The sequence below is a fragment of the Scyliorhinus torazame genome, chromosome 25, assembly GCF_047496885.1.
Source record: "Scyliorhinus torazame isolate Kashiwa2021f chromosome 25, sScyTor2.1, whole genome shotgun sequence".
Taxonomy (NCBI): domain Eukaryota; kingdom Metazoa; phylum Chordata; class Chondrichthyes; order Carcharhiniformes; family Scyliorhinidae; genus Scyliorhinus; species Scyliorhinus torazame.
This window is the reverse complement of record NC_092731.1, coordinates 25,253,234-25,382,526: the sequence shown is the minus strand read 5'-3', so window position 1 is coordinate 25,382,526 and position 129,293 is coordinate 25,253,234. Positions and strand designations below refer to the sequence as shown.

At 53.0% G+C, this 129,293-nt stretch overlaps 5 protein-coding genes across 11 annotated transcripts; 3 read left to right on the top strand and 2 right to left on the bottom strand.

The window, feature by feature from the left end:
- Positions 1–20,314: 20,314 nt before the first annotated feature.
- On the top strand, positions 20,315–41,167 carry yif1b (Yip1 interacting factor homolog B (S. cerevisiae)). Of its 2 annotated transcripts, none has more exons than XM_072490211.1 (8): positions 20,315–20,450; positions 28,434–28,660; positions 35,372–35,476; positions 36,501–36,579; positions 37,805–37,862; positions 38,951–39,106; positions 39,657–39,750; positions 40,421–41,167. In XM_072490211.1, the coding sequence occupies exons 1-8, from the start codon at positions 20,426–20,428 to the stop codon at positions 40,574–40,576; spliced, it is 900 nt and encodes a 299-aa protein (XP_072346312.1). In that variant the 5' UTR covers positions 20,315–20,425; the 3' UTR covers positions 40,577–41,167. The 2 variants fall into 2 exon arrangements, with proteins under 2 accessions (XP_072346312.1, XP_072346311.1); XM_072490210.1 differs by having other exon boundaries at positions 20,318–20,459.
- A 2,815-nt stretch (positions 41,168–43,982) lies between these two features.
- actmap (actin maturation protease) lies at positions 43,983–69,125 on the bottom strand. Of its 3 annotated transcripts, none has more exons than XM_072490207.1 (7): positions 69,030–69,125; positions 61,569–61,921; positions 60,096–60,164; positions 58,809–58,933; positions 52,354–52,483; positions 49,592–49,662; positions 43,983–44,709 (listed from the first exon to the last, which is right to left on the bottom strand). In XM_072490207.1, exons 2-7 carry the CDS (start codon positions 61,790–61,792, stop codon positions 44,369–44,371), a joined length of 960 nt encoding a protein of 319 aa, XP_072346308.1. In that variant the 5' UTR covers positions 61,793–61,921; positions 69,030–69,125; the 3' UTR covers positions 43,983–44,368. The 3 variants fall into 3 exon arrangements, with proteins under 3 accessions (XP_072346308.1, XP_072346307.1, XP_072346309.1); XM_072490206.1 differs by having other exon boundaries at positions 69,010–69,089; XM_072490208.1 differs by lacking the exon at positions 60,096–60,164 and having other exon boundaries at positions 69,010–69,089.
- On the top strand, positions 68,777–79,492 carry snrpa (small nuclear ribonucleoprotein polypeptide A). 2 transcript variants are annotated; one of them, XM_072490212.1, is made up of 7 exons: positions 68,777–68,911; positions 70,619–70,710; positions 71,668–71,840; positions 75,218–75,385; positions 76,308–76,481; positions 77,639–77,727; positions 78,750–79,492. In XM_072490212.1, exons 2-7 carry the CDS (start codon positions 70,638–70,640, stop codon positions 78,907–78,909), a joined length of 837 nt encoding a protein of 278 aa, XP_072346313.1. In that variant the 5' UTR covers positions 68,777–68,911; positions 70,619–70,637; the 3' UTR covers positions 78,910–79,492. The 2 variants fall into 2 exon arrangements, with proteins under 2 accessions (XP_072346313.1, XP_072346314.1); XM_072490213.1 differs by lacking the exon at positions 68,777–68,911 and adding an exon at positions 68,920–69,096.
- A 151-nt stretch (positions 79,493–79,643) lies between these two features.
- LOC140402438 (melanoma-derived growth regulatory protein-like) lies at positions 79,644–87,972 on the top strand. The gene is made up of 4 exons (XM_072490219.1): positions 79,644–83,121; positions 85,361–85,494; positions 87,438–87,548; positions 87,797–87,972. Exons 1-4 carry the CDS (start codon positions 82,986–82,988, stop codon positions 87,815–87,817), a joined length of 402 nt encoding a protein of 133 aa, XP_072346320.1. The 5' UTR covers positions 79,644–82,985; the 3' UTR covers positions 87,818–87,972.
- Positions 87,973–93,332: 5,360 nt separating this feature from the next.
- On the bottom strand, positions 93,333–104,806 carry LOC140402431 (CLOCK-interacting pacemaker-like). Of its 3 annotated transcripts, none has more exons than XM_072490204.1 (4): positions 104,705–104,806; positions 101,254–101,464; positions 97,236–97,402; positions 93,333–96,114 (listed from the first exon to the last, which is right to left on the bottom strand). In XM_072490204.1, the coding sequence occupies exons 2-4, from the start codon at positions 101,456–101,458 to the stop codon at positions 95,158–95,160; spliced, it is 1,329 nt and encodes a 442-aa protein (XP_072346305.1). In that variant the 5' UTR covers positions 101,459–101,464; positions 104,705–104,806; the 3' UTR covers positions 93,333–95,157. The 3 variants fall into 3 exon arrangements, with proteins under 3 accessions (XP_072346305.1, XP_072346304.1, XP_072346306.1); XM_072490203.1 differs by lacking the exon at positions 104,705–104,806 and adding an exon at positions 104,233–104,698; XM_072490205.1 differs by lacking the exon at positions 104,705–104,806 and adding an exon at positions 104,072–104,197.
- Positions 104,807–129,293: the final 24,487 nt, after the last annotated feature.

The window sequence follows — 129,293 nt, the reverse complement described above, 5'->3', positions numbered from 1 at the left end:
GACCCTTAATTAGAAAAAAAAATAATTGGGTACTCTAAATTTATATTAAAAAGATAGACATGCCCTAAGTTAGGAAAGAGCAGCGGAGAGGTTAAGGGAGGGAATTCCAAAGCTCGATGACTTGGCAGCAGAAGGTTTGAATAGTGGAGCCATTGAGATCGGGGTTGCTCAAGAGGCCAGAATTCAAGGCGTGCAGAGATTGGCACGGTGGCACAGCGGTTAGCACTGCTGCTTCACAGCTAAGGGTCCCAGGTTCAATTCCAGCCTCGGATGACTGTCTGGAATTTGCACTGTCTCCCTGTGTCTGCGGGGTTTCTTCCGGAGGCTCCGGTTTCTCTCCACTGTCCAAAGATGTGCAGGTTAGGTGTATTCGCCCTGCTAAATTGCCCCTAAATTGTCCAAAAGGTTAGGTGGTGTTGCTGGATTACGGGGATAGGATGGCGGTGTGGGCTTAGGTAGGGTGCTCTTTCCAAGGGCTGGTGCAGACTCGATGGGCTGAATGGCCTCCTTCTGCACTGTAAATTCTATGGGTTGTGGAGGCTGGCGGAGTTAACATGGGGAGGAAGCAAAGCCATGGAGGGATTTGAAAACAAGGATGTGAATTTTAAAACAACCATTGCTTAACTGGGAATCACCAGGGAGCACAAGGGTGATGCAGGAATGAGATCTGGTGTGAGTTCAGACATGAGCAGCAGGGTTTTGGATGACACCAGGTTTCCAGAGAGTAGGACCTGAGTGGCTGTCTAGGAGTGAGTTGGAATGGTGGTCCAGATGCAACACAGGAATGGATGAGGGTTTCGACTGCAGGTGAAGCTGAGATGGGGGTGAACATACAGTGCAGAAGGAGGCCATTCGGCTCATCGAGTCTGTACCGACCCATTTAAGCCCTCACTTCCACCTGTAGCCATCTCAGATGGCCACCTGCAAAGGACCATGGGAATTATGGCCAACCCAGGACTCGGACAGACTCAGAGCTTGTGTGTGTATTTGCAACCCATATTGCTAGACGCAATCGAAACCCCCGCTCGTTTGCATTCTAATGGCCCATTTCCCCAGAACAAAAGAACTGTACTCGGGTAACCGATACAGACTAATCGGCGCCACTCCCTTTGCTCAGGGAGCCCAAACAGACGAGGTCAATGGCCGCTAAGGACACGCCCAGCCATCAAGGCACCCGCCCCTTTATTGGCCAAAATCGAAGGCAGTGATCGAAGCCTGTCGAATTATTGGTTCCAAGTTAAGGACCGCCCCAAAGAGCGCAAAATCCCAAAGGGATAAGAAGAGACACAGCCATGTGCTCGGTCTCTCTTGGACCCGGCCTATGCCAACCCAAGTGCAGCATAACGACCAGACAGACAAGTTCAAGACCAACGATCGCTACCAGACGGATGAGCCCAGCAGAAACAGAGCCACTTCTTCCACCCAGCCACGCAAGACCCGAACAAAGGCCTTGTCCATCTGCATATAGCCGGTTGCCCTGAAGTTAAGTATTGGTTATTGTAGTTGTTAGGTGTAGTTTAACTTGTAGTGTTTTGTGTTGCATGTCGAAGTAATCCTTGTATGTAAATAAACCATCTTTGAACTTGAACTGACTAACTGGTTGTGTGGTCCTTTGATCGATATCCGGTGAAGCCTTGTGGTGGTATAATTTGATACCTGGCGACTCCAAAGAGCATTATTATTAATTGGCATCATTATTGGTAACTCTGGTGCCGATTGGCAACATTATTGGCGACATCTGACGGGACTCGAATTGGGGAAGTGATTTTGTCACTCCGAGAGAACCCACAGACTTTGAAATCCAATTGCGTGAAAGAGAAAGAACCACAAGTGCAAGCCCATATTGACCAAATCACCGAATTTCGGAAGTGTGTACTAACCTGCATGCGTACTAACAGGGATATAAGGTAAACTCGTTAGATTGTGTCAAAACTATCGAGGGACTTGTGAACCGGAAAATAGCTTAGGCCATACCCGCAGTTCAAATCGCCACCTTATCCCCCTGTCCCAAATTAACGATAGGAAACAGAGATTAACGGAAGGAAAAGAGATATTAGAAGCAATGGCCACAAAAGCGATGGAACATTTAATGAACCCACAGGAACCCGAGGTCGCAGCGACCAACAGCAGAGCAGTGCCCCATATGGGAAGAAGAGTTGAAGTATTTAAAGGGGAAAGGATGGCCCCTTTGGTCCGATTTCTGTTCAAATGAAGAGTCAGGTCCAGGAAACATAGGACAAACCTGGTGGGACAACCTAACCGAGGTGCATAAGGAAAATGCAGCAAAAGTGCGAAAGCCGATGGCAATAGTGTCCTGTTTGGCACAGTTGCGAGGCACAGAGGAGGCCGTGAGGATGCTCCGCAGGCAGCTAGTTGAGAAAGAAGAGAAGAATGAGGGAAACAATAGTGAAAGTGAAAAGATTATTGAGCAATTCCGGGATCAGTTGGCAGCTAAAGATAAAGAGACGGCTGATGGCTATTTAGTTCACCTTAGCAGCTTTCAGACCCAGTACGATAAAGCCTACCAAGATACCCAACGGTACGAGAAGAGACAGAACAGCAGATAGCACAGTTACCGAGTCAATGCGCGGATTTAAAGGCAGTTTTATGAGTGCTCCATAGCTCCACTACAGAACAAAGACAGAGCACAGTAGTCGACGTGAATTGTAGACAACAAATAGAGAAGTTGCAGTCACTGCTTTCAGTGCAAAATGGATTTAGGTATACTTTTGGGCAAAATTTAGATGAGGAAGTTTCCCCCAATTGGCAAGAACTAAATTAAACTGCCCAGAGATAAGTGAGGACACAGAAAATCACAATAGAGCCCCCCCAGGCCCCGAAAAGGAAAGCACCCGCACCACCGACTGCACAGGCAGCACACCCCCATGAATCCGGTCACCACACAGCGCAAGTCATCGGATCGGGAGGAGCCCGATTGCGTTTACACCACCCCATTATCCATCACCCAATTGAGAGATGCCTGCTCTAAAATTGATCCATTTGAACCCACCGCAGACCCGCATAATGTCTTTGAGAGAGTGCGCCAGCAAAAGGTTATGTATGGTCTAGACGAAAGGGAGGAAGTTAAACTTATAGTAATGAGCCTTGACCAGTCCGTCACCTTGCTTTGCCAGAACTTCAGAATGTAGGAGGAGGAACCCTACAGGAGATGAAAACGGCCATTTTAGATGCGATTGGGTACAAGGGAGACGCCATAGAAGGTTTAAACCGCTGTAGGCAAAAGAAGGGAGAGCATCCGACCGCATTTGCAGGTCACCTTTGGATCCATTCCAAAGCAGGATTTGGGGATTTGAACCGTGCACACCTGGATAATGACGACACAACTAAATGGTCTCGCACTTTAGTCTCTCACGCCACAGAAGCGGGTCAAAAGGCTTGTGTGAATTACAACCCCGCAGACCACACACACAATGAAGTGTGGGTATTAAAGAGACTCTCCAGAGCTTGAGAACAATCCCTACACAGGAAGGCAGATCAGGAACAGATAGAAGCAAATATGCACCCAGTCAGGACTAGCCAGGACCCAGCATGGATAAATGAGGGTAGACATGAAGGACAGCACCCCAGAGCACAGGCACAAGCTTGCTATAATTGTGGACACATGGGACATTACGCCCGCGAATGCCGACAAAACCCTCCGAACCAGCAACGCCACCAACAACCAGGCCCCACACCTAAGTTAGGCCCATACATAGTGTTAGCGCCTGTTCAGATAATTCAGCAGTCAACACCACAAATTGACGGTATTTGGACTCCCCAACTTGGGTCTGCGACGCACTCTGGGACAAAAATAGGCAGACCAGTAGTCCCAGGCACAGTCCGGGGACATCCAGTAGAATTTCTTTGGGACACAGGAGGGTCCTGCACCACTTTAAACTCCTCCACAATGTTCCAGTGTGACAAATGGCCCACCACAGACACCATCACCCTTAGTGGATTTACCGGACACGTACAGCAGGGATACATCACAGCCCCCGTAGATATTCAGATAGGAACCATAAGCACCAGACACCCCGTTGTTTTCGTCGACTTGCCCCAAACAGCCGAGCACATTCTAGGAATCGATTTTTATGAGCTCCCACAACCTTTCCTTTGATTCTGTGAATAGATGTGTGTGGAAAATGGCCAAAACAGCGAGAGCCCCCGCTAGGCTCACAGTACGGGACTATGAACAAAGGATTTGCTCAGTAGGAGACTATTGGTTTGATCCACAAACAATTAGTACAGACGAGACAATTAGAGAGGTCCTCAGAAAACATAAAGATCCCAGGAATAGTCATAATTTCAGTTCCCGATCCTAAGCCACAGAAGCAATACGGTTTCCCACAGCAAGCTGAGGGTGAGATTTCAAAAGTCATCAATAGCTTATTAGATCAAGGAGTAATTTGGCTGGCAGCCTCAACAAATAATGCCCCAATTTGGCCCGTGACAAAACCCGATGGTTCTCGGTGACTGACAATCGACTACTGAGAACTCGTCAAGGTCACCCCTTTTGCAGCCCCCACCGTTGAATTAAAGCGCGCCCTAGGCACAGCCCCTGCTTTGCAAGTTCCAGACCCACACTCTCCCTATGTGATAGAAGTAGCAACCACCGACCGAACCCTACCAGCAGTACTCCTACAGGAAAGACATGACCGTTTAGGACCCGTAGCCTATGCCTCACAAATTTTGGATCCTGTAGAGCAAGGATTTACAGCCTGGGAACGGCACTTGCTTGCAGTCTTTTGGGCAGTACAGTATTTTGCATACATCACAGGCTTAACCCAGTAACGATTTTAACCGAGCACACCCCAACGCAGCTATTGTTAGATGGTAGGTTAAAGGACGGTTCAGTTAGCCAGATCAGAGCAGCTCGCTGGACATTGTTGTTACAAGGAAGGGACATTACAGTCAAACGTACAAAGACCCACACATTTCTAGCAGATAACCGTCAGTATGCAGGGACCCCACATGAGTGCCAGATCATAGCAGCCCAACACCACACAGGACCCTTTGTTCCGAAGTCACTGCACACACGAGCAGGCAGTAAAACGCAGAATCCACACACCATAGACAACGCTTTAAAGATTTATGTAGACGGTTCCTCCATGATAGAAAATGGAAAGAGAATAACTGGTTGTGGAATTTATGTAGAAGATACACAGGGACGCGCATTGGAAGAAATATCTTTAAAATTTCCCGGCCACCGAGGATCACAAGCAGCAGAACTAGAAGCTATAGTGTATGTAGTGCAGCACCCCGATTCCTTTCCAACCCCCGCAGACATACATTCGGACAGTTTATATGTGTGCAATAGCTTTACAGAATTCCTGCCCCTGTGATAATCTCGAGGATTCGTATCCGCTGATGGTAAACCCCTACCCTCAGCCCCATTGTTGAAACACATTCTTAGGACAGCTAAAGACCGCACGTATGGTATTATTAAAGTGAGAAGCCATCATCGTTACTCCCCACCCGGTAATGTAAAGGCAGACGCCTTAGCTAAGTCAGGATCACGCCACGGTCACTTTTGGCAACCCCCCGAATGTGAACCAATACACGCAGTCCAGGTTTCTCAGACCAATATCGAGGATCTATCCCAGGCCCAAAGGCAGACGACACTCTCAAACAAGTTTTAGACGGTAACTTTCCAGCCCCCTACGACATGCAAGGACTCACTGACGGTACAGGACGGTATAGTTTTAAAAAATGGAATTTATGTGGTCCCCACCCAGGACAGAAACCAGATAATGTACCAGTTTCATGACGGACACAGAGATCAGGGGATAGACAATACCATTGCCCATTTAAGACCTTTGTGCAGGTGGCCCGATTTAAAATCCGATGTAACACATTATGTTGAGAATTGTTTAATCTGTGCACAGAACAATCCTGAAAGGTACTCCAAGAAGGGACAATTGAGACACACCCGACTTGTTAATGGCCCTTGGACAAATTTGCAACTCGACTACATTGGCCCCTCCCCCTTGCAGAAATGGTTTCAAATACGTATTAGTGGTAATCGGCCCCGTTACAAAATGGGTAGAAGCATTTCCCTCACGGATAAACACTGCAAAGGCTACAGCTAAGATTTTGACCCAACAGATATTTACACGCTGGGGACTCCCCCGCAGCATTGAGTCAGACCAAGGTTCCCATTTCACCGGCAGAGACATGCAAAATGTCCTAACGATTTTTGGAATCAAACAAAAATTTCAAATCGCATATCACCCCCAATCCAGCGGCATTGTTGAGAGAATGAATCGCACTTTAAAGCGACCATTAGAAAGATGGTGCAACAGAATAATACCACATGGGACACAGTTCTCCCATTTGCCCTAATGTTTATTCGGAACACCGTTTCCAGTTCCACAGGTTTCACCCCCCACACTCTCATGACCGGACGGCCCATAAGCAGCACGGTGGTTAGCACAATTGCTTCACAGCTCCAGGGTCCCAGGTTCGATTCCCGGCTTGGGCCACTGTCTGTGCGGAGTTTGCACGTTCTCCCAGTGTGTGCGTGGGTTTCCTCCGGGTGCTCCGGTTTTCTCCCACAGTCCAAAGATGTGCAGGTTAGGTGGATTGGCCGTGATAAATTGCCCTTAGTGTCCAAAATTGCCCTTAGTGTTGGGTGGGGTTACTGGGTTATGGGGATAGGGTGGAGGTGTGGGCTTGGGTAGGGTGCTCTTTCAAAGAGCCGGTGCAGACATGATGGGCCGAATGGCCTCCTTCTGCATTGTAAATTCTATGAAGGGAATTGAATATTTATTAAGTCTCGATTTGGCAAACCCCACAGTCACCGCCCTCATCCATGAGAAACCAGTCCAACAAGTCACAGCCAATATTAAAGCAGCACAGCTTGCTGCAGCTGTCCGACTAGGCGCTAGAAGGAAGCAGAGTAAAGCCTGCTTTGACAAAACCGTCCACCCCGTAGAGTATACAGTCGGTCAGCAAGTAATGGTTTCCCTTTACAATCCCAGTTCTTTCCTCTCCCCCAAATTTGCAGGACCCAACTCCATTTCGGACAAAGTAAGCCCCTCTGTGTACAAGATAACATACCCCAATGGTAAAACTGGTTGGTTCCACATCAACCAGCTCAAAGTCTATGGAACCCAATGTAGCCACTCCCACCACATCTCCCTAGCAATAGCAGATGATTCCACCCCGCCCATCGACAACCTAGTCCAACCCTCCCCCAGCCCTGACAGCACGTCCATGCCCACAGACCCGACCCCATCTCCGCCCACAGGTACGACCTTCCACCTTGAGCTTGACTCCGACGACAGCGACAGCCTTCCCGAATTGACCACGATCACTGACCACTGGTACAACCTCCCCGGCTCCAGTCACTCCAGCCCCCGCTACCACGACCAAGACATGTTTGGCCCCCTATACCCCCTTCCACAGCCAGAGCCACCGCCCGACAACAGTAACTTAGCCTTCACTGCCACCGCCCCTACACCTCATGACAAACGAACCCCATTTCGGCACCGCGACAACTCTTGTAGACTGGTCAGACATGACGATTTGGATTCCACAACGGCCCATGAGGCTACGGCGTAAAAACGGCAGACACGAGTCTGGCAACCGGGAGATGGTGATGATTCAGATTCTGACTCTGGTTATGGTAATCCTTTTACATCGCTTTTTGATCCAGAACCCTGAGGTGTCCAGATGATGAGAAAAAGACGCCGTATAAGAATTACGGTGTCCTACTTTCTGAGGGAGCCTGCCCGCCTTTTTATTTTCCTTCTTTCTTTCTTCGTCACATGGTTTTAATTAATGTCGGCCTGACACCCAATTTCTTGATACAGTCATAGTTACTCTTCCGACGCCATTTACTGACCAATGGCCGTTAAAGGAACAATTCTTGGATCTCACATGTGTTACAAATTCTTTCTGCTCGTTGAGGTCACCCAGGTAGGGAATAACGGCACTAATCCCCACCCTGCCTGAGGACCCCAAATGCATCCGGTCAGTTAAGCTCGGATAGTGGAGCAACGGCACTGATCACCGCCCTACCCGGGGATTCCATCCATTCTTGCCCTGCAGCGGCCCCACGCACTTCATGTTCCCGTCACTTTGAGTACTCTGGAATGGTTCTTTATACTTTTCACTGTCTTTGGCAGGTCTTAATTTTCCCTATTCTGCTCTTTTATTGTGGTTTAAAGAATGCCCTTTGCCACAGTCTGTATACTCATCCATTTACCTTCCGCGACCCTCTGGCCGTTCCCCACCTGCTATTTACACATTTGACACACTTGGTTGCCACATATGCTGCTATACGCGAACTACCTCTGGAACGACGAACCTCTATAAAACTAGCCGCCCTAAAATTCGGCTAGTAGGATGAGCCTCAGCTATCACAGGTTGCAGTAAAGGAGAGACTGGACGGAGAAATTGTCCACCCACTCCCCGCATCGACCACCAGCTGCGAGAATCTCTGCACTTACAAAGACATTTTTTTTTGGCAATGTCTTGTCTCTCAAAATGTTATTTTTTTTTTAAATGAGAGTCACACATGGTGATGATTCTAATGGGTAATTGAAGTTAAGGAGAAAGACAAATAAACGAGATATTAACCAAAGATAATAACAGATATTATGCTTGCACCCCCAGGAATATACAGAAGACAAGATGAAGAGAGGACTGATGACCTACATTGTGATCATCGCTGGACTCCTCCATCTGCGCATGTTACAAGCCTCTGTACCATACACCACACCAGCCCCGAACATCACCACACAACATGACACCCCTAGCCCGGACTCCACACCACACATAGAGATAGACACTGAAACCCCCACTTGGTGCAAAAACATTGCCAAATGGTATCCCCTTTCATACACAGTAGAGGCCCTTCTGGTAATTGCAATAATCTGCAGTGTCATCCAGACACTTAGACTCCACAAATGGCGAAAAAGAGCCTCCCGCTCCCCGATATATACACTCCGAGCCCCCTTCTTTGGAATTCCCCCAACTCAACAAACACTGTAATCGTTGATAAAAATAAAGACCGTATACCTCTATAACTTTGATAGATTAAGTAGGAATGTGATGCTGCTGTTTTGAAATCTTGTATTGTACATAAGTTCTTTTTGATATTTGCCAGCAGCATGAGAGTAGCTTAGATAATGTTAGTTAGATATACAATTGTGCGGAACAGTGAAATGTTTTATAGTGACCCGTTAGAAATTATGAATGCATGATGTGTTAATATAAATGATAGGTAAATGCTCCAAAAACAAAGGACAGAGTAGTGTAGAACCTGTCCTTGACCAAGGGTAACCGGCACACAAGGGATGGATAAGGGATCAACAGTGTGATCCACCACGCTTCGCGTTCAGGATCAAGAGGACGGGATGTAGCCATCTCAGATGGCCACCTGCAAAGGACCATGGGAATTATGGCCAACCCAGGACTCAGGCAGACTCAGAGCTTGTGTGTGTATTTACAACCCAGATAGCTAGACGCGATCGAAACGCCCGCTCGTTTGCATTCTAATGGCCCATTTCCCCAGAACAAAAGAACTGTACTCGGGTAATCGATACAGATACAGACTAATCGGCGCCACTCCCTTTACTCAGGGAGCCCAAATAGCCAAGGTCAATGGCCGCTAAGGACACGCCCAGCCATCAAGGCACCTTTATTGGCCAAAATCGAAGGCAGTGATCGAAACCTGTCGAATTATTGGGTCCAAGTTAAGGACCGCCCCAAAGAGCGAAATCCCAGAGGAATAAGAAAAGACACAGCCATGTGTTCGGTCTCTCTTGGACCCGGCCCATGCCAACCCAAGTGCAGCATAACGACCAGACAGACAAGTTCAAGACCAACGACCAGACTGGTGAGCCCAGCAGAAACAGAGCCACATCTTCCACCCAACCACACAAGACCCGGACAAAGGCCTTGTCCATCTGCGTAGAGCCGGTTGCCCTGAAGTTAAGTATAGGTTATTGTAGTTGTTAGGTGTAGTTTAACTTGTAGTGTTTTGTGTTGCATGTCGAAGTAATCCTTGTGTGTAAATAAACCATCTTTGAACTTGAACTGATTAACTGGTTGTGTGGTCCTTTGATCGATATCGGTAAAGCCTTGTGGTGGTATCATTTGATATCTGGCGACTCTAAAGAGCATCATTATTAATTGGCAACATTATTGGTAACTCTGGTGCAGATTGGCAACACACCCTATCCTCGTAGCCCAATAACCCCTCCTACCCTTTTTGGTCACTAAGGGCAATTTATCAAGGCCAACCCACGTAACCTGCACGTCTTTGGACTGTGGGAGGAAACCGGAGCATGCGGAGGAAACCCACGCAGACACGGGGAGAACGTGCAGACTCCGCACAGACAGTGACACAGCGGGGAATCGAACTTGGGACCCTGGTGCTGTGAAGCCACAGTGCTAGCCATTTGTGCTACCGTGCTGCGTTGGAACGTTGGTTACAAAGATGGAATTAGGTGGTGTTGATGTTGCAGACCCAAACTCGGCGTCATCTGATTTACTCTATTAAGGGCCGGCACGGTAGCACAGTGGTTAGCACAGTTGATTCGCAGTGCCAGGGCCCCAGATTTGTTTCCCGGCTTGGGTCACTGTCTGTGTGGAGTCTGCATTTTCTCCCCGTGTCTGCTTGGGTTTCCTCCGGGTGCTCCGGTTTCCTCCCACAGTCCAAAGAAGTGCGGGTTAGATGCATTGGCCATGCTAAAATTGCCCCTAGTAGTGTCCAAAAAGGTTAGGTGGGGTTATGGGGATAGGGTGGAGGTTCGGGCTTAGGTAGGGTGCCCTTCCAAGGGCCGGTGAAGAGTCGATGAGACGAATGACCTCCTTGGGCACTGTAAATTCTATGAAATCTATCATTTTCTTGGCCCATATGTGAAAGGGGTGGAGGGAAGAAAAAGGCAGAGTCTTGACTAATGAGAAAGCTGTTTCAAAGAACTAGCACCGGCATGATGGACTGAATGGCCTCCTGCTGTGTGATTCGTTCTCCTGACTCCCTCACAGTAGAATGGCCCAAATGGCCAGTTTTTTCACCTTGCTTTGCAGCACTTACACCTCTGACAGTGAATGTGGAGAAGGAGAAGGTGGCATGTACGTGAGGGCTTTCACATGGCAAAATTCTAGAATCTATTGTCAGTGACATCGTAACAAGGCACTTAAAAAAAATGCATAATATGATTAAAAGGAGTGAACACAGTTTTATGAAAGGGAAATTGGTTTGAGCTTTTTGAGGATGTAACCAGTGGGTTGATGAGGGATAACTGATGAATGTCATGTACGGGTTACAGACCCCTTATACGGCTTCTCAAAAGCTGGAAGGATCCAAAAACTGATTCCCACTCGAGAAACTACAATCCCTATCCGTCCATCAGATCTGGGTTATGGCGTGATGTTCTCCTTCTCTTTGAGCCCCGCCTTACTTATCCATGTCAGGATATATGTCGCAGAAGCCGGCATGGTCCTCCCCTCATCTCGTCCCAGGGCACAGAAATCAACCCGACCTTAAGTTCAAATTCATTATTCGCCTATTCCACTCTCCCGCCCCCATCCCAGGATCCAAAACCCGGAAAATCCACAAATCTGGCACACATTTGGCCCCAGGCTTCCCGGACATGTGTCAGGCCCCAGGCTTCCTGGACACGGGAAGGTTTCCTGGACACTGGGTCCGGCCCCAGGCTGACAGGACACAGGGCCTGTATTTGGATATTAAAGCACTCAGAAATGTGCCACATAGGAGGTTAGAACAGAAGTTTAGGCACATAGGATTTGGGTGACACAGTGGTTAGCACTGCTACCTCACAGCTCCAGGAACGAGGGTTTGATTCTAACCTTGGGTGACTGTGTGGAGTTTACATGTTCTCCCCGTGTCTTGTGTGAGTTTCCTCCCGGATCTCTGGTTTCCTCCCACAGTCAAAAGATGTGCAGGTTAGGTGGGTTGGCTGTCATCAATGTGCGAGGTTACGGGTCTAGGGTGGAGGAATGGGACTAGATAGAGTGCACTTTTGGAGGGTCTGTGCAGACTCGATGGGCTGAATGGCCTCCTCGTGCACTGTAGGGATTCAATGGATTAATTTTTAGCATAGATTAAGGATTGTTGATGTACACTCTACCTCCCACGTGAATTCACCTGTGTACTCATCACAGCAGTCTACATCCCACCCCAGGCGGAAGGGAAGAAAGCACTTGACGAATCCACTCCACCATCAACAACCAAGAAACAAATCACCCTGAAGCCCTGACAATCATGGCTGGAGATTTCAACCAGGCCAACCTCAGGAAGGTTCTACCCAAACTCTATCAACATATCTCCTGCCCCACTAGAGGTGCAAACACCCTGGACCACTGCTTCACGAGCATCAAAGGTGCCTACTGCTCCATTCCCCGACCACACTTTGGCAAATCCGACCACAAGTCGGTCCTCCTACTTCCAGCTTACAAACAGCAACTCAAGCGTGCTGGGCCAGTCAAGGAAACCGTGCAGTGCTGGTCCGAGGCATTCGAGGACATCCTCCACGACTGCTTGGAGTCTGTGGACTGGTCCATATTCAAGGCCGTGGCAGCTAACCTGGACGAGTACGCAACCACCGTCACAGACTTCATCAGTAAGTGTGTCGAGGACTGTGTACCAAAGAAGACAATACGGGTATTCCCCAATCGGACACCCTGGCTCAACCAAAGGATTCACTCCCTGCTAAAGTCCCGGATGGAGGCGTTCAAGTCTGACGATCGTGAACTATATAAGAAATCCAGGTACGACGTACAGAATCCATCAGGGACGTCAAAACACAATTCCGGATCAAACTGGAGTCCCGGGCTAACGACACAAACCCACGATGTCTATGGTAGGGCTTACACGAGATCACAGGCTACAAAGAAAGGCCAGGCGGAATCTCTGGGGCTGGAGCATCTCTCCCCGATGAACTGAACAAGTTCTATGTCCACTTTGAACAGTCAGCCAATACAACAGTCCTGGCCACACCCATACCCACTATTACAGCCTCTGAGGTAAGAGCTGCCTTCTTGAAAGTAAACCCGTGGAAAGCAACGGGCCCTGATGGAGTCCCTGGGCGAGCACTCCGAGCCTGTGCTGACCAGCTGGTGAGATATCGCAGATATCTTCAAACCTCACTTCTCCGCTCCGAGGTCCCCACCTGCTTCAAGAAGACCACCATAATATCAATACCAAAGAAGAACAAGGTAGCGTGCCTCAATGACTACCGACCGGTGGCCCTGACGTCTGTTATTATGAAATGCTTCGAGTGGTTGGTCATGAGACGGATCAACGCCAACCTCCCAGACGGTCTTGATCCGTTGCAGTTTGCCTACCGCGGCAACCGATCCACACCAGATGCTATCTCTCTGGCCCTACAATCAACACTCAAATATCTCGAAAACAAGGACACCTACGTCAGACTGCTGTTCATAGACTACAGCTCCGCCTCCAACACCATTATCCCAACAAGACTAATAACCAAACTCTGCAATCTTGGACTTAACCCCTCCCTGTGCAGCTGGATCCTTGACATCCTGACCAACAGACCGCAATCTGTCAACGTAGGTAACAGCACCTCCTCCACAATGGTCCTCAACACCAGGGCCCCACAAGAATGTGTGCTCAGTCCTCTACTGTACTCCCTGTACACACACGACTATGTGGCAAGATTCAACTCCAATTCGATCTAGAAGTTTGCAGATGATATGACTGTGGTGGGCCGTATCTCAAACAATGGCGAATCAGACTACAGAAGGGGGATAGACCACTTGGTTGCATGGTGTACCGAAAATAACCTCTCTCTAAATGTTGGAAAGACCAAGGAACTGATCATCGACTTCAGGAAGCATAGCACGACCCCCCGCCGTCTACATCAATGGCTCCAAAGTGGAGATGGTCAATAGCTTTACGTTCCTGGGAGTCACCATCACCAACAATCTGTCCTGGTCCACTCACGTTGATGCAACAGTCAAGAAAGCCCAACAACGTCTCTACTTCCTATGGAAGCTAAACAAATTCGGCATGTCTGCATCGACTCTCACAAACTTCTACAGATGTGCCATGGAGAGCATCCTATCCGGCTGCATCACAGCCTGGTATGGCAACTGCTCGGCCCAAGATCGCAAGAAACTGCAGAGTGTGGTGAACTCAGCCAAAACGCATCACACAAGCTTTTCACCCGCACATTGATTCTGTCTGTCTATCAATCAATCTATCAAAAAATAGGGAGCAGGAATAAATGGTTATTTCTGGGTTAGCATGCTAACTAGCAGCATGATCAGTACTTGGGCTTCAGCTGTTCACAGCGACTTAGATGAAGGGACTAAATGTAACGTAATGAAGTTTGCTTGATGATAGATTGGAAACTAAATGATGAGAGGGGTACCAAGCAGAAGTAGACAGACTGGGTGGGTAGGAAAGAACAGGCTGATTGCGGTAAAGTGAGAGAACAATGGCATAAATCTACTGGGCTTTTGTGAGTAAAAACTGTCATGATAATTTTTAGCTGTTTTGTGTTCTGCTTATTTAATAAAATATTTTTCTCAGTTTGTGGAAAATGCTGAGGTCAACTAACTTGTTAAAAAAAAGTGAAAACCCATCTTTCCATTTTGGACGCAAAATTTTGTTTTTTGCAAAGTCAGTCCCTACTTCTTGACATGTGTCCCTCATGGATGAAAGTGAGTGTTTCTCCTCTTCTAAAAGGTTTCCTCATTTGAAACGGAAATTCTCTCATCGGCATGCCAACCACCTGGAGACACGTTGCAGTTAGCTGGTGCAAATTAACACTGGAGCGGTTCCATGTTTAAGGACCCTCTGGTACATCGTGCAATGTGTGAGCTCGCGCACCAAGAGTTGGCAGGCTGTTCAGCTATATCACCGCCAAGTTCCTTGGTGGATGTGTGGAAGTTTCCAGATGCTGTGACTGGCTCTTGATCAATTCTAACAACCTCCACTCCCCCACTGGAAATATAAGAAGCAGTACAGCCATTCAGCTCGAAAGGTCAAAGGCAATGTTTATACTCCCCACACACACACACACCCAAACACATACTCCTCCCTCCCTGGGAGTGGGCTCTGTGGAACACTCCTTATTCCAGTACCCTCCGCTCTCCGTAACTCTTTGCCGTTACATCAATGACAGTATTGGTGCCATTTCATGCTCTCATCTGCACCTAGAAAAATATATTCATTTTGCTTCCAATTTTCACCCCTCCCTCACATACACGTGCTCCATCTTCGACACTTCCCTTCCCTTGACCTCTCCGCTTTTATTTCTGGTGATAGACTGACCGCCAATATTTATTACAAGCCCACCCGCTCCCACAGCTACCTCGACTACAGCTCCTCACATCCTCCTTCCTGTAAGGACTCCATCCCATTCTCCCAGTAACTTCGCCTCCGTCGTATGTGTTCCGATGACACCACCTTCGAAAATGGCACTTCAGACATGTCTGCCTTTTGCCTGAACCACGGTTTACCCCATGCTGTGGTTGACAGGGCACTCAACCATATCTGACCCACTCCCACACCTCTGCCCTCCCTCCATTTTCACCCCACCAGCTACCACATTCAAATAATTATCCTTCCCCCATTCCCGCCAACCCCAGCATGACACCACCAGCAAACACATCTTCCCCTCAACTCCCTGTCAGCATTACGCAGGGACCGTTCCCTCTCTCACATCCTGGTCCACTCCTCTATCTTCCCCAACTCCTCATCCCCTTCTCATGGCATCTTCTCATGCACCCACCTGTCCCTTTATGTTCTCCCTCCTCGCCATCCAAGGCCCCAGAAGAAACAGTGTTTCGCTTGCACCTCTTTCAATTTGGTCTGCTTTACTCGCCGCTCCCCATGTGACCTCCTCCACACTGGGACTGGATGACTGCTTTGCCAGTCATGGCAACCTTCCTGTCACTTGCCATTTCAACTCGGCACCTTGCTTTCCTGCCCATGTGTTCATCCTTGACATGTGGCAATGCTCTAATCAAGCCCAACACAAACTGGGGAGGAGCGGCACCTCATCGTCCGATTAAGCACGTTAATGTCTTCTGGACTCATCGCTGAGTTCAACAACTTCAGGTTGTGAACTTTCTCCATTTTGACCTTTTATTAAAATCAATTTTTTTGTCACAATGCAATTCCCCCAGTCATCTCCTCCCCCACAGGTCATCGGTCACTTGTTGAGTCTCACTTTTACATTCTGCCATCTTACCTTCATGCCACCATCAGCACTTCCTTTAGTCCCTCACTCACATTAATACTCCCTTTGTCTTTTGCCTTAAACTGCTCTGTGCTTACAGACCGTGAAAATAACGGTCCTCCCCAGATTTCTTTGTCTTTCAGTGCCGCCCCATCTTCATCCCTAAGGCCTTTTTCAAGCGGGTGAATAAGATTATTCCGGGCTTTGTGTGGGTGGGTATAATCCCGTGAGTGAAGAAAGTGTTGCTGGAGCGCAGTCAGGGGGAGGGTGGGTTGGCGCTGCCAAACTTCTGCATCTACTACTGGGCGGCTAATATAGCCATGATTAGGAGTGGGTAGTGGGGGAGGGGTTGGTGTGGGAGCGGATGGAGGCGGCGTCATGTAAAGACACAGGTTTGGGGGTACTCATAATGGCACCTCTGCCGTTCTCGCCGGCCCGATACTCCAAATGTCCAGTGGTGGTGGCAGCTCTGAGAATCTGGGGGCAATGGAGGAGATATAGGAGAGTGGAGGGAGCATCGGATTGGACCCCGATTTATAATATTCATCGGTTTGTACCGGGTAGGCTGGATGGCGGGTTCCGGAGTTGGCAGAGGGCAGGAATTAGAAGGATGGGGGATCTATTTATAGACGTGAGCTTTCCCAGCTTGAAAGCTTTGGAGGATAAATTTAAATTGCCAGCAGGGAATGGTTTTAGGTATTTGCAGGTGCCAGACTTCCTGACAAAACAGGTGCCGGCCTTTCCGCTGCTGCCGCCACGGGGGATACAGGATAGAGTAGTTTCCAGTACCCGAGTGGGAGAGGGGAAGGTATCGGATATTTACCAGGAGCTTTCGGAGGCGGAGGAAACTCCGGTGGAGGAGCTTAAGGGCAAGTGGGAGGACGAGCTAGGAGGAGAGATAGAGGTGGGTCTATGGGCGGATGCCCTAGGCAAGGTTAATACCTCCTCATGTGCCAGGCTTAGCCTGATACAATTTAAGGTAGTCCACCGGACACACATGACAGTGGCTAGAATGAGCAGGTTTTTCGGGGTAGAAGATAGGTGTGCGAGGTGCGCGGGAAGCCCAGCAAATCATGTCCACATGTTTTGGGCATGCCCGAAGCTTAGAGGGTTTTGGCAGGATTTTTCTGAGGCAATGTCCATGGTGCTAAAAACACGGGTGGTGCCGAGTCCGGAGGTAGCGATCTTTGGAGTGTTGGAAGATCCGGGAGTTCAGGAGGCGAAAGAGGCCGACGTCTTGGCCTTTGCCTCCCTGGTAGCCCGGAGACAGATCTTGTTAATCTGGAGGGACTCGAAGCCCCCGAGTGTTAGTGACATGGCTGGGTTTCTCAGTCTCAAGAAAATAAAGTTCGCCTTAAGAGGGTCAATGTTAGGGTTCTCCCGGAGGTGGCAGCCGTTCGTCGACTTTCTCGAGGAAAATTAAAATGTCAGCAGATGCAGTATTCCAAGGGAGGGGCGGATTGTTGTTGTATGGTTGAGGTGTGTGAAGATTGGACTGGGGTGGGGGGGGGAAATGTTTATTTTACCGTGTTGATGTCATTGTTTATGTTGCTGTTATAAAAATTTTCAAATACCTCAATAAAATATTATTAGAAAAAAATTGCTCTGTGCAATCTCTCCTAGCTCCCACCTATCACTGACCTTCTCTCTGCTCCACCCCTCTTAAACAGTATAAAATCCATCCCATTTTTCCCTCTCTTTAGCTCTGAACAAGAGTCAAACGGACTCAAAAATGTAAAAATGCTCCAAAGACCTGCTGAGTTTTTCCAGCATTTTCTGTTTTTCCTCCTCCCACCCACTCCACCTCACCCTATCAACATACACTTCTATCCTTTTCATATGTTCCTCCTGCCCTGGGCCTGAACTTCTAGCTTTCTCTTCTATCTCCACTATTGTCCCCTCCGAGCTCGTCTTGACCATGTGACCCATTCCTGCTCTCTCAAACCCTATTATCAATAAGCTACGAACCATTAAGCTCACTCCATGCTGGCTCCCATTTTGGCTGATATTGTCTGTGACAAAGGCAAACTTTCTCTCGTGATCCTCCTCGACCTGTCTATAGCCTTTGACACACACCACCCTCCGCCCAACACCTCCCACCATCGTCCAGCTAGGTGGAACAGCTCTCACCTGCTTCCATTCTTCTTTATCTAACTGTAGCCAGAGAATCATCTTGCAATGGTATTTCTTCCTGCTCCCGCACAGATACCTCTGGGATCATAGAATCTCTACAGCGCAGAAGGAGGTCATTTGGTCCATTGAGTCTGCGCCAACACTCTGAAAGAGCACCTTACCTAGGCCCACTCCCCTGCCCAATCCCCGTAACCCTAACAAAGAGGCAATTTATCATGGACAATCCACCGAACCTACACATCTTTGGACTGTGGGAGGAAACCGGAGCACCCGGAGGGAACCCACGCAGACACGGGGAGAACGTGCAAACTCGAAATCGAACCCGGGTTCCTGGCGCTTTGAGACATCGGTGCTAACCACTTTGCCACCGTGCCACCTTGATAAGTGCGAGGTGATGCACTTTGAAAGAAGAAACAAGACAAGGGTGTATGCAATGAATGGCAGGATACTCGGAAGCTCAGAGGAACAGATGGATCTTGGGGTACTTGTTCACAGATCCCTGAAGGCAGCAGTGCAGGGAAATAGGGTAGTTAAGAAGGCATATGGGACCCCTGCCTTTATCAGTCATGGCATAGAATATAAGGGCAAGAAGGTTATGTAACAGAACGTTAGGCCACAACTGGAGTACTGTGTTCAGTTCTGGTCACCTCACTATGAAGGAAGTTATTGCATTGGAAGGGATACAGATGAGATTCACCAATATATTGCCTAGGATGGCTATATTGCCTATCTAAGCTATGAAGAGGGACTGGATAGACTTGGATTGTTTTCTTTGGAGCAGAGAAGGTTGATGGGGGGGGGGCGATTGGAGGGGAGTGTAACAATTGAGATGTACAAGATTATATGGGGTTTGGACAGGGTAAATAGGAAACAGTTGTTCCCGTTGGTTGAGGGGCCCATAACAAGGGGCATAGTTTTAGGGTGAGGGACAGGAGATTCCGAGGGGATTTGAGAAAAAGAAATTTCACTCGTAGAGGGTGGTGGGAATCTAGAATGCACTGCCTGGGCAGGTAGGTGAGGCTGGAAACCTCACAAAAAGCACCTGGATGATGAGCATTTGAAACACGGTCACATTCAAGGATTGGGACAAGTGCTGGTAAATGGGATTAGCACAAGATTACATTCATTGGAGTTTAGAAGAGTGAGAGGGGATCTCATAGAAATTTACAAAATTCTAACAGGATTAGACAGGATAGATTCAGAAAGAATGTTCCCGATGGTGGGGGAGTCCAGAACTAGGGGTGACAGTTTGAGGATAAGGGGTAATAAACCTTTTGGGACTGGGGCGAGGAGAAATGTCTTCACCCAGAGAGTGGTGAATCTGTGGAATTCACTCCCGCAGAAGGCAGTTGAGGCGAAAACATTGTGTAATTTTAAGAAGGAATTCAACATAGCTCTTTGGGCTAAAGGGATTTGGGGGTGGGGGCAGGCAGGATCAGGGTATTGAACTTGATGATCGGCCATGATCGAAGGGCCGAATGGCCTCCTCCTGCTATTTTCGATGTATGTTATTGTCGGCGCAGAGCTGTAGGCCTCTATGACTCCACCACACTTGCAGGCAGTGCATTCCAGAGTTTTATAGAGAAAACACCCCCAACAACCTTCCCTGAGCGTTAGAGCTTCTTAATTCTGGTGTTGGAGTTGTCAGACTTTTTTTTTCTTTGCACCTTTTCTTTCCCCAGGTTGGGAGGATAAGTGGTGCTGCAAGCCCTCCCTGGGCTGTCACTCAGTCTCAGTGATTGACACTCCACACAGTCTGGGCCGGGGGAGGGGGGGGGGATGATCCTGTTAAAGGGGCCTGTCCCTTGGCCGGCCGCGGGCCGCTTTCTCCGCCGGTCCTGGGCCTTTAATTACACCCCCCACCCACCCCGGATTTTGTGTCGGCGGTTGGGAAAGCGGACGCCGGAGAGGCGGGCGGGTGCTGCGCGTACGCCTTGTCCCGCGGCGACGCAGGGGATGGGAGGGGGCGCCGTTGCGTCACCGCCGGGAAGACGCCCAGCCGATTGGCGGAGGCCGCTGTCGAGCGGCGAGCCCCGCCCCCTCCCTCCCTGACTTCAGCGGTTGGGGCCGAGCCCAGCGCGAGCGGCGGGCGGGACGGTGAAGCGATGGACAACAGCCGCTTCAGACAGCGTAAGTCACGTACGTGGCCCCCAAGTCTTTCTTTAAATTGGTTGTCCATGCGATGGCGGCTCCGCAAGTTCTTCTGGCGGCCTCGTTCGGAAAGCCGGCGCCGAGCGGAAAGAGTAGAGGCGGCGGCGTTACCCCCAGGGACTGACTGGGGGGGATGGGATATTCCACAGACCCCCCCCCCCACACACACACACAGACTAGGATGTGGCATTACCCACTGAACCCCTCCCCAGACTAGGAAGTGGCATTGCCCACTGACCCCCCCCCCCAAGACTAGGATGTGGCATTGCCCACTGCCCCCCCCCCCAGACTAGGAAGTGGGATTGCCCACTTCCCCCCCCCCCCAGACTAGACAGTGGCATTACCCACTGAACCCCTCCCCAGACTAGGAAGTGGCATTGCCCACTGACCCCCGCCCCCAAGACTAGGATGTGGCATTGCCCACTGACCCCCCCCCCCCCAAGACTAGGATGTGGCATTGCCCACTGACGACCCCCCCCCAAGACTAGGATGTGGCATTGCCCACTGACCCCCCCCCCAGACTAGAAAGTGGCATTGCTCACTGACCCCCCCCCCAGACTAGGATGTGGCATTGCCCTCTGAACCCCTCCCCAGACTAGGAAGTGGCATTACCCACTGAACCCCTCCCCAGACTAGGAAGTGGCATTGCCCACTGACCCCCCCCCCCAGACTAGGATGTGGCATTGCCCACTGACCCCCCCCAAGACTAGGATGTGGCATTGCCCACTGACCCCCCCCCCCCCAAGACTAGGAAGTGGCATTGCCCACTGCCCCCCAGACTAGAAAGTGGCATTGCTCACTGACCCCCCCCCCAGACTAGGATGTGGCATTGCCCTCTGAACCCCTCCCCAGACTAGGAAGTGGCATTACCCACTGAACCCCTCCCCAGACTAGGAAGTGGCATTGCCCACTGACCCCCCCCAAGACTAGGATGTGGCATTGCCCACTGACCCCCCCCCAAGACTAGGATGTGGCATTGCCCACTGACCCCCCCCCAGACTAGGAAGTGGCATTGCCCACTGCCCCCCCAGACTAGAAAGTGGCATTGCTCACTGACCCCCCCCCAGACTAGGATGTGGCATTGCCCTCTGAACCCCTCCCCAGACTAGAAAGTGGCATTACCCACTGAACCCCTCCCCAGACTAGGAAGTGGCATTGCCCACTGACCCCCCCCCCCCAAGACTAGGATGTGGCATTGCCCACTGCCCCCCCCCCAGACTAGGAAGTGGGATTGCCCACTGTCCCCCCCCCCCAGACTAGACAGTGGCATTACCCACTGAACCCCTCCCCAGACTAGGAAGTGGCATTGCCCACTGACCCCCGCCCCCAAGACTAGGATGTGGCATTGCCCACTGACCCCCCCCCCCAAGACTAGGATGTGGCATTGCCCACTGACGACCCCCCCCCAAGACTAGGATGTGGCATTGCCCACTGACCCCCCCCCCAGACTAGAAAGTGGCATTGCTCACTGACCCCCCCCCCCAGACTAGGATGTGGCATTGCCCTCTGAACCCCTCCCCAGACTAGGAAGTGGCATTACCCACTGAACCCCTCCCCAGACTAGGAAGTGGCATTGCCCACTGACCCCCCCCCCAAGACTAGGATGTGGCATTGCCCACTGACCCCCCCCCCAAGACTAGGATGTGGCATTGCCCACTGACCCCCCCCCCCAAGACTAGGATGTGGCATTGCCCACTGACCCCCCCCCAGACTAGAAAGTGGCATTGCTCACTGACCCCCCCCCCAGACTAGGATGTGGCATTGCCCTCTGAACCCCTCCCCAGACTAGGAAGTGGCATTACCCACTGAACCCCTCCCCAGACTAGGAAGTGGCATTGCCCACTGACCCCCCCCCCCAGACTAGGATGTGGCATTGCCCACTGACCCCCCCAAGACTAGGATGTGGCATTGCCCACTGACCCCCCCCCCCAAGACTAGGAAGTGGCATTGCCCACTGCCCCCCAGACTAGAAAGTGGCATTGCTCACTGACCCCCCCCAGACTAGGATGTGGCATTGCCCTCTGAACCCCTCCCCAGACTAGGAAGTGGCATTACCCACTGAACCCCTCCCCAGACTAGGAAGTGGCATTGCCCACTGACCCCCCCCAAGACTAGGATGTGGCATTGCCCACTGACCCCCCCAAGACTAGGATGTGGCATTGCCCACTGACCCCCCCCCAGACTAGGAAGTGGCATTGCCCACTGCCCCCCCCAGACTAGAAAGTGGCATTGCTCACTGACCCCCCCCCCAGACTAGGATGTGGCATTGCCCTCTGAACCCCTCCCCAGACTAGAAAGTGGCATTACCCACTGAACCCCTCCCCAGACTAGGAAGTGGCATTGCCCACTGACCCCCCCCAAGACTAGGATGTGGCATTGCCCACTGACCCCCCCCAAGACTAGGATGTGGCATTGCCCACTGACCCCCCCCCCCAAGACTAGGATGTGGCATTGCCCACTGACCCCCCCCCCAAGACTAGAAAGTGGCATTGCTCACTGACCCCCCCCCCAAAGACTAGGGTGTGGCATTGCCCTCTGAACCCCTCCCCAGACTAGGAAGTGGCATTACCCACTGAAACCCTCCCCAGACTAGGAAGTGGCATTGCCCACTGACCCCCCCCCAAGACTAGGATGTGGCATTGCCCACTGACCCCCCCTCAAGACTAGGATGTGGCATTGCCCACTGACCCCCCCCCCCAAGACTAGGAAGTGGCATTGCCCACTGCCCCCCCAGACTAGAAAGTGGCATTGCTCACTGACCCCCCCCCAGACTAGGATGTGGCATTGCCCTCTGAACCCCTCCCCAGACTAGGAAGTGGCATTACCCACTGAACCCCTCCCCAGACTAGGAAGTGGCATTGCCCACTGACCCCCCCCAAGACTAGGATGTGGCATTGCCCACTGACCCCCCCCCCAAGACTAGGATGTGGCATTGCCCACTGACCCCCCCCCCAAGACTAGGATGTGGCATTGCCCACTGACCCCCCCAAGACTAGGATGTGGCATTGCCCACTGACCCCCCCCAGACTAGGAAGTGGCATTGCCCACTGCCCCCCCAGACTAGAAAGTGGCATTGCTCACTGACCCCCCCCCCCCAGACTAGGATGTGGCATTGCCCTCTGAACCCCTCCCCAGACTAGGAAGTGGCATTACCCACTGAACCCCCCCCCAGACTAGGAAGTGGCATTGCCCACTGACCCCCCCCAGACTAGGAAGTGGCATTGCCCACTGACCCCCCCCCCAGACTAGGATGTGGCATTGCCCACTGACCCCCCCCCCCAGACTAGGATGTGGCATTGCCCACTGACCCCCCCCCCCAGACTAGGAAGTGGCATTGCCCACTGACCCCCCCCCCCAGACTAGGAAGTGGCATTGCCCACTGACCCCCCCCCCAAGACTAGGATGTGGCATTGCCCACTGACCCCCCCCCCCAAGACTAGGATGTGGCATTGCCCACTGACCCCCCCCCCAAGACTAGGATGTGGCATTGCCCACTGACCCCCCCCCCCAGACTAGGAAGTGGCATTGCCCACTGACCCCCCCCCCCCAGACTAGGAAGTGGCATTGCCCACTGACCCCCCCCCCCAAGACTAGGATGTGGCATTGCCCACTGACCCCCCCCCCCAAGACTAGGATGTGGCATTGCCCACTGACCCCCCCCCAAGACTAGGATGTGGCATTGCCCACTGACCCCCCCCCCCAGACTAGAAAGTGGCATTGCTCACTGACCCCCCCCCCCCAGACTAGGATGTGGCATTGCCCTCTGAACCCCTCCCCAGACTAGGAAGTGGCATTACCCACTGAACCCCTCCCCAGACTAGGAAGTGGCATTGCCCACTGACCCCCCCCCCCCAAGACTAGGATGTGGCATTGCCCACTGACCCCCCCCAAGACTAGGATGTGGCATTGCCCACTGACCCCCCCCCCCAGACTAGGAAGTGGCATTGCCCACTGCCCCCCCAGACTAGAAAGTGGCATTGCTCACTGACCCCTCCCCCCCAGACTAGGATGTGGCATTGCCCTCTGAACCCCTCCCCAGACTAGGAAGTGGCATTGCCCACTGACCCCCCCCAAGACTAGGATGTGGCATTGCCCACTGACCCCCCCCCAAGACTAGGATGTGGCATTGCCCACTGACCCCCCCCCAAGACTAGGATGTGGCATTGCCCACTGACCCCCCCCCCAAGACTAGGATGTGGCATTGCCCACTGACCCCCCCCAGACTAGGAAGTGGCATTGCCCACTGCCCCCCCAGACTAGAAAGTGGCATTGCTCACTGACCCCCCCCCCCCAGACTAGGATGTGGCATTGCCCTCTGAACCCCTCCCCAGACTAGGAAGTGGCATTACCCACTGAACCCCCCCCCAGACTAGGAAGTGGCATTGCCCACTGACCCCCCCCCCCAGACTAGGAAGTGGCATTGCCCACTGACCCCCCCCCCCCAGACTAGGATGTGGCATTGCCCACTGACCCTCCCCCAGACTAGGATGTGGCATTGCCCACTGAACCCCTCCCCAGACTAGAAAGTGGCATTTCTCACTGACCCCCCAGAGTAGGAAGTGGCATTGCTCACAGACCCCCCCTGGACTAGGAAGTGGCATTGCCCACAGACCGCCCCCCCCAGACTAGGAAGTAGCATCGCCCACAGACCCATCCCCTCCAGACTAGGAAGTGGCATTGCCCACTGACCCCCCCCCCCCCGCCTCAGATGAGGAACTGGCATCACCCATAGACCCCCTCCAGACTAGGAAGTGGCATCGCCCACAGACCACCCCCCTAGACTAGGAAGTGGCATTGGCCACAGCCCCCCCCCCAGATGAGGAAGTGGCATTGCCCACAGACTGCCCCCCCCCCCCCAGACTAGGAAGTGACATCGCCCACAGACCCCCAGACTAGGAAGTGGCATCGCCCACAGACCCCCTCCTCAGACTAGGAAGTGACATTGCCCACGAATTCTCTCCCCCCCCCCCCCCCCCCCCCCAGACTGGAAAGTGGCATTGCCCACAGACCCCCCACCCCCAGACTAGGAAGTGGCATTGCCCACAGACCCCCCTCAGACTAGTAAGTGGCATTGCCCACGGACTCCCCTCCAGACTAGGAAGTGGCATCCCCCCAGACTAGGAAGCGACATCACCCATGGATCCACCCCCAGACTAGGAAGTGGCATTGACCACAGATCCCCCCTTTCGTCCCCTCCGGAGGGAAATGGTACTTTCCAGAGACCATCTTCACCCCCTTCCAAAACTGATCTATCCCAAGACTAGTGAGCAGCATAGCCCAGAAACAACCCCTCAGTTGACCCCCCCCCCCACTGAGGGAAATGAAACTACACAGCTCACCCCCACCCTTGCTGTGTGAGAGAAATGGGATATTCCAGTGACACCCTTGAAGACTGGGGAGTGGGATATCCTAGGGATGCCCCGCTCCCATACTGAGGGGAAGGGGAGGTTGGGATAGCCTGGAGAATGCCTCACCCAGATTGAGGGCATGGAGTACAAGTGATATCACCCTGCCCCACCTCAGACTGAGGGGCAAATGGGGTATGCTGGACCCCATATTGGAGGAGAGAACATGCTATCAATGGATACCATGGGGGTTACCACTGACCAGACGCTGAATTGGACCAGCCATACATCAGCAGGTCAGAGACTGGGAATCCTGCGAGTATCTTCCCTCCTGAACCCCCCCCCCCCAGACACGTACAAAGCCTGTCCGCCATCTACAAGGCACAAATCAGGAGTGTGATGGAATACTCTCCACTTGCCAGGATCGGTGATGGGTTCTGTGCTGATTTTGGCGTCAACGTAGTCACTAAATCGGAGAATCCAGCCCCCTGTCTTTCAGTTTTTTTCTACCAAAGTGGAGAGCTTCACACTTTTTCACATTCGAATCCATCTGCCATGATCTTGCCCATTCATTTAGCTTGTCCAAGTTTGATACGTTGGGTGTAGAAACTTGTGGGGGGACAGAGAAAGACCCATGGGGACAGAGAGAGAGAAACCTGTGGGGGACAGAGAGGGAGAGATCTGTGGGGGGACAGACAGACAGAAAAAGAGAGAGACCTGAGGAGACCTTTAACAAATTCAGGTGGGAACTCAGTAGGAACAACCTTTCCCAGAGAGTGGCAATAATTTGGAAATTGCTACCATGAAGGAAAAATATATTTAAGGGATATCTAGATAAGTACATGAGGGAGACAGGAATAGAAGGATATGCTGATAGGACATGATGAAGGGGAAGAGCTTGTGTGACGACTAAACATTGGACTAGACCACTTGATCTGAATGGCCTATTTCTGTGCTAGATACTTTAACTGTGTGGGACCATACGTCTGGACTTCCCCCTTTCTCTATTGACCATCTCACCATCCACCATTCTCCAAGAGCAGCCCTTTTTTTTTTTGCCAAGGTCTGCTGATATTTATGCTTGCTCTCCACCTGAGCCATCCACCCTGGAACAGGTATCTTATATTGAATAAACGTATTTCCCAAACGCAGAACTCTTCGGGGACCCCCAGACATCCTGTATAATCCTCCTTCATGGACTTGTACCCACTTCCAGTCCTCTTACCTTCCTTTGGGAACAAGTGTTCAGGGAATCCAAATCTTAATTATATATTTTGGAGACTATACATGGCTCTGATGATATTCAGTAAACCAGGAAGACTTGCATATATTTTTTTTTTGTTCATTTATGGGATGTGGCCATTGCTGGCTAGGCCAGCATTTATTGCCCATTCCCAGTTACCCTCAAAGGTGGTGGTGAGCCCCTTTCTTGAGCCGCTGCAATCCATGTGGTGCAGGTACACCCACTGTGCTGTTGGGGAGGGAGTTCCAGGATTTTGACCCAGCGACAGTGAAGGAACGGTCTATATATTTCCAAGTCAGGATGTTGAGTGACTTGCAGGGGAACCTCCAGGTGGTGGGGTTCCCAGGTATCTGCTGCTCTTGTCCTTCTAGATGGTAATGGTTGTGAGTTTGGAAAGTGCCTGTCTAAGGAGCCTTGGTGAGTTACTGCAGTGCATCTTGTAGATGGTCCACACGGCTGCCACTGTGCGTCGGTGTTGGAGGGTTTGAATGTTTGTGGAAGGGGTGCGCATCAAGCGGGGCTGCTTTGTCCTGGATGATGTCAAGCTTCTCGAGTGTTGTTGGAGCTGAGCTCATCCAGGCAAGTGGATCACAAGTCCATCACGCTCCTGACTTTTGTTTTGTAGATGGTGGACAGGCTCTGGGGAATCCACAGGATTCCCAGCCTCTGACCTGCTCTTTGGAGCCACCGTATTTATACTGCTGGTCCAGTTCGGTTTATGGCTGCTCTCACAACCTCAGGAGGTTCCATAGTACTTTACAGACAATGAGGTTTTTTGAAGCCTAGTCATTGTTGTTATGTAGGAAATGTGGAGGTGCATTTGTGCACAGCAAGCTCGCACAATCAGCAATGTGATAATGGCTGGATAATCGTTGGCGATGTTGGCCGAGGAATGAATATTGCTCAGGTCATCGGGGAGACCTTTGCCCATCTTCGAAATAGTATTATGGGGTCTTTGCATGGACCCTAGTGAGCAGACAGGGCTTCAGTTTAACGTGTCTCAGCCGGGAGACTGTGCAGCAGTCGCTTGGTAAAAGAAAGTCCAAATTCATATACTGTGGGGTGGCCCAATTTAAAAATAAAGTCTCTGTGCTGACATGGTAAATAATTGCTTTGTTGCTCGTTTCATTTGGTGGGGGGGGTGCTCCTGATGAATTTCACTGCTTTTAACCCATTTCTAGGGATCTCTGAAATTCATCCAGCTTCTGTGTTACGGTGATGGTGGTGGGAGGGGTGGTGAGAACATTCTACAGCTTGGTATGACCCCTGTCTACAGAAGATGACTCTTTATTGTTTTGGCTCAAAAGGCTGTGGATGATCTGAATTCATAGGCTGGTTACAACAGTCAGCTTATTCTGTCGCTTTCTATTTCAGCTGCCAAGACAAGAACGAGGGGGCCGATGCACGTCGAGGGAAACCCCAGCCACCTCTTTGAAGACACCAGCGGGAATATGGATCCCCCAGGAGCAGGATATGAGGGCAGCAGCACAGGCTTTGGCCTCTCGGGAGAGGGCTTCCTCAGCGACCCCGTGGTGTCTAACCTGGCAATGGCTTATGGCAGCAGTTTAGCCAGCCAGGGCAAAAACATTGTCGATCAAAATGTAAGCCGGGGGGGTGGGGGGGGCTGTTTTGTTGACCCCATTAATCACATTTTGCTTTGATGTTTTTAACTTTCTGTTGAGATTCTGTTTAACTTGATGCAGTAAAGTCGCCGTAGTCTAAGGTGACCATCTTTCCCCTTTGATGTGGAGAGCTGACTGGTGGTGATTTGAAATAAATTTAGAGTACCCAATTGTTTTTTTCCAATTAAGGGACAATTTAGCATGGCCAATCCACCTACCCTGCACATCTTGGGGCTGTGGGGGTGATACCCACGCAGACACGGGGAGAATGTGCAAACTCCACACGGACAGTGACCCAGGGCCGGAATTCAAACCCGTGTCCTCAGCGCCGCAGTCCCAGTGCTAACCACTGTGCCACATGCTGCCCCGATGAGGAACGTTTTACCTGAACCGTTGCCGGATTGGGAGCCAATATATAGATCAGCAATAAATAAACGGCACAGGACAAGTTAGGAGGTGGACAGCAGGGTTTTGGATGAAGCTGCAAAGTGGGTGCAAGTCTCCTTCTATCTGGTAAATTCCAATGGGTGGCCGCAGAACTCTAACCTTGGTAAACTGTTGACTTCGAAAGGAAAGTGGCGGAGAGAAAGAAAGAGAAAATGGCATGTTTGCTTCAGTTTGAATGGAGAGAGAGAGAGATGTTTCAGGAATTCTTAACCATTTTTCCAGAAAGAGTCCAAGAATGAATTACAACTGAGCGACGCACTTTAAACCAAAATCCGTTTGTACTGGTGTAAAATGGACATTCCCGTCATCTTCTGAGACACAGGGCGGGGTTTTCCCTCCCCTCCCGGCGGGGTGCTCTCCGATGGCAGAGGAGACTCACCAGTGGCCGCCGGCAGGATCTCCCGATCCCGTCGAGGTCAGTGGCTAGCCCGTCCCGCCGCTGGGGCCACCTCTTTGCGGGCCTGGAAGATCCCACCACCAGCGGGAAGGCCAGCGAGATCCAGCCCAAAGGCTTCATTTGTTAACGAGGCATTAACAATATATATTCAAGGGACTTCCGGGTGCGGCAATGACCAGCTGAGTCGCACGTTTCGGCACCTCCCGTTGGAACGGACTTTTGGGCTCTTAATAGGAGCCCCAACGGCAATTTAAACGGGCAAAAACACTGTGCGGTAAACCAGAAGGGAATCCCCCCCGGATACACATGGAAAAAGGAGAGGATAGCGGCCGGATTGCAGAAGATCCTCTGGAGCAGCGGCAAGGAAGGGAAGCTCGAAGCAAGATGGCGTCGGTAGGTGGCCGTTTGTTATGGGGCCCGGAGCAACAAGAGTTCCTGCGGCGCTGTGTGGAAGAGCTGAAGAAGGAGTTGAAGAAGGAGGTGTTGGCCCCGATATTACAGGCGATTGAAGGGCTAAAGGAGGAGCAGAGGACCCAGGAGCTGGAGCTTCGGGTCGTGGAGGCAAAGACTGCTGAAAACGAAGATGAAATACAGGGCCTGGTGGTGAAGACAGAGACGCACGAGGCACAGCACAAAAGGTGTGTGGAGAGGTTGGAAGCACTGGAGAATAATTCGAGAAGGAAGAATTTAAAGAGTCCTGGGTCTTCCCGAAGGCGCAGAGGGGGCGGACGTCGGGGCATATGTAAGCATGATGCTTCACTCGCTAATGGGATCGGAGGCCCCGACGGGAGAATGCGGTGATCCGCGTATACCAGGATTGGAGTGCGGAGGTGGCGAGAAGGAGGGCAAGTTTCAATCGGGCTAAGGCGATGCTTCACAAACAGAAGGTTCAATTTGGAATGTTGCAACCGGCGAGACTGTGGGTCACACACCAAGGGAAGCACCACTACTTTGAGACGGCAGAAGAGGCGTGGACATTCATTGTGGACGAGAAGCTGGAATAGTCTGGCGAGAGAAAGAGCTGCTGGGATAAAGTGGTGGGGTGATTATGTGGGGCGAGGAAGGGGAAGGGGGGGGGATGATTTTTCAATTTGTTAATTGTTCGACCCTGTAACTTTTCTCTCTTCCCCTCGTTGGTGGGGGGGGGGGGGGGTGTTAACTGGGTTGCTGCTGCTAAGGAGAAGGGGAGCTGTTATGGGACGGGGTGGTCGAGACTGGGGGGCACCGTCGGTGGGCTATACAGGTACGTGGGAACGGGGTGAGGAGCTGGGTTAAAAAAGGGGATGGCTAGTCCAGAGCCCCCCAACCCAGCTGATCACGTGGAACGTGAGAGGGCTGAACGGGCCGATTAAAAGGGCACGGGTACTCGCACACCTAAAGAAATTAAAGGCAGATGTGGTTATGTTGCAGGAGACGCACCTGAAACTGATAGACCAGGTCAGACTACGTAAAGGATGGGTGGGGCAGGTGTTTCATTCGGGTTTAGATGCGAAGAATAGGGGGGTGGCTATCTTAGTGGGGAAACGGGTACTGTTTGAGGCAAAGACCATAGTGGGGGTAGATATGTGATGGTGAGTGGCAGATTGCAAGGGGAGGCGGTTGTTCTGGTGAACGTATATGCCCCGAACTGGGATGATGCAAACTTTATGAGGCGTATGTTGGGGCGTATCCCGGACCTGGAGGCGGGAAAGTTGGTAATGGGGGGAGACTTCAATACGGTGCTTGATCCAGGGCTGGACCGGTCGAGGTCCAGGACCGGGAGGAGGCCGGCAGCGGCCAGGGTGCTCAAGGACTTCATGGAGCAGATGGGAGGAGTAGACCCCTGGAGATTTATTAGGCCTAGGAGTAAAGAGTTCTCATTTTTCTCCTATGTTCACAAGGTATATTCAGGGATAGACTTTTTTGTCTTGGGAAGGGCACTGATTCCGAAGGTGACAGGGACGGAGTATACGGCCATAGCCATTTCGGACCACGCTCCACATTGGGTAGATCTGGAGGTAGGAGAGGAAAAAGAACAGCACCCACTCTGGGGAATGGATATGGGCTTATTGGCGGATGAGGGGGTATGTCTAAGGGTGAGGGGGTGTATCGAAAGGTACTTGGAGCTTAATAACAACGGAGAGGTTCAGGTGGGAGTGGTCTGGGAGGCGTTGAAGGCGGTGGTCAGAGGGGAACTGATATCCATAAGGGCACATAAAGGGAAGCAAGAGGGTAAAGAAAGGGAGCGATTGTTGAGAGAACATCTGAGGGTGGACAGGCAATATGCAGAGGCACCGGAGGAGGGACTGTACAGGGAAAGACAAAGGTTACATGTGGAATTTGACCTGCTGACCACGGGTAAGGCAGAGGCACAGTGGAGGAGGGCACAGGGTGTACAGTATGAGTATGGAGAGAAGGCGAGTCGGCTACTGGCCCACCAATTGAGGAAGAGGGGAGCGGCGAGGGAGATAGGTGGGGTGAGAGATGAGGCGGGAGAGATGGAACGGGGAGCGGAGAGAGTGAACGGGGTGTTCAAAGCATTCTATGAGAGGTTATATAAGGCTCAGCCCCGGAAGGGAAGGAGGGAATGATATGTTTCCTGGATCAGCTGGAATTCCCGAAGGTGGAGGAGCAGGAGAGGGCGGGACTGGGAGCACAGATTGAGATGGAGGAGGTGGTAAAGGGGATTGGGAGCATGCAGGCGGGGAAGGCCCCGGGACCGGATGGGTTCCTGGTGGAATTTTATAGGAAATATATGGACCTACTGGCCCCGCTTTTGCGAGAACCTTTAATGAGGCCAGGGAAAGGAGGAAGTTGCCCCCGACTATGTCAGAGGCGACGATATCGCTACTTTTGAAGAAGGAAAAAGACCCGCTGCAGTGTGGGTCCTACAGGCCCATTTCCCTTTTGAACGTAGATGCTAAGCTCCTGGCCAAGGTGATGGCGATGAGGATAGAGGACTGTGTCCCGGGGGTGGTCCACGAGGATCAAACTGGGTTCATTAAGGGGAGACCGCTGAACACGAACATACGGAGGCTGCTAGGGGTGATGATGATGCCCCCACCAGAGGGGGAGGCAGAGATAGTGGTGGCGATGGATGCCGAGAAAGCATTCGACAGAGTGGAGTGGGACTATCTGTGGGAAGTGTTGAGGAGATTTGGTTTTGGAGAAGGGTTTATTGGATGGGTACAGCTGCTATATAGGGCCCCGGTGGCAAGTGTGGTCACGAACAGGCAGAGGTCTGACTACTTCCGTCTTTATAGAGGGACGAGGCAAGGGTGTCCCCTGGCTCCGTTACTGTTTGCATTGGCAATTGAGCCCCTGGCCATAGCACTGAGGGGCTCCAGGAAGTGGAGAGGAGTACTCAGGGGAGGAGAAGAACACCGGGTATCATTGTATGCACATGATTTATTGCTGTATGTTGCGGACCCGGTGGAGGGGATGCCTGAGATAATGCGGACACTCTGGGTGTTTGGGGAATTCTCGGGGTACAAATTGAATATGGGGAAGAGTGAGTTGTTTGTGGTGCATTCGGGGGAGCAGAGCAGGGGAATAGATGATTTACCGCTGAGGAAGGTAACAAGATTTCCGGTACTTAGGGATTCAGATAGCCAGGAGTTGGGGAACCTTACATAGGCTTAATCTAACACAATTGGTGGAATAGATGGAGGATTTTAAGAGATGGGACATGGTGCCCCTGTCACTGGTGGGTAGGGTGCAGGCGGTCAAAATGGTAGTCCTCCCGAGATTCCTTTTTGTGTTTCAGTGCCTCCCGGTGATGGTCACGAAGGCTTTTTTCAAGAAAATTGAAAAAAGTGTCATGAGTTTTGTGTGGGCTGGGAAGACCCCGAGAGTGAGGAGGGTTTTTTTGCAGCGTAGCAGGGATAGGGGGGACTGGCACTTCCGAACTTAAGTGAGTACTATTGGGCCGCCAATGTCTCAATGGTGTGTAAGGGGAGGGAGCGGCGTGGAAGAGATTGGAGATGGCGTCCTGCAAAGGAACCAGCCTACAAGCACTGGCGACGTTGCCGTTCACCCCGAAGAAATACACCACAAGTCCAGTGGTGGTGGCAACACTGAAAATTTGGGGGCAGTGGAGACGGCATAGGGGAATGACGGGAGCCTCGGTGCGGTCCCCGATAAGAAATAATCATAGGTTTGTCCCGGGGAGAATAGATGGGGGATTTAGAGCATAGCAGAGAGCTGGGATTGTGCAATTGAGGGATCTGTTCTTAGACGGGACGTTTGCGAGTCTGGGAGCACTGACGGAAAAATATGGGTTGCATTTCGGTACATGCAACTGAGGGCTTTTGCGAGGCAACAGGTGAGGGAATTCCCGACGCAGGAGATTCAGGATAGAGTGATTTCGGGGACATGGGTGGGGGATGGTAGGGTGTCAGATATATACAGGAAATGAGAGACGAGGGGGAGATCATGGTGGATGAGCTGAAGGGAAAATGGGAAGAAGAGCTGGGGGAAGAGATTGAAGAGTGGCTGTGGGCAGATGCCCTACGTAGGGTGAACTCTTCGTCCTTGTGCGCCAGGCTTAGCCTGATACAATTCAAGGTTTTGCACAGGGCGCATATGACCGGAGCAAGGCTCAGTAAATTTTTCGGGGTAGAGGATAGGTGTGGGAGATGCTCGAGCTGCCTGGCAAACCACACCCACATGTTTTGGTCATGCCCAGCACTGCAGGGGTTCTGGGTGGGGGTGGTGCATGTGCTTTCAACGGTGGTGGGGGGGGGGGGGAGGGCCCGGGCGGGTCCTCAGGGGTGTTTATGTATAGATATTTGTACTTGGTTATGTATATTGGATTGTTTGATTTTATTATTTGGGAGAGTTATTATTTTTATTATGGCAGTTGCCATTTAGTATATATAATCTTTACTTATTTGTTAAAAAACGGTCGCTGTTATTGATATTGTTTTGTTGCTGTAAAAAGGGAAAAACCTTTGTACTGTTTTGTTTGGCCGAAAAATTTGAATAAAATTTTTTTTTTTAAAAAAAACAATATATATTCAAAGCTAGATGGTCAGTTTGTGGGGAGTCATTCTGTGAAGGTGAGTTAGTCAATTCATTGCGGCATTCTTTGAGCTTGTCCCTATGTCATTTGAAGAAAAGGAAGAGATGCTTCCTTGAGATTCCAGTCCAAAGTGGGGTCAGGCATGTAGCTGCTTTTACAGAAAATGAGAGAAAGCGGAAGGAGTGAATGGAGAATCCCGGGTCGAAGGTATCAGACATATTCCTTGTTGTGATAAAGCACTGGTAACATCCACCAGCAAAATGAACGCCCTCAGCTTCTGCCCCAGCAGTGTCTATGAGAATCCTGGAATGTACCCCAGTGAGATTGTAACTCTGAGGCCAGTACCCACTAGCTTCACCATCCTACCTCCTGCCAATCAGCCCAGGTACAGTGTACCGAAAAACGACCGCATTCTAACCGCGGGATTGGCAACCATACCCATGGGTGACCGCAGTGTAAGTGGCCTGGCTAGCTGCATGCCCCCAGTCACGCCACATCTTGCCAACCCTCAATGGGACTGCTCTGTATATGGGTTTGGGAGGGTTTAACACTCTGATGTCCCACCTTATAGGAGTATATCTGATTCCTTCGATGCCAGAGCCTGATTAGCTCTCAACTTAGGTGACCTGACCCAGAAATCCTCAGGCCCAGATCCCACCCAGTCGAGGGATCATTTGAGCATGCCATTACCTTCAGTTCCTCAGCATCAATATTGTACAGATTGACTAAAATGGTTTCATATCATTGGTACTTTTCATTCTACATTTTGCTTCTTAACCCCCTGTCTGATTCTGATAGCCATGTAAAGGAAAGTGACTGAACCCTTTACCCTTGACTTCTGCAGATTGATCGATTTATTCCGGTGAGCAAATTGAAATATTATTTTGCTGTGGACACCATTTATGTCGGGAAGAAACTGGGACTGCTCATCTTTCCCTACATGCACCAGGTAAGGGAGGTGACCTTTCACTGATGATTCAGCTGAAAGGGGCATTAATCAAGAAAACAGAGATGTCGCGTGTAACACGGCGGTTCGAATGCTGAAGCCTTGAAGCTCACTGAACCTTCCCATGGGTGAAGGGATTTGTAAATCTTTGTTGCATTGTTGGGGGAGAGGCGCACGTTGCGCTCGTCAGTCAGTGGTTCCTGGGAGACACTGAGAATGGGTTCACCAACTTGATCAGTTCTCAAGGACAGATTTGCAGTTGTTGCACAATTGCTTTGTTAAATACCGTTTCCAGTGGCAAGAAACCATTCACTGTGATTTTCACCGAGCAACAGGAAAATGGAGTCACATTTTGGAGGGACGTGGATACTTCTCGCACGGCACCATGTCTCTGCTTGGTAGCATGAGCATTGGGGCAATAATGTGATGACGCTGGAGCACCAACAGGGACACCTTAGAAGGGAAAATTGAGCCTGACAGCCATACACAGAATCTCTACAGCACAGAAGGAGGCCATTCGGCCTGTTGAGTCTGCACCAACCGTCTGAAAGAGCACCCCACCTAGGACCACTCTCCCGTCCTATCCCCATAATCCCATAACCGCAACTAACATGCACATCCTCAGACACCAGGGGGCAGTTTAGCGTGGCCAATCCACCTAACCTGATCATCTGTGGACTGTGCGAGGAAACCGGAGGAAACCCACGCAGACAGGGGGAGAAAGTGCAAACTCCACACAGACAGACACCCGAAGTGGGAATCAAAATCGGGTCCCTGGCGCTATAAGGCACAACCAGGCATGCAGGTGTTCCTCGGGGTCTCCAGGGTGATCCTCGGGTCCCTGGCGCTATAAGGCACAACTAGGCATGCAGGTGTTCCTCGGGGTCTCCAGGGTGATCCTCCTAATTTGTATGTTTGTAAACTTTCTCCTGAAGTGACCGAGAGGAGGTTTTCTTTCCCATTCAATTTGTGTTGGTTATGCACTGATTGTCAGCGATCTAATTGTTGGTTTAATTCTGTGGGACAGAATTGGGAAGTACGATACCAGCAAGACAGCCCTGTGGCCCCTCGAGTCGAAGTGAATGCTCCTGATTTATATATTCCAGGTAGGTTACTATCTATAGTCTGAATCAGTTTCATGAGGTATTTCTGGATTGGGTGAGGAAAGGGGCTGACACTCTAATCAACCCAGTTCTGATGAAAGGTCACAGATCTGAAACGCTAGCTCTGTTTCTCTCTGTGCAGGTGGTGCCAGACTTGCTGAGTATTTTCAGCATTCTCTGCTTTTATTTCAGAATTCCAGCATCTGCAGTATTTTCCTTTTCTGTTTATTATGATCAACATATTTGTGAGGTTCAATCCACGCACCAGTGATGGATACCCCTGCCACTGGAGGGAGATTTTACCCCATAGTCTTCGGAGAGGGTGACTTGTGAGTCATTTGCAGGTCACGGAGAGGGTTCCGCACTCCCTGAGCAGTTGGTCTGCCCCCCCCCGCCCCCAAACAATGTGAGACTGGCTTTGTTCTGGCAAGATTTCCTGAGGGGGATCTGCGTTTCTGGTCGATTTGCAAAGTCTCGGAATTACAGCTACTAGTGCGCCTGCCGCCCTCTGATACCTTCACAACTGCGCTGGTCAGCATATTAGCTATCCGTGTACAACATTACCCCAGAGTCCAATCCCACCCACCGTCCACTCGTACAGTGGATAGCAATCGGGAATGGGAACTCTGGGCAGCACGGTGGCGCAGTGGTCAGCATTGTTGCCTTACAGCGTCGAGGTCCCAGGTTCGATCCCAGCTCTGGATCACTGTCTGTATGGAGTTTGCACATTCTCCCCGTGTTTGCATGGGTTTCGCCCCCAAAACCCAAAGATGTGCAGGATAGGTGGATTGGCCACACCAAATTGCTCCTTAATTGGAAAAATGAATTGGGCACTCTAAATTTATAACAAAAAAGGGAATGGGACCTCTGGCCGTTTCATTCACTTGCACTGAATTTTAGTGCTCCCATCCTGGCTGAAATCCGTTAACAGGCCACGGACCAGGATTGGAAAGTGGGTCTGTGCGGCTCAGTCACACACGTGGCTGTGCATTTGCGCATTGAGCCCTCGGAATGTGGGCAGGGCAGAGACTTGCTGTTACGCTTAAGCAAGGCTTGTTGTATTTGATTGTGTGACCACGCATTTCGATTGGTTGGTGATTGCAATGTTGTGAAAGAAGGTCACAAACATATTCTCGATGGACTTGCAGGCTGGTTTAATGGGCTGCAGCACTGTGACTCTTCTGTCAAATCTCCGTCCACTTCTCTCTCTCTCTCTCTCTCTCTCCAGCAATGGCGCTTATCACATATTTACTGGTAGCTGGATTTGCTCTTGGAACTCAAAGCAGGTGAGGATCCTCTTGTCTCACCATTCCCACTTTCTGTTCTAACCGGTGTTTAATTCGAATGGCCTTTGGCATTCAACGTCATTCATGTTTTTACATTTACGTTTCAGAAGTGGGATGGGTTGTGGGCATTGAAAAAGAACCTGCGTGACAGTAGGACATCTCAAAGTGCTTTACAGTCAATGAAGTACTTTTGAAATATTGTCATGTGGGAAACGCAGAAGCCAGTTTGCACAGAGTAATCTACCACAATCGCAGCATTCAGGATCTGTTCAAAGCCTCGCCCAAAAGACGTGGCAACCCCCCCTCCCCCCCCCCCCCCCCCTCCCCCGGTACTAAGGCACGCCCTTGTAGTGTTGCCGAGATCTTCGTGCTCCTGTCTCTGGAGCAGGACTTGAACCCACAATCTCCTGACTCAGGGGATGCTCGCCACTGAGTCAGTCAGAGCTGAGGAACACTTTCTTACTTCAAACACTTCCTCCATTTGTCAGTCTTTATTGTGGTTAGTCAATTTTGTTCATTCTCCCATTCCAAAACAATGTGCCATGCCAACGCCGGTGACAAACCTGTTGCGGTTTAATGCTGTTCTCTGGCTGATTGTGCTGGGAAGTGTATGAGAGAGGATTCTGTTGGGAAGTAATTCCATCGCGGAGTGACTGGAATTGACCAAGGATTCAAGGTTAGCACTGTTGCTTCACAGCTCCAAGGCCCCAGGTTTGATTCCCGGCTTGGGTCACTGTCTGTGCGGAGTCTGCACGTTCTCTCTGTGTCTGCCTGGGTTTCCTCCGGGTGCTCCGGTTTCCTCCTGTAAGTCCTGAAAGACGTGCTGTTAGGTGAATTAGACATTCTGAATTCTCCCTCTGTGTACCCGAACAGGTGTCGGAATGTGGCGACTAGGGGATTTTCACAGTAACTTCATTGCAGTGTTAATATAAGCCTACTTGTGACAATAATAAGATTATTATTATTAAATCTGCATTGTCACTGCATGATAAAAGTGTATCGACCTCCAGTTATTTATTGTGCCACGTTTCCAGCCAGAAGCTTATGCGCACACACAGCATTTACTTACAAACTTCTCTTCCCCACAGGTTCTCGCCAGAGGTGTTGGGGATGCAGGCGAGCTCAGCATTAATCTGGCTGGTCATTGAGGTGCTGGCTATCCTGCTCAGCCTCTACCTGGTCACAGTGAACACAGACCTGACCACCATCGACCTCATCGCTTTTGCTGGATACAAGTATGTCGGGTAGGTGTGGGAGAGATGGACTTGGGCGAGTCTATGGGCACCAGTGTCATCGCAGTTAAGCGAGTCTGTAGTCATTTGTGAAATAAAGAACAAAGAAAAGTACAGCACAGGAACAGGCCCTTCGGCCCTCCAAGCCTGCGCCAACCATGCTGCCCATCTAAACTAAAATCTACACTTCCTGGGTCCGTATCCCTTTATTCCCATCCTATTCATGTATTTGTCAAGATGCCCTTAAACGTCACTACTGTCCCTGCTTCCACCACCTCCTCCGGCAGCGAGTTCCAGGCACCCATTACCCTCTGTTTTTTTTTTAAACTTGCCTCCTACATCTCCTCTAAACCTTTCCCCCGCACCTTAAACCTATGCCCCCTAGTAATTGACCCCTCTACTCTGGGAAAGATTCTCTGACTATCCACTCTGTCAATGCCCCTCATAATTTTATGGACCTCTATCAGGTCGCCCCTCAACCTCCATCGTTCCAGTGAGAACAAACCGAGTTTATTCAATCTCGCCTCACAGCTAATGCAAATGTCTGACTTCTTGTCCACAGGATGGTCACTGGAGTCGTGGCCGGGCTGATTTTTGGAAGAACGGGATATTACGTTGCACTGGGCTGGTGCTGCATCTCAATTGTGGTGTTCATGGTGGGTTTAATTATTTAACTTGCTTCCCTGTTCACTTCACAACTTGTAAATGTTAACCCACCAATATCATTTCACCACGACCTTCCGTGAGGTACTGATACTCTCAGGGATTGTGGTTAGCATCACTGCCTCACGGCGCTGAGGACTCGGGTTCAATCCGTACCCCGGGTCACAGTCCGTGTGGAGTTTGCACATTCTCCCCGTGACTGGGTGGGTTTCACCCCCATAACCCAAGGATGTGCAGGTTAGGTGGAATAGCCACACTAAATTGCCTCTTAATTGGAAAAAAATAATTGGGTGCTCTAAATTTATTTTTAAAATGAATTGAACACTTATGGTTCTATACAGCTGCAGCATGACTTGCCAGTTTTTATACTCAATGCTCCGGCCGATGACCGTATGCCTTCTTGACCACCTTCTCCACCTACATTGCCACTTGCAGTGACCTATGGACCTGTACACCCAGATCCCTCTGCCTGTCAATACTCATAAGGGTTCTGCCATTTACTGTATATTTCTCATCTGTATTAGACCTTCCAAAATGCATTACCTCACATTTTGTCCGGATTAAACCCCATCTGCCATCTCTCCGCCCAAGTCTCCAACCGACCTATATCCTGCTGCATCCTCTGACGATCCTCATCGCTATCCACAATGTTTATTTTTTCAGATTCGAACGTTGAGACTGAAGATTCTGTCTGAAGCTGCGGCCGAGGGTGTTCTGGTGCGAGGCACGAGGAACCAGCTACGCATGTACCTGACCATGGCGATCGCCGCAGTGCAACCAGTCTTCATGTACTGGCTCACGTTTCACTTGGTCAGATAGGAAAGTTGGATTACCTCTGTGTTCCCTGGGGATGGGGATTGGAGGAGTGTCCATCTCTTTCTCCCCCCCCCCCCCCCCCCCCCAAATGTAGGGCTGAGGGGAGAGCACAGTTGGGGGAATCTAAATCCCAGCGGTTTGGGGGGTGGGTTGGGGTTAAACGCAGGACAGTATTGTTGCCCCGAGGGGTTAGCCGTCTCCCATGGCGATGTGGAAGGAGACATCTCGCTGAGAGGAGGGGTCCAACTCCCCGAGTAGTGGGGGGTGCAAAAGCGTGAGGAGGGGGAGGTAAAATGATGTCCCTGTGTGGGGAGCGGGGGACATGCAGGACAGGTCCATCTCCCCAAGGGGCGCTGGGTCATGTCCTTTCCCTTTGTGGATATTGGGCTTTTTTCTGTTAAGCTGCCTGTATAATCTGAAACGCAACAAGTTCATCGGTGATGTGTCCGTCCCAGATAACTAATCTGATCGGAAGGAAAAAGCTGGTGGACATTCCTGCTTTGTGCTGACTTTCCACTGTTCGCACAGTGGGAATTTTTTAAAATATCTATTTATAAACACTGAAGTTGGGCAAATAAAATATGGAAAGTATAATATCTTGTGCAATTTTATTGGGATTGTTTCAGGGGAAAGTCTTCTACTGCAGGAGCCAGCGACCAGGAGTCTGCAGTGCCCCAGGGGTCAATAACGTGGTTTCAAGGGGCCCACCAGTAGCTCGTCTTCACTGTGCACCAATTCAAAGTTGTTTTAATGCAAATCCCCGAGGCTAACCGCATTGTACCTTCCAGGCCCAGTCGTCGCCAGCACCGTAACTCTAGGCCTGTGCTCATCCGGCCACCATGTTGTCGAAGAGATGGTGACTCGTTAACGGATAAGAGGAGAAGCAAGAGCTAGTATGGCCATCACTTACCATTGGCCTTGTCAGCACTCTTTACAGCTCCAGCGACACTTTTCAACCTTCGTAACAGTCTAATCAAGTTGGCAACACTCCCGTCAACCTCTGATGGCCTCCAAACTTGAGTATGGCCAAGCCAGGCTGACTATTGACCATGTGCTTGGTGAGTTACCTTGAGGTCTTGACAGAATTCTTGCTCAGTCAGCAACTAGTTTCACATTAAAGTCAAACAGAAATAATACATATATATGTTTAATTGTATAATTAAGCTTTATACAGAAAGAATACTTGTGTTTCATGACATTTCAGACAAAATCTACTGCAATGCCCAAAATTAATTTCTCATAAGAATTAGGAGTGGGAGTGGACCATGCAGCCCCTTGATCCTGCTCCACCATTCAGTACAATCATAGCTGATCTTGAGCCTCAACTCCCATTTCAAATCATACAATCTCAGTGGGGAAGACCATTTGGCCAATTGAATCTGCTCTGAAAAGCACTCCCAGCCAAGCGCACTCCCTCGCTGTATCCCATTAACCTAACCTACACATCGTTGGACACTACAGGACAATTTAACATGGTCAAACCACCTAACCTGCACATCTTTGGACACTTGAAGGACAATTTAGTGTGACCAATCCACCTAATCTGCACATCCTTGGACTGTGGGAGGAAACTGGAGCACCCGGAGGAAACCCACGCAGACACAAAGTGCAAACTCCAGAATCGCCCAAGGCTGGAATTGAACCCCAGTCCCTGGCGCTGTGAGGCAGCAGTGCTTCCCACTGTGCCATCACATCTCCCCAAATCCCTTGATTTCCTTGTTGATATCCGTTGCTATTCTCAAATGTGCACAGCCCTTGAGAGAATTCCAGAGTTCACAACCCTTTGAGATTTTGCCTCAAGCTCAGTCCTAAATGGCTAACTCCTTGTCCTGACACTGTGCCCCGCCCCATCTTCTAATTCCCCAGCCAGGGGAAATAATCTTTCGGTGTCTACCCAATCAAGCCCCTTCCAGAATCTTTTTCATTTCAATGAGATCGCCTCTCAAATCTATCCACCCTATCAGGCGGTGCATTCCAAATCCTAACCACTCGTTGCATTAAAAATGTTTTACCTCAAGTTGTTAGTTGGTCAACTTAAACTGTGCCCTCTGTTTTTCACCTCTTGGGAGCAATGGCTCTATATTTACTCCATCTAAATCCTCCATGATTGAAGACTTCTCTAGTAAATCGCCTTTCGAACCTCTGTGACATACTAATAATCCCAGCTTCTTGAATCTTCCGCATTATTGTATTCACTCATCTCTGGGAACATTCTGGTATAATCTCCTTTGTACCCTCTGTAATGTTGTCGGATTCTTCTTAAAAATGGGGGTTGACCAGAATGGTCAGTTGTATTGTCCCTATCTCTGCGACAGAGGCTTTGGATTCAAGTCCATCTTGATTTTTAAGGCTGAGGTAGAGAGATTCTCAGCAAGGGAGTCAAAGGTTAGAGGGGGGCCAGGGGAGGAGGAGGAATGTGAAGTTGAGACTGCAGTCAAACCAGACATCTTATTGCCTGGCGGAGCAGGCTCGAGGGGCTGAATGCTGCCAACTCATTTTTTCTACAACCAAAAGCTGGTAGAAGTTTGGAACATTCTTCAGTGAAGGGCAGAGTAGGCCCACCTATACCGTCCAACTGTCCAGGGTCATTGAGGACCTGTAGCAGAAGCCAAGACTACAAGAGAGAAACCTGGCAAGGGTTTGTACAACTCCTAACACCACCACCACCAACCGTTTTGCAGTGAGTGATCAACTCTGACGTGATCCGAGGCCAGACCATCGAAGACTCACTAGCACTAATTGGAAATTTGGTTCCAGCGAGCCAGGGGATACAGATGTTATGCTGACAGGAATGTCAGCCCCCAATTCTCCCCTGGCTCTGTGACAGACGAGCAAAACACTTGCACTGAATATTTCTGAAAACTTTTCACTAAATATTTAAGTGGAGTAAATGATCAAAAGGCTGTACCAGCAATAGGTGAAGGGGATTTTCGAATGAAAGGCAGGGAGTGAGCGAGAGCAAACCAGGGAGAGCGGTTTGCTGCCTTATTGCAACTGTTTTATTGGTGTAAGAGGGTCTGAACTAGATTAAAGGCACCTATGTAATGGCGACTTGTACAGCAGTCATATTACTTGTGATGTGACATGTTGAACACTTGGCACAATCTTTATCTTCCAAGTATGGAGTCTGTGCACAGGTTAAGCAAATTCAATTCCAAATGTTTAGCTTCCCTGGGGTGGAGCAAGTTGAATCGGTGGTTTGTCAGCTCTACCTGAGCACATCATCAAGACTGTCTGGCACCGAGGGACTGCTTCACCAACCGAGGACTATCTTTAAGTAGAGTCTGCACTCTTGGGTGCAATAAGAGATCCCATGCATGCCACCATTTTGATGAACAGCAGGGGAGTTGTGGCTAGTGTCCTGGGGTCAATATTTATCCATCAACAATAATTGGACTAAAACAGATGATCTGGTCACCATCTCATTTATTGTTTGCAAGAGCTTGCTGGATAAACAAAATGATTTGCTTAACAAAAGATACAAAATATCGCACTTTACTCTATATGAAGCACTTTGGATGTCCTGAGTTTTTGAAAAGTAAGGTAAAGTCGCCATAGTCCCAGATGACCATAGGCTGCTTTCCCCTTTTGAGGGGGAGAGCTGACTGGTGGTGATTTAAGCTGAGGATGACCACCCCTCAAACGAGGGACATGGTTGAGAAGGCACAGAGCCTTCATGAATAACCTCAGCCGGTATATGGGAATTAAACCCACGCTGCTAGCCTTGCTCTGCATCACGAACCAGCTGTCTCGCCATGTGAAGCTAAAAGCTTTCAATGCTGCTAGCAAAAGGGGCTAACTTTTGTTTTGTTCCTGAGATAAAGGCTGGAGAAGAACCACTGCCCCACACAGTCCTGACTCCACACCCCCATCTGGGACCATGTAGACTGTTCCATCACACTCTCGCTTGGGGCTAAACTCCCTTAGCTGCACGTTACTCTGGTGCACTAGCTCATACTGCCACAACTGGTACTTCAGACTCTTCCCTTGCTTGGCCAGCAGGTGGGTCTCAACAACACAGTTTTCAGGGTAGCTGGCTTCAGGCGCACTAACACGCCGATGGAAGAGCCTCGGAGTATCAGGATCCTCTTCGTAGAAATCTTTTGGCAGTCCACACTTCAATCCCAGCAGCACTCCTGCATAGCAATCAGAAGCAATATGTAAGCTGCCAGACAGCTAGCTCGCACTGAATCAACCTGTTCATAGTTTGTGTTTGTCTGTTCCAAAGCTGTATTTTTTTTTTTAAGTGCCCTTTTCTGAAGTAGACACAACCAATTACAATCAATCTAAACCCACCGATCAACAATTGAATGCATTAACCTTGGGGCATGTTTAGATCATCTCCACACAGAGGGAAGGACCTGAGCATTAATGTTACAGCAACTGGCCAGGTTTGCCAAGAAATATTGCAACGGGTATGGTTACGGGTACATTCTTGACTAATAATAATAATAATCGTTTATTGTCACAAGTAGGCTTCAATTAAGTTACTGTGAAAAGCCCCTAACAAACCGAGTCAAAGGATATTGAGACCGGGGGGGGCCCCGAATGTGGAGTTGAGGCCCCACTCAGATCAGCCATGATCTTTTAAAAACAAATTTAAGAGTACCCAATTTTTTTTTTTCCAATTAAGGGGCAATTTAGCGTGGCCAATCCACCTACATGTCTTTGGGCTGTGGGGGTGTGACCCACGCAGACATGGGGAGAATATTGGTAACTCCACACAGACAGTGACCTGGGGCCGGGATCAAACCCAGTGCTAACCACTGCGACACCGTGCCGCCCCTGTTCAGCCATGGTCTTATTGAATAGCGGAGCAGGGCCGAGTTGCCTACTCCTGCTCCGAATGCATATGAAATGCAGTGGTTATGTTACTGGACGAGTAATGTGCAGCCTGGATGAATCTCAGCGTGGCATGTTGAAAATTTGAAATAGTTACATAAAAAAGATCTGGGATTAAAACCAACTGGTTCATTAATTCCGTTCTTAATCTGCGATCTTTGACAGTCTGGCCAATGGTTGACATTAACAATCTTTCAGCCACATAGATGTTTTAAATTACTATTCGAGTGAAAAGCCAGTAGGTGAAGATGGCACTGAAGCCAATCTTAACTTGGTCTTCTGTTCATTTTCAAAATGGCACATTATAAACTTACATCTCCCAGTTTAACCCTACCCTGTTCCAATGCGCCCTTCTATCTGTTCAAGTGCATTAAACTCACCGTCTGCAAATGAAACAGGTAGGGATGGCCCCCACCCCGGCAGAGGCAACTCAACATTGGCCACCAGCAGGATCATCCCGTTCCGCTAAAGTCAATGTACATTTGCATTGCTCGCCAGCCACGCCATCAAGAACCCATTGGGGGGGGGGGGGGGGGGGGGGGGGGGGATGAGCCAGAGAATCCCACCCACAATGTTCGATTGAACGGACAGTAACAAGGGATACACAAATTCCAGCTTTGCCAGTGCTGCCCACACCCAGAAAGTTGTTTTTTTTAAACTGCCTCAGGTGCCGGGGGAGCTGTGCAAACAATATTACATGTTTTGAGACATATCCCTCACAATTCAACATACGGAACTTGTGTTCCAGCTGTGGCTCAGTTCAAACTGCATTCTGGAGGCTGGCACTGCTGCCTCACAGCGGCAGGTTCTGGGTTCAAATCCAACCACAGGTGACTGTGGAGTTTGCACATTCTCCCCGTGTCAGCGCAGGTTTCCTCCGGGAACCCCCACAGTCCAAAGATGTGCAGAGCAATGTTGGAATTGATCCCTGGTGCTGAGGCAGCAGTGCTAACCACTGCCCCCGTACTGCCTACTGAAAGCATGTGAAAGGTGCTCTGCACATGCAAACTCTTTCAACAATGATAGGTGATATTTACAAAGCATGTTAACAATGAGAAAACATCGCAAAACGGCTCACTGAGGCACAGTCATAAGATGGAGGCCAAACCAATGGAGAAGATAGAGGGGAAGGCAACACCGACCCTCTGAAAGAGCACCCTACCTCGCCCCACTCCCCATCCCTGTATGCCACCTAACCTGCACATCTTTGGACACTAGCAATTTTGCATAGCCAATCCACCTAATATTAATAATCTTTATTGTCACAAGTAGGCTTACATTAACACTGCAATGAAGTTACTGTGAAAAGCCTCGAGTCGCCACACTCCGGCGCCTGTTCGGGTACATGGAGGGAGAATTCAGAATGTCCACATTACTTAACAGCACGTCTTTCGGGACTTGTGGGAGGAAACCGGAGCACCCGGAGGAAACCTACGCAGGCATGGGGAGGACGTGCAAACTCCGCACACCTAGGGCCGGAATTGAACTCGGGTTCCTGGCTCTGTGAGGCAGCAGTACTAACCACTGTGCCACCATGCTGCCCAACTTTGGCAGAATTTTGATTATAAGGGAGTCAAAGGTTACAGGGACAGACAGGAAAGTGGCATTAAGGCCGCAATCGGATACTCCATGATTTTGCCAAATGGGAAATCAGGCTGTATGGGCCAAATGGCCTTCTGCGCCCATTCTGGTGTTAGGCTCTTATTTCCCACCGCCCTGCAAATTTCCCCTTTCCGAGTATTCAGCGAGTTTTCTCCTAAAGGTTATTGTTGAATCTGCTTCTCCCACTCTTTCAGTCAATATGACCACAATAAGTCACAGCATAGGAACATTTCTCCCCTCCCCTCTGGCTCCTCTGCCAATTGTCTTAAACCTACATCATCTGGTCACCAACCCATATGTTTTCAAGAATTTGTACAAGAAAAGCTACCCAGACTGTTTCCCCTCTGCTTCTGATTAGCAGTTCTATGGGGAGTGACTGAAAGACAGCAGTAAGAATACAATAATCTTAGACAATAAGATATAGGAGCAGAATTAGGCCATTCGGCCCATCTAATCTCCACCATGCGATCATTTTATTTTAAAATATTTTTAAAATATCTAGAGCGATTTTATATATATATATATATATATTTTTTTTTTTTAATGTTCCTATTAAGGGGCAATTTAGCGGGGTCAATCCACCTACCCTGCACATCTTTGGGTTGTGGAGGTGAGACCCACACAGACACAGAGAGAATGTGCGAACTCCACACAGTGACCCGGGATCGAACCTGGGTCCTCGGTGCCATGAGACAGTAGTGCTAACCACTGTGCCACCCTCCGTCATTCAATCATGGCTGATATGTTTCTCATCTCCATTCTCCTGCCTTCTCCCCATAACCCCTGATCCTCTTATTAATCAAGAACCTACCTACCTCTGTCTTAAAGACGCTCAGTGATTTGGCCTCCACAGCCTTCTGCAGCAAAGAGTTCCACAGATTCACCACCCTCTGGCTGAAGAAATTCCTCCTCATCTGTTTCAAAGGATCATCCTTTCAGTCTGAGGCTGTGCCCTCGGGATCTGGTCTCTCCTACTACTGGAAACATCCTCTCCACATCCATTCTACCCAGGCCTCTCAGTATCCTGTAAGTTTCAATAAGATCCCCCCTCTCAACCTTCTAAACTCTGCAGACCCAGATTCCTCAACCGTTCCTCATACGACAAGCTGTTCATTCCAGGGATCATTCTTGTGAACCTCCTCTGGACCCTTACCAAGGCCAGCACATCCTTCCTTAGATGTGGGGCCCAAAACTGCTCACTATACTCCAAATGGGGTCTGACCAGAGCCTTATACAGCCTCCACAGTACATCCCTGCTCTTGTATTCTCGGCCCCTCAAAATGAATATTAACATTGCAATTGCCTTCCTAACTACCAATTGAACGTGCACGCTAACCTTAATCATGAACTAGGACTCCTGAATCCCTTTGTGCTTCTGATTTCCTAAGCATTTTCCCATTTAGAAAATAGTCAATGCCTCACACTTTTCCACATTGTATTCCATCTGCCACTTCATTGCCCACTCTCCTAGCCTGTCCAAGTCCTTCTGCAGCCCCCCCTGCTTCCTCAACACTACCTGCGAGGTACATATCTTTGTATCATCTGAAAACTTAGCATCAGTGACCTCAGTTCCTTCTTCCGGATTGTTAATATATATCGAGATTACCTTATAATTTGGGAGCTTATCGCGAGGTGGGAATGTAAGCTGTGAGGAGGACACAAAAGAAACTGCAAAGAGATATGGACGGGTTAAGCAAGTGGGTAACAAGGTGGCAGATGATGTATAATGTGGGAAAGTGTGAGGTTATTCACTGAAGAATAGAAAAATAGAATATTTTATAAAAACGTGTGAGAGCTCTAGAGCAAGTTGTCTGTTTTCATGCTCTTGATAGATTTCTGCTGAGGTTTTCGTCTTTACTTTCTGACCATTTAAATTACCTTACACCTTTCGGGCCAATAAAACATTTGTTAATGAAGGCCCAAAACTGAATTCCCCATCAAGTTCGCCCCTCAGCTGCCTTTACGTGGGTGTGTCACAATGATATTAAAGAGACGCACAGTCAGTCACAGTGCTCAAGCTGGTTTTTGTTTGTTAGCACGAAACCCCACTCAGGGTTTTTTCCCCAGGATTCTTAGAGAGGCAAAGAGGCCAGTGTTGGCAGAGTACTGAGGCTTGGGGTCCAGGGTGGCCTGTGAAGTTAGAGGGATGGGAAGCGGTGAGGCAGTGAAGGGTTTAGAGGCAGAAAGAAAGCCAGTCTCTTGGGGCTTTACACAGTAATTTCATTTGAAGCCTACTTGTGACACTAAGCGATTTTAATTTCATTTCCTAATGGTTTTCACTGAACCTCAACCTCTGGAATACACAGTGATGACATCTTGTGTCCTTAAAACACGCATCTAATCCACGAACGCACCTTCGCAGGAGGATAATACATGGTGTGCCCAACCACGTAACATAGCGTGGCGTGGTTTGATGTGAACGATTCTAATGGACAGCCATTGACACTAGAGCTAAGCTATGCTATGGTAGGATGGGGTTGCATTCTTCATAATGGTCTGTAATATGGGTGGGTACCGATATTCTGACAGTGATAAGGCCTCTGAACAAAGATCCACTTAGTATTCAGCTCCCACCTGAAACGACTGCCCAGTGAGCTCTGTGTCCTTTCCTCAAGCAAGGCTCGTGGTTGAAATCTTCATCATACCTTCCTGCGGTTAAGGAATCTCCCCAATTTATTGAGAGCCAGGTGTTTGTGATGTGCTTCCTCTAACCCAGGCTGACCAAGGCCAACAACAGCACCTCAGCTAATCCAGCACAGATCAGTGATTTAATTTGGAGCTTTGCGGCCTGTTTGACTCAGTATGCTGTCTTCTCCAGGGGAACTGGCTTCCCATCGGGGAAGCTGGAAGGCAGGAGGACTGAATCGTACAGATCAGTGGGGTCCTGGCTTCAAGCTCCAGCATTATTAGGGATTTTTATAGTTGGTCTCAGTGCCCTGTCTTATAAAGTGAGGATAACAGTCAGGTTCCTCCTGATCACGGGCCAATGAACTCTAGGTTAGAAAGAGGGAAATTAGGGGCTGGTTTAGCACAGTGGGCTAAATAGCTGGCTTGTAATCCAGAACAAGGCCAGCAGTGCGGGTTCAATTCCCGTACCGGCCTCCCCAAACAGGTGCCGGAATGTGGCAACTAGGGGCTTTTCACAGTAACTTCATTGAAGTCTACTTGTGACAATAAGCGATTATTATTACCTCGGGTACCTGAGGAATTGAACTAAAGAGAATGGTACTAGACTGGGATGACCAGTTAGGGTAGTGTAGAGGTAGACCCTAATATAGGAGAGCAGAAGATTAGGATAGTGGATTTTTAGACATTAGTCCAGGTTCCAGAAAATGAACAAAGGGTCTGTGCAAAGCATGGCCAGAAGGGGGGATGGGCAGCCATTAGGACCGGTTCTTTGTGCAGAGGATGCTGGGTGAAAGGAGCCCCAGGGCTGAGGAATGTGGAATGGGCCTATCAGGGTCAGTAATTGTGAAGATCAGCTTATATGGCCAGGTCAAGGAATGTGTGGGAAAGCCTATGGGAGCTTTGCATTTGCCATCTTGCCTTATTTGGCCGTGTGTGAAACTTGATTCTATGTTCATGTGTATAGGATGCTATGTGCTTTGTTTTCACTCACTTGCTTTGGGGATCTCGGGTACTGTGTTGGTCCTACTGTTATCATAGTGAGTCTAGCTTGCAAGCTGTTTGAAATAAAATAGATTGATACTTACGAATCTGACTTAGCGTTTGACTGAGACCAGACTGACGGCAGAAAGAACTCAATATAGTCATACCTGCCTCTGATTACTATCCAGTGACCCCTGGGTTAGAGAGAAAGAGCCCTTCCCACTGGTGGGATCTCCCTGCCAAAGGTGACCCCCCCCACCGATGATGACCCCCCCACCAATGATGACCCCCCCCACCAATGATGACCCCCCCACCAATGATGACCCCCCCACCAATGATGACCCCCCCACCAATGATGACCCCCCCACCAATGATGACCCCCCCCACCAATGATGACCCCCCCCACCAATGATGACCCCCCCCACCAATGATGACCACCCCCCACCAATGATGACCACCCCCCACCAATGATGACCACCCCCCACCAATGATGACCACCCCCCACCAATAGATTACATAGATTACATAGAACATACAGTGCAGAAGGAGGCCATTCGGCCCATCGAGTCTGCACCGACCCACATTAATCCCTCACTTCCACCTTATCCCCGCAACCCAATAACCCCTCCCAACCCTTATGGACACTACGGGTAATTTAGCATGGCCAATCCACCTAACCTGCACGTCTTTGGACTGTGGGAGGAAACCGGAGCACCCGGAGGAAACCCACGCACACACGGGGAGAACGTGCAAACTCCGCACAGACAGTGACCCAGCGGGGAATCGAACCTGGGACCCTGGCGCTGTGAAGCCACAGTGCTAATCACTTGTGCTACCGTGCTGCCCAATGATGACCACCCCCACCAATGATGACCACCCCCCCACCAATGATGACCACCCCCCCACCAATGATGACCACCCCCCCACCAATGATGACCACCCCCCACCAATGATGACCACCCCCCACCAATGATGACCACCCCCCACCAATGATGACCACCCCCCACCAATGATGACCACCCCCCACCAATGATGACCACCCCCCACCAATGATGACCACCCCCACCAATGATGACCACCCCCACCAATGATGACCACCCCCACCAATGATGACCACCCCCCACCAATGATGACCACCCCCACCAATGATGACCACCCCCACCAATGATGACCACCCCCACTAATGATGACCACCCCCCCCGCCCTCACCAATGATGACCACCGCCCTCACCAATGGTGACAAACCCCCCGCCCACACCAATGGTGACCACCCTCCCTGCCCATCCCCATTGATGGTGACCACCATCCCCGCCTGTCCCCATTGATGGTGACCCCCGCCCCCTGAGGGTGATCACTCTCTCGCAGCCACTGGTAGTGACCACCCTCCGCAGCTCATTCCCCAACCATGAAGAGTGCGGGGCATAGACTTGGCGGAACCGGAAGATCCCGCCTCCACTGTTGGAAAATATGCCGGGGGGGGGGGGGTTAGAAAATCCCACCCTATGTAGAATGGCCATTGTGTGGGGTATGGGATGCCAGCTCGCCCCTGGAACAGTAGCCATCACCTCAGCCTACTCACAAGTGGGGAACCGGTAATTAGAAGCAGGGTCTCCACCTCTGGAAGCTCCCAAGTTAGCAATCAAACCAAAAATCACTAATCTGCAGCCTGATGTTGCACAGGAAGCAACCGCCTTGAACGTTAATGTCAGTAATTGTTGGAAGGATACGGTAATAAGACAGGGTAACCAGCGAGGAGGTGCTGCATTATTCTGGCTTTGTTACTTCCCGTTAAGCCTTCATGGAGGAGTTCACCATGACATTGAAAAACTTCCTCTGCCAATTTCACCATATCTGCCCCTGCAGTCAGAAGAAAACAATAACTTGCATTTATTTATTGCACATAGAAAATAGGAGGAGGAGGAGGCCATTCAGCCCTTCAAACCTGCTCCACCATTCATTACCATAGAATTTAGTGCAGAAGGAGGCCATTCGGCCCATCGAGCCAGCTCTGTCATTCATGATAGGATTTTAGAATTTACAGTACAGGAGGAAACCCACATAGTCACGGGGCTGATCATCCAACTATTAGCCTAATCTTGCTTTCCCCCATATCCTTTGATTCCCCTTCGCCCCAAGTGCTGTATATAACTGCTTCTTGAAAACATACAATGTTTTGGCCTCAACTACTTTCTGTGGCAACGATTTCCACAGAACGACCACTCAGTGAAGAAATGTATCCTCATCTCTGTCCTAATTGGTCTATTTTATAGGTTTCTATGAGACTCCGCCTCATCTTCTGAACTCCAGCGAATACAATCCTAACCGATTCACCGATTCAATCTCTCCTCATAAGGCAGTCCCACCATCCCAGGAATCAGTCTGGGAAACCTTCGCTGCATTCCTTCTAGAGCAAGAACATCCTTCCTCAGATAAGGAGTGCAAAAGGAGGCCACTCGGTCCTTCGTGTCTGACTGGCTCTCCAAACGAGCATTGTGACTCAGTGCTATTCCCCTGCCTTCTCCCGTACCCCTGCACATTTTTTCTATTCAACTAACCATGTAACACCCTCTTGAATGCTTCAATTAAATATGGTATAATTTATTTTAATGATATTGGTTGAGGGATGAACATTGGCCAAGAAACCTGACTCCCAGACTCTTCATCAAGTAATGCCATGAGTTGAGGGAACTGAAGGCAGACGTGGCAATGCTACAAGAGACACACCTAAAGGTTACAGACCAGACGAGATTGAGGAAGGGGTGGGTTAGCCAAGTGTTCCACTCGGGACTAGACTCAAAAGACCGGGGGGGTAGCGATCTTGATCAGCAAACGAGTGGCATTCGAGGCAGGGAGAATCGTGTCAGACAAGGGGGGTAGGTACATAATGGTGAGTGGGAAGCTGGAGGGGGTGCAAGTGGTACTTGTGAACATGTATGCTCCGAATTGGGACAACGTGGAATTTATGAGGTGGGTGTTAGGTAAGATCCCAGACTTAGCGTCACATAACCTGAACATGGGAGAGGACTTCAATACAGTCATTGATCCGGAATTGGACTGGTCAAAATCCAGGACAGGGAGGAGGCCGGCTGCGGCAAAGACTCCTATTTATTGACTACAGCTCTGCCTTCAACACCATAATCCCAGCCAAGCTCATATCAAAGCTCCAAAACCTAGGACTTGGCTCCCCACTCTGCAACTGGATCCTCGATTTTCTGACCAACAGACCACAATCAGTAAGAATGAACAACAACACCTCCTCCACAATAGTCCTCAACACCGGTGCCCCGCAAGGCTGCGTACTTAGCCCCCTACTCTACTCCCTGTACACACACGACTGCGTGGCAAAACTTGGTTCCAACTCCATCTACAAGTTTGCTGACGATACGACCATAGTGGGCCGGATCTCGAATAACGATGAGTCCGAATACAGGAGGGAGATAGAGAACCTAGTGGAGTGGTGTAGCGACAACAATCTCTCTCTCAATGCCAGCAAAACTAAAGAGCTGGTAATTGACTTCAGGAAGCAAAGTACTGTACACACCCCTGTCAGCATCAACGGGGCCGAGGTGGAAATGGTTAGCAGTTTAAAATTCCTAGGGGTGCACATCTCCAAAAATCTGTCCTGGTCCACCCACGTCGACGCTACCACCAAGAAAGCACAACAGCGCCTATACTTCCTCAGGAAACTAAGGAAATTCGGCATGTCCACATTGACTCTTACCAACTTTTACAGATGCACCATAGAAAGCATCCTATCGGGCTGCATCACAGCCTGGTATGGCAACTGCTCGGCCCAGGACCGCAAGACACTTCAGAGAGTCGTGAACACCGCCCAGTCCATCACACGAACCTGCCTCCCATCCATTGACTCCATCTACACCTCCCGCTGCCTGGGGAAAGCGGGCAGTATAATCAAAGATCCCTCCCACCCGGCTTACTCACTCTTCCAACTTCTTCCATCGGGCAGGAGATACAGAAGTCTGAGAACACGCACGAACAGACTCAAAAACAGCTTCTTCCCCACTGTCCCCAGACTCCTAAATGACCCTCTTATGGACTGACTTCATTAACACTACATCCTGTATGCTTCATCCGATGCCAGTGCTTATGTAGTTACATTGTATATGTTGTGTTGCCCTATTATGTATTTTCTTTTATTCCCTTTTCTTCTCATGTACTTAATGATCTGTTGAGCTGCTCGCAGAAAAATACTTTTCACTGTACCTCGGTACACATGACAATAAACAAATCCAATCCAAAGGAATTGAAGGGTTTTATGGAACAGATGGGGGGAGTAGACCCATGAAGGTTTGCACGGCCGAGAACGAAGGAGTTTTCCTTTTTTTCACATGTCCACAAGGTATACTCTCCCATTGACTTTTTTGTTCTGAGCAGGGCGCTAATATTGAAGGTGGTGGATATGGAGTACTCGGCAATTGCAGTATCGTACCATGCCCCGCATTGGGTGGATCTACGGGTTAGTGTGGAGAGAGGGCAACGCCCACTGTGGAGACTGGATGTGGGGTTGCTAGCGGATAAAGCGATCTGTGGGCGGGTTAACAAGTCCATCCAGAACTACCTGGAAACAAATTATATGAGGGAGGTCTCTGCAGCGACGGTCTGGGAAGCTTTGAAGGCAGTAGTCAGAGGGGAATTAATCTCAAAATGGGCCCACAGAGAAAAGGTGGAACGGGCTGAGAGGGACAGGTTAGTCAAGGAGATACTCCAGGTGGACAGGAGATACTTGGAGGCCCCGGACGCGGGGCTATTGAGGGAGCGGCGGAGGTTACAGGTGGAGTTTGGGCTGTTGACCACAGGGAAAGCAGTGGAACAGTTGAGGAAGGCAAGGGGGGCGATCTATGAGTACGGGGAAAAGGCAAGCAGAATGTTGGCGCACCAGCTCCGGAAAAGAGAGGCGGCCAGGGAGATAGGTAAAGCAAAGAGGAGAGACGGTAATACTGTCCTGGACCCAGCGGGGGTGAACGAGGTGTTTAAGGACTTTTACAGTAAATTATATGAGTCGGAACCCTCGGCTGGGATGGAAGGGATGAGGCAGTTTCTGGATCAGTTGAGGTTCCCGAGGGTGGAGGAGGACCTGGTGGAGGGGCTGGGAGCCTCAATTGAGATTGAAGAAATAATCAAGGGGCTGGAGGGCATGCAGTCGGGCAAGGCCCTGGGGCCTGACGGCTACCCAGTGGAATTCTATAAGAAGTTTTCAGAGATATTGAGCCCACTGCTGGTGAGGAGATTTAACGAAGCAAGAGAGAAGCGAGTCCTTCCCCCCAACAATGTCACAGGCCTCGATTTCATCGATCCTGAAACGGGAGAAGGATCCGGAGCAATGCGGGTCATACAGGCCAATTTCTCTACTGAATGTGGATGCCAAACTGCTGGCGAAGATACTGCCCACAAGGATAGAGGTCTGTGTCCCATGGGTGATAGGGGAAGACCAGACAGGACTTGTTCAGGGCCAATGTTCGAAGACTTCTAAATGTTATTATGATGCCCTCAGAAGGAGGCGGCGGAGATGGTGGTAGCGATGGATGCGGAGAAGGCTTTTGATCGGGTGAAGTGGAATTACCTGTGGGAGGCATTGGGAAGGTTTGGATTTGGTGAGGGCTTTACTGACTGGGTGCGGTTGCTCTATCAGGCACCAGTAGCAAGTGTGCGTACGAACCGGCAGAGGTCGGGGTATTTTAAACTACACCGAGGGACGAGGCAAGGGTGCCCCCTCTCCCCGTTACTGTTTGCTCTGGCCATAGAGCCATTGGCCATGGCGTTAAGAGTCTCTAGGAACTGGAAAGGGCTGGTTCGGGGGGGGGGGGTGGAGCACCGGGTCTCGCTCTACGCAGATGACCTGCTCTTGTACATTTCGGATCCGTGGGAGGGGATGAGGGAAGTAATGCGAATCTTGGGGAAATTTGGCAATTTTCATGGTATAAATTGAACATGAGGGAAAAGCGAGATGTTTGCGATCCAAGCAAGAGGACAGGAGAGGAGACTGGGAGAGCTGCTGCTTAGAATGGTATGGAAGAGCTTTCGATATCTGGGAATCCAGGTGGCCGGGGAATGGGAGGCACTGCACAAGTTAAACCTATCCCGGTTGGTAGAACAAATGGAAGGGAACTTTAAGAGATGGGACATGCTCCCGCTATCACTGGCGGGGAGGGTACAGACCGTGAAAATGATGGTCCTCCCCAGATTTCTGTTTGTCTTTCAATGCCTCCCCATCTTCATCCCTGAGGCCTTTTTCAAGCGAGTGAATAAGATTATTTTGGGCTTTGTGTGGGCGAGTAAAACCCCGCGAGTGAACAAAGTGTTGCTCGAGCGCAGTCGAGGGGAGGGGGGTTGGCGCTGCCGAACTTCTGCAATTACTACTGGGCGGCTAATATAGCCATGATTTGGTAGTGGGGGAGGGGTCGGCATGGGAGCGGATGGAGGCGGCGTCATGTAAAGACACAAGTTTGGGTGCACTGGTAACGGCACCTCTGCCATTCTCACTGGCCCGATACTCCAGAGGTCCGGTGGTAGTGGCGGATCTGGGGGAAATGGAGGAGATACAAGAGAGGGGAGGGAGCATCGATTTGGACCCCGATTTACAATAACCACAGGTTTGTACCGGGTAGGCTGGATGGCGGGTTCCGGAGTTGGCAGAGGGCAGGAATTAGAAGGATGGGGGATCTATTTATAGACGGGAGCTTTCCCAGCTTGAAAGCTTTGGAGGATAAATTTAAATTACCAGCAGGGAATGGTTTTAGGTATTTGCAGGTGTGAGACTTCCTGACAAAACAGGTGCCGGCCTTTCCGCTGCTGCCGCCACGGGGGATACAGGATAGAGTAGTTTCCAGTACCTGGGTGGGAGAGGGGAAGGTATCGGATATTTACCAGGAGCTTTCGGAGGCGGAGGAAACTCCGGTGGAGGAGCTTAAGGGCAAGTGGGAGGACGAGCTCGGAGGAGAGATAGAGGCGGGGCTATGGGCGGATGCCCTAAGCAGGGTTCATACCTCCTCATCATGCGCCAGGCTTAGCCTGATACAATTTAAGGTAGACCACCGGGCACACATGACAGCAGCTAGGATGAGTAAGTTCTTCGGGGTTGAGGATAGGAAGCCCAGCAAATCATGTCCACATGTTTTGGGTATGCCCAAAGCTTAGAGGGTTTTGGCAGGGTTTTTCTGAGGCAATGTCCATGGTGCTAAAAACACGGGTGGTGCTGAGTCCGGAGGTAGCGATCTGGAGTGTCGGAAGATCCGGGAGTTCAGGTGGCAAAAGAGCCCCCCCGTAGAGCCCCCCGTCGTGGCCTTTGCCTTCCTGGTAGCCCGGAGACGGATCTTATTAAAGTGGAGGGACTCAAAGCCCCCGAGTGTAGAGACCTGGGTTAGTGACGTGGCTGGGTTTCTCAGTCTCGAGAAAATAAAGTTCGCCTTAAGAGGGTCAATGTTAGGGTTCTCCCGGAGGTAGCAGCCGTTCGTCGACTTTCTCAGGGAAAATTAAAATGTCAGCAGATGCAGTATTCCAAGGGGGGGGGATTGTTGTTATATCGTTGAGGTGTGTGAAGATTGGGCTGGGGGGGGGGAAATGCTTATTTTACCATGTTGATGTAATTGTTTATGTTACTGTTATAAAAATGTTTAAATACCTCAATAACATATTTTTTTAAAAGTTGTGCCATGAGATCAGTTACATCCACCCAAGAGAATAGTCGGGACCTTGGGTTTAAAGTACTTAAAGGAAAGACCTATGACAGTGCAGCACTCCCTTGGTACTGCACTGAAATGTCAGCCTGGGATTTGTGCTCAAAGTCAAAACTTTCCAGTCCTTCCCGCCAGTGGGATTTTCCAGTCCCACCGATGGCGACCACCCCCCTCCCCAGCCTCATGGCACACTCCCCGGATGGAGAGTGGGGTATGCAAACCCCGTAGGCATCAACAGGACTGGAAGATCCCGCCGCTGGCTGATGACAGGCTGCCAGAAAATACGCTGCGGGGGGGGGGGGGGGGGGGGGGGGGGAAGAGAAATCCCACCCCAAGACTCTGGTGCAGGATTTGAACCCCCCAACCTTCTGACCTTCTCCAAGTGTGAGTGTTACCCATTGAGCCACAATGACACAGAAAGTAAGATACGGACAGAACATGGAGCAACAGGAGGAGCATATATCTCGCTGTTGTGTGTTGGAAGATACCTGAGAACATCTCTCCCTGAACTGTGTAGCCTCTGGCTTTCGCACAGTCGACAATCCCCTCCAGATCCCTCACCTCACACGTGTTCAGCAAATGTCCGGCCATCCACAGAGCGACCAGGCCACACCTGAAAGCACAAGAAAGCACAACAAGCGGTAGCGGTTGAGAATGTTTCCGCGGATGGAAGGACTCACTTTACAGACGGAGGTGGTTCCGCACTTGGGCTGGAGTTCACAGACGTAGTGGAGTCCAGGTGGGAAATGGATCCCTAATTCCAACAGACAATCTCCTGGTGTTAAAATACCATCCGACAGGAATGAGTGGGAAATTTGGGAACTGTCATTTGGATTACATTTTGAAAGAAAGGTTTATGTTGATAGATCGCAGTTCAAAGCACCTGTGAAATGAATTACTCTGAAGGCAGCCAATACTCTCATGGTCGGTGAATACAATGACAATCTTGCGCACAATGCAATTCCATCGACAGAAATGAGAATGAATGGGCAGTCTGTCTGCTTTGGGAATTGTTTGGCGGTTGAATATCTGCCAGGACATTGAGGAACGTCCCCTCATTCGGCAGAGAGCGATAGAGCTTCAGGACGAAGACCTGTGCTCAGAAATGTTAACTCTGTTTCAGCACTGATGCTGTGAGAGCGGCTAAATATATTTTTTGTAATTTTTCCAATTAAGGGGCAATTTAGCGTGGCCAATCCACTTACCCTGCACATCTTTGGGTTGTGGGGCCGAGACCCACTCAGACACAGCTGCTGAATATTTGCAGCATTTTGGGTTTTTGGCATTACATGTCAGTGGTGGGCAGCGCAAGGCCCATCAGGGTACTGAATGCGGCCCACGAGGCATTTTGTAGACCCTGGACCACTTGCAAGGTTGCCAGACTCCACTGATTTTCATCCACATAGATTTTATTTCCTACCGATATGACTGCAGTGATTTGCACGTAAAGCGAGAGCACATGTAGTGTGTGCTGATTGCTCACAACATTGATTGAGAGAGCCCTGCGCTCCCTCTGCGTCCAATTCAAGCACAAATCTTTTTGTTTTTTACCATTTGAAGTTGATGGGAGTCCTATTAATATATAAATGATTGAGCATTTTCAAGAATTCAATGAAATATCCGGCATGTTTTAATCTTATCCATGGGACCGTGGTTAGCGAACAAGGCCGATTTCAATCTTGCGCCCCGAGGTGAAGGAGGGTCACTCGTGCGGCCCGCTCACTGGCCTAGATTTCCCATCACGTTGATGTCGGAAAGCAGAATTGGATACTCACTGTGGACCATCCTGGATCAGCGAGGGAACGTATTTGTTAATAAGGAGCCAATTCAGTTCTTTGCTAAAACTGAAATTTAAAACAAAAAAAATCTGTCATTGGAGTAAAACTTTATAGCAGGATGTTGAAACTGCAATAGTTTCAGGGTATGGCGTTAACCTTGCAATAACACACAAGGAAGCACTGTTTCACCTGTAATAGCACAGTTACCAGGAAAAGCTGTTAACCTCTCATATCATTTGGACAATATGTGCGTGTAATAGGATACCATCGTACACGGTGAACGTATCGAACAGTGTTTTAAAAATTATTTCGTTGGAATGGGCATCGTTGACAAAGCCACCATTTGTTGCCCATCACTAATTGCCCTTGAACTGAGTGTCTCGCTCGGCCATTTCAGAGGAGGCAGTTAAGATTCAACCACATTGCTGTGGGTCTGGAGTCACATGTAGGCCAGACAAGGTAAGGACGGCAGATTTCCTTCCCTAAAGGGACATTAGTGAACCAGATGGGTTTTTAACGATAGTTTCGTGGTCACAATCACTGAGACTAGTTTTCAATTCCAGATTTTATTCACTGAATTTAAATTCCACCAGCTGCCGTGGGATTTGAACCCGTGGTCCCCGAGCGTTAGCCGGGGGGGGGGTCTCTGGATTACTAGCTCAGTGATATTACCACTACCCCACCATGAGGGAGATGGTGTTAACCTGTAATGACATTAACCTGTAATGACATACTCAGGGGAAATCGGTGATACACACCTGGCCCACAGCAGCACGCACAGGAAGGAAAATAGGAAGAATAGATCATTTAGCGCTTTCCACCATTCAAGGCGATCACGGCGGAACTGCCATCCATATATCCTGCTTTCCCCATATAGGATCATCAAATTTACAGTGCAGGAGGCCATTCAGCCCATCGAGCGTGCACCGGCCCTTGGACCCCACTTAAGCCCATGCCTCCACTCTATCCCCGTAACTCAATATTACGTATTCCCGTATTCAATGCAAGATGGCGGCGGAGAAACTCTGCGAGCTCTCCCTAACAGATCCACTTTTTACTTATCTTACAATCTTCACTTTTACTTACCTTACAATCGTTCTAATCTTTTCCCCCATTGTGTATTTTCTTTTATTTCCTATTCTTTTCGTGTACTTAATGATCTGTTGAGCTACTTGCAGAAAAATGCTTTTCACTGTACCTTGGTACACATGGCAATAAACAAATCCCAATCCAATCCAACCCCATCCCCGTAACCCCACCTCACCTCACCTCACCTCTTTTTTTGGACACTATGGGCAATTTAGCATGATCCACCTAACTGTGGGAGGAAACCGGAGCCCCCGGAGGAAACCCACGCACACACGGGGAGAACGTGCAGACACAGCACAGACAGTGACCCAAGCCGGGAATCAAACCTGGGACCCTGGAGCTGTGAAGCAACAGTGCTCACCACTTTCCTAGACTGTATACCTGTCGGCTCTGTTTTGGAGCAGCATCTTCACCTCTTCCCGGTCTCCAATCACTGGCATTCGCTCTCCTGCGAGAATCTGGTACAGGTTCTTTCTCGGTGGGACTAAAGGAGGGGGCAGAAACGACAGAGGCGGGGGAGGAGGCGGTGCTAGCCACTCTGAGCCGTCAGACCGGTCCTCGCTGGGATTTGCCCTCAACTCGTGTGCCATTTCGATGTTGGACATGGCAGGACCTGGTCAAGCCACCTTTGGACCTCAGGCTGATAAATTTGACCATCCCGTGGCTACGACTCTTTTCGCTGGTCAGTCCGCTCTAAGGTCAGGGCATCGAGGGTCAGAGACAGAGATACGGCACTAGCAGAGGGAGGGAAGAAAAAACACATCAGTCTGGCTTACAATTCCAAAAACTAGTCCTGCATCTGGGGGATTTATAGGTGGGCGAGACGGTGGAGTGGAAGAGGAAGTGGAAGACAATTTGTTGGCAGACTGGAGTGGGAAAAGGATTGGGAGCTTAGGGAGGAATTAATGGAGGGGTGGAGTGGTGTTGGGTGAGGAGCTAGGGCGGGGAAATGTATTTCTTTAGATTGGGAAACTTGTGCATGTCACCCCGCCATTTAAGAGAGGAGACAGAGGTTAACCGGGGAATTACAGACCAGTGAACATATGCGGTCAGCAGGGGGGGGGGGGGGGGGAAGGGGGGGAGGAGGAGTGTGGGGTTGTTTGGGGGGGGGGGAGCAGGGGTTTGTGTGTTGAGGTTTGTGTGTGTGTGGGGGGGGGGTTCTCGGTGTGTGGTGGGGGGGGGTTTGTGTGTGTGCACGCGTAGGAGGGGGGGGGGGTTTGTGTGTGTGTGGATGGGTTGTGAGGGGGACATTGTGTGTGTGTGTGGGGGGCGGCTGTGTGTGTTTGGGGGATGTGTGTGGGCGGGGTTTGTGTGTGCGTTGGGTGTGGGGGGTTGTGTGTATGTGGGGGAGGTTGTGTGTGTTTGTGGGGGGTTGTTTCTGTGTGGGGGGTGGGGTTGGGGGGTGGGGTTTCTGTGGGGGGTGGGGTTGGGGGGTGGGGTTGTGTGTGTGTGTGTGGGGGGGGGTTTCTGTGTGGGGTGTTTCTGTGTGTGTGTGGGGGGGGTTGTGTGTGTGTGGGGGCTGGATGGGGCTGTGTGTGGGGGGGGAGCGGTTTGGGGGGGGTTGGGTTTTCCTGCGGGGGGGGTTGTGAGAGCGGGACGGGTTGTGTGTGGGGGGGGGTGGGAGTGTGGGGATGGGAGCGGGGGGTTGTGTGGGGGTGGGAGCAGGGAGGGTGTTGTGGGAGGGGCTGTGTGAGTGGTCGGAGGGGGATTGGGGGGGTCGGAGGGGGGTTGTGTGTGGGGGCGGCAAAGGGGGGTTGTGTGGAGGGGGGGGTTGTGTGGAGGGGGGGGTTGTGTGGGGGGCGGAGGGGGGCTTGTGTGTGGGGGGGGCGGAGGGGGGGTTGTGAGTGGGACGGAGGGGGGGGGGTTTGTGTGGGGGGGCGGAGGGGGGGTTTGTGTGGGGGGGGCGGAGTTGGGGTCATGTGGGGGCGGAGTTGGGGTCATGTGGGGGCGGAGTTGGGGTCATGTGGGGGCGGAGTTGGGGTCATGTGGGGGCGGAGTTGGGGTCATGTGGGGGCAGAGGGGGGGTCATGTGGGGGCAGAGGGGGGGTCATGTGGGGGCAGAGGGGGGGTCATGTGGGGGCAGAGGGGGGGTCATGTGGGGGCAGAGGGGGGGTCATGTGGGGGCAGAGGGGGGGTCATGTGGGGGCAGAGGGGGGGTCATGTGGGGGCAGAGGGGGGGTCATGTGGGGGCAGAGGGGGGGTCATGTGGGGGCAGAGGGGGGGTCATGTGGGGGCAGAGGGGGGGTCATGTGGGGGCAGAGGGGGGGTCATGTGGGGGCAGAGGGGGGGTCATGTGGGGGCAGAGGGGGGGTCATGTGGGGGCAGAGGGGGGGTCATGTGGGGGCAGAGGGGGGGTCATGTGGGGGCAGAGGGGGGTCATGTGGGGGCAGAGGGGGGGTCATGTGGGGGCAGAGGGGGGGTCATGTGGGGGCAGAGGGGGGTCATGTGGGGGCAGAGGGGGGGTCATGTGGGGGCAGAGGGGGGGTCATGTGGGGGCAGAGGGGGGGTCATGTGGGGGCAGAGGGGGGGTCATGTGGGGGCAGAGGGGGGGTCATGTGGGGGCAGAGGGGGGGTCATGTGGGGGCAGAGGGGGGGTCATGTGGGGGCAGAGGGGGGGTCATGTGGGGGCAGAGGGGGGGTCATGTGGGGGCAGAGGGGGGGTCATGTGGGGGCAGAGGGGGGGTCATGTGGGGGCAGAGGGGGGGTCATGTGGGGGCAGAGGGGGGGTCATGTGGGGGCAGAGGGGGGGTCATGTGGGGGCAGAGGGGGGGTCATGTGGGGGCAGAGGGGGGGTCATGTGGGGGCAGAGGGGGGGTCATGTGGGGGCAGAGGGGGGGTCATGTGGGGGCAGAGGGGGGGTCATGTGGGGGCAGAGGGGGGGTCATGTGGGGGCAGAGGGGGGGTCATGTGGGGGCAGAGGGGGGGTCATGTGGGCGCAGAGTGGGGGTCATGTGGGGGCAGAGGGGGGGTCATGTGGGGGCAGGGGGGGGGTCGTGTGGGGTGGGCAGAGGGGGGTCGTGTGGGGTGGGCAGAGGGGGGTCGTGTGGGGTGGGCAGAGGGGGGTCGTGTGGGGTGGGCAGAGGGGGGTCGTGTGGGGTGGGCGGAGGGGGGTTGTGGGCAGAGGGGGGGTCATGTGGGGGCAGAGGGGGGGTCATGTGGGGGCAGAGGGGGGGTCATGTGGGGGCAGAGGGGGGGTCATGTGGGGGCAGAGGGGGGGTCATGTGGGGGCAGAGGGGGGGTCATGTGGGCGCAGAGGGGGGGTCATGTGGGGGCAGAGGGGGGGTCATGTGGGGGCAGAGGGGGGGTCATGTGGGGGCAGAGGGGGGTCGTGTGGGGTGGGCAGAGGGGTCGTGTGGGGTGGGCAGAGGGGGGTCGTGTGGGGTGGGCAGAGGGGGGTCGTGTGGGGTGGGCAGAGGGGGGTCGTGTGGGGTGGGCAGAGGGGGGTCGTGTGGGGTGGGCAGAGGGGGGTCGTGTGGGGTGGGCAGAGGGGGGTCGTGTGGGGTGGGCAGAGGGGGGTCGTGTGGGGTGGGCAGAGGGGGGTTGTGGGCAGAGGGGGGGTCATGTGGGGGCAGAGGGGGGTCATGTGGGGGCAGAGGGGGGTCATGTGGGGGCAGAGGGGGGGTCATGTGGGGGCAGAGGGGGGGTCATGTGGGGGCAGAGGGGGGGTCATGTGGGGGCAGAGGGGGGGTCATGTGGGGGCAGAGGGGGGGTCATGTGGGGGCAGAGGGGGGGTCATGTGGGGGCAGAGGGGGGGTCATGTGGGGGCAGAGGGGGGTCATGTGGGGGCAGAGGGGGGGTCATGTGGGGGCAGAGGGGGGGTCATGTGGGGGCAGAGGGGGGGTCATGTGGGGGCAGAGGGGGGGTCATGTGGGGGCAGAGGGGGGGGTCATGTGGGGGCAGAGGGGGGGTCATGTGGGGGCAGAGGGGGGGTCATGTGGGGGCAGAGGGGGGGTCATGTGGGGGCAGAGGGGGGGTCATGTGGGGGCAGAGGGGGGGTCATGTGGGGGCAGAGGGGGGGTCATGTGGGGACAGAGAGGGGGTCATGTGGGGACAGAGGGGGGGTCGTGTGGGGTGGGCAGAGGGGGGTCGTGTGGGGTGGGCGGAGGGGGGTTGTGGGCAGAGGGGGGTCATGTGGGGGCAGAAGGGGGGTCATTTGGGGGCAGTGGGAGGTCATGTGGGGTGGGCAGAGGGGGGTCGTGTGGGGTGGGCAGGGGGGTCGTGTGGGGTGGGCAGAGGGGGGTCGTGTGGGGTGGGCAGAGGGGGGTCGTGTGGGGGTGGGCAGAGGGGGGTCGTGTGGGGTGGGCAGAGGGGGGTTGTGGGCAGAGGGGTCATTTGGGGGCAGTGGGAGGTCATGTGGGAGGTCATGTGGGGTGGGCAGAGGGGGGTCGTGTGGGGTGGGCAGAGGGGGGTCGTGTGGGGTGGGCAGAGGGGGGTCGTGTGGGCTGGGCAGAGGGGGGTCGTGTGGGCTGGGCAGAGGGGGGTCGTGTGGGGTGGGCAGAGGGGGGTCGTGTGGGGTGGGCGGAGGGGGGGTTGTGGGGGCGGAGGGGGGGTTGTGGGGCGGAGGGGGGGTTGTGGGGGCAGAGGGGGTCATGTGGGGGCAGAGGGGGTCATGTGGGGGCAGAGGGGGGGTCATGTGGGGGTGGCGGAGGGGGGTCATGTGGGGGGTGGCGGAGTGGGGTCATGGGTAGGCGGAGGGGGGTCGTGTGGGGTGGGCGGAGGGGGGGTTGGGGGGTTGTGTGGGGGGGCGGAGGGGGGGTTGTGTGGGGGGGCGGAGGGGGGGTTGTGTGGGGGGGCGGAGGGGGGGTTGTGTGGGGGGGGCGGAGGGGGGGTTGTGTGGGGGGGCGGAGGGGGGGGTTGTGTGGGGGGGCGGAGGGGGGGTTGTGTGGGGGGGGCGGAGGGGGGGTTGTGTGGGGGGGCGGAGGGGGGGTTGTGTGGGGGGGCGGAGGGGGGGTTGTGTGGGGGGGCGGAGGGGGGGTTGTGTGGGGGGGCGGAGGGGGGGGTTGTGTGGGGGGGCGGAGGGGGGGGGTTGTGTGGGGGGGCGGAGGGGGGGGTTGTGTGGGGGGGCGGAGGGGGGGTTGTGTGGGGGGGCGGAGGGGGGGGTTGTGTGGGGGGGCGGAGGGGGGGGTTGTGTGGGGGGGCGGAAGGGGGGGTTGTGTGTGGGGGGGAGGGGGGGCTGTGTGTGGGGGGGGGAGGGGGGGTTGTGTGTGGGGGGGGAGGGGGTGTTGTGTGTGGGGGGGGGGAGGGGGTGTTGTGTGTGGGGGGGGAGGGGGGGTTGTGTGTGGGGGGAAGGGGGGGTTGTGTGTGGGGGGGAGGGGGGGTTGTGTGTGGGGGGGGGAGGGGGGGTTGTGTGTGGGGGGGGAGGGGGGGTTGTGTGTGGGGGGGGAGGGGGGGTTGTGTGTGGGGGGGGAGGGGGGGTTGTGTGTGGGGGGGGAGGGGGGGTTGTGTGTGGGGGGGAGGGGGGGTTGTGTGTGGGGGGGGAGGGGGGGTTGTGTGTGGGGGGGAGGGGGGGTTGTGTGTGGGGGGGAGGGGGGGTTGTGTGTGGGGGGGAGGGGGGGTTGTGTGTGGGGGGGAGGGGGGGTTGTGTGTGGGGGGGGAGGGGGGGTTGTGTGTGGGGGGGGAGGGGGGGTTGTGTGTGGGGGGGAGGGGGGGTTGTGTGTGGGGGGGAGGGGGGGTTGTGTGTGGGGGGGAGGGGGGGTTGTGTGTGGGGGGAGGGGGGGTTGTGTGTGGGGGGAGGGGGGGTTGTGTGTGGGGGGAGGGGGAGTTGTGTGTGGGGGGGAGGGGGGGTTGTGTGTGGGGGGGAGGGGGGTTGTGTGTGGGGGGGAGGGGGGTTGTGTGTGGGGGGGAGGGGGGTTGTGTGTGGGGGGGAGGGGGGTTGTGTGTGGGGGGGAGGGGGGTTGTGTGTGGGGGGGAGGGGGGTTGTGTGTGGGGGGGAGGGGGGTTGTGTGTGGGGGGGAGGGGGGTTGTGTGTGGGGGGGAGGGGGGGTTGTGTGTGGGGGGGAGGGGGGGTTGTGTGTGGGGGGGAGGGGGGGTTGTGTGTGGGGGGGAGGGGGTTGTGTGTGGGGGGAGGGGGTTGTGTGTGGGGGGGGAGGGGGGGGTTGTGTGTGGGTGGGAGGGTTGTGTGGGGGGGAGGGGGTTTGTGTGTGGGGGGGAGGGGGTTTGTGTGTGGGGGGGGGAAGGGGTGTGTGGGGGAGGGGGGGAAGGGGTGTGTGGGGGGAGGGGGGCTGTGTGTGGGGGGGAGGGGGGGTTGTGTGTGGGGGGGGAGGGGGGGTTGTGTGTGGGGGGGAGGGGGGTTGTGTGTGGGGGGGAGGGGGGTTGTGTGTGGGGGGGAGGGGGGGTTGTGTGTGGGGGGGGAGGGGGGGTTGTGTGTGGGGGGGGAGGGGGGTTGTGTGTGGGGGGGAGGGGGGGGTTGTGTGTGGGGGGGGAGGGGGGGTTGTGTGTGGGGGGGAGGGGGGGTTGTGTGTGGGGGGGGAGGGGGGGTTGTGTGTGGGGGGGGAGGGGGGGTTGTGTGTGGGGGAGGGGGGGTTGTGTGTGGGGGGGAGGGGGGGTTGTGTGTGGGGGGAGGGGGGGTTGTGTGTGGGGGGGGAGGGGGGTTGTGTGTGGGGGGGGAGGGGGGTTGTGTGTGGGGGGGGAGGGGGGGTTGTGTGTGGGGGGGGAGGGGGGGTTGTGTGTGGGGGGGGTTGTGTGTGGGGGGGTTGTGTGTGGGGGGAGGGGGGTTGTGTGTGGGGGGGGAGGGGGGGTTGTGTGTGGGGGGGGGAGGGGGGGGGGTGTGTGTGGGGGGGGGGTGGGGGGGGGTGTGTGGGGGGGGAGGGGGGTTGTGTGTGGGGGGGGAGGGGGGGTGTGGGTGGGGGGAGGGGGTTGTGTGTGGGGGGGGAGGGGGGGTTGTGTGTGGGGGGGGGAGGGGGGGGTTGTGTGTGGGGGGGGAGGGGGGGTTGTGTGTGGGGGGGAGGGGGGGTTGTGTGTGGGGGGGGGGGGTGTGTGGGGGGGGAGGGGGGGTTGTGTGGGGGGGGAGGGGGGTTGTGTGTGGGGGGGTGGGTGGAGGGGGGGTGGTGTGTGGGGGGGAGGGGGGTTGTGTGTGGGGGGAGGGGGGGTTGTGTGTGGGGGGGGGGTGTGTGTGGGGGGGGGGGTGTGTGTGGGGGGGGGGGTTGTGTGTGGGGGGGGGAGGGGGGGTTGTGTGTGGGGGGGAGGGGGGGTTGTGTGTGGGGGGGGAGGGGGGTTGTGTGTGGGGGGGGAGGGGGGTTGTGTGTGGGGGGGGAGGGGGGTTGTGTGTGGGGGGGTTGTGTGTGGGGGGGGAGGGGGGGTTGTGTGTGGGGGGGAGGGGGGGTTGTGTGTGGGGGGGGGGTTGTGTGTGGGGGGGGGGGGAGGGGGGGTTGTGTGTGGGGGGGGGGGAGGGGGGGTTGTGTGTGGGGGGAGGGGGTGTGTGTGTGGGGGGAGGGGGTGTGTGTGTGGGGGGGTGGGGGTGTGTGTGTGTGGGGGGGGGGGGGGGGTTGCGTGTGGGTTGTTTGCTTGTGGGAAGGGGGGGGAGGGTGTGTGTGTGGTTGGGGGGGGGTTTCATGCGGGGCTCTTTGTCCCGCTCCGTCGACTGGCAGGTGGCGCGGGCCAATCGCAGAGCGGCCGCCGGGCCGAGTTGACCAATCAGGGTGAGGACGGAAGGCGGGACTTCCGGTCAGGCTCAGGGACCGCGGCGCTGTCTGGCGGTTGGATTCCGGGACAATCCGCCTCCATTGGTAATTTCCCGGCGCCATCGGCGGCTCGAAGCCCGCTGGGCGGCCTCCAAATTGCACACACCGTGGGTGCCGGAATATATCGCGGCCCAAACCCCTACCTGGAGAGCAGCGCTCTTACCGTCCTGCCGGAGCGGCCGCTGGGGGCGGAGGAGGGAGAAGGTTCCGCCGCCGGGTGCCAGCTTCCGGTTGGTGCGGGGAATGGGGTTTGGGGGCCTTGTCCGTGTCTGGGGGGGAGGGGATTGGGGTTAGGGGGTCTTGCCCTGTGTCTGGGGGGAGGGGTTAGGGGGTCTTGCCCTGTGTCTGGGGGGAGGGGTTAGGGGGTCTTGCCCTGTGTCTGGGGGGCCTTGCACGTGTCTGGGGGGAGGAGGGGATTGGGGTTAGGGGGCCTTGCCCTGTGTCTGGAGGGCCTTGTACGTGTCTGGGGGGGGGGAGGGGATTGGGGTTAGGGGGTCTTGCCTTGTGTCTGGGGGGAGGGGGTTAGGGGGCCTTGCCCGTGTCTGGGGGGGGCGATTGGGGTTAGGGGGCCTTGCCCTGTGTCTGGGGGGCTTTGCACGTGTCTGGGGGGTGAGGGGATTGGGGTTAGGGGGTCTTGCCCTGTCTCTGGGGGAGGGGTTAGGGGGTCTTGCCCTGTTCCTGGGGGGGGCGGGGTTAGGGGGTCTTGCCCTGTCTCGGGGGGGTTAGGGGGTCTCGCCCTGTCTCGGGGGGGGGGGAGGGGAATGGGGTTAGGGGGTCTTGTCCGGTGTCTGGGGGGGTGTCAAAGGGGTTAAGGGGTGTTGCCCTGTGGGGGGGAATGGTGTTAGGGGGCCTGTCCCTGGGGGGAGGGGACTGGTGTTCGGGGACCTTACCCTATCCCGGGGGGAGGGGACTGGTGTTCGGGGACCTTACCCTATCCCGGGGGGGGGGGGAGGGATGAATGGAGTCAGGGGGCCTTGCCCTGTTCTGCCCCTGGGGGAGGGGAATGGGGTTAGGGGGCCTTGCCCTATCCCGGGGGGAGAATGGGGTTAGGGGGCCTTGCCTTGTCTTTGGTGGGAGGGAGTCCTGCCTTGTCTCCATGGGTCATATCCACCCTGGCTCCCATGTTTCCCCTATCCCTGAATCGACCCTATGTTGTAACCCTTTGCAGCCTGCAAGCGGTATTAGTTGGCTGGGTTTGTTTGGTTGTGGCAGGCAGCCTGGCTCTCTTTGAAAGCGAATTACTGCGGATGTTGGAAAATCCCTGCAGGTCTGGCAGCACCTGCAGGGAGAGAAAAAAGCTAACCCAAGGTCATCTGGACTCGAAAAGTTAGCTCTTTTTTTCTCTCTACAGATGCTGCCAGACCTGCTGAGATTTTCCAGCATTTTCCCTTTTGGAGCCTTTTTACAGATTTTACAGTGCAGAAAGAGGCCAGGGTGGGCTTGCTTCAGTCTGTCACTAATTTGCTTCAGCCTGCTTTTACAGAATTTACAGTGCAGAAAGAGGCCAGGGCCGGCTTGCTTCAGTGTCATGGTTGTGTTTTGCTGATTAACTTTAGGCCTCCTGTTTCTTGGTCTGAACCAAAAACAATTTCAGATTTATCAAATTTCATGATTTACCACATTTGGATTTGAATCCATGACTTTTAATGAGTGTTTAAAGCCGTGAGGTTTGCCTACTGGAGTTGAAGGGCTTATTTTGCAGAGTTACTGCTGAGACGTACTTTGATTTGTACTTTTCTCTCTTTTTTTCAGTTAACGTCAGTGGAAAGCCATGTCTATTCAAGAATCCCGCCCAAATCACACCATCTACATCAACAACCTGAATGAAAAGATCAAGAAAGATGGTAACTGTTCAGGGGCGGTGGTGTGTTGATTAACGGATTGGTTAAGAGAGCATTTAGGGACGGGGTTACAATGTTTTTAACAGTTCGAACAGGCCATTGGGCTCAACTGGTTTGAGCTCCACATCAGCTCCCTCCATCTTTACACCTAATTCCATCCTAGATGTTTTCCCCTCTGAACCACACACCATTCTGACTTGGAACTCCCCTCCCGGCAGCTCTGGGAGCGCCCATGCCACATGAACTGCAGATGTTCAAGAAGGCGGCTCACCACCGAGGGTGATTAGAAATGGACAACAAGGCTGGCTTTGCTGGTGACAGAATTAATTTTTAAACACCAATTCCTTTTCCCCTCTCATACTTACCTAGCATCCTCAGATAGTCACTGTGATAGCAAATTCCACATTCTAATCATTCATCATGGGAACCAGTTTGCCTGATTTCCATTTTGGATTTATTGGTAACTGTCTTATATTTGTGGCTCCTTGATTTGGAGTTTCCAACAATCGGAAACATCCACGTAATTGAACTTCAGAATGTTAAAGGTCACCCCCTCTGCCTTCTATCTTACAGAAAGAAGAGCCCCAGTCTGTTCAACATTACTAAGTTGTAGGATTTGTTTTTTAAATTTAGAGTATCCAATTTTTTTTCCCCAATTAAGGGGCAATATAGCGTGGCCAATCCACCGATTCTGCACATCTTTTTGTGTTGTAGGGGTGAGACCTACGCAGACATGGGGAGAATGTGCAAACTCCACACGGGAATTGTAGGATTGTTCTTGTAAATCATTTGCGCCTTCTTTCATGTCCCTAGATAGTTTCTGCAATAGGGAGGCCAGGACTGTGCACAACCGGATTTACTGGGCTTTCACCAGTGAATGAAAACTGATCTTGGAAGTCTGGCTGCACTCGGAGCTTTCTGCTGGGATGACGTTGATTGTGTTGTGTGTTCTCTCTTTAGAGTTGAAGAAATCGCTCTACGCTATCTTTTCCCAGTTTGGCCAGATTCTCGACATCCTTGTCTCCCGGAACCTAAAGATGCGAGGACAAGCCTTTGTGATATTCAAAGAAGTCAGCAGTGCCACTAATGCCCTAAGATCGATGCAGGGTTTCCCCTTCTATGACAAGCCAATGGTGAGTACTGTATAGGAATTCTATCTGTCCTGGGACTTGTATTAACGACTTTCAGTTGATCTCAAATGCTCCAGTAATGCACTCGGGCTGTGACTGATTGGAGTGTGTTGAACTTACAGCACAGAAACTGGGGCTGTTCTATCCCAACAGGCCCATGCTGTGTATTGATTCATGAGACCCCCTGCCAGTTGTGGCCCATGTAGGTACCAACGATATAGCAGGACAAGGAATAAGGTACTGCATAGTCAATGTGAGAGGCTCGGTATGAAATTAAGAAGCTGAACTTCAACGGGTAATAACTTCTGGATTATTACCTGAGCCACATGCAGAAGGGACTGGGGCAAATAAGATTAGAGAGATAAATGTGTGGCTCTGGCTGGTGTACAAAATGTGGGTTCCAGTTGTGGGGCACTGGCACCAGTACTGGGGAAAGTAGGGGCTGCACCATTGTCACCCGAACCATACTGGGATGAGTGTACTTGAGAATTGCATAACTAGGGAATAGAGAGGGCTTTAACTAAAGCAGGGGGATAAGAGATGTAGCTTGAGTAGATGTTGCAAATCAGTAGCTTGAGTAGATGTTGCAAATCAAAGGGTAGATTCAAGACAGGAGACAGTAATGTGGGAAATGAGGGTCATGAACTAGCAGGAAGGGACAGAGATGAAACCTAAGAATACACAAATAGTCAAGACTAGATATTGGATTTGTTTATTGTCACATGTACCGAGGAACGGGGAAAAGTATTGTTCTGCGTACAGTTCAGACAGATCATTCCGTACATGGAAAGAAAATACATAGGGCAAACATAAAATATACAATGTAAATACATAGACACAGGCATCGGGTGAAGCAAACAGGAGTGTAGTACTACTCGGTGTGAAGAGATCAGCTCAGTCCATAAGATGGTCGTTTAGGAGTCTGGTAACAGCGGGGAAGAAGCTTTCTTTGAATCTGTTAGTGCGTGTTCTCAGACTTTTGTATCTCCTGCCTGATGGAAGAAGTTGGAAGAGTGAGTAAGGCGGATGGGAGGGGTCTTTGACTATGCGGCCCACTTCCCAAGGCAGCAGGAGGTGTAGACAGAGTCAATTGATGTTGGGGGGGGGGTTCATGTGCTGGACTGGGCAGTGTTCACGACTCTGTAGTTTCTTATGGTCTTGGGCTGAACAAGACAAAACAAAAGACTACCTGAATGTGTGTAGTGTTTGTAACAAAGTAAATTAAATGATAGTGTTTAGTGAACTAAATTAATATAATGTGATAACCATTATGGATTCTTTCGGTTGCAAGATGACCAGGATTGGGTCCTGAATATTGCTCTAAAGATGGAGGGATAGCACTGTTGATCAAGGTTGGCATTGGTGCAATAGTTAGAGATCACCTTGGTTCAAGAGATCAGTATGTGGAATCGGTTTGAATGGAGATGTGGAATAGTTGGGGAAAGAAGTCACTGGTGGGAGTGGTTGCCAGGCCCCTAACAGTGACCATAATGTAGGGCAAAATATACAAGAAGAAATGTTGGGCGCTTGTGATAAAGGGACGTCAATAATCATGGGTTTTAATTCCAATACGAACTAGAAAAATCAGATTGGCAGCAGTATTTAGGATGAGGAGTTCATGAATTGCTATTGAGATTGTGCTTCCCTAAGAAACCTTCAGGAACCAGCCAGAGTGCCGGTTATATTAGACTTGGTATTGTGTAATGTGAGAGGATTTGTTAATGACCACCGTAAAGGCCCCCCTATGTAGCAGCGACCATTATACGATTGAATTCTATACAACGCTTGAACGGGTAGAGTGGGTCCAAGACTAGTATTTTAAACTTTGAGTGTGAAAGCTGAGCTAGTTGCAGTGAACTGGGGCACTAGGCTAGGGGATGCATCACTAGAGTGGCAGATATTTAAAGGAATATTTCAGAATAAGTATACTCTTACTATTAAAGAAAAATTCAAGGGGAGGAAAATGTGATTTTGGGTGAGTGGATAAAAGAACTATTGTTTAAATGGAGAAAACTGCAGAAAGCTCCAACACAACGGGACTTGGGGGTACTTTTGCGCGAAACACAGAAAGCTAGCACACCTGTCCAGCAGGTAACCAGGATTGCTAATGGGAAGTTAGCCCTTATTTAGAGGGGTTGGAGTATAAGAGTAGGGAAGTCTTGCTGCAACTTTACAAAGTAGTGGTGAGACCACATAGAATTAACATTCGGCCCATCCCCGGCCCTTGGAAAGAGCACCCTACCTAAGCCCACCCATCCACCCTATCACCGTAACCCACCAACCCCTCCTAACCTTTTTGGACACTAAGGGAAATTTAGCATGGCCAATCCACCTAACCTGCACATCTTTGGACTGTGGGAGGAAGCCGGAGCACCCGGAGGAAACCCACGCAGACACGGGGAGAACGTGCAGACTCTACACAGACAATCACCCGAGACTGGAATTTAATCCGTGTCCATGGAGCTGTGAGGCGCAGTGCTAACGATTGTGCCACATCTGGAGTACTTTGGGCAGTTTTGGTCCCCTTGTTTAAGGAAAGATATTATTTCATTGGATGTGGTTCAGGGAAGGTTTACTAGGATGATCCCCAGTATGGAGGATTGTCTTATAGATCGATTCATGATTAGAAATGGAAACAAGGGTTCTGGGAAAGGGCAGGAAAGTGGACATGAGGAATGTCTGGTCAGCCATGATCGAATAGCAGAACAGGCTCGAGGGGCTGAGTGGCCTACTTCTCCTATTTCATATGTTTGTATGTACCTAGGTTATACTTAAACACAGTCATACTATTAGCCTCAATTTAACAGCAGTCTCAGCTGTTTTCTTTCCAGGAATTTTTCTTTCCAGGCACCAGTGAGAAAGGGAATGACTGCCTAGTACAGTGCTGCTCTCCATTTCCTCACTGGCGTAAATTGTAAAAAGAGAGAAATGTGGCTGAAGCTTTTCACCTTACACTCATCAGGACAAAGACAAGAATGCCAAATTTCAAACGATCACAATTTATACTGCAGGAGAAAATGGTACTGATTGGTTGTCAAGTTGGTTCTGGTCAAAGGGGTTGCCATGGAGAAAGCAATCAGTCAACTTCCCAACCTATCAGCACCCTTTTCTCCTGTAGTGTAAATTGTGATCGTTTGAAATTTGGCATTCTTGTGTTTGTGTGCGCAAGCTGAAAAGCTTCAATAATATCCATGTTCTGGGCTACTCGTATTGTACTTTGAAGACGATTTTCCTGGCTGCAGAGTGCCGGACTGCGAATCTGGAGGCTCGTTGAGTCTAGTCATACTGGATCATGGTAATCTGTGTACAAAACATAAAAACTATCATGGGGCAGCGCCTGTGGTGTTTAAATAATAACACATATTTCCCCTTGTACGCAGCGAATTCAGTACGCTAAGACTGATTCCGATATTATCGCTAAGATGAAGGGCACCTTCGTGGAGCGTGACCGCAAGAAGGAAAAGAGGAAGGTGAAAGCTCCTGAGCCTTCTGGCAACAAGAAGGCTTCAGCACCCCCAACAGCCAATGCTGTGCCCCTTCCTGTCTCGGTAAGTGTGACAGCCGACAATCTGGTCATGCAGGTAACAAGTGTTTGCATGTAAATGAACAACTGACTTCAATTGAAGTGACCGATGCTTATTCAGGAAAGGGGAAAGGTGTTGGGTGACGTGTGTGGTCTTTGTATCACTCTTGTGGTTGTCGATATCTCCTTGGAGTTGTACTTACTTGGATCAGCTATCTGCACTTCAGCATCAGTCTTTCCCTTCATTACTGTTGTGCTCAACCAGTTAATTGAATGAAGGCTTCCTGGTCCCTTTGCATTTAGTGTCTGTAATGTTTATGTATGCACTTCAAATGTGTTTTCGCCTGTCGCAAAAGCAATATTGGATAAAATCTAAAGGTCATTTTTTTTTTTTTCTTTTAAAGCACATTTTCTACTGGATTTTGGGGCCTTTTTTGTATCATTCCATTGCAAGAACTCCCTCTTGCCTCACTGTTAAATGAGTCTGTCCTGCTGGTGAATATTCTCCAGTTTGGCTGCTGACATTCTAACAGATTGTTTTTCTCATCTCTAAAGGACAAGCCAGGTCACCAGCAATCGAAATGCTAGTTTCACTCCACCCAGCTGTCCCTTTACTTTTGTCATTCCTCCTCACCCATCTTCGCCTCCCAGGTGATTTGTGTTCAGCCCCCTAGACACCCTGCTCTTTCACCACTCCACGCCTGTAAAGCCCATCATGCGCCCTTTAGTGTCTCGCATGTTTATACATTAAAGGTGTCTGCTCTGTGGTTGTTGCACTTTGATTGGATTTGCTTTGGGGAACCGTGTCCGCTGTGTGGGGGCAGGAAGAGGAGCGGTTAGCGTGCTGCCATGGTAACTGTTCCAGTGGCTCGGACATAAAATGTCTTTGCCATTGTGTAGACCTGTTCAGTGAGCTATTGTTTCATCACTTTGTTTGTTTCTTCTAGGGTATGCCCATGATGAACCAAGCCCCGCGGATGATGCAAATGCCAGGACAGCCTCACTACATGCCCCCGCCTGGTATGATGCCCCCGCCTGGGATGGCACCTGGCCAGATGCCACCAGGTTCCATTCCTCCTGGTCAGATGATGGCTGGCCAGATGCCGCCCCCTGCCCAGGCGGTAAGTGTTCAGTTGGTGCAGGGGGTGATGGAACTGCTTCTGTACCCACCCTCTGGAACTTATAGTCAACAATGTGAATGCTTTTGAAGAGATGTCCTCATTGGGTTCCTTTGTCCGGAGGAGTGCGCCCTCTGGTAAATCTGCACAAATCTCCACTCAGTGGTTTGGATTGACACACAGTAATCAATCTCTGAGCTGAATCTCTGAGCAGCATTGAAGTGTAGCTTTCAGAGTCGAGTGATTAGTGTCTGAATCTGTCAAGATACCTGGGATATGAATAGGACTATAAAAGGGATGCACATGGTGCATGTCTGTGTGGGAGGGTGAAGGTGTGATTGTGGGACGGAGATTGAGTGAGAGGAGGGTTGTGGTCTATGGGGTCAGGATGGAGGTGTTTTAATAGTCTGGGGCTGTAATGAGGAAGGGTGTGTTTGGTGTAATAGTTTGGGGCTGTCATGAGGAAGGGCATTTGGGGCTATCATGAGGAAGGGTGTGTTGGTGTTGTAATGGTTTACGGCTGTAATGAGGAAGGGCGTGTTTGGTGTTGGAATGGTTTGGGGCTTTCATGAGGAAGGGCATGTTGGTGTTGTAATGGTTTGGGGCTGTCGTGGAAGGGCTTGTTGGTGTAATGGTTTGGGGCTGGAATGAGGAAGGGCAGGTTGGTGTTGTAATGGTTTGGGCTGTAATGAGGAAGGGCGTGTTGGTGTTGTAATGGTTTGGGGCTGTCGTGGAAGGGCTTATTGGTGTAATGGTTTGGGGCTGGAATGAGGAAGGGCATGTTGTTGTTGTAATGGTTTGGGGCTGTCGTGGAAGGGCTTATTGGTGTAATGGTTTGGGGCTGGAATGAGGAAGGGCGTGTTGGTGTTGTAATGGTTTGGGGCTGTCGTGGAAGGGCTTATTGGTGTAATGGTTTGGGGCTGGAATGAGGAAGGGCGTGTTGGTGTTGTAATGGTTTGGGGCTGTCGTGGAAGGGCTTATTGGTGTAATGGTTTGGGGCTGGAATGAGGAAGGGCATGTTGTTGTTGTAATGGTTTGGGGCTGGAATGAGGAAGGGTATGTTGGTGTTGTAATGGTTTGGGGCTGGAATGAGGAAGGGTATGTTGGTGTTGTAATGGTTTGAGGCTGTCATATTTAACTGACATTCATCTGATTTACAGGTGCCTGAGAATCCACCCAATCACATCCTGTTCTTAACCAACCTGCCCGAGGAGACCAATGAGCTGATGCTGTCCATGCTTTTCAATCAGTGAGTATGAAAGAGGGGGAAAGTGGGAATTTTGAGTTGGGAGGGGGATTTACTGCATAAATATTCCTGACATTTCTGCTGGGTAATGGGGTAAATAGTCTAGATCCTCTGTTTGCCCTGGCTGTGTGGTTTGGATGGGTCCTTGTTCTCTGGGGCTCTCGTTCCCTGAGTGATGTCACTTGGGTTGAGGACAGGCTGCATAGTCTTCCCACTCCCACTGGCTGCCTGGTTAGTTGGGAGAGGTGATGTATTCCATTCTAACCAGAAACCTCCACTGGAGCCTGTCTGGCTCCTGGGAACAGGCTTGTACTGGCTTAAAAAGGGGGGGGGGGGGGGGGGAGGTATAATGGTCAAACCTCTCTCACACCTGAGGGTGGGACTGTTAATGGGGAAGCAAGGTGAAGAACCCAGTAAATCGCCCTTACCAGAGGCTGCCAGTACTGAGGCAGTGTGAAGAACCCAGTAAATCGCCCTTACCCACAGAGGCTGCCAGTACTGAGGCAGTGTGAAGAACCCAGTAAATCGCCCTTACCCACAGAGGCTGCCAGTGCTATCGCAAGTAGTGTTTTTTAAAAATTCAATATGGGGCATGGGTGTAGTTGGCTGGGCCAGACCAGCATTTATTGCCCATCCATAAATGCCCCCTCACATGTAGGACACCGAGTAAGGATACCAGAATTCCTTCCCTAAAGGGTGTTCGAGAACCAGATGGGTTTTTACAACATTCGCAATGGTTTCATGGTCACCATTAGACTGTTAATTCCAGTTTTGTTTTTATTGATTTCTAATTTTGCCGTCTGCTGTGGTAGGATTCGAACTAAGATCCCTCGGGCATTACCCCGAGTCTCTGGGTTGCTAGTCCAGTGACAATCCCACTACACCATCGCATCCCCTGTGTGCCGCTTGTGTGTGACATGCACTCATGGTGGGAAAGTACTGAAATTAGTTTATGCATCATTGCTTACTGGTCTCTCTTTCCCCCCACCCCCGCTTCTCGTGCTGATCTCTTTGCATTTCCGCAGGTTCCCTGGATTTAAGGAAGTCCGTCTGGTACCTGGTCGCCACGACATCGCCTTTGTGGAATTTGACAATGAGGTCCAAGCCGGAGCAGCACGCGACGCGCTCCAAGGGTTTAAGATCACTCAGTCGAACGCAATGAAAATCTCCTTTGCAAAGAAATGAGAGGGTCGGGACGATCGAACTGGTTAACTCCGGCTTTGTTTTCAGAAGCTGTTGTGGTTTTTTTAAAGTTGTGTGGTAACTGGTCTGTATTTAAGTTCTGATGCTTCAGGTAAGTGTTGAGTGAGGAGACTCCTTGGCTTTGCCCTGCCCATCGGATGACCATTCACACCCGGGGAAGCCCTTCACAGGAGCTGCAGCATCATGCTGGTGAGGCCAGCCTCCTGCAGTCCAAGGACTGTTCATGTTGTGCTGTGGGTGTTGTACCATCCCCTTGCACTATTCCACCCTGGGTCCGTCAAATTAACTAATTCACACGTCCTTTGCAATTATGTCCAGGAGCAGATTGTGGCCATATCCTGACTGAAGAAATAAATAAATTGCCACTTAGGGTATTATTTTGAATTTGACTGCCCATATTTGGCTATATATATTTTTTGAGTGAGTGCATCTGACTGGCTACGGCAAGCAAACAGTTTGGCTTAACTGCATGTGAGAAAGCTGTTCACCCAGAGTCTCAGTGACATTGCACCTGGAGCTTTCAAGCTTACTGAACTAACAGATGAATAAAGACTTTTTTTTATAACCACCTTGTTGAATGTGTTTATTTATCACTGAGCTCTCTTGCTTTACAGGCTGAAGGTGCTTGGCCATAGCAACGCAGGATGTGCGAGCGAGATACATAGAAACAGGCCATTCAAGCCCAACTGATCAATGCTGGTGTTTATGGTTCCGACCAGCCTCCTGGTCTGTCCGTTATTTGTCCCTGCTCTTCCAGAGTTCCACATTCTAAATGCTCTCCTCGGAAAAGATTCTCCTAAATTCCCTATTGGGTTTATTGCTGACTGATTATGTTTGTCATCCCCTTCCCAGGAGTGGAAACCTTTCCTTCTACCCTGGGATGTGGGTGTCACCGGTAAGCTCCAGTCATGTGTTGCCCATCCCTAAAAGCCCTTGATCTGAGTGGCTTGTTTGGCCATTTCAGGGGGCAGTGAAGAGTCAACCCCATTGCTGTGGGTCTGGAGTCACATGTAGGTCAGACCGGGTAAGGACGGCAGATTTCCTTCCCTCGAGACATTAGTGAAATCGATTTATTACAACAATCGATGATATTTGTCACGGTCGCCATCACTGAAACTAACTTTCAATTCCAGATTTTCTTCATTGAGTTTAAATTCAACCAGCTGCTGTGGGGGAATTCAAACCTGGGTTCCCCAGAGCCTCTGGATTGCTAGTCCAGTGACATTACCTCTACGTCACCATCTCTCAAGAGCTATACAGTCCACTCCGGTTGTTTTTCCTATTGAGAGGAAAATAGCCTCACTAACTGACACGGAGTTAACAAGTTGCTGTTACCTGCTGTGGGCTATACAGATACAGGAGCTAACAGAGCTCACTGACTTTGTAAAATATCGGGACTGGTTGAGTTGGGTGATTAATCTTCTGGGGGACAGGGCAGCTCGGCGGCGCAGTGGGTTAGCCCTGCTGCCTCACGGCGTCGAGGTCCCAGGTTCGATCCTGGCTCTGGGTCACTGTCCGCATGGAGTTTGCACATTCTCCCCGTGTTTGCGTGGGTTTCGCCCCCACAACCCAAAGATGTGCAGGGTAGGTGGATTGGCCACGCTAAATTGCCCCTTAATTGGAAAAAAATGAATTGGGTACACTAAATTTATAATACATTTTTAAAAATCAACTGGGGAAAGCATTCCCGGAAGTTCCCGTCTGCTGGGTTTGGGCTGAACGAGTGGTGTCTTGGATGGACCTGGAGAGAGGCTGGAATGATGCAAAGGGTGTGTGGGCTGTACACCTTGTCAAAGCAGCTGGAATTTTGAAGTGTGGCACCAACCCCTCCCCTAACAACCGCCTTACCCTTTATTGAGCATGGTTTGCAGCTGGTTTCATCAACTTGTTTTTTGGGTGAAAGATGCTTACTGCTGGAGCCTCAGTTCAAACTTCCAAAAGAGTGCCTAACCTTAGTAGCAAGCTTCCAGATTGTGGGATTTTGTTAGGAAAAGGAACTGAGGAACATGTGTGTTTGTAACTATCTGTGAGACTTGACTCCAGCATACTGTTGCTCCATTTCTCAATGCAGGTTTAATAAATTGTGGACCTCTGAGGGTGTGGGTGCACGGTGGGATCCAAACACCAGGCAGTGCGGATATCCCAGCGCAGCCTCGCCACACCATTGTGCCTCCAACACTCCTGCTAAATATTTCTACTTGTACTGATGAAAATACTGGCATATTTGGTGTCTCCCTCTGCTCTTCCCCTTTGTGACACTGGCTCTGCAGAGTTAATGTTGCTAGTTTGGTGCTGGATGGATGTGGGATCTCCCTGACAGGGTGAGTGGTGGAGGCATGAGGGGAGACGCTGCTTTCGGATGAGTGGGACAGTCCCCATCTGTCTTGTAACTTCAAGCAACAGCTGGGAACTGGCACCTGAAGCACTGATGGGGCAGGAACAGTGATCAACATGGAGAGTGGGACAGAGCTTTCTTCTGTGTCTAACCCAATTATAGGCTAGAGAGTGGCGAGGGCTGCATGAGTGACAAAATTGGACATGACTAACCATGACCCCATGAATAAGTTTAAATAGATGTATTATATGCAAAATATCAACTTTAAATGGTAAAAAACAAAATAAATATTTACACTCTGGATGCCGAAGGAGGTCCGGGCTCGCGGTCAATGTTGTGAGCAATCAGCACGCACCTCGCTTCACTCGCCCTTGCTTTACATGTGAATCTGTTCAGCCATACCAGCAGGAAACCAAAACTACACGGATGGAAATCAGCGGAATATAGCGACCTTGCGCATGGGTAACAGTCAACAAAATGTCTTATGGGGGCCACACTCAGAACCCAGATGGGCTGCATATGCACCCCACCCCCGGACCACAGGTTCCCCACCACTGATCTAACCCCGTGCTGTAGCTGTCCTGAGAGTGTTTGATGGGGACAGTGCAGAGGGAGCTTTACTCTGTATCTAACCCTGTGCTGTACCTGTCCGGGGAGTGTTTGATGGAGACAGTGTAGAGGGAGCTTTACTCTGTATCTAACCCTGTGCTGTACCTGTCTGGGGAGTGTTTGATGGAGACAGTGTAGAGGGAGCTTTACTCTATCTAACCCTGTGCTGTACCTGTCCGGGGAGTGTTTGATGGAGACAGTGTAGAGGGAGCTTTACTCTGTATCTAACCCAGTGCCGTACCTGTCCTAGGAGTGTTTGATGGGGACAGTGTAGCGGCAGCTTTTCTCTGTATCTAATCCCGTGCTGTCCCTGTCCTCGGAGTGTTTGATGGGGACAGTGTAGAGGGAACTTTACTCTGTATCTAACCCTGTGCTGTACCTGTCCGGGGAGTGTTTGATGGGGACAGTGTAGAGGGAGCTTTACTCTGTATCTAACCCTGTGCTGTACCTGTCCTGGGAGTGTTTGATGGGGACAGTGTAGAGGGAACTTTACTCTGTATCTAACCCTGTGCTGTACCTGTCCGGGGAGTGTTTGATGGGGACAGTGTCGGGGGAGCTCTACTCTGTATCTAACCCCCTGCTGTACCTGTCCTAGGAGTGTTTGATGGGGACAGTGTAGAGGGAGCTTTACTCTGTATCTAACCCCGTGCTGTCCCTGTCCTGGGAGTGTTTGATGGGGACAGTGTCGGGGGAGCTCTACTCTGTATCTAACCCCCAGTTGTACCTAGCCCGGGAAAGTGCCATGAAAAGGGACAGCTATATGTGAGGACAGTGGTGCATTGTAAAGAAAGTTTGAAAACCAGGCCCCTCACCATTCCAATCAAAAGCTTAGTCCAAATCAAACATCAGAATTAGAAAAATATGTTTGTCCCGGGGGATGGATGGTAGCCACAAACAGTCCTGTGCTTAAAGAGTTAGTTCATTTTTTTTTTTGCTTCCAGACAGTTTCTGTCGGGAAGGACATTCCACATGGATTTTCTTTGGCTTGCAAAGGCACTTGGTGAAAAGCTGGGGGCTCCCTGCTGGGGAGGTGGCCACAGACTGGTCGTTTTAACCCGGAGCTGTTCACCTGGAGCCCCTGTGGGTCGAGCGTAGGCGCTGGGGGTGCAACAAGATGCAGCTGGAGATCTCCCTGACTGTCCGGGCCCTCTGTCTGCTTGTTTTCTGCGCCACAGGCCTCCTCTGCACCAGGGGGGAGGAGATCCATCGACTGGCCCAAAGGAAGCTGTGCGCAGACGAGGAATGCAGCCGTGAGTTCAAAGAAAACCTTTTAAAAATGCAGCCGAGGAGGGGGACACTGCAGGGGGGTGGCCTTAAATAGCAGTCGGGGATGTGAGCAGCTTTGTCGAATATATATCTTGGTTTAACTGTAGAATCTGAAGTGTCGCTTTCAAGTATTTGTCCAGTCCCTTGGAGAAAATGTTACTGTTAAATCTGCCACCACCACTTTTTGGCACTGCTTTCCAGGTCATAACAGACTTGTCAGGTTTTAAGTCTCCTTATCTCATAACGTTTTACAGCAGAAAATGAGGCACTTACGACCCATCGATTCCGTGCTGGCCTTCAAGCACCTATATTTTTAAAATAATTTTAGAGTACCCAATTCATTTTTTCCAATTAAGGAGAAATTTAGCGTGGCCAATTCACCTACCCTGCACATCTTTGGGTTGTGGGGGTCAAAACCCACACAAACATGGGGAGAATGTGCAAATTCCACACGGACAGTGACTCAGAGCCGGGATTCGAACCAGGGACCTTGGCTCTGTGAGGCAGCAGTGCTAACCTTTGCGCCACCGCGCCGCCCTTCAAGCACCTATTCTAGCCCCATTTTCCAGCACTTGGTCTCTGGCCTTGTCTGCTGTGGAATTTCAAAATGCTCATCTAAATGGTTCTTAAATGTTGTGACGGTTCCCGTCTCTACCACCCTTTCAGGCAGCGGGTTCCAGATTCCCACCACCTTCTGGGTTAAAAGGTTTTTCCTCGAATCCCCTCTAAATCTCCTGCCCCTTACCTTACTTAAATCTATGCCCCCTGTGTATCCAATGGCAATCGAACCTTCCTAACCACCCTATCTACGAGCGTTATAATTTTGTACACCTCTCCTCTTTTTTTTAATATAAATTTAGGGGACACAATGATTTTTTTCCAATTAAGGGGCAATTTAGCGTGGCCTATCCACCTAACCTGCACATCTTTCGGTTAGAATTTTACAGTGCAGAAGGAGGCCATTCAGCCCATCGAGTCTGCACCGGCTCTTGGAAAGAGCACTCTACCAAAGCCCATACCTCCACTCTATCCCCGTAACCCCACCTAACTTTTTTTGGACACAAAGGGCAATTTAGCATAGCCAATCCACCTAACCTGCACATCTTTGGTCTATGGGAGGAACCCGGAGCACCCGGACGAAACCCACGCAGACACGGGGAAAACGTGCAGAGTCCGTACAGACAGTGAACCAAGCCGGAATCGAACCTGGTACCCTGGAGCTGTGAAGCAACTGTGCTAACCACTGTACCGTGCTGTAGGGGTGAGACGCACGCAGACACGGGAGAATGTGCAAACTCCACACGGACAGTGTCCCGGGACTAGGATCGGACCGGGTCCTCAGCTCCGTAGGCAGCAGTGATAACCACCGCACCGCCCCCTTCTCAACCTTGCCCCTTGCCGGAGGTGTGGTGACCCTCAGGTTAAATCGCCACCAGTCAGCTCTACCCCTCAAAGGGGAAAGCAGCCTATCGCCTGGGACTAGGGTGACTTTACTCTGCAATCAGATGCTTCCTATAGGGTGGTGCCCAGAACTACACACAGTGCTCTAGCTGTTGCCTAACAGGCGTTTTATACAGTCCTCCCACCTGTATTTGTTTCTCTTAACGGTGTCCTCTATTTTACCAACGGAGACAGATTTACCAATGGAGACCGATTTCTCCTTGTTTAGAATAAATAAAATCCTTTGTAATTTGTAAATGTGATGATTCGTGGACCTTGTTGGGGAGTTTTATTTTCCTGTAGGGGCTGGTTTAGCTTAGTGGGCTAGACAGCTAGTTTGTGATACAGATCAAGGCCAGCAGCACGAGTTCAATTCCCATACCAGCTTAACCGAGCAGGCGCCAGAATGTGGCGACTAGGGGCTTTTCACAGTAACTTCATACTTGTGACAATAAAAGATTATTATTATTAGGGAGTGAGGCAGCTTTTGCTCAGGGGATTTGCTGGGTATGCCAGTCCGTCACTGTCTCTGTTTAATGTGTGAGCCTTGACGGGGAATGTTGGCAAGCTTCTACTCTTGTTAAAAGATATTTCACAACCAAGACGCATCCTATCCCAATCCTGGAATTTGGATCGGGATCAAGCACAGACATGTTGTCTGATTTCATTCCCCCCCGCCAAAGTATTGATCAATAATGCCTGGGTTATTCTGAACACCATTCCGAACTAAAGGTGCCCACTCTAGACACTGCACGCTGTGTTAAAACACTCTTTTCCATTTAGATCCGATTTCTATGGCTCGGGCACTGGCAGATTACACGGCTCCAGACTGCAGGTTCATCAATATCCGCCAAGGACAGATCGTTTATATTTACGGAAAACTCAAAGGAAAGGGACGCGACTACTGGCAAGGGACCGTGAGTCTGAGGCACCGCGCACTCCCTCCACAATGTTTGGTTTAGGTGTTCTGTGCTGACATTGATTGCTGCCCCCTCACTAACTTTTGGCTCTGGGGTTGAGCACCACACGTTGCATGCCCATCGGCAGTGTTTGGACTGTTTGGCAGTCTGGTTTTAGTGTGAGACTGATCTGTATCTGCGTCAGACTGACCAGTGTCTGCGTCACACTGACCATTGCTCCTCATACACACGGTCAGTCTGACCAGTGTGTGTGTCAGACAGACCAGTGCCTGTGCCAGACCTGACCAGTGTCTGCGTCGCTGACCATTGCTCCTCGAGACTGACCAGTGTGTGTGTCAGACTGAACAATGCCTGTGCCAGACTGACCAGCGTGTGTGTCAGACTGAACAATGCCTGTGTCAGACTGTTATAGAGGAGGCAGTGGCGTAGTGGTATTGTCGCTGGACTAGTAATCCAGAGAGCCTGGGTAATGCTCTGGGGACCCTGGTTCGAATCCCGCTTTACCCTCAAGAGTATTGAAAGTCAAAGAGATCTAGGAGTACAGGTCCACAGGTCATTGAAAGGGGCAAAACAGGTGGAGAAGGTAGTCAAGAAGGCATACGGCATGCTTGCCTTCATTGGCCGGAGCATTGAGTATAAGAATTGGCAAGTCATGTTGCAGCTGTATAGAACCTTAGTTAGGCCACACTTGGAGTATAGTGTTCAATTCTGGTCGCCACACTACCAGAAGGATGTGGAGGCTTTAGAGAGGGTGCAGAAGAGATTTACCAGGATGTTGCCTGGTATGGAGGGCATTAGCTATGAGGAGCGGTTGAATAAACTCGGTTTGTTCTCACTGGAACGAAGGAGGTTGAGGGGAGACCTGATAGAGGTCTACAAAATTATGAGGGGCATAGACAGAGTGGATAGTCAGAGGCTTTTCCCCAGGGTAGAGGGGTCAATTACTAGGGGGCATAGGTTTAAGGTGAGAGGGGCAAGGTTTAGAGTAGATGTACGAGGCAAGTTTTTTACGCAGAGGGTAGTGGGTGCCTGGATCTCGCTACCGGAGGAGGTGGTGGAAGCAGGGACGATAGTGACATTTAAGGGGCACCTTGACAAATACATGAATCGGATGGGAATAGAGGGATACGGACCCAGGAAGTGTAGAAGATTGTAGTTTAGTCGGGCAGCATGGTCGGCGCGGGCTTGGAGGGCCGAAGGGCCTGTTCCTGTGCTGTACATTTCTTTGTTCTTTTGTTCTTTGACCAGTGTGTGTGTCAGACTGACCATGTATGTGTGAGACTGACCAGTGTGTCAGATTGACCAGTGTGTGTCAGACTGACCAGTGTCTCTGTGCAACTGACCAGTGTGTGTGTCAGACTGACCGTTGCTCCTCTGTGACTGACCATGTATGTGTGAGACTGACCAGTGTGTGTCAGACTGACCAATGTCTGTGTCAGACTGACCAGTATGTGTATCAGACTGACCAGTGTCTATCAGACTGACCAGTGCCTGTGCCAGACTGACCAGTGTGTGTGTCCGACTGACCAGTTCCTGTGCCAGACTGACCAGTTCCTGTGCCAGACTGACCAGTGTGTGGGTCAGACTGACCAGTGTGTGTGAGACTGACCAGTGTCTGTGTCAGACTGACCAGTGTGTGTGTCGAACTGACCAGTGTGTCAGACTGACCATTGCTCCACAAGACTGACCAGTGTGTGTCAGACTGACCAGTGTGTGTCAGACTGACCATTGCTCCTCGAGACTGACCAGTGCCTCTTTCAGACTGACCAGTGTGTCAGACTGACCATTGCTCCTCGGGACTGACCAGTGCCTCTTTCAGACTGACCAGTGTGTGTCAGACTGACCAGTGTATCAGACCGACCAGTGTTCATGTCAGACTGACCAGTGCCTGTGTCCGACTGACCGTTGCTTCTCTGAGACTGACCAGTGTCTGTGTTTAGGTCCAAGGTGATTATTTCGGGGAGCAGTCAACATCTCTTGGATTTTTCCCAAAGTCGATTGTGAGAGAGATCCAACATCTGGGGACTGAGCTTGTGGACATGCCAACAGTCGTAAGAACATTTAACTTTATTGCACTTATTTATTTTATCTTCAATCGGCTGATGCCGCACCAGGTCTGGAACCGCACATGAACGACCATCTCTTGGGTGAGGGAGTAGAGGATGACCTGTGACCTTGTGGGGAGCCTCTGTATTCAGTGGGGGATTTGGGAGGGGGGGGGGGGGGTTAAATGTGGGAAATTTAGTGGTCAAAATGAGTTTATTACAGACTGTTTGACAATGAACGCCTGTGTTTGTAGGACTGGGATTTCTACTGTTAGTAAAAGAAGAGGACGAGAGAGAGGAACCATTCTCCCAACAACAGGAAAGCAGCTTGTGCCATGGAGTCACTGTCCTGAGTTATGACTAGAATCCGCTGTAAACTGCATTGCCAGTGACTGGTAACAACTGTTTAAATAAATAGGATTAGAACCGCTTGGCTATTCGTGTCTGTATTTGATATTTTACCAGTTTACACATTCAGTGACCGTCAGGTCAGAGGTTTTTCTGGAAACCTCGTCCAGTGTCCCAAATATCTGGAAGCACTTCATAGTTCAGGGAATGCCTGGTGCCCCGTGATCCTGAGATTTCCTGGAGGGGGCAGTAGGAGGTACTGTCCGTCTCGCACTTGCTCTTTCCCCAAGCAGGATTGTCCCTGGGAGGGCAATCGCTCCATAATCCCAGTGGGAATTCTCTGGGAGATTATTGCCCCATAATCCCAGTGGGAATCCCCTTGAGCACCATGATCACAGCCGGTGTACTCTTGTGCTATTTTGGGAGGCTGGAGGCAATATCTTTTCATTGTAGTAATTGTGCTCTTCCACAGGGTGGCACTTGCGAGCTGTTAGCCATACCTTGGGGGTTTAGTTCCAGCTCTTTGCAACAGCGTTAAAGAGATAGGAGTAAGAACGAGCTGCCTGTTGGCTTTTTGCAGGGAGCCACCCTGATGTACCCAAGTCCAGGGAACTTGGGACATAGGCTGGAAGAGAAAAGAGTCAAGTCTGCCATGGTACTGATGGCGTGTAACCAGCTCAATCCTGTGTGTAGGAGGAGCCCGTTGTATCCTGAGTGAGTGAAGACATGTGTGCCCATTTCGTCCTCCACAGCTTGCCCCTTATTCTGAGTCTGGCATCCACGGATCCAGATCCACCCTCTTTCTCTTCCCCCCCCCCCCCCCCCAATCCCCCATCTCTCCCCCCTGATCCCCCATCTCTTCCTCCCCCCTGACCCCCATTCCATAAGACATAGGAGCAGAATTAGGCCACTCGGCCCATCGAGTCTGCTCCGCCTTTCAATCATGGCTGATGTTTTTCTCATCTCCATCTGCCTTCTCCCCATAACCCCTGATCCCCTTAATCAAGAACCTATCTCTCTCTGTCTTAAAGACACTCAGTGATTTGGCCTCCACAGCCTTCTGCAGCAAAGAGTTCCACAGATTCACCACCCTCTGGCTGAAGAAATTCCTCCTCATCTCTGTTTTAAAGGATTGTCCCTTTAATCTGAGATGGTGCCTCTGGTTCTAGTTTTTCCTACAAGTGGAAACATCCTCTCCACGTCCACTCTATCCAGGCCTCGCAGTATCCTACAAGTTTCAATAAGATCCCCCCTCATTCTTCCAAACTCTCCCCTCCCACCCTCCCTACTGCTCCTCCCGATTACCCACCCCGACTCACCCACCCACCTCCCTCTCTTTCCCCGACTCCTCCCTGCCATCAACTCCTCCCTACACCCCCCCTGACTCCTCCCTCCCCTCCCAGATTCCTCCCTCCCCCAGCTCCTCTCCCCTCCCAGATACCTCCCTCCCCCGACTCCTCCCCCTCCCAGATTCCTCCCTCCCCCCTCGACTCCTCTCCCCTCCCAAACTCTCCCTCCCCTCCCAAACTCTCCCTCCCCCCCCAAACTCCTCTCCCCTCCCTCACACTCCCCCCCGCCCCCCGACTCCTCTCCCCTCCCCCGACTCTTCTCTCCTCACTCCACTCCTCTCCCCTCCCCACTCCTCTCCCCTTCCAGACCCCTCCCCCGACTCTTCTCTCCCTCCCCCTCTCCTCTCCTCTCCTCTCCTCTCCTCTCCTCTCCTCTCCTCTCCTCTCCTCTCCTCTCCTCTCCTCTCCTCCCCCTCTCCTCTCCTCTCCTCCCCCTCTCCTCTCCTCCCCCTCTCCTCTCCTCTCCTCTCTCCTCTCCCCCAGGTAACGGTACCAAAACCGTGGAGATAGGGAAAATGTCAGGAGCTGGAGTATGGCACAGTTCACGTAAGCCCCTTACAGTCAGAAACGGAGGAATTCATAACGGAACAAAGAAATGGCTGAGGAACTAAATTTGTACTTTGCTTCTGTCTTCACAAAGGAATAGGAAGCAATGTACCAGAAGTTCTGAGTAACACAAGTTTTAGTGAGAAGCTGAAGGAAATTAGTATTTGTAGAAAAATGGTTTGGGGGAATTTAATGGGATTGAAGGTGGCTAAATCTCCAGGGCCTGATAATCTTCATCCCATTTAGGTGAGTGGCCCTAGAAATAGAGATCCATTGGTGGCCATTTTCCAAAATTCTTTGGACTCAGGGTAGCTAATATAACCCCCTCTGTTCAAAAAGGGAGGTAGAGAAAACAGGGAACTATCGAGCAGTGAGCCTAACGTCGGTAATAAGGAAGTTGCTGGAGTTCATTATCAAGGATTTCATAGCACAGCATTTGGAAAGCAGGGGTATAAATCAGACAAAGGCAGCATGGATTTACAAAAGGGAAATCACGCCTGACAATCTACTAGAATTCTTTGAAGATGGAACTTGTAGAGTTGACCCGGGAGAACTGGTGGATGTGGTTTATTTAGACTTTCAGGTTTCCACCCAGGTCTCACATAACAGATTACTGTGTAAAGCTGACCCTGAGATGGATCGAAACCAAAAAGAAAATGCTGGAAAATCTCAGCAGGATCTGTAGGGAGAGAAAAGAGCTAACATTGAGTCCAGATGACCCTTTTGAGATGGATAGAAAGCTGGTTTACAGACAGGAAGCAAAAGTTGAAATGGGTCTTTTTTTCCGATTGGCAGTGACTAGTGGGGTACTGCAGGGATCTGTGCTTGGACCCCAACTATTCACATTACATATTATTACAGGTGCAGGGATGTCTTGGTTAGGCCACGTCTGGAATATAGTGTACAGTTTTGGTCTGCTTATCTGAGGATCCTTATCAAATGATACAAAGTGGAGTGGGAGGATGAGCTGTGAGTAGGACGCAGAAATGCTTCAGCGGGATTTAGACAGGCTGTGAGTGGGCATATAAAAATAAATTTAGAGTACCCAATTCATTTTTTCCAATTAAGGGGCAATTTAGCGTGGCCAATCCACCTACCCTGCACATCTTTGGGTTGTGGGGGGCGAGACCCACACAAACACGGGGAGAATGTGCAAACTCCACACGGACAGTGACCCAGAGCCGGGATCGAACCTGGGACCTCGGCGCCGTGAGGCAGCAGGGCTAATCCACTGCAACACTGTGCTGCCCTGAGTGGGCATACAAATGGCGGATGCAGTAATAATAATCTTTTATTAGCGTCACAAGTAGGCTTACATTAACACTGCAATGAAGTTACTGTGAAAAACCCCTAGTCGCCACATTCCGGTGCCTGTTCAGGTACACGGAGGGAGAATTCAGAATGTCCAATTCACGTAACAGCACATCTTTCGAGACTTGTGGGAGGAAACCCACGTAGACACGGGGAGAACGTGCAGACTCCGCACAGTGACCCAAGCCGGGAATCGAACCTGGGACCCTGGCGCTGTGAAGCAGCCGTGCTAACCACTGTGCTACCGTGCCGTGAAATAATGTGGATAAATGTGAGGTTATCCGCTTCGGTAGCAAAAATAGGAAGGTAGATTATTTAAATGGGTGTAAATTGAGAGAGGAAAATACTCAACGAGACCTTGGTGTTCTCGTGCATCAGTCACAAAGTAAGTGCACAGGTACAGCAGGCAGTAAAGAAGGCAAATTGTATGTTGGCCTTCATGGCAAGAAGATTTGAGTGTAAGGATAGGGATCCCATCAACATTTCAGGTCACTGCTTCCTCTGGCTGCTTCCATTGCATTTATCAAGTGGAAAGGGAGGGACAAAACTGAACTAGTCTACCTGAGCACAGAGCTTCACCAGATTTTGAGGAGAGAAACTGCATTGCAGGAGATTGCTGTAGAAAGCTCCCTATAGTTGTCTCAGGTGCAGAGCACTTGAACAGCCAGTGTGTCAGATCGCCCTAATCACAATATGTTAAAATCTTAAATCAGCAAGCAAATCCCGTCAACCTTTTCCAGTATAAATTCCAGCGCAGCTCAAGAAATGAATTCATCTCCAAAATGTCCAATTCAAACTTTATTTGTATTACCACTGTACAAAAGTTGACGACTGTTAATCATTCTCTCAGGTGTTTTTCTTCCAATGCCCCCCCCCCACCCCCCCCCAAAAAAAAAACAGTCCCACCTTTCCCAGTAAGCTGAAAAATTTGCTTCTATGAAACAGGAACAAAGCCTACCCCAAACATTTGGTTTTTATTTGTGAAATAAATTTAGAGTACCCAATAATTTTTTTTCCAATTAAGGGGCAATTTAGTGTGGCCAATCCACCTAGCCTGCACATCTTTGGGTTGTGGGGGCGAAACCCATGCAGACACGGGGAGAACGTGCAAACTCCACACAGACAGTGACCCAGAGCTGGGATCGAACCTGGGACCTCGGCGCCGTGAGGCAGCAGGGCTAACCCGGCCCAAACATTTGTTTGATGTAAAAGGAGAAAGCAGAACCAAAGGATCCCCTGCACAAAATCAGGCCAAGAATCGAAGGGATAGGAACGTATTGATTAGGGGATAGGAACGTATTGATTAGGAGAAGTCGGCAATTCAGCACTTCGAGCCTGCACTGCCATTCAATCAGATCATGGCTGATTGGTGTACTGGTAATATCACTGGACTAGAAATCCAAAATCCCAGGGACACGGGTTCAAATCCCACCTAGTGGAATTTAAATTCAATTCATAAAATCAGGAATTGAATGCAAGTTTCGGCGATGGCGACCGTGACAACTATCGATTGTTGTAAAACCCCATCTAGCTCACCAAGGTTCTTCTTTAGGGAAGGAAATCTGTTGTCCTTACCCGGTCTGGCCTACAAGTGACTCCAGACCCCAGAGCGATGTAGGTGACTCTTACCTGCCCCTCTGAAATGGCCGAGTGAGACACTCAGTTGAAGGGCTATTAGGGCTGGACAACAAATGCTGGTCCTTGCCAACAAAGCCCACATCCAGAAGAGAATAAGTTTAAAAAACCATGAATATTTATTGAGATGGAATGCGCGCCCAATCCAAGTCCTGCTCATTTAGCCTCACTCCTACTCTTGTTATAGGCCCCTCTATTGATTAAATTTAAAATTTCCATCCTCATGTTGAATCCACAGCCTGGCTCTTCCTTATCACAAAATCCCTACAGTGCAGGAGGCAGCGATGTGGCCCATCGATTCTGCACCATCTTCCAAAGAGCACCTTACCTAGGCCCACACATCCACCCTTTCCTCAAAACCCGACCTAACCTTTTTGGACACAAAGGGGCAATTTAGCATAGCCAATCCACCTGACCTGCACATCTTTGGACTGTGGGAGGAAACCCACGCAGACAAGGGAAGAACGTGCAAACTCCACACAGACAGCCAGCCAAGGCTGGAATCGAACTCTTGTGCTATGAGGCAGTAGTGCTCACTACTGTCACCCCAACAGTTTCAGTTGTCGGAGAGGGAGCTTTTGTTTTAATTTACCTTTAGCCGAAGGCAGCACTGTGATGCAATGGTTAGCACCGCGGCCTCACGGTTCCAGGTTCGATCCCTGCTCTGGGTCACTGTCCGTGTGGAGTTTGCACATTCTCCCCGTATCTGCGTGGGTTTCGCCTCCACAACCCAAAGATGTGCAGGATAGGACTTGCCACGCTAAATTGCCCCTTCGTTGGAAACATTTTTTTAAAAAATTACTTCTGGTCGGTCTGATTACAAGAACGGACAGGAAACAACAAAATACTGCAGATAAAACGGAGAGGGAGCACAAGTGATTAGCACGGTGGCTTCACAGCACCAGGGTCCCAGGTTTGATTCCCCACTGGGTCACTGTCTGTGTGGAGTCTGCACGTTCTCCCAGTGTCTGCGTGGGTTTCCTCCCACAGTCCAAAGATGTGCAGGTTAGGTGAATTGGCCATGCTAAATTGCCGTTAGTGTCCAAAAAGGTTAGGAGGGGTTATTGGGTTACAGGGATAGGGTGGACGCGAGGGCTTAAGTGGGTCGGTGCAGACTCAATGGGCCGAATGGCCTCCTTCTGCACTGTTGTTCTATGTAGGTGCTGCAGGTCAGGCAGTGGCCCGAACGGTGGCACACTTTGCATTTCGGCTGATGACCTGCTCTTTCACTGTGTGCAGAGGGATGCTGTTTGACCTGCAACCTGGGCAGCTAGCCCTGCACAGAACCACAGCGACTCCACAGACTGCAGCAAAACCGATCACTGGCAACCCCAGACACAGCCAGGATTGCAGAGTCCACCCAAACCAAACGCTGGGCCTCCAGTTAGTCGGAAGCTAAGACATCAGAGTAATATGGATTTCCAGTTGGGCAGGGGGAATGGTGGGGAGGGGCAGGTGCTGCCACCTTAGTCATGAAAATGCCGCACATCCATTTACACACTTTGAAATTCAGTAACTTATTCCGACAAGCGTCATAATCATATTGTGCACATCAAAAAGTTTCACAAATTACAGCAAGACTAATCATCAGTCAATCAGTGGTACCTGGGAGAACTCCCCAGCTCTTCCTATAGCGCCCAGGGATCTCCCCCACCCACAGTGCAGGCAGGCTCTCAGTTTAATTTTTCATGGAAAGGACAGAACTTCCAACATTGTGGATCTCCCGCAGAACTCCACCAGGTCGGCGAGCAGGGACAACACCTGCAAACCGCTGAAGTTGGATCTTCCAACTGCTGAGCCACTTCCAGGGGGAATCAAGCCAGCGTTACGGACCAAGTGCTGGAAAATGGGATCAGGATAGATAGGTGCTTGATGGCCAGCATGGAAACGATGGGCCGAAGGGCCTCTTTTTGTACTGCAAAATTCTATGACCAAGTCCTGTAAGCGTGTGCCAGTTAGTACCAGGTCTGCTGCTCTAATCTGGGAGGGCAAAAGTGGGATCGAGAGTCATGGAGGTCTCTCGCCTCCAGCGAATTGCACAGAGCCACCAAGGGAATGGGTGAAACAAAGCAACGGCATTCCTCAGCCATCACGCAAGCGCGCAGCAAATAAATACATTTCTGTGGCGACTGAAGGCTCTGCTAAAATAGCAAGAGGAGTAAAACCTGTGAAACCACTTCAAAAAGCTGGAGTCTGAGGCAATTATTCAAAGCCACAAACCCCTGGCCCTCTCTCGTGAGACGCAGTTACAGGTGTAAGTACTGGGGCCCCTCCGACATTTGACCCCTCGAGCCTGCTCTGCCATTCAATGAGATCATGACTGGACTACTTCAACGCTACTTGCCTGCTCACTCCCCAGAGAGCGCCCCCTCTGTTAACATAAGGCCTCTGGTTCACCAGAGATTGCTGGTCATGGTGGTGCCTGCTCAGAAGTGGCTCGAGGAGGAGGAGGAGACACCACTGCTCATCGATCCGTAACTCCCGGAGCCTTTCATCACCTCTTGGAGACTTAGCAGAGCCTGCGGCTCCTTGCTCTGCATGGCGCTGCAGAAGAGTCGAACGTGCTCCTTCAGTTCATCGATCTGCCGCTGGGCACTGTTGTTCTGCCGGATTAGGTCTTTTGTTTTCAACGTGATCTCCAGCAACCCAGACCGGCTCAGAATCTCCACCGTGTTGCGGAAGCGCCGTTCCTTGGCGGGACTGGGCATCGGTCTGGAGGCTCGAGCAGCCGGTCTCGTGGCGTCGCCGGTGGGTGACTGGGCGCTCGGAGCACGGGAAAACACAGAGGGGGTGAAGGAGATGGAGGAGGAGGAGGAGGAGGGGGGAGGGTGTGACGAGGAGGAACAGCAGGAGGAGTATGACGGCCAGGAGTGCAGCGATTCAGAGGATTCAGACGGAGATGCAGGATTCGGAGAGAGCACTGGTGACGGGGAGACAGAATCAAACTGACTGAAGAGGTGCGCTGCTCCAAAGCTGGGTGGCTGAGGAGTGTCAGGCGGCTCGCTGTTGGCCACTGGCCCCACTTGAGAGGCTTGCTCATTTCTGGCAGGTTCCGCCTCGCCCAGGCACAACCGTTTGCTCTTGCGGTGGTCGGTAGTCCTGTCATCCTGAGCCAGGCAGTGCCCCGCCTGCGTCGGCCTGCTGCCGGCGTCCTGGCCTTTGTGCGGGTGAGGGGCTATCCTTGGGTAGGAATTTAATATTGGGAGATAGGTGTCTATCCCAACCCCAGCCTTCGCCTCGGCCTTCTGCGATTTGAAAGCAGCTGCCAACGGCTGTCGGATGAAGACGACTCGGGCCTGGCCTGGTGTACCGAGAGTGTGCTGACTTCCCCAGGCCTGCAGCTGGGCCTGAACAAATTGGCTTCTTGATGGAACGGGCAAAGGCTGTTCAAAACATGGCAATGGGAAAAACAGAATTAGGATCCAATTGTTTAACAGCCACCCCCGCGCACACCCACTCAATGCCAGCATGCATGCACCCGGCCCCCACACACCCACTCAAGCACAATTATTCAATGCGAGTGCATGTCAAGATGGCGCCCATCAGTTGTACAAGAATAATACATCACATCAACATTCACTGCCATCTAAGTGGCCATCCCATTTGCCAGTCAAACAGTGAACACACGCAGACTGACAATAGCGAGGTCAGGTGCCACGCAGTGTGGACAGACGGGCCAGGGGGTGGGGTTACTCCAATGCAAACAGCCAGAATCCTGGCTCTGGACTATGAAACTGGAAGCAATGCTGGAAAGAGGCAGAGTAACAGCTCCTGGCCATTTGAGTATTCACACTGCAAATGGCTTTCTTTTGACCAAATTAACTATCCTCTTTGAAATTAAGAAACTTCAATGTCTACACTGGCAGTGTTGTTTTAAGAACATGCTGGGCAGGAAGTCACAAACTATCTAGGCATTAAAACCATCAAAAACTGTATTTACTACAGTAACACCCAGTGCTTTTGAACACAAATTGAAGCTGCCCTTTAAAGTGAATGAAGATTATTGCCCAGAATCTTCATTCGTACATCGTACAAGCTGAGGATCCACACCGCCTACTGACTCCAACGACAGCTCTCTCTGGCAGGATGTTTCCTGCTCTCCACAGGCCCACATTCTGCATGTGTGAATCTGAGCACTGAGCTTAGGAAGACTATTCACCATGGGGTGGCATCACATCCTCCTCAGCAGATTGCCAACAGGTGGGAGCTCCCCAGCAGTGATCAGGGGCAGGAGCGCCAGTCGAGCCTTCCCTTTCACGATTAGCCTTGGACACTCAGGCCGATTTCAGCCTCTCCCAGGTAACAAGAACGAGATATCATCCATTCAAACCATTTAATCTCAGAGCCACCCTCTGCGCTGACCTCAGAGCGCGAGCGTCAGATGAACAAAGTTGCAGCATCTGGCTTTGCACGTGCCACATGTGATTTTACGACAAGTCACCACAGTATTCTTTGTCTTAAAAAGACGGTTCACTACAGATTGCGGATTACGGAGGGTCAGTACCTCTTTCAAAAAGACATTCTTCACAATGTAGACAGGAGTCAGGCTGGGGAGTGAGCTTTGTGCAGCGGTGATCCTCTCGGTATGGCTCAACGCAGCTGGCCTCTTGTGCGAGGAACGATCCTCCAAGTCGGTCTGTTCTAGTGTACTCAGATACTCTGAGCTAGTGTCTGAGAACAAAGCAAAGAGGGAGTGACGCAGCCAACAGGTGACGCAGAGACAATCCAAACCGGCCATAAGCAAGGGACCTCAAACCTCCTCAACCCAGTGGAAAGGAGCGTGGAAACTAATCGCTGCCTGCTGATCCTGCCATTCATTTCTTTCAGTTCAAATATCCATCCAATTCCCTTTTGAAAAAGTGTGAATCTGCCCCACTGCCCTTGCAGACAGTGCTTTCCAGATCAAAACTTGTGATATAAAGAGATTCCTCCTCCTCACACGGATGTTTTTTTTGCCAATTATTTTAAATCTGCATACTCTACTTATGACTCTGCCAGTGGAAAGTTTCTATCAAAAGCTTTCACAATTTGGAATACACGTCAAATACCCCCTTGTGATCTCTATTTTGAGAACAATCCCAATTTCTCTAGTCTCCCCGCATAGCTGAAGTCGCTCTGTCCAGGTACCATTTCTGGCAAATCTCCTCGACGTCCTCTCCCAGACCATTACATCTTTCCCCAAGCCCAGCACCCAGAATTCAGGCAAAAAACAAAAAGGGGAAAAAAAAAATCACTGGCCAATCATCCAATTATTGTCGGTGGGATCTTACTGTGTACAAAATGGCTCCAGGCTTTTCTGTAGGGCAGTGACTGTATTCAATGTTTCTACACAATGTGCCTTGGGACGTGAAGTGCTTTACAAATGTAGGTTTATTAGGAGGTCAGAGACTCAGGAGAAGGGGTCAGACACTGTAGAGTGAGGAGGAAGAAGCATTTCTTCACCCAAAGGGCTGTGAATCTTGGGGATATTCTATCCCAGAGTGCTACGGATGCTGAATTGTTGAGTAGATCAAGATTGCTAAAATTGTTAAGACTCAAAGGGAACAATGGTGTGATCTTAATGGAATGGTGGAGCAGAGTCGAGGGGCCGCATGACATAGAACCATAGAATCCTTACAGTGCAGAAAGAGGCCATTCGGCCCATCGAGTCTGCATCAACCCTCTGAAAGAGCACCCTCCCTATGCCCACTCCCCCACTCTATATAACCTGCAGATCACTGGACAATAAGGGGCAATTTTATCGTGGCCAATCCACCTAACCTGCACATCTTTGGACTGTGGGAGGAAACCGGAGCACCAGGAGGAAACCCACGCAGACACGGGGAGAACGTGCAAACTCCACAAAGTTGAACCCGGGTCCCTGGTGCTGTGAGGCAGCAGCCCTAACCCCCTACTCTAATTTCTTGTGCCTTAATGGACACAATACTCTATAATGTCCTTGCTTTTGTAATCTATACATCTGAAAATTCTGAAGGAATCAATCTCCACTTGGAGAGGCAAGGTTTGATCAGAAATAGTCAGCTTAGCTTAGTCAGTGGTCATGCCTAACAAATTCGATTGAATTTTTGAGCACGTGACCAGGCGTGTAGATGAAGGTAGTGCAGTTGATGTAGTTTACATGGATTTCAGCAAAGCCTTTGACAAGATCCCACATGGGAAACTTATAAAGAAGGCAAATGCACATGGGATACAGGGTGATTTGATAAGGTGGATTCATAATGGGCATAGTGGTAGGAGAGAGGGTGATGATAGACAGCTGCTTTTGTGTCTGGAAGCCAGTGTCCAGTGGGGTACCACAGGGATCTCTGCTGGGGCCCCTATCATTTGTCATTTAGATAAACACCACAAGATGACTATGGGGGGGGGGAGGGGGCAGGATCAGTTTGTTTGCAGATGACACAAAGTTTGGCTGGTAGTTAACAGTGAGGTCAAGTGTCTTGCATTACCAGAAGGTACAGACAGGATGGTCACATGCGCAGAAAAGTGGCAGATAATACACTTTAGCAGTAATATGACACGGAAGTATTCAATGAATGGCATGACACTGGGAAGTTCTGAAGAACAAGGGGACCTTGGCGTGTTTGTCCATAGATCTCTGAAAGCAGACGGGCAGGTTAATAGGGTGGTGACAAAGACATTTTGGGAGACTTGCTTTTATCAATCGAGGCATAGATTACAAAAGCAGGGAGGTCATGTTGGAGTTGTATAGAACTTTGCTGAGGCCATAGCTGGAGTACTGTGTGCAATTCTGGTCACATTACAGGAAGGATGTGATTGCACGGGAGGGGGTGCAGAGGTGATTCACCAGGATATTGCCTGGGATGGAACATTTAAGTTACGAAGAGAGGTTGGATAGGCTTGGGTTGTTTTCACCGGGACAGAGAAGACTGAGGGGTGACCTGATCAAGGTGTACAAGATTATGAGGGTCTTGGACAGGGTGGATAGGGAGCAGCTGTTCCCCTTAGTTGAAGGGTCAGTTATGAGGGGATACAAGTTCAAGGTGAGGGGCGGGAGGTTACGGGGGAATTTGTGGCAAAACGTTTTCCCCAGAGGGTGGTGACGGTCTGGAATGCACTGCCCGAGAGGTGGTAAAGGCGGGTTGCCTCATATCCTTTCAAAGTACCTGGATGAGCTTTTGGCACGTCATAACATTCAAGACTATGGACTAAGTGCTGCAAATGGATTAGGTCAGGTGTTTTTCACGTGTCGGTGCAGATTTGATGGGCCGAATGGACTTTTCTGCTCTGTATTATTCTGTGATCCGAGTAATAAAACCACGGATCCCGTCTGCTTTCTTAAAAACGTTATCAATTTGACCAGCCATCTTCAAAGAGTTGTGTATATGAATCCCCCAGGTCTCTATTCCTGAACCCCCTTTAAAGTTCTAACCATTTAGTGCATAACACACCATATATAGTCTGTAAAATGTTAACCATTGCTCCATGCCTCAAGTGTTGCATCCATGCCCGTGCAATGGCTGCCTCGTTAAGCACAAGTCACAATATCAAACAACACAAGATAGAAACACCTCTGCACCCCACCATCCCTTTGCAGGACCAAAGACAAGAACAGTCCTGTTCCTAACATAACCCTGGTCTCTGCATACCACAGGGGAATGGGAAGAATACAAACTCATGGAATCTGCATTTCTCTGCAATAGGTTACGTGGCTGTAAAAATTCTACACCAGCCATCACAGCCGCAACCTGGAGTGGAAAGATATCTGGGGGATGCTTAAGGGCTGCAGTTAATTCTGGGTTAATGTGGAGCCTCGGGCTTAGAGTGTGCTGGGTAAAGGGGAAGTAGCAAAATCCTGTGGTTGCTGGAAAACAGAAAGTAATGGAAATCCTCAGTGCGTTGGCCAGAATCTGCGGAAAGAGCAGACACGTTTGTTGAAGGGTGCGTGGACCCTTCAATTAGAGCAGTTTTGAAGAGGAGGCCACATCTCAAACATTAAAATGTCTGTACTCCCCACAATGGCTGGCCGTGCCACAGTGTCTACTTCCACAGTGTTTTATTTTGCCATGGTAATCTCACAGAAATATATAACACACTGAGGATTTGACAAGGGTAAACGCTGAGGGCACGGTTTCCCTTTAGCTGGGGACTGTAGAACAAGAGGCCGTAGTCTCAGGATATGATTTTAGCTATTGAGGACTGAGACAAGGAGAAATTCCTTCACTCAAGGGTTGGAAACCATTGGAATTCTTGACATTGGAGAGTTAAGGATGTTTAGTCAGTGCACATAATCAAGAGTAAGATCAATAGATTTTTGGGCAGTTAAAGGAGTCAAAGGATAGGGCAAGGAAGTGGATCACAGATGGTTGATCGGCCATGATTTTATTGATTGGCAGATCAGGCTCCAAGGGGCCTACTCTTATTTCCTATGGTAAAGGTTTGCGGTCCCCACTCTAGCGAGCGTACAGATCACAGTCTCTTTTGTTAGATCAGAATTCTATACAAAGAGACAGGGTGAAACGTGCATTTCAAATCATCACCAAGCACCCAGTGCTCTCCATTACCTGAAAACCCCGAATCTTTTTCAGACTCTCCCAGTGACATCCGCTTGCTCTTCCCTGCGCTTGCCATGGAATTCTTTTTCTCCATCTGTCCGTACTGATTGTCCAGCAAATTTTCCAATTTAACCGAAACCCCGGTCATCCGGTCCTTCAGACTTTTGCGGGAGGTTCTGGAACTGACAGCCATGGGCAATTTATCCAGCGACATGGTTCTCTGGAGGCATAAAACATTCAGAATATTATCACATCTGGAATTGGAAAGCTTCCCATTGAATGACTTGGTACCTTTTTCCAAAAAAGGATAGAGTCATAACAGCAGAGGAAGAGGTGTCATGTGAGAGTAGCTTTAAGAAATGGGTGTTTATGAAATAGCTGCAGTGGATATACCTTTAAGAGATGGGTATTTATCGAATAGCTGCAGTGATGTCAGAGTGTGGGTGGGGCTGGGCTGGCTATCTTTCACTTTCGCTTTGAACAAAAGCTGGTGTGTGTCTGTGGGTTTTTAGTTTTGTTTTGAGAGCTGGATAGCTGCAGAAAAAGCAAGCAGCTGTATAAGGATCTCTCTGCAATCTAAAGGCCGTCTCCAGTTCATTTGGGTGATTTCACGGTGATAACTGCTCTCAGTAGAGAATTTAAACCTGATCTCGGTGTCAAAAAGGGTTATGTGTCTTCTGGATGTTGCAAGGAAAGATTAAGGGTTACTTATAGAATATTGTATCTGTGGGGACTATTGGTGTTGATAGTTGTTAAGATGTTTCCTGTGTGTGTTTAAAGATGTTAACTGGATTTCATAGAATAAACATTGTTTTTTGTTTAAAAATACTTTTAGCTCTCTGTTGCATCACAGCTGTAAAGTGGGTCCTCGTGCTCCCCATAACCACAATCTATTCAAGGTTATGGGTCAGGTGAACTCCATGATAAATTTTGGGGGTTCTCGAAACCCTGGCCCATAATAGGGGCCACTCAGTTCATCCAAATCCATTCTGGCTCTGCAGTGAACAATTTAATCAGTCCCATTCCCGAACGCTGTCCCCCAGGCTCTGGAAATTTCTTTTGCCTCAGGTTTCCCTCAGTCCAATTTAACTTTGAAAGCATTGATCGTTTCCTCTACCAACTACCTCAAAAAGCCATAAACCTTCCAAAACAGGTTTTACAAGGACAACAGCAGAATTATGACCGCTAGAGCGAGGGCATAGCCCTAGGATAGGAGGTAGCAAATTTAAAACAGAGTCAAGGAGAAACTACTTCTCTCAAAGGGTTGTGCATCTGTGGAATTCACTACCCCAGCGTGCGGTGGATGTCGGGACAGTGGGTAAATTTGAGGAGTTAAGACATATTTTAAATTGATAATGGGTTGAAGGGTTATGGTGAATGGGCAGGACGGTGCAGTCAAGGCCAGGATGAGATCAGCCATGATCGAATGGCAGAGCAGACTCAATGGGCCAAAGTCTGCTCCTATATCTTATGAATTGGAGGATACGGTTATCAGAAAAGGTTGAACAAGCCTCTAGAAAAGGTGGAGGTGACTCGATTCCGATCTCTAAAATGACAAAGCTGTTTGATGTGGCAGACTTTTCTCTTGTGCAGGAATTCTAAACAAAGTGCAATAAATGCAAGATAAATCCAATCGAGAATTCAGGAGGAATTTCTAAACCTAGAAATTGGGAGCTCGTTACCACATTGAGTGGTAGAATAATTCAAGGGGGAAGCTGGATGAACACGTGGGTGGTAGGGATTAAACTGTTCTGCTGATAGGATCAGTAGGATGGCAAACACCAGTCAGGCCGCCGATTATCTTCCTTCTGCGCTGTAACATTTCTTGCAACTGATCGGCCTCCTTGAGCTAGAGAGTGTGTTGACAATCTGTTCACCAATCGTGGGCCATTGGAAAACAAATGTCTAGCACGACTGGACAAAGGCCAGCATTATGCAAATAGACCACTGGAGAGATGGAGAGAGTAAATTTGACGAGTTAGACAGATTCGATCTTGGCTGATCTCATCCTGGCCTTAACTCCACCGTCCTGCCCGTTCTCCATAACCTTTCAACCCATTACCAATTAAAAATCTGTCTAACTCCTCAAATTCACTGCCCTGTGCGTGCACAAGAAAACCTATCGAGATTTAAAGACACCAAAATGGGAACAGGTGTAATTTACCAGCAACCTAAATTTTCACTGGTCACCCTCTGGCACTTCAGGAAATTATAAAAAGCCAGTAAAAGATGCGGGAGGAGGTGTTCAGACACACAAAACCTTCCCACATAAACAACCATTGAAGTTTAATCTGCAATTGATTAATGACACAGAGTGCAGCACGGCAAGAACAGAAATGGAATGAAGTGTGAAATAGAAATTTCATTAAACGGGAATTAGAAGCAGTGATTTATTTATTTATTTTTAAATCGCTAATCTTCAGACAAATTAAATAGCAAATCCTGAGCAGCTTTTGCTGGAGGTGCGGCAGGGATACGGCTGGTATTTTTAACCCTTAGTTCCTGCCTCACAACATGGTGGCTCAGGGGACATGTTGGCCCTGCTGCAGATTGAAGGTCACATGGAAAACTAATCCCATATCGAGCACAGACACTGTGACAGGCGATTCAGTCCTGTGTTTACACAGTTTGCAGGGAACTGCCCCGCTTATTTAATTAAACTCCTTCCATCGGGCAGGAGATACAAAAGTCTGAGAACACGCACAAACAGATTCAAAAACAGTTTGTTCCCCACTGTTATCAGACTTCAAGCGACCCTCTTATGGACCGATCTGGCTAACACTACACTTCTGTATGCTTCACCCAGTGCCAGTGTCTATGTATTTACCTTGTGTTGCCCCTTTGGTGTACTAAATCATCTGTTCGAGCTGCACGCAGGTACATGTAACAATAAACAAATCCAATCCAAACTGCACATCTCCCCATTTACAGCACCGTCACAGGACTCTGCCTCCCCCACCTCTTCCTCTCCCCAGGCCCCACATTTACCCCCTCAAGACATACACCGCCCATTGGGGTGGCACGGTAGCACAGTGGTCAGCACTGTTACTTCACAGCTCCAGGGTCCCAGGTTCGATTCCTGGCTTGGGTCACTGTCTGTGCGGAGTCTGCACGTTCTCCTCGTGTCTGTGTGGGTTTCCTCCGGGTGCTCCGGTTTCCTCCTACAAGCCCCGAAAGACGTGCCTGTTGGGTGAATTGGACATTCTGAATTCTCCCTCAGTGTACCCGAACAGGCGCCGGAGTGTGGCGACTAGGGGATTTTCACAGTAACTTCATTGCAGAGTTAATGGAAGCCTGCTTGTGACAAATATTATTTGCCTCCTCAGACACCCTCATTCCATTTGAACCTCCCTTATTCAGCCGCAGCCTCTGCTTCTCTCCGCCATTTACCGGCCGACACCCGGGGTCAGGCCTACACCCGGGGTCGGTCTCCCCAACGCTGCTCCGATCTCGCGCTCACCTCCTCCGCCGGTCTCTCCGCCGCCGCCGCCGCGCTCCCACTGATTATCCGCTAGGCGCCGCCTCTCACACGAACCTGCTGCCCGGGCCCAGGCCGGACCGCCTCCCTCCTCAGGTTGACCAATAGCCGGGCGAAGCCCTGCACGGCTTCGCCAATCACCGCCTTGGCAGTAGGTTAGGTTGCGCCGCCTCCCCTCCGTCACCCGTGCGCGGCCGCGTGAGGGCGGCATGATTGACATGTGGTCTCCATGGCGACCCGGCACACGCGCCGCTCCCCGAGTTCTGCAACGTGACCAGGCTGTAAACACTTGGGAGCAGCAGCTTCCCCGGCGGGGGGAGGGGAGGTCCATCCCCAAGACCCGGGCGGGGGGGTTCATTCCCAAGGCAGGCAGGCGGGCGGGGGTTCATTCCCAAGGCAGGCGGGCGGGGGTTCATTCCCAAGGCAGGCGGGCGGGGGTTCATTCCCGCGGGCGGGGGCGGGGGCGGGGGCGGGGGCGGGGGCGGGGGCGGGGGGGGGGGGGGGGGGAGAGGAGATCCATCTCCAAGGGGGGGGGGAGGAGATCCATCTCCAAGGGGGGGGGGAGGAGATCCATCTCCAAGGGGGGGGAGGAGATCCATCCCCAAGGGGGGGGGGAGAGATCCATCCCCAAGGGGGGGAGGAGAGATCCATCCCCAAGGGGGGGGAGGAGATCCATCCCCAAGGGGGGGGGGGAGAGATCCATCCCCAAGGGGGGGGAGGAGAGATCCATCCCCAAGGGGGGGGAGGAGATCCATCCCCAAGGGGGGGGAGGAGATCCATCCCCAAGGGGGGGGAGGAGATCCATCTCCAAGGGGGGGGGAGGAGATCCATCCCCAAGGGGGGGGGGGGGGAGAGATCCATCCCCAAGGGGGGGGGGAGAGATCCATCCCCAAGGGGGGGGAGGAGAGATCCATCCCCAAGGGAGGGGGGGAGGGAGAGATCCATCCCCAAGGGAGGGGGGGAGGGAGAGATCCATCCCCAAGGGAGGGGGGGAGGGAGAGATCCATCCCCAAGGGGGGGGTAGAGATCCATCCCCAAGGGGGGGGGAGATCCATCCCCAAGGGGGGGGGGGAGATCCATCCCCAAGGGGGGGGGAGATCCATCCCCAAGGGGGGGGGGAGATCCATCCCCAAGGGGGGGGGAGATCCATCCCCAAGGAGGGGGGGGGGAGGGAGAGAGAGATCCATCCCCAAGACGGGGGGGGGAGAGATCCATCCCCAAGACGGGGGGGGGGAGAGATCCATCCTCAAGACGGGGGGCGGGGAGATCCATCTCCAAGACACGGGGGGGGGGGATCTATCCCCAAGAGGGAGGGGGATCCATCCCCAAGACCGGGGGCGGGAGAGATCCATCCGCAAGACGGGGGGATCCATCCGCAAGACGGGGGTGGAGCCATCCCCAAGACGGGGGGGGGGGGGAGCCATCCCCAAGACGGGGGGGGGGGGAGCCATCCCCAAGACGGGGGGGGGGGGGGGGGATCCATCCCCAAGACGGGGGGGGGGGGGGGGATCCATCCCCAAGACGGGGGGGGGATCCATCCCCAAGACGGGGGGGGGGGGATCCATCCACAAGGCGCGGGGGGGAGATCCATCCCCAAGACGGGGGGGGGGATCCATCCCCAAGACGGGGGGGGGGAGATCCATCCCCAAGACGGGGGGGGGGGGGGGGAGATCCATCCCCAAGACGGGGGGGGGGGGAGATCCATCCCCAAGACACGGGGGGGGGGGATCCATCCCCAAGACCGGGGGGGGGGGAGATCCATCCCCAAGACACGGGGGGGGGGGGGATCCATCCCCAAGACCGGGGGCGGGAGTGATCCATCCGCAAGACGGGGGGGGGATCCATCCCCAAGACAGGGGGGGGGGGGGGGGGATCCATCCCCAAGACGGGGGGGGGGGGGGTATCCATTCCCAAGGCGGGGGGGGGTTCATTCCCAAGGCGGGGGGGTGGGAGGGGTTCATTCCCAAGGCGGGGGGGGAAGAGATCCATCCCCAAGACAGGGGGGGGGGGATTCATTCCCAAGGCGGGGGCGGGGGGGGGATTCATTCCCAAGGCGGGGGCGGGGGGGGGATTCATCCCCAAGGCGGGAGGAGGGGGGGAGATACATCCCCAAGACGGGGGGGGGGGGGGGTTCCATCCCCAAGACGGGGGGGGGAGATCCATCCCCAAGACCGGGGGTGGGAGAGAACCATCCGCAAGACGGGGGTGGGTCCATCCCCAAGACGGGGGGGGGGGGGAGCCATCCCCAAGACGGGGGGTGGGTGATCCATCCCCAAGACGGGGGGGGGGGGCGGAGATCCATCCCCAAGACGGGGGGGGGGGGGAGATCCATCCCCAAGACGGGGGAGGGGGGATATCCATCCCCAAGACACGGGGGGGGGGGGGGATTCATCCCCAAGACGGGAGGGGGATCCATCCCCAACACCGACCGGGGGGGTGATCCATCCCCAAGACGGGAGGGGTGATCCATCCCCAAGACGGGGGGGCGGGTGGGGAGATCCATCCACAAGACGGGGGGAGGGGGGATATCCATCCCCAAGACACGGGGGGAGGGGGGGGTGTCATCCCCAAGACGGGAGGGGGATCCATCCCCAACACCGGGGGGGGGGGTGATCCATCCCCAAGACGGGGGGGGGATTCATCCCCAAGACGGGAGGGGGATCCATCCCCAATACCGGGGGGGGTGATCCATCCCCAAGACGGGGGGGGGGGAATCCATCCCCAAGACAGGGGGGGGATCCATCCCCAAGACGGGGGGGGGGGGGGATCCACCCCAAGACTGGGGGGGGGGGTGATCCATCCCCAAGACGGGGGGGAGAGGGGGATTCTTCCCCAAGACGGGGCGGAGGGGAAGGGGATCCATCCCCAAGACACGGGGGGGTGGAATCCATCCCCAAGACACCGGGGGGGGGGGGGGGGGGCGGGGATCTATCACCAAGGCACTGGGGGGGGATCCATCCCCAAGACACGGGGGGGGGATCCATCCCCAAGACACCGGGGGGTGGGGGGGCGGTGATCCATCCCCAAGACACGGTGGGATGGGGGGGGGGGGGCGGGGATCCATCCCCAAGGCACGGGGGGGGATCCATCCCCAAGACACGGGGTTGGGGGGAATCCATCCCCAAGTCACGGGGGGGGGGGTGGGGGAACCATCCCCAAGACACGGGGGGGGATCCATCCGCAAGACGGGGGGGGGGGAAATCCATCCCCAAGATGGGGTGGGGGGATCCATCCCCAGGACGGGGGGGGGGATTCTTCCCGGGGGGGGGGGGGGGGGGAGGTCCATCCCCAAGACGGGGGGGGGGGGTTGTCCATCCCCAAGACACGGGGGGGGGAGGGTGGTATCCATCCCCAAGACACCGGGGGGTGGGGGGCGGGGATCTATCACCAAGGCACGGGGGGATCCATCCCCAAGACACGGGGGGGGGGGGGGATCCATCCCCAACACACCGGGGGTTGGGGGGGCGGGGATCCATCCCCAAGGCACGGGGGAACCATCCCCAAGACACGGGGGCGGGGGGAATCCATCCCCAAGACACGGGGGGGGATCCATCCCCAAGGCACGGGGGGGGGGGGATCCATCCCCAAGACTTGGGGGGGGGATCCATCCCCAAGACGGGAGGGGGAGGGGGACCCACCCCAAGACTGGGGGGGTGATCCATCCCCAAGACGGGGGGGGGGGGGGGAGAGGGGGGTTCTTCCCCAAGGCGGGGGGAGGGGGATCCATCCCCAAGACACGGGGGGGGGATTCTTCCCCAAGACGGGGGGGGGGGGGGGTTGTCCATCCCCAAGACACCGGGGGGTGGGGGGGGCGGGGATCCATCCCCAAGACACGGGGGTGGGGGGGGGCGGGGATCCATCACCAAGGCACGGGAGGGGATCCATCCCCAAGACACGTGGGGTGGGATCCATCCCCAAGACACGGGGGGGGGGGATCCATCCCCAAGACACGGGGGGGGGGGGGGTGGCGGCGGGGATCCATCCCCAAGGCACGGGGGGGATCCATCCCCAAGACACGGGGGAGGGTCCATCCCCAAGACACGGTGGGGGGGGGTCCATCCCCAAAACACGGGAGGGGGCAGATCCATCCCCAAGACATGGCGGGGGGGAATCCATCCCCAAGGCGGGGGGGGGGGGGAGAGAGATCCATCCCCAAGACGGGGGGGAGGGAGATCCATCCCCAAGACGGGGGGGAGGGGGATCCATCCCCAAGACCGGGGGGGGGGAGAGATCCATCCGCAAGACAGGGGGGATCCATCCCCAAGACGGGGGAGGGAGATCCATCCCCAAGGCGGGGGGGATCCATCCCCAAGATGGGGGGGATCCATCCCCAAGACACGGGGGATCCATCCCCAAGACTTGGGGAGGGGTCCACCCCAAGACACGGGGGGGGGGGGTTCCATCCCCAAGGCGGTGGGGGGGGGAGATCCATCCCCAAGACGGGAGGAGGAGGGGAATCCACCCCAAGACTGGGGGGGTGATCCATTCCCAAGACACAGGGGCGGGGGGATCCATCCCCAAGACGGGGGGGGGGTTCCATCCCCAGGACGGGGGGGGGGATCCATCCCCAAGACCGGGGGGGGGATTCTTCCCCAAGACGGGGGGGGGGGGGAGATCCATCCCCAAGACGGGGCGGGGGGGATCCATCCCCAAGACGGGAGTGGGGGGGGATCCACCCCAAGGCTGGGGGCTGGGGGGGTGATCCATCCCCAAGACGGGGGGGGGGGAGAGGGGGTTTCTTCCCCAAGACGGGGGAGGTGGATCCATCCCCAAGACTGGGGAGGGGGTCCATCCCCAAGACGGGGGGGGGGATCCATCCCCAGGACGGGGGGGGATCCATCCCCAAGACCGGGGGGGGGGGATTCTTCCCCAAGACGGGGGTGGGTGGGAGATCCATCCCCAAGACGGGGCGGAGGGGGATCCACCCCAAGACGGGAGTGGGGGGGGATCCACCCCAAGGCTAGGGGCTGGGGGGGTGATCCATCCCCAAGATGGGGGGGGGGGGAAGAGGGGGTTTCTTCCCCAAGACGGGGGAGGTGGATCCATCCCCAAGACTGGGGAGGGGGTCCATCCCCAAGACACGTGAGGGGGGATCCATCCCCAAGACACGGGTGGGGGGAGATCCATCCCCAAGGTGGGGGGGGGAGATCCATCCCCAAGGTGGGGGGGAGATCCATCCCCAAGACGGGGGGGTGGGGGAAGAGATCAAGCCCCAAGACGGGGGGGTGGAGATCCATCCCCGGGGGGGGGGGGAGATCCATCACCAAGACGGGGGGAGGAAAGAGATCAAGCCCAAAGACGGGGGGGGGGAAGAGATCCAGCCCCAAGACGTGGGGGGGTGGGGAGATACATCCCCAAGACGGGGGGGGGGAGATCCATCCCCAAGACGGGGGGGGGGATCCATCCCCAAGACGGGGGGGGATTCATTCCCAAGGCGGGGGCGGGGGGGGGATTCATCCCCAAGCGGGAGGGGGGAGATCCATCCCCAAGACGGGGTGGGGAGATCCATCCCCAAGACAGGGGGGGTCCATCCCCAAGACAGGGGGGGTGGGGGGATCCATCCCCAAGACGGGGGGTGGGGGAGATCCATCCCCAAGACACGGGGGGGGGGATTCATCCCCAAGGGGGAGGTGGATCCATCCCCAAGACCGGGGGGGCGGGGGATCCATCCGCAAGACGGGGGTGATCCATCCCCAAGACGGGGGGGGGGGGGGGGAGATCCATCCCCAAGACGGGGGGGGGGGGAGATTCATCCCCAAGACACGGGGGGGGGGAGGGGGATCCATCCCCAAGACCGGGGGACGGGGGGGGATCCATCCCCAAGACGGGGAGGGGAGAGATCCATCCCCAAGATGGGGGGGGGAATCCAGCCCCAAGACGGGGGGGGGGGGAACGGAAATCCATCCCCAAGACGGGGGGAGGGGGATCGATCCCCAAGTCACGGGGGTTGGGGGAGGCGGGGATCCATCCCCAAGGCACGGGGAGGGGGGGAACCATCCCCAAGACACGGGGGGGGAATCCATCCACAAGCCATGGGGGGGGGAAATCCATCCCCAAGACGGGGGGGGGGGAGATCCATCCCCAAGACGGGGGGGGTGGGAGGTGGATCCATCCCCAAGACGGGAGAGGGAGGGGGATCCACCCCAAGACTGGGGGGGGTGATACATCCCCAAGACGAGGGGGGGGGAGAGGGGTATTCTTCTCCAAGACGGGGCGGGGGGGAGGGGGATCCATCCCCAAGACACGGGGGGGTGGGGGATCCATCCCCAAGTCACGGGGGGGTGGGGGATCCATTCCCAAGACACGGGGGAGGGATCCATCCGCAAGACACGGGGGGGTATCCATCCCCAAGACACGGGGGGGGGGGGGGTGGTATCCATCCCCAAGACACCGGGGGGGGGATCTATCACCAAGGCACGGGGGGGATCCATCCCCAAGACACGGGGGGGGGGGATCCATCCCCAAGACACGGGGGGGGGGGATCCATCCCCAAGACACCGGGGTTGGGGGGGGCGGGGATCCATCCCCAAGACACAGGGGGTTGGGGGGGGGGGGCGGGGATCCATACCCAAGGCACGGGGTGGATCCATCCCCACGACACGGGGGGGGGGGGGAATCCATCCCCAAGACTTGGGGAGGGATCCATCCCCAAGACATGGGGGGGGAACCATCCCCAAGGCGGGGGGGGGGGAGGGTGATCCACCCCAAGACTGGGGAGGGTGATCCATCACCAAGACACGGGGGGGGAGGCGCAATTCTTCCCCAAGACGGGGGGGGAGGAATCCATCCCCAAGACACGGGGCGGGGGGGGGGGGGGGGAGTATCCATCCCCAAGACACCGGGGGGGGGGGGTCCATCCCCAAGACACGGGGGTGGGGGGGGGGCGGGGATCCATCACCAAGACACGGGAGGGGATCCATCCCCAAGACACGTGGGGGGGGATCCATCCCCAAGACACGGGGGGTTGGGGATCCATCCCCAAGGCACGGGGGGATCCATCCCCAAGACACGGGGGGGTTGGGGATCCATCCCCAAGGCACGGGGGGGATCCATCCCCAAGACATGGGGGGTTGGGGATCCATCCCCAAGGCACGGGGGGGATGCATCCCCAAGACACGGGGGGTCCATCCCCAAGACACGGGAGGGGGCAGATCCATCCCCAAGACATGGGGGGGGGAATCCATCCCCAAGGCGGGGGGGTGGGGGGAGATCCATCCCCAAGACGGGGGGGGGGAGGGGGATCCATCCGCAAGACAGGGGGGATCCATCCCCAAGACGGGGGGGAGATCCATCCCCAAGAGGGGGGGGGGGTGGGGGAGATCCATCCCCAAAACCGGAGGGGGGAATCCATCCCGAAGACGGGGAGGGCGGAGGAGGGGTATCCATCCCCAAGACACGGGGTGGGGATCCATCCCTAAGACCCGGGGGTGGGGGTTCCATCCCCAAGGCGGGGGGGGGGGGAGATCCATCCCCAAGACGGGAGGGGGATCCACCCCAAAACTGGGGGGGGTGATCCATCCCCAAGACTGGGGGGGAAGAGGGGGATTCTTCCCCAAGGCGGGGGGAAGGGGATCCATCCCCAAGACACGGGGGGGGGCAATTCTTCCCCAAGACGGGGGGGGGGAATCCATCCCCAAGACGGGGGGGGGGGGGGTTGTCCATCCCCAAGACACGGGGGGGGGGGAGTATCCATCCCCAAGACACCGGGGGGGGGGGGGGGTCCATCCCCAAGACACGGGGGTGGGGGGGGGCGGGGATCCATCCCCAAGACACGTGGGGGGGGGGGATCCATCCCCAAGACACGGGGTGGGGATCCATCCCCAAGACACGGGGGGGGTGGGGATCCATCCCCAAGGCACGGGTGGGATCCATCCCCAAGACACGGGGGGGATCCATCCCCAAGACACGAGGGGGGGGTGGGTCCATCCCCAAGACACGGGAGGGGGCAGATCCATCCCCAAGACATTGGGGGGGGGAATCCATCCCCAAGGCGGGGGGGGGAGATCCATCCCCAAGACGGGGGGGGGAGGGGGATCCATCCGCAAGACAGGGGGCTTCCATCCCCAAGACGGGGGGTGGGAGATCCATCCCCAAGACGGGGGGGGTGGGGGAGATCCATCCCCAAAACCGGAGGGGGGAATCCATCCCGAAGACGGGGGGGGGGGGGGGGGGGGGGAGGGGGATCCATCCCCAAGACCGGGGGGGGGGGGGGGAGATCCATCCGCAAGACGGGGGGGGGATTCTTCCCCAAGACGGGGGGGGGGAATCCATCCCCAAGGCGGGGGGGGGATCCATCCCCAAGATGGGGGGGGGATCCATCCCCAAGACGGGGGGGGGGGGATACATCCTGAAGACGGGGGGGGGGGATCCATCCCCAAGACACGGGGGGGGGGTGGCATCCATCCCCAAGACACCGAGGGGGGGGGATCCATCCCCAAGACACGGGGGTGTGGCGGGGATCCATCCCCAAGACACGGAGTTGGGGGGAATCCATCACCAAGACACGGGGGGGATCCATCCCCAAGACTTGGGGGGGGGGGTTCCATCCCCAAGGCGGGGGGGAGGGAGATCCATCCCCAAGACGGGAGGTTGAGGGGGATCCACCCCAAGACTGGGGGGGGGGGGGGTGATCCATCCCCAAGACGGGGGGGGGGGGAGAGGGGGATTCTTCCCCAAGGCGGGGGGAAGGGGATCCATCCCCAAGACGCGGGGGGTTGGGGAATTCTTCCCCAAGACAGGGGGGGGGGATCCATCCCCAAGACGGGGGGGGTTGTCCATCCCCAAGACACCGGGGGGGGGGGGGGGGAGTATCCATCCCCAAGACACGGAGGTGGGGGGAATCCATCCCCAAGACACGGGGGGGGATCCATCCCCAAGACTTGGGGGGGGGGTCCATCCCCAAGACACGGGGGGGGGGGTCCATCCCCAAGGCGGTGGGGGGGGAGATCCATCCGCAAGACGGGGGGGTCCACCCCCAAGACATGGGGGCGGTGGGGGATCCATCCCCAAGTCACGGGGGGGTGGGGGATCCATCCCCAAGACACGGGGGTGGTGGCATCCATCCCCAAGACACCGGGGGTGCGGGGAACCATCCCCAAGACACGGGAGGGTGGGGGGGGGGGCGGGGATCCATCCCCAAGACACGGAGGTGGGGGCAATCCATCCCCAAGGCGGTGGGGGGGTGGGAGCTCCACCCCCAAGACGGGAGGAGGAGGGGGATCCACCCCAAGACTGGGGGGGTGATCCATCCCCAAGACGGGGGGGGGGGGGGGGGAGAGGGGGATTCTTCCCCAAGCCGGGGCGGAGGGGAAGGGGATCCATCCCCAAGACACGGGGGGGGTGGGGGTAATCCATCCCTAAGACACGGGGGGGGGGAGGAATCCATCCCCAGGATGGGGGGGGGATCCATCCCCAAGACGGGGGGATCCATCCCCAGGACGGGGGGGATCCATCCCCAAGACCGGGGCGGGGAGAGGGGGATCCATCCCGAAGACGGGAGTGGGAGGGAATCCACCCCAAGACTGGGGAGGGGTGATCCATCCCCAAGACGGGGGGGGGGAGAGGGGGTCCATCCCCAAGTCACGTGAGGGGGGGATCCATCCCCAAGACACGGGGGGGGGGGTCAATCCCGAAGACACGGTGGGGGAGGGGGTCCATCCCCAAGACACGGGAGGGGGCAGATCCATCCCCAAGACATGGGGGGGGAATCCATCCCCAAGGCGGGGGGGGGGGAGATCCATCCCTAAGACGGGGCGGGGGGGATCCATCCCCAAGACGGGGGGTGGGGGAGATCCATCCCCAAGACACGGGGGGGGGGATTCATCCCCAAGGGGGAGGGGGATCCATCCCCGAGACCGGGGGGGGGGGGAGATCCATCCGCAAGACGGGGGTGGATCCATCCCCAAGACGGGGGGGGTGATCCACCCCCAAGACAGGGGGTGGGGAGATCCATCCCCAGGACGGGGGGATCCATCCCCAAGACGGGGGCGGGGAGATTCATCCCCAAGGCACGGGGGGGAGGGGGATCCATCCCCAAGACCAGGGGGGGAGATCCATCCGCAAGACGGGGGGGAGATCCATCCCCAAGACGGGGGGGATCCATCCCCAAGACGGGGGGAGATCAATCCCCAATACAGGGCGGGGGGAGATCCATCCCCAAGACGGGTGGGGGGAGATCCATCCCCAAGACGGGGGGGATCCAGCCCCAAGACGGCGGGGGGATCCATCCCCAAGACGGGGGGGGGGGGAGATCCATCCCCAAGACGGGGGGGATCCATCCCAAGACGGGGGGGGAGATCCATCCCCAAGACGGGGGGGATCCAGCCCCAAGACGGCGGGGGGGATCCATCCCCAAGACGGGGGGGAGATCCATCCGCAAGATGGGGGGAGATCCATCCACAAGACGGGGGGATCCATCCCCAAGACGGGGGGGGATCCAGCCCCAAGACGGTGGGGATCCAGCCCCAAGACGGGGGGGAAAATCCATCCCCAAGACGGGGGGGAGATCCATCCCCAAGACGGGGGGGGGGGAGATCCATCCCCAAGACGGGGCGGGGGGAGATCCATCCCCAACACCTGGGGGGGGGGAGATCCATCCACAAGACGGGGGGATCCATCCCTAAGACGGGGGGGGGCCATCCCCAAGACACAGGGGGGGGTCCATCCCCAAGACACGGGGGGTGGATCCATCCCCAAGACACGGGGGTTGGGGGGCGGGGATCCATCCACAAGGCACGGGGAGGGGGGGAACCATCCCCAAGACACGGGGGGGGTGGAATCCATCCCCAAGCCATGGCGGGGGGGAAATCCATCCCCAAGGCGGGGGGGGGGGGGGGGAGATCCATCCCCAAGACAGGGGGGGGGTGAGGTGGATCCATCCCCAAGACGGGAGAGGGAGGGGGATCCACCCCAAGACTGGGGGTGGGTGATACATCCCCAGGACGAGGGGGGGGGAGAGGGGTATTCGTCTCCAAGACGGGGCGGGGGGGAGGGGATCCATCCCCAAGACACGGGGGGGTGGGGGATCCATCCCCAAGTCACGGGGGGGTAGGGGATCCATCCCCAAGACACGGGGGGGGTCCATCCGCAAGACACGGGGGGGGGGGAATCCATCCCCAAGATGGGGGGGATCCATCCCCAAGACGGGGGGGGGGAGATCCATCCCCAAGACAGTGGGGGGGAGATCCATCCCCAAGGCGGGGGGTGGGGGAGATCCATCCCCAAAACCGGGGGGGTGATCCATCCCCAAGACCGGGGGGGGGGATCCATCCCCAAGACGGGGTGGGGGGGATCCATCCCCAAGACAGTGGGGGGGGGGGGGAGATCCATCCCCAAGGCGGGGGGGGGGGATCCACCCCCAAGATGGGGGGGGGATCCATCCCCAAGACGGGGGGGGGGGGGGATCCATCCCCAAGACGGGGGGGGGGGGTTGTCCATCCCCAAGACACGGGGGTGAGGTGGTATCCATCCCCAAGACTCCGGGGGGGGGGCGGGGATCCATCCCCAAGACACTGGGGGGGTGGTTCCATCCCCAAGACACGGAGGTGGGGGGAATCCATCCCCAAGACACGGGGGGATCCATACCCAAGACTTGGGAGGGGTCGATCCCCAAGGCGGTGGGGGGAGATCCATCCGCAAGACAGGGGGGATCCATCCCCAAGACACGGGGGGTGGGGGATCCATCCCCAAGTCACGGGGGGGTGGGGGATCCATCCCCAAGACACGGGGGGATCCATCTGCAAGACACGGGGGGGAATCCATCCCCAAGATGGGGGGGGGATCCATCCCCAAGACGGGGGGGGGATCCATCCCCAAGACTGGGGGGGGTGGGTTGTCCATCCCCAAGACACGGGAGGGTGGGGGGATCCATCCCCAAGACACGGAGGTGGGGGGAATCCATCCCCAAGACACGGGGGGGATCCATCCCCAAGACTTGGGGGGGGTCCATCCCCAAGACGCGGGGGGGGGTTCCATCCCCAAGGCGGTGGGGGGGGGGAGATCCATCCCCAAGACGGGAGGAGGAGGGGGATCCACCCCAAGACTGGGGGGGTGATCCATCCCCAAGACACGGGGGTGGGGGAATCCATCCCTAAGACACGGGGGGGGGGGGAATCCATCCCCAAGATGGGGGGGGGGATCCATCCCCAAGACGGGGGGGATCCATCCCCAGGACGGGGGGGGATCCATCCCCAAGACCGGGGGGGGATTCTTCCCCAAGACGGGGGGGTGGTGGAGATCCATCCCCAAGACGGGGCGGGGGGGGAGATCCATCCCCAAGACGGGAGTGGGAGGGGATCCACCCCAAGACTGGGGGGGGGGTGATCCATCCACAAGACGGGGGGGTGGGAGAGGGGGTTTCTTCCCCAAGACGGGGAGGGGGATCCATCCCCAAGACACGTGAGGGGGGGATCCATCCCCAAGACACGGGGGGTCCATCCCCAAGACACGGGAGGGGGCAGATCCATCCCCAAGACATGGGGGGGGAATCCATCCCCAAGGCGGGGGGTGGGGGGGGAGATCCATCCCTAAGACAGGGCGGGGGGGGATCCATCCCCAAGACGGGAGAGGGAGGGGGATCCACCCCAAGACTGGGGGGGTGATCCAACCCCAAGACGGGGGGGGGGGGGGGGAAGAGGGGGTTTCTTCCCCAAGACGGGGCAGGGGGAGGGGGATCCATCCCCAAGACTGGGGAGGGGGTCCATCCCCAAGACACGTGACGGGGTGGTCCATCCCCAAGACCGGGTGTGGGGGGTGTCCACCCCCAAGAACCAAGACGGTGGGGGGGGGTGGAGAGATCCATCTCCAAGACGGGGGGGGGGGGGGGGGAGGGGAGAGTTCCATCTCCAAGACGGGCAAGGGGTGGGGAGGGGGGTCCATCCCCAAGATGGGGGGCTGGGGGTGTCCATCCTCAAGACTGAGGGGGGGTCCATCCCCAAGACACAAGGGGGGGGTTCCATCCCCAAGACACGGGGGGGTGTCCATCCCCAAGACAGAGGGAGGGGGGCTGTGTCCATCCCCAAGAAGGGGGTGGGTGGGTGTCCATCCCCAAGACCGGGGTGGGGGGGGGTGTCCATCCCCAAGGCCGTTGGGGGGGTCCATCCCCAAGACCGGGGGGGGGGGGGCGGTGTCCATCCCCAAGACCTGGGGGGGGGGGGTGTCCATCCCCAAGACCGGGTGTGGGGGGGGGTGACCATCCCCAAGACGGTGTGGTGGGGGGGGGGGGGGTGATCCATCTCCAAGAGAGGGGGGGTGGAGAGATCCATCTCCAAGATGGGGGGGGTGGGGAGAGATCCATCTCCAAGACGGGGGTGGGGGGAGAGATCCATCTCCAAGACGGGGGTGGGGGGAGAGATCCATCTCCAAGACGGGGGTGGGGGGAGAGGGGTGTCCATCCCCAAGACGGGGCCGGGGGAGGGGGATCCATCCCCAAGACTGGGGAGGGGGTCCATCCCCAAGACACGTGACGGGGTGGTCCATCCCCAAGACCGGGTGTGGGGGGGTGTCCACCCCCAAGAACCAAGACGGTGGGGGGGGGGGGGGTGGAGAGATCCATCTCCAAGACGGGGGGGGGAGGGGAGAGTTCCATCTCCAAGACGGGCGAGGGGTGGGGAGGGGGGTCCATCCCCAAGATGGGGGGTTGGGGGTGTCCATCCTCAAGACTGAGGGGGGGTCCATCCCCAAGACACAAGGGGGGGGGGTTCCATCCCCAAGACACGGGGGGGTGTCCATCCCCAAGACAGGGGGAGGGGGGCTGTGTCCATCCCCAAGAAGGGGGTGGGTGGGTGTCCATCCCCAAGACCGGGGTGGGGGGGTGTCCATCCCCAAGGTCGTTGGGGAGGTCCATCCCCAAGACCGGGGGGGGGGGGCGGTGTCCATTCCCAAGACCTGGAGGGGGGGGTGTCCATCCCCAAGACCGGGTGTGGGGGGGTGTCCATCCCCAAGACGGTGTGGTGGGGGGGGGTGATCCATCTCCAAGAGAGGGGAGGTGGAGAGATCCATCTCCAAGATGGGGGGGGTGGGGAGAGATCCATCTCCAAGACGGGGGTGGGGGGAGAGATCCATCTCCAAGACGGGGGTGGGGGGAGAGGGGTGTCCATCCCCAAGACGGGGGGGGGGGGGGAGGGCGGCGTGGGGATGTCCATTCCCACGACGGGGGGCGCGGGTCCGTCCCCAAGACGGGAGGAGGGGGTGAGAGATCCTTCTCCAAGACGGGTTGTTGCGAGAGATCCATCTCCAAGACGGGGGCGGGGGGGGGAGGAGATGAAGAGATCCATCTCCAAGACGGGGGTGGGGGGAGTGATCCATCTCCAAGAGGGGGGGGGAGATCCATCCCCAAGAGGGTGGGGGGGGGGGGAGAGGGAAGATCCATCCCCAAGTGGGGGGGGGATCCATCACCAACAAGGGGGTGGGGGGATCCATCCTCAACAAGGGGGTGGGGGATCGATCCTCAACAAGGGGGTGGGGGGATCCATCCTCAACAAGGGGGTGGGGGGATCCATCCTCAACAAGGGGGGGGGGGTCGATCCTCAACAAGGGGGTGGGGGGATCCATCCTCAACAAGGGGGGGGATCCATCCCCAAGATGGGGGGGTGTAGTGATATACATCACTGCTGAAGGACTCGTATTATCCACAGAGTGTGATCCTTGAGCGCAGCAAACACGACAACAAAACCAACCAATATAACAACAACATCAAAGACAATAGCAAGACGCGTACCAAAGGCAACATCGTCGACAACAAGCACGACGAAAACAACACCAATGGAACAACGACTGGTACGACATGGTACAACTCTGCCCATGAGGGACACTGTTACTGCTCAGCTCAGTACAATGACATACCCTGGCAGGACGATGCATTTTACCAATTCACGTTTGCTACACTACCTACAGGTAACATGGCTTTCAGGACAGATGCCATCAAGAATTGCTACCATAAACACGAAAAAAAAAGAAACAGACTCCAAATGAGTCAATGAGGTGATTTGGACACTTGGACACCCCCGGATGACCAAACACCAGGACACTGACGGCGTTCACAAGGGAATGACAACGTCACCATTGACACTTCCATACCAGACCATATAAATTCATGAACTTTGGACTCATAACTTTTATTTTGTATTGTCTTATCCTCAAAGTCATCGCAACTGTTATTTGGTCTTGTATACTATTGTACAGTCACCACAGTCATCATAGCTTGTACATAGCATCATTCATCTACCTAGTTTGTTCAATTTTCTTTTAACACTACAGAAAATGTGTAACATGAAAAAGGGGGGATGTGGTGATATACATCATTAAGTACACAAAGAGTTAATGTAAATACACGTAGACTAGATAGACACTAGAGGGAGCACCAGAGACATGACACACAGACACTCAACCAATAGGTCAGTAAGATAGGACACTACCAATGGGCATTCACGATACACATATAGGTGACACTACCACAGGAGGGCATTACACCAACCCATATAAAAGGACACATCACACATGCTCAGTTTCTTTCCAGTGGAGACACTCAGTGTGTACACAGGGTTGATTTGAAACACATCACACCCACCACGTGGATTGTAGCAGACTGGTTAGTCAGTCTGAGTAGTTATATCAGGATTAACAGGAGAGTCGAATCCAACTAGGAGAATCGTTAACAGTAATAAACGTGTTAAAGCTATCTCCAAGTCTGAACCTTCCTTTGTCAGAATGCACATCAAGGAAGCAGCTTATGCTACGTCAAGAGCATAACAAGATGGGAGGGGGGGCATCCATTCCTAAGACAAGGGGGGGCATCCATCCCCAAGCCAAGGGGGGCCATCCATACCCAAGACAAGGGGGGGACATCCATCTCCAAGGAAAGGGGGCATCCATCCCCAAGGCAAGGGAGGGCATCCATCCCCAAGACAAGGGGGGGGGGGCAGGCATCCAATGTCAAGACAAGGGGGAGGCACCCATCCCCAAGACAAGGGGGGGCAGGCATCCATCCCCAAGACAAGGGGAAGGCACCCATCCCCAAGACAAGGGGGGGCAGGCATCCATCGCCAAGACAAGGGGAAGGCACCCATCCCCAAGACAAGGGGGGGGCAGGCATCCATCCCCAAGACAAGGGGGGGGCAGGCATCCATCGCCAAGACAAGGGGAAGGCACCCATCCCCAAGACAAGGGGGGGGCAGGCATCCATCGCCAAGACAAGGGGGAGGCACCCATCCCCAAGACAAGGGGGCAGGTATCCATCGCCATGGTTAGTAGGCGGGGGGGCGGGGGTCTGGTTGCTGGAAAGGCAAATAGAGAATAGGGAAGAATTGCCACCAGGGGCAGAGTAATAATACAAACTTCAGAGCAGGGGACCTCAGAAGAGTGCAGTCAGGAAACGGTAAAAGCAAGAATGAGTAAAATTGCACATCACAGAATAAAATAATGGCCTTAAAATACTGCAACTGAGGGCAGCACGGTGGCGCAGTGGTTAGCACTGCTGCCTCACGGCACCGAGGTCCCAGGTTCAATCCCGGCCCAGGGTCACTGTCCGTGTGGAGTTTGCACATTCTCCCATTGTTTGCGTGGGTTTCGCTCCCACAATCCAAACATGTGCAGGGTAGGTGGATTGGCCACGCTAAATCTTTAATTGGAAAAAATGAATTGGGTACTCTAAATTTATTTATTTTTTAAATACTGCAATTGCACAAATAGTACACACTACTCCAAGGATTACTGTAAGTCATGCAAATAGCAAAGGAAAAAATAATTAATTATAACTTGAGCACTAATGACACAGTGGGTAAGGAACTGGGCACGAAGATGGAAACATGATGCTGTTTACAGGATTGTGTTGTGATGGTTCTGTTTACAGCTACACGCCAAGGTGCCATAGCTCGTAACGTTTATGGACATGTTTTAATATTTGCCAGAATGTAGCATGTCAACGCAGGAGGGGCCATTCAGCCCATCAAGTCCGCAGAGCTATCCAATCAATCTCATTTCTCCGTTCTATCACCATGGCCGTGCAATTTTATTCCCCTCAAATTTCACATGTATATCACACTTGCATATAGCTTGTTTACTAAAATGTAATTAAGTGACTTAAGGGGGTGGGAGGGAGAGGAAAGTGATCGCCTGGCCCCTTTAAGGGACGAGCCCTTGCGGTTAGCGTGAACCCTGACCAACGGCAAGACAGCGCGGGGCCCTGGAGCATGGGCTCCGGTAGTGTGGATCCTGGAGCCAGAGAATTAAGGCCTAGTCATCATTGCTCTCTGCCTGTACATAGTTATCTCTGCTTATTGTTAATAAACCCCTTTTGCTGTTACTGGAATACTCCAGTGTATTTTCTCGAGCCACCAAACCCACCACGACAGATGGTTAAATCTGAATTAAAAGTCTAATGCAAAAGCCCATTTGGTTCACGATCCCCCAAGGGACAGGAAGTCTTAGCCCCTTATCTGGGTCTGGCCTACATGTGACTCCAGACTCTGAAATAAAGAACAAAGAACAAAGAAATGTACAGCACAGGAACAGGCCCTTCGGCCCTCCAAGCCCGTGCCGACCATGCTGCCCGACTAAACTACAATCTTCTACACTTCCTGGGTCCGTATCCTTCTATTCCCATCCTATTCATATATTTGTCAAGATGCCCTTAAATGTCCCTATCGTCCCTGCTTCCACTACCTCCTCCGGTAGCGAGTTCCAGGCACCCACTACCCTCTGCGTAAAAAACTTGCCTCATACATCTACTCGAAACCTTGCCCTCTCACCTTAAACCTATGCCCCCTAGTAATTGACCCCTCTACCCTGGGGAAAAGCCTCTGACTATCCACTCTGTCTATGCCCCTCATAATTTTGTATACCTCGATCAGGTCTCCCCTCAACCTCCTTCGTTCCAGTGAGAACAAACCGAGTTTATTCAATCGCTCCTCATAGCTAATGCCCTCCATACCAGGCAACATTCTGGTAAATCTCTTCTGCACCCTCTCTAAAGCCTCCACATCCTTCTGGTAGTGTGGCGACCAGAATTGAACACTATACTCCAAGTGTGGCCTAACTAAGGTTCTATACAGCTGCAACATGACTTGCCAATTCTTATACTCAATGCCCCGGCCAATGAAGGCAAGCATGCCGTATGCCTTCTTGACTACCTTCTCCACCTGTGTTGCCCCTTTCAATGACCTGTGGACCTGTACTCCTAGATCTCTTTGACTTTCAATACTCTTGAGGGTTCTACCATTCACTGTATATTCCCTACCTGCATTAGACCTTCCAAAATGCATTACCTCACATTTGTCCGGATTAAACTCCATAATGTCCAATACTGAAATGTCCAGTAAGCCACTCAGTTCGGGATGGGCCCAGCTCCTGGCACCCACATCCCATGAGTTAATGTAAAAACAATCCTTCCTTAAATGAGGAAACCAATACTGTACATAATATTTGAATGCCCTGTATAACTGAAGCAAAGACAGTACAGGAACAGCCCCTTTGGCCCTCCAAGTCTGCGCCGATCATGCTGTCTGTCTAAACTAAAACCTCCCTTCTTTTGTATTCAATTCCCCTTGCAGTAAATTATAACATTCTACATCCTTTCCTAATTACTTCCTGTACCTGCACTCTCACCTTTGCAATTCAAACACTAGAGCCGCATCGTCCCTTTGCAATCTCTCACCATTTAGATAACACTTTTCTTTATCCTTTCCCGCCCAAATGTCACAGTTATGTCTAGTCTTTGTTTTCTGTTAGAGAGCCAATCTTCTATCCATGTTAATATGTTACCCGCTACACCATAAGCTTTTTTATATTCCGCAATAACCTTTGATGTGGCACCTTATCAAAATCTAAATATAGTACATGCACCGCCTTTATCCACAGTATGTTATTTCTTCAAAGAACTCCAATTATACATAGGGGGCGGGATTCTCCGAAATGGAGGCAGAGTGTTCCCGCCGTTGTGAACGCCGTCGAGATTCACGACGGCGCAAAACAGCCCCTATCCCGACCGATTCAGGGCCCGATAATGGGCTAGGAGCGGCGCCGCGTCATTTACACGCGCCAGGCCTTGGCGCCGCGTAAAGGCGGCGCCGCATTCATGACGCGGCCGGCGCCGCATAACTGGCGTCACCCGCTCATGCGCGGTTGCCGTCCTCTCCGAGTCCGCCCCGCAAGAAGATGTCAGACGGATCTTGCGGGGCTGCGGAGGAAAGGAGGTCCTCCTTCAGAGAGGCCGGCCCGACGATCGGTGGGCACCGATCGCGGGCCAGACCCCATTTGAGGCCCCCCCGGTGCAGGATCCCCCCTCCACCCCCCCCCCCCCACCCCCCACCCTCCCGCAGGCCACCCCCCCCCCCAGCGTTCCCGCGCTGTTCCGGCCGGCAGCGACCAGGTGTGGACGGCGCCGGGGGGAACCCGCCGTTTTGGGCTGGCCGCTCGGCCCATCCGGGCCTGAGAATAGCAGGGGTGCCGGAGAATCGCCATTTTGGGTGTCTCGAGTGATTCTCCGGCCTGCGCCGCGCGGAACTCAACGAGGCCGTTCTCGCCGCTTGGGAGAATCGAGGGAGGGCGTCGGACCGGCGTCGCGGGAAAATTTGGCGATTCTCCCAACCGGCGCGGGAGCGGAGAATCGCGCCCAGGATTTCCCTTTCACAAAACCAGGTTGGCTCTGCCTGATTTATCTTGACTTTATCTAAATCCCCTGCTATAACATCCCTAATAATAGCTTCTAACATTTGCCCCAAGACAGATGCTATGCCAACTGGCCTGTCGTATACTGTTTTCGTCTTCCTGCCTTTTTTTTTCATTTTTTCCAATTTTTTTTTTTAATAAATATTTTATTGAAAATTTTTGGTCAACCAACACAGTACATTGCGCATCCTTTACACAATATTATAACAACACAAATAACAATGACCTATTTTATAAACAAAAAAACAACAAAATAAAAGAATAAATAATAAATAACAAAAATGAAAACTAACCCTAATTGGCAACTGCCTTATCACAAGTAACACTCTCCAAAAATATAATTTAACAGTCCAATATATAATTATCTGTAGCAACGACCTATACATATTATACAGTATATATTAACAACCCTGAGAGTCCTCCCCCCCGCCCCCCCCCCCCCCCCCCCCCGCGATCCTGGGCTGCTGCTGCTGCCTTCTTTTTTCCATTCCATCTATCTTTCTGCGAGGTATTCGACGAACGGTTGCCACCGCCTGGTGAACCCTTGAGCCGACCCCCTTAGAACGAACTTAATCCGCTCTAGCTTTATGAACCCCGCCATGTCATTTATCCAGGTCTCCACCCCCGGGGGCTTGGCTTCTTTCCACATTAACAATATCCTGCGCCGGGCTACTAGGGACGCAAAGGCCAAAACATCGGCCTCTCTCGCCTCCTGTACTCCCGGCTCTTGTGCAACCCCAAATATAGCCAACCCCCAGCTTGGTTCGACCCGGACCCTCACTACTTTTGAAAGCACCTTTGTCACCCCCATCCAAAACCCCTATAGTGCCGGGCATGACCAAAACATATGGGTATGATTCGCTGGGCTTCTCGAGCACCTCGCACACCTATCCTCCACCCCAAAAAATTTACTGAGCCGTGCTCCAGTCATATGCGCCCTGTGTAATACCTTAAACTGAATCAGGCTTAGCCTGGCACACGAGGACGACGAGTTTACCCTGCTTGGGGCATCTGCCCACAGCCCCTCCTCGATCTCCTCCCCCAGCTCTTCTTCCCATTTCCCTTTTAGTTCATCTACCATAGTCTCCCCTTCGTCCCTCATTTCCCTATATATATCTGACACCTTACCATCCCCCACCCATGTCTTTGAGATCACTCTGTCCTGCACCTCTTGTGTCGGGAGCTGTGGGAATTCCCTCATCTGTTGCCTCGCAAAAGCCCTCAGTTGCATATACCTGAATGCATTCCCTTGGGGCAACCCATATTTCTCGGTCAGCGCTCCCAGACTTGCGAACTTCCCATCCACAAACAGATCTTTCAGTTGCGTTATTCCTGCTCTTTGCCACATTCCATATCCCCCATCCATTCCCCCCGGGGCAAACCTATGGTTGTTTCTTATCGGGGACCCCCCCCAAGGCTCCAGTCTTTCCCCTATGCCGTCTCCACTGTCCCCAAATCTTCAGTGTAGCCACCACCACCGGGCTTGTGGTGTAGTTCCTCGGTGAGAACGGCAATGGGGCTGTCACCATAGCCTGTAGGCTAGTCCCCCTACAGGACGCCCTCTCTAATCTCTTCCACGCCGCTCCCTCCTCCTCTCCCATCCACTTACTCACCATTGAAATATTAGCGGCCCAATAATACTCACTTAGGCTCGGTAGTGCCAGCCCCTCCCTATCCCTGCTACGCTGTAAGAATCCCTTCCTCACTCTCGGGGTCTTCCCGGCCCACACAAAACCCATGATGCTCTTTTCAATCCTTTTAAAAAAAGCCTTCGTGATCACCACCGGGAGGCACTGAAACACAAAGAGGAATCTCGGGAGGACCACCATCTTAACCGCCTGCACCCTCCCTGCCAGTGACAGGGATACCATATCCCATCTCTTGAAATCCTCCTCCATTTGTTCCACCAACCGCGTTAAATTTAACCTATGCAATGTGCCCCAATTCTTGGCTATCTGGATCCCCAGGTAACGAAAGTCCCTTGTTACCTTCTTCAACGGTAGGTCCTCTATTTCTCTACTCTGCTCCCCTGGATGCACCACAAACAACTCACTTTTCCCCATGTTCAATTTATACCCTGAAAAATCCCCAAACTCCCCAAGTATCCGCATTATTTCTGGCATCCCCTCCGCCGGGTCTGCCACGTATAGTAGCAAATCGTCCGCATACAAAGATACCCGGTGTTCTTCTCCTCCTCTAAGTACTCCCCTCCACTTCTTGGAACCCCTCAACGCTATCGCCAGGGGCTCAATCGCCAGTGCAAACAATAATGGGGACAGAGGGCATCCCTGCCTTGTCCCTCTATGGAGCCGAAAATATGCAGATCCCCGTCCATTTGTGACCACGCTCGCCATCGGGGCCCTATACAACAGCTGCACCCATCTAACATACCCCTCTCCAAATCCAAATCTCCTCAACACCTCCCACAAATAATCCCACTCCACTCTATCAAATGCTTTCTCGGCATCCATCGCCACTACTATCTCCGTTTCCCCCTCTGGTGGGGCCATCATCATTACCCCTAACAGCCATCCGTATATTCGTGTTCAGCTGTCTCCCCTTCACAAACCCAGTTTGGTCCTCGTGGACCACCCCCGGGACACATTCCTCTATTCTCATTGCCATTACCTTGGCCAGGACCTTGGCATCTACATTTATAGGTCTATAGGACCCGCATTGTAGCGGGTCCGTTTCCTTCTTTAAGAGAAGCGATATCGTTGCTTCAGACATAGTCGGGGGCAGTTTTCCCCTTTCCTTTGCCTCATTAAAGGTCCGCGTCAATACCGGGGCGAGCAAGTCCACATATTTTCTATAGAATTCGACTGGGAATCCATCCGGTCCCGGGGCCTTTCCCGCCTGCATGCTCCTAATTCCTTTCACCACTTCTTCTACCTCGATCTGTGCTCCCAGTCCCACCCTTTCCTGCTCTTCCACCTTGGGAAATTCCAGCCGATCCAAGAAGCCCATCATTCTCTCCCTCCCATCCGGGGGTTGAGCTTCATATAATTTTTTATAAAATGTCTTGAACACTCCATTCACTCTCTCCGCTCCCCGCTCCATCTCTCCTTCCTCATCCCTCACTCCCTCTATTTCCCTCGCTGCTCCCCTTTTCCTCAATTGGTGTGCCAGCAACCTGCTCGCCTTCTCCCCATATTCGTACTGTACACCCTGTGCCTTCCTCCATTGTGCCTCTGCAGTGCCCGTAGTCAGCAAGTCAAATTCTACATGTAGCCTTTGCCTTTCCCTGTACAGTCCCTCCTCCGGTGCTTCCGCATATTGTCTGTCCACCCTCAAAAGTTCTTGCAGCAACCGCTCCCTACTCTCCTGCTTCCCTTTATGTGCCCTTATTGATATCAGCTCCCCTCTAACCACCACCTTCAACGCTTCCCAGACCACTCCCACCTGGACCTCCCCATTATCATTGAGTTCCAAGTACTTTTCAATGCACCCCCTCACCCTTAGACACACACCCTCATCTGCCATTAGTCCCATGTCCATTCTCCAGGGTGGGCGCCCTCCTGTTTCCTCCCCTATCTCCAAGTCTACCCAGTGTGGAGCGTGATCCGAAATGGCTATAGCCGTATACTCCGTTCCCCTCACCTTCAGGATCAACGCCCTTCCCAGCACAAAAAAGTCTATTCGCGAGTAGACTTTATGGACATAGGAGAAAAACGAGAACTCCTTACTCCTAGGTCTGCTAAATCTCCACGGGTCTACACCTCCCATCTGCTCCATAAAATCTTTAAGTACCTTGGCTGCTGCCGGCCTCCTTCCAGTCCTGGACTTCGACCTATCCAGCCCTGGTTCCAACACCGTATTAAAATCTCCCCCCATTATCAGCTTTCCCATCTCTAGATCCGGAATGCGTCCTAGCATCCGCCTCATAAAATTGGCATCATCCCAGTTCGGGGCATATACGTTTACCAAAACCACCGTCTCCCCCTGTAGTTTGCCACTCACCATCACGTATCTGCCCCCGTTATCCGCCACTATAGTCTTTGCCTCGAACATTACCCGCTTCCCCACTAATATAGCCACCCCCCTGTTTTTCGCATCTAGCCCCGAATGGAACACCTGCCCCACCCATCCTTTGCGTAGCCTAACCTGGTCTATCAGTTTCAGGTGCGTTTCCTGTAACATAACCACGTCTGCCTTAAGTTTCTTAAGGTGTGCGAGTACCCGTGCCCTCTTTATCGGCCCGTTCAGCCCTCTCACGTTCCACGTGATCAGCCGGGTTGGGGGGATTCCTACCCCACTCCCCTTGTCGATTAGCCATCCCCTTTTACCAGCTCCTCACCCGGTTCCCACGCAGCTGTATCTCCCCCAGGCGGTGCCCCCCCGCCCATCCCCTCCCATACCAGCTCCCCCCTCTCCCCAGCAGCAGCAACCCAGTAATTCCCCCCTCCCATCCCCCCCGCTAGATCCCCCGCTAGCGTAATTACTCCCCCCATGTTGCTCCCAGAAGTCAGCAAACTCTAGCCGACCTCGGCTTCCCCCCGTGACCTCGGCTCGCACCGTGCGACGCCCCCTCCTTCCTGCTTCTCTATTCCCGCCATGATTATCATAGCGCGGGAACCAAGCCCGCGCTTCTCCCTTGTCCCGCCCCCAATGGCCAACGCCCCATCTCCTCCACCTCCCTTCCTCCCCCCATCACCACCTGTGGAAGAGAGAAAAGTTACCACATCGCAGGATTAGCACATAAAACTCCTCTTTCCCCCCTTTTTAACCCCCCCTCTTCGCCCCCCACATTCGCCCCACCACTTTGTTCAAGCGTTCTTTTTAATAACCCGCTCATTCCAGTTTTTCTTCCACAATAAAAGTCCACGCTTCATCCGCCGTCTCAAAGTAGTGGTGCCTCCCTCGATATGAGACCCACAGTCTTGCCGGTTGCAGCATTCCAAATTTTATC

Bases quoted from the DNA above. Each gene is read 5' to 3' on its own strand.
- yif1b (XM_072490210.1), top strand. From the start codon at position 20,426: ATGGACAACAGCCGCTTCAGACAGCGTAAGTCAC. The intron at 37,863-38,950 runs GTGAGGATCCTC...TCTTCCCCACAG, and splicing joins GCTCTTGGAACTCAAAGCAG to GTTCTCGCCAGAGGTGTTGG. The intron at 39,107-39,656 runs GTAGGTGTGGGA...TCTTGTCCACAG, and splicing joins GCTGGATACAAGTATGTCGG to GATGGTCACTGGAGTCGTGG.
- actmap (XM_072490207.1), bottom strand. From the start codon at position 61,792: ATGTCCAACATCGAAATGGCACACGAGTTGAGGGCAAATCCCAGCGAG. The intron at 60,165-61,568 runs GTATACAGTCTA...TTTAAATTTCAG, and splicing joins CTCCAAAACAGAGCCGACAG to TTTTAGCAAAGAACTGAATT. The intron at 58,934-60,095 runs GTGAGTATCCAA...TTGTGCTTTCAG, and splicing joins CTGATCCAGGATGGTCCACA to GTGTGGCCTGGTCGCTCTGT.
- snrpa (XM_072490212.1), top strand. From the start codon at position 70,638: ATGTCTATTCAAGAATCCCGCCCAAATCACACCATCTACATCAACAAC. The intron at 75,386-76,307 runs GTAAGTGTGACA...TGTTTCTTCTAG, and splicing joins CTGTGCCCCTTCCTGTCTCG to GGTATGCCCATGATGAACCA. The intron at 76,482-77,638 runs GTAAGTGTTCAG...TCTGATTTACAG, and splicing joins TGCCGCCCCCTGCCCAGGCG to GTGCCTGAGAATCCACCCAA.
- LOC140402438 (XM_072490219.1), top strand. From the start codon at position 82,986: ATGCAGCTGGAGATCTCCCTGACTGTCCGGGCCCTCTGTCTGCTTGTT. The intron at 85,495-87,437 runs GTGAGTCTGAGG...GTCTGTGTTTAG, and splicing joins GCGACTACTGGCAAGGGACC to GTCCAAGGTGATTATTTCGG. The intron at 87,549-87,796 runs GTAAGAACATTT...CTGTGTTTGTAG, and splicing joins TTGTGGACATGCCAACAGTC to GACTGGGATTTCTACTGTTA.
- LOC140402431 (XM_072490203.1), bottom strand. From the start codon at position 104,256: ATGGGCGGTGTATGTCTTGAGGGG. The intron at 97,403-101,253 runs GTAATGGAGAGC...CTTTGTTCTCAG, and splicing joins AAAAGATTCGGGGTTTTCAG to ACACTAGCTCAGAGTATCTG. The intron at 96,115-97,235 runs GTACTGACCCTC...TGTTTTGAACAG, and splicing joins AGAATGTCTTTTTGAAAGAG to CCTTTGCCCGTTCCATCAAG.